At 35.8% G+C, this 121,896-nt stretch overlaps 1 long non-coding RNA gene across 1 annotated transcript; it reads right to left on the bottom strand.

Moving 5' to 3' along the window:
• Nucleotides 1-436: 436 nt before the first annotated feature.
• LOC140599905 (uncharacterized) lies at nt 437-73,126 on the bottom strand. Its single transcript, XR_012002948.1, has 3 exons — nt 73,046-73,126; nt 2,695-2,802; nt 437-566 (listed from the first exon to the last, which is right to left on the bottom strand). It is a non-coding gene; the product is annotated as an uncharacterized lncRNA (long non-coding RNA).
• Nucleotides 73,127-121,896: the final 48,770 nt, after the last annotated feature.

Raw genomic sequence — 121,896 nt, 5'->3', positions numbered from 1 at the left:
GCAAAAGCACAATTTGCCTTAAAAAAAGGTTGAGGATGGTGATTAAGTTTCCTGTGGGTTCACGGAAAATCATTTAAGCCAGCAGTAATTGAATTAAAATAATAAAGCAATGGGTTTTTTTCTTCTTTATGATTTCATAGGTTAGGTCAAGTCCAGCTACAAAGAACATTGATTTCTCTGTTACAAATTCTTGGAAATCCCATCTCCAAATTTTGATAGAAGCTTTCCCCTCTCTTTCTCAGAAGAGCCACTGGAGGAATGAGGTTTCTCTGAACTTTCTTGCTTTGGTCAGGACAGCAATAGGACATGAGTTCCTGATGGCAGTGGCCAGCAGGGAGGCAGGATTCCAGACAAAGGGAAACTTGGAAGAAGGGATTCATTAGCTGTTTCTTTGACATTTGAAGTATAAAACCATGTTCCATGAGAGTGCTGGAGTTTTTGTGGTAAAATCTTCTAGCAGTGGCTGGAAGTTAGGCATTGGATGTCTCAGAGTGGTAGTAGGGTCATGAGTGCCAAGAAGGGTCAGGTGCTACCAGGGGTAGGTGCTTACCAAGAGTGGGAGGAAGCTGCACAAGTAGAAAAGGAAGAGGCAAAAATGCTCATGTGAGAAAAGAAGTTGAAGGACAATATACACAGCTCTATCAATCAGAGATCAAAATTCTACATCCTTTTTATATGTTCACTTTTATATGGCAAGGGCTCCAAAGGAGCGGCCTCCAGGATGATGACTCTACTGAGGGCCGACTTCTACAGCATCTCCCTCAGAAGATGTAACACAGGCAGGGGCACATCTAGGTTTTAGGGATCCTGAACCTTATGCAGTTTGTGGGTACCTCAGAAGAAAAGCAAATTTAAAAATATAAAATGAAGTATAAAAATAAATACTTATTGAGGTGAGACAATAAAAACAGAACAAAATATTCATTTTAAAGAGCTACTAAGTACCTCAAAATACAGAAAAGTAACAGTATTTTTAATTGTGAGACATATCTATACAATTTTTTTCTACATATTTTCTTTTTTAAAGATTTTATTTATTAATTTGACAGAGAGAGAGGGAGCACATGCAGAAGGAGTAACAGGCAGAGGGAGAGGGAGAAAGAAGCAGGCTCCCTGCTGAGCAAGGAGCGCACCATGGGACTCCATCCCAGGAACCTGAGATCATGAACTGAGCCAAAGGCAGACACTTAACTGACTGAGCCACCCAGGTTCCCTCTATGCATTTTTATGGTGTCTTCTTTGAGTACTTCTCCAAATGACAATGATTGTATAATATGATTTTCTATAGCCATAATAGAAGGATAATTCTTTCCTATAACTTCTAGCATGAGATGGAGTTTAGGATGAGCTCTCCTCAAAATATGGCACCTTGATATGGGGTATTTAAGGTGAAGGAATTTGAATACACAGGAATGTCACTCTGACCGTCCCAGCCCTTCTCACCTGAAACAAGTCATAAAACCCTCAGATGCCCTCCCTACACCTGGAGGAAAGAAGCCTCCTTATGTCTGAAGACAAAGGGATGATGCCAAGAAGAATCTCACAAACCACCTTGCTAAGTTTCACCAGTATACTGCACTTAACCCATACTCCTTAACCTACCATATTTCTACACAGCTACCCACACTTCATCAAGCCTAGCATAAAAATATTCCAATCTAACTATCTCTTGAAGTTTTTATTTCCTAATGAAGGCCCCTGTGTCAGGTAACACATTAAATACATTTTTGTACTTTCCTCCTGTTAATCTGTCTTTGTTGATTTAAATTTCAGACCCTACCAGGGATCTCAAGAGGTTGGAGGGAAACTTTTTTCCTCCCTACAAGTTTGACCCAAAATTTTTAAAATACATTGATACACTTAGAAAAAGTTTAGCTTTATATTATCAGTAATATCATACAAACTTTCAGGATTGTTGACAAATTTAGGAACATTTCTATCAAATTTCTTCATACATGAGCTATTGGAAAGATTTCTACAGACTAGCTTCTGGTTCCATGCATTTCAGCCTAAATTCTCTCCCTGTATTTATATAATTTGGGTGGTTAACACAATAATATATGTTCAAATCATAATATAAATTCTAACCCTTCACTTTTGTTCTTACCAGATGAGCCAGCACAGTGGCCAATGCAAATATTCCTGCAAGCCATTACTACAGATAAGTGCTTAGCAATAACTTCATCATGCCCAGAAATGACTACTAAGAATATCTGCTTCTCTCTCTCCCATCTCTACCTTTATCTTTGTATAGCTGTACCTATTATATAATTATTTACATCTATTATGTAATTATATCTATATGGTTAGGTGGATGGATAGATAAAGAGATATAAATTGATACTGGTTTATATCCAACTCAAATATTATTAATGTATTCCCAGTTCAACTTCCCCTTAACCAAGGATCAAAAATGCTCTGAGCTGTTGTAGTGTCACTCAACATGAGTTGAAGTTTTCTGAAGGGTGTGTTAGAGTGGAAATAGATAGTGGTCTTAACTCATTCCTGTTTAAATACACCAGTTCTACAATGTGAACACATTGCTGGGGCTTTTTCCAGATCTTTTGAAAAAAACCTGCGCAAATAAGGGGATATTAATGCTTAAGGGCTCATTAGCTTCACAATAAGTCAGCAAAAAGAGGTAGTGGTAGAAAAGTTTGTCCTCAGAAATGTGGGAAATAAAGAGAAACCTACCTGGTCATGTACACAGGGAGGCAGAACTAGCTTCCTGCAGTTTCCTCCTCAGCCCCCAAACTGTGAACTATGGAAGGAGAGCGTAGGAAGAATAATTGCTTTCTTTTCCTGCCTGGGCAAGGAAAACCGACAGTGAGAGATCATCCACACAAGAGCAGTAAATCTGAGATATTACAATGGGAGCATAGGTGAAAACTACAGATTTGGAGCATAGTTTCATCAAATCTAATGCCTGAAGGAACAGCAGGCAACAGGGTTAATGGTTGTTATAAAAAAGTTTACAAACCTATGGCAATCACCTAGATTTGAGAGACATGGGTTTGAGGGAAAAATGGAGGCTAATATGTCAGAGATTATGCTAACTGAGGCTCAGCCTGTTATACTTCTGTTACCCATACCCTCATGTTTTTTCATCCCTTGATCAGTGGCACCAAAATATCTGCTACATTTAAATATTAGTAATGCATTTAAGCCACTAGGATATTGTATCATTTAACACTCAACTCAAACCCAATCCTACCTAATGGTATGGTTCTTTTATCATCAATTTTGTTTAGTAATCGACTGTATTAATAGACCATACTTATCCAGTTTATAAACCTTTAGGTTGCTTCCTTACTTTCGCTATTAAAATATTGTGGCTGTGAACATCCAAACTCATGTGTCCCTGTGATTACAGACAAGATATTCTCTGGGGGATATACCTAGAAGACAAATTGTTGGGCTATAGAATATATACCACTCTAATTTTATTTGGTAATTACAAATTGTTTTCCAAAGTGATGGCATTATAAAACACTTCCGCCAAGAGTATATGATAGACCTCCGTTTGCTCTACCTCTTTATCAATACTAGGTAGTGGTAGACTTTTTAATATTTCTCAAATTTGTGAAAGGTTAATGGTATCTCATTGTGGTTTTAGTTTGCTTATTTGTCTTGTGGTAAGCATCTTTTCATACATTTTTTGGCTCTTGGAAATTTTGTCTCTTTGGAAGTGCTCATTCAGATCTTTTGGCCATTTTTCTATTAATTTATCCTTTTTTCTTTATTGGTTCATAGAGCTTCTTTATATTTTCTGAAAAGTAGCCCATATCAATTTTATGTACAGCAAATGTTTTCTCACAATTTCAAATAAAAGCATATTTTTAAAAATTCTCTTTGAGATGTCTTTTGACAAATGAAAACTTTAAATGCAATGGAACTTAAACATCTTTTCTCTTTTGGTTTTGGTGCTTTCTGAATAAAATTAATGATAAGTTTATAAAAATACTCGTATTTCTAAAATATTTATAGTTTTGTCTTTTTACAGACCATAATTAACTGGGGAGTAACATTTGAAAATACAAGACATTCTTGAAAAAGAACAAAACTGGAGGTATCACAGTTCCAGACATCAAGATATACTACAAAGCTGTAGTAATCAAAACAGTACAGTACTGCCACAAAAATGACATAGATCAATGGAACAGAATGGAGAGTCCAGAAATAAACTCATGATTACATGGTCAATTAATCTTCAACAAAGGAGGCAAGAATATACAATGGGACAAAGACAATCCCTTTAGCAAATCGTGTTGGGAAAACTGGACAGCTATATGCAAAAAGAAGGAAAGAAAGAAAAAGAAAGGGGACCATTTTCTTACACCAAATACAAAATAAACTCAAAGTGGGTTAAACTCTAAATGTGAGACTTGGAACCATAAAAATTCTAGAAGAGAGCACAAGCAGGAATTTCTCTGATACCAGCCATAACAACGTTTTTCTAGATATGTCTCCTGGGGAAAGGAAACAAAAGCCAAAATAAACTATTGAGACTACATCAAAATTAAAAAGGTTCTACCAGCAAAGGAAATAATCAACAAAATAAAAAATCAGCCTATTGAATGGGAGAAGGTATTTGCAAATGACTTATCTGATAAAGGATAAGCATCCAAAATATATTAAAAAAACTTATATAAACCACAAGACCCAAGAAAGAATAATCCAGTTAAAAAATGAGCAGAAGACATGAACAGACATTTCTCCCAAGAAGACATCTAGATGGCCAACAAACAAACGAAAATGTGCTCAAAATAACTCATCATCAGAGGAATGCAAATTAAAACCACAATGAGATATCACCTCACATCTATCAGAATAGCTAAAATAAAAAACACAAGGAACAACAGGTGTTGGCAAGAATGTGGAGAAAGGGGAACCCTCTTGTACTGTTGCTGGGAATGCAACGTGGTGTAGTCATTATGGAAATCAGTGTGGAGGTTCCTCAAAAAGTTAAACGATAGAAACTACCCTATGATCCAATAATCACACTACTTGGTATTTACCCCCAAATACAAAATGCAACTAAGTCAAAGGGATATATTCACCTTTATGTTTGTAGTAGCATTATTTACAATAAACAAATTATGGAAGCAGCCCAAGTGTCCATTGATAGATGAATGGATAAAGAAGAGGTTTTATATGTATGATATATATTCCATTATAGAATACGTATAATAGAATATATTTAGATATTCTCTCTCTCGATCTCTCATATATATATATGGATATGAGAAATCGAGAGAGAGAATATATATATATATATATATATATATATATATATATATATTCCCATATATATATATGGGAATATATATATATGGAATATTACTCAGCTATAAAAAGGAATGAAATCTTGCCATTCACAGCAACATAGATGATCTAGAGGGTAAAATGTTAAGTGAAATAGTAAAGGAAGACAGATATGACATGATCTCACTCATGTGGAATTTAAGAAACAAAACAAATGAACAAAAAAAGAAAAGAAAAGAAAAGAAACAAACAAAAAACCCAGACTCTTAATTATATAGAACACATAGTTACCAGAGGGGAAGTGGGAGGGGGGATGTGAAATAGGTGAAGGAGATTAAGAATACATTCATTAACTTAGGTCATGATCTCAAGATCATGAGTTAGAGCCCTGTGTGGGGCTCCATGCTGGGTTTGAAGTCTGCATAGGATTCTCTCTCCCTTTCCCTCTGTCCTCCTCCCTGCTTGCATGCATGTGTGCCTTCTCGAAAGAAAGAAAGAAGGAAAGAAAGAAAGAAAGAAAAAGAGTACACTTATTGTGATGAGCACTGAATATTGTATAGAATTGTTGAATCCTGAAACTGGAACTCAACTAATATAACATTGTATATTTACTGTACTGGAATTAACATTTAAAATAAAACTAAATATGGTAGTTAAACAGAAGATAATACTTAAAAGAGAATCAGATTGATAAAGCACATCGAGTCATCCACAGAATAAATTTAATAAATCTGTATCTAAAGAGCGAGCTACATGCAAGTCCAAAAATGATAAAATTAAAGGAGAAAACATAGGGGTGAATCTTTATGACTTTGGTTTTGGCAGTGGATTCTTGGGTATAACACCAAAAAATGCAAGCAACAAAAGAAAAAATAGGTAAACTGAACTTCATCAGAATTAAAAATTTGTGAAAAGACAACCTACAGATTGGGAGAAAACACTTGTGAATCATATAACTGATAAGGATCTAGAACCCAACATATATAAAGACAACCCAATTTAAAAATGGATGAAGAATCTGAAGAACCATTTCCTCAGAGATATAAACAAACGGCCAAGCGCATGAAAAGATGTTCAACACCATTAGTCTTTAGGGAAGTACAAATTAAATCCATAATGAGATATCACTTCACATCTACCAGGAAGACAATGATTAAAACAATAATGATAACAAACAATAATGATAACTTTTGTGGAAAAGTTGGAACCCTCACACATACTCTTCGAAATGTACAATGGTGTAGCCAGTTCAGAAAAAAACTTTGGCAGTTCCTTAAAAGATCAAAGCAGCCAGGCACAAAAAGTCACATACTACATAATTCCATGAAAATGAAATAACCAGAAAAAGTAAATCCATAGAGGTAGCAAGCAGATAGATGGTTTCCAGGGGATGAGGTGGGGAGCAAATGGAGAATGACTGCTTATTAAGTATGGGGTTTTCTTTGGGGCTGGTGAAATGTTTTAGAATTTAATAAAGGTGGTGATTGTACAACATTGTAAAAGAATATAGTATGAGGTAGGAAATACAATTTTCTCATCACCATTCATTGAGAATTCCATCATTTCCCACTTAAATGAAATAAACGTCTCCTCTCTCTTTTCTTCCCATGCATTTGTGTTTAGAACTGAGGGCCTGGTTGATATGACCGCTGCAGTTCTCTCTTTTCAAATCTGTAATACTCACAGTCAAGGAGAGAATTTATTTCAGATATGCAAATAAATCTGAGATTCTAGAGTATACATTGAAAAAGAAATTGGGTCATGAATTATTTTATATAAATTTTGGACAGTTAAAGTAAAATACATTAGAAACTTAAGGCAGGTTCATAATATTTATATTTCCATTTAACCCATTTAAAAAATAAGTATTTTGACTAGAAAAAAATTGAAAACACAATTCTCTGTCTCCTCTCCATTTCAAAATCAAATGTCTTTCCCTAAATCTCTTTCCACTTTCTGAATACCCTCTTGTACTCATCTGCTGTAGAGTTCTCTTTGAAAAAGACTTGCCTTTTCTTTTTCTTGCAGTTGGTGTTTTTATATATGCAAACACATATATAGGTAAAACTATATATACATACACATATATAAATTTTTCTGGATTTTTTTGTATCATCATATATGCAGTTTTCATATGTACATGTCATTTTCTGACCTCTTTATATTTAGAGAGGTCATTGTCTATTGCTACTCCATTATCAATAGCACAGGGTTTTAATTAAAATAGCTGTACAATGCCCCCACCACACACACACATTACATTAAAATTTGGGGTAAGATTACATGAAATCTAAAAATCAGTTGAAGACCTGTTGGAAGATTTGACATCTGTACATATTGAATCTTCTAATTCATGATCACAAATATCTCTCCATCTATTTATATGCACTATGGCATCTCTCACAAATATTTTAATTTCTTTATAGGATTTTGGGCATCCTTGATTAGATTTATAACTAATTTCTTAATATTGTTTTAAGATTTTATTTATTTATTTGTGAGAGACACACACAGAGAGGCAGAGACATAGGCAGAGGGAACCAGATGCCAGACTTGATTCCAGGACCCCGGGATCATAACCTGAGGCAAAGGCAGATGCTTAACCACTGAGCCACCTAGATGCCCCTTAATATTGTTGATGCTATTTAAATTGTACCTTTTTCTATTTTTTTTCTTGTTTGTTGCTGGGATACAGAAGTGCAGTGGAGTTTTATATATCATTTTGTGTCTAGTAAACTTACTTAAATCTCTAAATATGATAGATTATTTTGGATTTTCTTTTTTTTTTTTAATTTATGTATGATAGTCACAGAGACAGAGAGAGAGGCAGAGACACAGGCAGAGGGAGAAGCAGGCTCCATGCACTGGGAGCCCGACGTGGGATTCGATCCCGGGTCTCCAGGATCCCGCCCTGGGCCAAAGGCAGGCGCCAAACCGCTGCGCCATCCAGGGATTCCCCCAACTTTCTCTATTGTTGATCCTCTCCATTATATGTGTGTTTTATGTTTTATTTAATTTTTTTGTGGTTGTGTTTTCTGTTGTATTAATTTCTGTTTTTAACTACATTATTTCCTTTCTTCTACTTTGGACTTATTTTGGATTTTACTTTCTCCTTTTTTATATATTTAAAAATTATTCTATTTTTTAAGATAGATATTTGGCTCAATGATTTTTGTCCTTTCAGCTTATTTTTTTAAAAAAGATTTATTTATTTACTTATTTATTTTAGATGAGTGGCAGTGGAACAGAGAAACTCAAGCCAACTTCACATTGAGTGTGGAGCCTGACTTGGGGCTCCATCTCATGACCCCGAGATCATGGCCTGAGCCAAAACCCAGTCAGATGCTTAACCAACTGCACCAATCACCCCCGCACCACATATCCTTTCAACTTTTTATTTACCTATTTTTAATTATTTTATTTTCAACTTTTTAATATAAATAGTTAAGACTATAAGTTTCCTAAAAGTACAACTTTAACTGCACCCTACACATTTGATATTTAGGATTTTTATAATTCAGTTAAAATGTTCTAAATTTTCTTTCCAACTTCTTTGACCCAGAAATTATATTAAATACTAAATGTGTGAGTTTATTCCCTCTTTTTTGCTTGTTTTGTTGTTGTTCCTAGTTTCTGACTTAAGTACACCGAGGCAAGAAGATATGCCATGTATGATTTCAGTCATATGAAATTTGCTTAAAACTTTTTTTTATGGCCTATCATATGGTCAATTTTGTAAATGCTCCCTGTGTGTTTGAAAAAGCCTTATTTTGCAATAGATGGATATGATATTCTGTATGTCTCAAAATTTAATTATGCTGTAAAATTTTTGTCTGAATTTTTAATATCAATTATGAGAAAACTTGAAATCTACTATAATTGCAGAGATATTCATTTCTCCTTATAATTCAGTTTTTGTATCATGCATTTTGAGATTATGTTTTAGGCAGATGCAAAATTATGCATGCAAATACATATATATTTGAACTGTAACTTCTGCCCTTGTCATATGACCCTCTTTCTCTCAAGAAACTCTTCCAGCCTTAAAGTCTATTTTGCATGATAATTAATATAAAATTATATAATAACTAGCTTCCTTTTAGCTAATGTTTATGCGGTACATTTTTTTCCATCTTTTACTTTCAACTTGTCTGAATTATGTTAGATATTTTTCTAATTGACAGCATATATTAGATTCCTTTTTAGAAATTTAACCTGAAAAGTCATCTTTTTATAAGAGCATTTAGTTCCTTTTTAGCCCATGTAACTGCTGATATATTTGTATTTACACCTAATCTTCTATTTTTCTTTTTGTATTATTGATCATTTATTCCTTTCCCACTATGAGTTTAGAAGCTATACATTCTGTTTATATCTTTTAATATTATTCTTAAATTACTACAGGTATCCTTAACTGCTCAAAGTCCAAATTTAGCTAATACTTTTAACCTTCTCTGTGATTATTTAGGGACTATAGAAACTTTTGCTTGATTTATTTCTTTCCTTACATGTATATTATTGTCCTCTTTTATTTTACTCTTTTTTTTTTTAACTCTAGAGATTTTTTTTGAAGATTTTATTTATTTGAGAGAAAGAGAGAAAATGAGTGAGGTCAGGTGCAGAGGGAGAAGCAGGCTTTGTGCTGAGGATGGAGCCTGATATGGGGCTGGGTCCCAGGACCCTGGGATCATGGCCTGAGCTGAAGGCAGATACTTAGCTGACTGAGCCATGCAAGTGTCCCTAGAGATCTTCTTTAAAAGAAGATCTTTATTTTACAGAGAGAGAGTATCTTTATTTTTACAGAGAGAGAGTATGTGGGTGGAGGGGCAAAGAGAGGAGAGAATCTCAAGCAGACTCTCCACTGAATACAGAGCCCAATGCAGGACTCGCTCCTACAATGCTGAGATCATGACCTGAGTCAAAATCAAGAGTCAAATGCTTAACTCACTGAGCCACCCAGGTACCCCTAAAGTCTAGAGATATTATTACCATTGTATTCAGTCAACAGTCTTCTAGCTTTACATTTTCATATGCCACTTTATTGGCTCCTTATTTCTTTGTGTATCTTCCAACTTCGAACTAAGAACTAGGATTACTTACTTTCCTCTGGTTTGAGGTACATGCTATAGACCTGTTCTTAGTCCTGGATATGTTGGTGACAGTTTTATTTTTTGAAAAATGTCTTTATTCCACCTGTATTCTTGAAAGATATTTTGATGAGTATAGAATCACAGTGTGATAAACGTTTTTCTAAAAGCACATTCCAACTATCATTCTACTTATTTTTCACTTCCTTTAGTGTTGTTGAGATGAAAGCCATCAGTCTAAATGCTCCTCCTTTAAAGTTAATCTTTGCCTCTGACTACTTTTACTATGTTCTCTTTTATTTGGGCATTTGGCAGTTTTACTATGAATATTTTATTCTACTTTGAATTTATTGAGATTCTTATACTTGTGTTGTGGTATATTCCATTAGTCCTGGAAAATTCTTAGCTAATATATCCTCAATTATTTTTTGTATTCTCTTTTCTCACTACTTCTGAAACTGATTTACTATGCTAGATCATCTCACTCTCTGTTCCATATTTTTTTTAACTCTGTTTTTCATATTTTCTAATTTTCTTGTAAATTTGTGTCACATTCTGGATAATTGCTTTTGATCTTTCTCTAATTCACAAATTCTATTTTTTAGTTGAGTCTAATCTACCCTAAAATCCATATCATCCACTCTAAATTCCATATATTCATTTTAAAACTTTGATTATTGTATTTATTTTTTTAACATATTTTGTTTATTTATTTACTAGAGAGTATTAGTAGGAAGAAGGGCAGAGGGAGAAGGAGCGAAAGAAAGAATCTCAGGCAGATTCCCTGCTTATCACGGAGCTCAGTATGGGGCTTGATCTCACAACCCTGTGATCATGACCTGTGCTGATCATGACCTGCGCTAAAATCAAGGGCCAGATGCTTAACCAACTGAGTCATGCTGGTGCTCCAGGCTCCATCACCTTTAGCTCTGTGGTCTTTACAAAGTTACATAAGTTCTATAAGCCCTACTTGACATAGATGTTGAATGGAATTAATGATAATCTCATAAGGTTTTTATAAAAATAACAATTAAAATAAACATAACAACCCATATAAAGTACATAGCATAGTGTCTGCTAAATAATAAACTATTCATATGTTAGCTATTATTATGACTAATAAATGTTAGCTATTCTTATGATTTGGCCTGTGATATGTTTGAGTTTTTGCATTAAGGAGTTATGCATGTGCAATGTGGAATTGGAGCTAGACTATTCCTAGTTATTTCTTTTTACAGATCAAATTTTAAGTGCATTAAACTTGAAGTCAGAAAACTTAATATGGAATTCAATTCACTAACTATGACCATGGGTACAACCTAAATCTTAACAACTACATCTATCATGTGAAACATGATAATATCTACCTTGGAGGGTTGTCTTAAGCTTATGAAATATAATTGATAAAGTAACTGCTCTATCTCTATCTATCAGGTTTCATTTTTATCATTTTGTACACTGACAAATGTAGTGAGATATATAGAAATATTAATTTTGTCTTAATCTCTTCCAGTTGGAAGTGGTCAGAGGCATTCATTACTTGAAGAGAGTTAGAATTGTAAATAACAAGCATTTAGAGAAAAAAAAAAAACAAAACAAAACCCTGACACTACTTCTAGAGTCTTCTAATCTTCTAAGCAATATTTAGAAGACTCTGCTTTTTATGAAAAGTAGAAAAGTTTCTCAAAATTCAAGAATAAGACTCTTAAGGAAGTAGAGCATAGAGTATATGCCATGATAATAAGCTAAAGATAGAGTTGCAAACTCTTCTGTCTTTCTAGTCTTGGTAGTGGTAGTAGTCATTAATTTGGGGATGATTAATTTTAGTCAATGAGTGTCACCTAACAAGAAAGGAAGGAAGAGAGTGGATTAAGACAACTTATCAGCATCAAGAAAACCACTATCACTATGGTTTTTCTAGCTCAATTTGTTGTGAAGGAGCTAAATTGATACCTGTGATGCTTTGTTGCCATTTTCGTGGCCACCATGTGTCACTTGTGCTGAGGAACTTTGTTAGCTGCTGCTCATGTAACTGGTAGGAGAGAGTCTTGCGTTCACAAGTGCCTGTATGTTGTCTATGGATTCTTCAGCAGAAAAGACATCTGTTCATTACTCAAGATTTTGCTGTAATTCAAAGCAACCTCATTATTAACAGATCATCCAATTTTTAGTGGCTTGGGAATTTTATGAACGCTGAAAACAGCAAGTAAGTAGTTGTAAAGCACTTAATGAGAGAGAAATCTCCTAGTCTTGGTATCTGGATGAGAAAGACTTACGATATGCCCATTATGCTAGAATCCCTTTTTTGTCCTCTTCCCAGATAATATAAGCAGAATCTACTTATCTTTGTAGATACATCTTAAATGTCTCACCCACTCTCAATTCTTCCCACACATTCTCAAAGAAGTGTTGATTATCCCTTTCTTTTGGGTAAACCACTATATCTTGTTGTTCTAGCACCTGTCATAGTATGTTGCCAATATTTGTTTACATTTATTTCCACTTCTAGACTATGCAATTAATAGTGTCATTCAATCTTGGCATCTCTAGCATATAATTCCTGGCACATAGAAGACTCTTAGCAAATGCCAAATGAATGAATGAATGTATGTACATATTATTCCCTTCTTGTAAACATAATATTAAGGCTTACTCTGTACAGTATTTCTTTAAAAATCAGAGTGAACTTACGTTTTCTGAAAGTGTAGGGTCAGTAGCTAAATGTATGGCATATGCTTAGTAAAAGTGGTGACTATATGGTCTTATATGAACAATATAAGATATTTCCTACCTTATATTGTATAATTTTTTTGTGTGCATCTGGAATTCTCTTTCTAACCAAATACTCTTCATTCTTCCAGGATATCTGGAAGCTGGTCTATTATAACAACATTTCAAATATTAAAGAATGCCCAGATGCAAAGTTATTAACATCACAAGTGATAGCCTTGGTGTCATAAAGGTGGTAGAGAAGTGGAGAGGGAGAACCACAAATTTCAACATAAATTTTGGATGAGTTATAAGTTTAACCTAGTTGTAAACTAGTACTTTGTTTTGAGTAAAATTGTAATATTGAAGTAGAGTCAGTTCTATGCATTACACTACTAGTCAATACATTTATGTTCTCCTTCCTAGAACCATATACCACTTTTTCAATGGCCCTCTCAAACACAGTTCCAAACATTTTGATCTCCATCTTCTTATCAAATAAAGTTGGAATTTGCATTCATCTTGGACACTCCTGAAGGCCTACAAAGAGTGCATGGAGCCTTATAAAGAGGAGAGAACCACGGTGAGTTGAATTGTGAGGGTGCTGATACCATGTTCAGCAAGTCCTATTAGGATTGCTGTCCAGTATTTCATTGTCTGTTGTCAATTCTTAGAAAACCTTCTTGGCAAATTGTAAAATAATATAATTTAACCTCAAATATAATAATTATCAAATCTTATCAGCCACCAGCATTACCTGAAGCTTGTAAAAAAACAAAAGTTCTTCATCTGTTTGTAGATTTTGTTTCAGTAGGTCTGAAGAGTTGCCTGTGCTTTTTTTTTTTAAAGTTCCCAAAGTGATTCTGATATTCTATTGAGATCCAAGCTTAATACTTGGAGTAACATTTATATATCATGTATTTCATTTCACAGATGTTTTGTACACCAAATAAACCAATTGGGGGTACAATCAAAAGTCCTTCCAATTGCAGACACCGGAAATTAGTGCCTAAATAAATGTTTTGCAAGATGTTTCTGCCAGTGTTAAGCTATTTCAGGGTCTGCAAACATTCCAGGTCAACACTATCTTCTCATCTTTATTCCAAGGCCCACTTAAAAACGTACTCTGAATGAAGGTTTCCTAAACTAATACTACTCATACTAATCTTTTTTCTCTCCATACCTTTGCATCCATAAAGCCTATAGTATGCAATTGAACATTTAAGGATATACCTTTATTAAATGGAATGGTGAGAGTTCTTTGTAATTGCTAACTATGATTCAAATGTTATGTTAACATCCAAATGTTAATCACACACATTATTCTGTCCTATATTGTTTGCTGTTATATTCCTTTCTTCTCTTCTCCCTATCTAGATTTCAAAGTCTCTGAAAATTACCAGGTCTAGCACTTTTCTGGTCCAAAAAAAAAAAAATGCTGGTTAACTTGAGAATATGCTGCAAGAAGAAAGGGGGTTGCTAGTTCTACCAAGAGAAGTAATATTGGTATCCAAAAACACAATTAGACTTCCTAAGCTTTCATACTCTCTTTATCCTTTGGGGTGTCAATTATTCTAGCTACTATCTTTTAGTTTTATGTACACAGATTTATGATTTTTTTTTTAGACTAAAAATGTGGACTCTACACATCAGGGGCTCACATCAATTGGTAAGTCATTTATTCGGTTCAAGCTAGTGACAAAAAGTAAAAGATTCATGTCTTCCTTCATATTACCTCAAAAATTAATTTTTTTCTGAAAATTATTACATGTTTTAGCATTTATGATAGGTGAAAACATTTATAAGGAACTGAACATTAAGAGCCAATTTTGCATTTTGTAGTTGATGTATATATTTCCTGGAATTACATGTAAGGGAGGAAAAATTTTTCCTTATACATTTCTGAGTTCTTGGATGACATCTTTATAATAAAAGACAGATTAACAAAAGAAAAACTGAAGTTTATGAACACATGTTCATATGGGAGATACCCAGGGGAAATGAGTAACTCCCTATACTTGATTAGATTTCAGGGTTAAATACCATCTTAATATAGAAAGGAGACACAGAATGCAGATGTACTCTTAGGGGGGGTGTTACTGATTTTTAAGAAAGGTGAATGGGTCCTTAGAAGACCATTTGGGAGATATGATAGTTTGCGACAGTGTAGGTGTCATGTCTAATTCTTATCTTCTGTGAGAAGAGTCAATTTTCTCTTATTGATGAAACTCAGGGAGGGAACTTATGACAATTGAGTTATTTTTGGAGAATCTATCTTTAGGCAGATAAGGGAATTCAGAGAAAGCTTATCTGTGCATTTACTAATTTCCAAGGGCCTACAGATCAAAATAATCACTATACCAAAGCAGCATATTTTGGGGCAGCATATTCTGCTATTCTTCCCACACATTAAGGTTTTGGATATTCTATCCCTCACATATTTCTTTCCATTTTCCAGTTTGAATACCAATACAAAAATTTTTCTCAATAACATTTAGAGTTCATATTGTTTATTTCACAATGCCAGTTAATTAACTTCCACAGCAAGGAAGGACACATTGTGAATTATACAGGTTTGAGGACATCATCTTATTTATTCACCATATTTGCTTGGCCTAATCACACAAGTGAGGGGAAGCCCAAATTCTCAATGGCAGGAATGACTTGCTTATCTTCAATATCAGTAATATAAAACTCACAAACAAAATTCTATGAAGTGTCTTTTATAGATGGTTGTAACTATAGTGTAGAAATAGCTTTAAGATTTTTTGCATTTTCTATATTTTAACAAAAAACCCCATAATTTGTAGTCCATTCATGTGTATTTGAATATAATAACTAAATAGTTGTCTTTAACATTGGGTCAGCTGGGTCTACTCATTTTAATTCCAGAGTTTTAATTTTTAAATTGGAAACAAGATATAAAATGAAAGCATATGGGAAAGAAATAGCTTTATAGTTATAAATTTCATTGATTATGAAGTCAATTTACATCTTTATTTTAAAAACTGTTATATGTTCCTGCTTAAAAGTATTGTTTATAAATGTTCTAAACTTGTCATTTTGATGACGAAAATGAAGATAGGTTTCAAAAGTTGTAAATGAGTAAGGGTCAAACACAGCCTAGAGAAGAAAAACAAAAATATCTAGCTATTGGACTAGATTGAAGTGCTATTGTTTAAGATTGGAAACTAGGAGAAATTTCTTTCACAGGAAAATAAACAATATAGATGAAGATGTAGATGTTGAAAGAATTGCTGCAGACTGAAGAGAACTTGTTCTTTGTCAAAAACTGAATTCAGAAATTTGTAGAATTACTATTCCTCATCTCATCTGCCACAATACATCCAATCAAAAGCATGACCACAAGGTAGCCAGCTGAAAATGCACCAGGTTCTTTAGCTTACAATTCCTATACTGATTGATTGTCTAATTGATTAAAATGTTTCTTGATTCAACAAAGACTTTTCTTTTGTAGTCTTTTACCTTCTTCTAGGTGCTCTGCTGGACTCTGAGCATAAGAATGGATGAGAAGTGATACCCATACTGGGAAAGCTCAGAGAGCTCCTTGTCCCAGGTGTTGCTGATGGAGAGTAGCAGAGCCAATGTGAAAATCCAGGTTGTCATGACTCCTGGTTTAGTGCTCTGTGAGGCCATGGTGCTTCTAAAGTTTAAAAGTCTGACCAATGCCAAAACAGAGAATGCTTGGCAGTGACATAAATGAATCAGTACCTCTAACTCATGATAGGTTAATAAAGACCTAGGTATTTTGGAACTATTAAAAGCAAACCTACAGTATCTGAGGTAATGGACCTTAACATCTGTACAATAGGGATCAAATTCTAAACCTAAAAAAAAATCCCCAAGCAAAAGTCCTAAAACATCAAAGGTATTGGTTTTAAAATACAAAATCACTAAAGCAAGTACTTAAAGTATCAAGACAAGTATTTAAATGTAATTGAGGTCCTTTCTTAATTACTCAATTAAAGCAATTCTACATATATAAGATAGGAAATCTTCAATTTCCAGCTTGAGCAACTCTTCCTTGCTCTTTGCTGTAGGGAAAGACTTTTAAGACTTGGTGGCTGATTGCACATGTATCCCTTCATCAAGAAAATAAAGCAGTCAAAGCAGGACAAAAGGAATTCACAATTATTGAGTATCCTCTGTGGGTCCTTAGCTTTATGTCTGTCATGTCCTTTAATCATCAAAACAACTTTATGTGGTAGGCATTATTGTCTTAATTTTACTAAAAACTGAATTTTAATATTTTAATACTATGCCCAAGGACAGTTAGTTAATGGAAAAGTTAGAAATGGAACAAGGCTAGTTTAATTCCAAGGTTCATGTTCTTTGCAGCATACCACTCCACCTCCAAGGCTTAGAGCAAGCTTCAAATGAGAGGGGAAAAAATCACCTAAAGGTGAAGTAGGGAAGATGGAAATCAAGAAGGGCTAACATTTATATTTTTGTTGAATAAGCAAATATATCAGCAGAAGGGCTAGGTTTATAATCCTTGTTATTCTCTGATCAAAATCACTTTCCACATGTGCTGCCAGAGACAGAACGGAACTCAGTTCCCTTCCTTGTGTTATATGTACCCAGGAGCACACCCTAATACTCAGAGAATCTTCTGAGAGTCCTGCTTCCATTGAGAAGTAGGAAAATAAAATTCTGGACTTTGGAGGAAGAGGCCCTTTGTTTAAATACCACTTTTGCTTCCAAGTGATCTATCATCTATCTATCAATCAATCAATCATCTATCTATCTATCTATCTATCTATCTATCCATCCATCTATCTTTCTATATAGACAAATTATTTCACCTTTTTGTGCTTTGGTTGTTTCAATGGGAATAATAATAATTACGTTTCACTCCTTAGCTTGTGGGGAATAAATAAGATGAGACATATATAAAGGATCTAATATTGTGTTTAATCTAAAGTGTCTCTGGTGAGACAGCGTCAGAAAAAAAAATCAGACTTAACAGGGAACTTTCCTAATAAATTACCTTGTTTCATAAATTTGTATAAAATCATTCTATCTATAAGATACTATAGGGAATATTCAGAAGAATATTATCTATTCCCTCAAGTAGCTTACCTTCTAGTTAGGGAAATGAGACCTAGCCAAGATAAAACAACTGAGACACTTCTAATCCACCTGGAATTTCTTTAAAAAATCTAAATATCTTTGTAGTGATTTTAAGACATGACAATTTTAACTAAGCACTGGTTTTGGAGAGTTATATCTCTGCCTGAAGATATACTTTGATGGCCATAATCTTTGTCTTTCTGCTTCAATGACATGGAGATGGGTTGGATGCCAGGGTGTCAGAGAATCTTCCTAACTGATTAGACTGCTATAGACATAACAAAGGCCATACTTTAAATTAGCTCCAACAGTCTAATCAGAGTGAACAGACTACTTGAGTCTGTGATGGAGACATATTGGCAGCTGATGAAGGCTGTCTAGAGGGATTTTGGTGAAAAACCAAAGTATATTAATGCTGAAAGCACTTTGAGTCCAGTGTAAGGATTAAGCGTGATTTAGAGAGAAATATTTATTCTAATAATTTATTTCTGCTCTAAATTTTTCCCTTAAAATTTGTCTTTGTATATTGGCTTTAAGAATCATGCAAAATAATATTTTTTTCTCATTTCTTTCATGAGTGACTTAAAAATATTGATCTTTTTAAATAAGCACACTCAGGAGTATTTTGATACTGTAGACCACCTCATCAAGATGCCCACTACCATATGGGGCCAAATACCCTAACTGCAGATTCAGGTCTTTTGATTGAAGGAGTAAATTGTATCTTAATTCTGCAACCTTGAGGATATTCATAATCTAAGGAAATATTGCATCATTTGTCATTAGAGGGAGTCTCATAATGACCTTTTCCAGAATGTATTTAATTTACCACCTATTTTTAAATCTAAATAGAAAACTGTCTTACTTGAGTTTCCTGGGAAATAAATTTTGAGTCTGAGGCTTCCATGTTCGATGTTTATTAAGGAATGCTCTCAGGAACAACACCTGTGATGGAGTAAAACAGAAGAAGAATGACAGAGGGAGGAGTTCAATTGTGATGCCATCACAACAAAGCTTCACAGGATCCTAAAGAAGACTCTGGAACTGGAATGGTTCTTCAGAGTTGGACCTTTATTTTCTATTCATCAAAGACCTATGGGATTTGAGCTGGTCATAGGAAAGGGAGGTAACCTTGGGTGACATTGCTCTTTTCTGTCAGTTTCCAGAGGATTCATCTGAGAACTTTTAAATATTAGCTGAGGCTCCCAGCAATTGAGAGAATGAGTGTCTCAACATCTATTACAGGTCACTCATTGAATTTCTCAGATCCATTTGCTTTTCATGATAAGTTCTAGGAACACTTTCTCCAGGATTCTGATAGGTCTCTCTGGGAGAAATTTGCCTGAGAAAGATTAGCGGTATGCCTTACTGGCCCACTTCTATAATTGTTCTCAAGACTGCAATTGATACTCCTTGTCTCCTTCCTCTACTAACTTCTATTACCTATTTCCCTGACTCATGGATACCATCTTTTTTGGTCTAGATTACTTGACTGGAGATGATTCAGACTTCAGTCTTGAGGAGTCTGAATCTCTGATCCCTATACTCAGGGTTGTTACACATGTCCATTTATTAATAAAATTGGGCAAAGGAATAACAGTGGGTCAACTGAGTACCAAACATATGCCCCCATTGTTTAAAAGTAGCCTTATCACTTACTGATCAAGGTCCAATGCTTCTAACAGTCTAGCTACTCCTTTCCTTCTCTGCAGGTGTCTTGACAGGAAGATTCTGTGTCTGATCAGGTAATAGTCTTAGCTTAAAGCTTAATGAAACTCTTGTTTTGTTCCCTGGTGAAAGCATTTCCCTTTGGGGAACTAGACCACTATACTCATGAAGCCCAGATTTTCAAGAATGAGAAGCACAAATTCCCCAAGTGGGGACTCTCTTACTTCTAGTTCATGGCTTTTAGGTCCATATATTCTATTTATTGAAGGCATAGCATATTGTAAGTGTTGCATACTTAGAACGCATTCTGCATGGGAAAAATATTGTCCTATCCATGTGAAGAGTCATCTTCTAATTGTTATCTCACTTCTGCCTTCAAACAGTTCTTCCATCACCCTATCAAACCAACAGATTCTGGATGGTATAGTATATACATGTTCCATGGTCATGTCCATGGTGATATACTCACTGACATGATTCCTTTTCTGTAAAGTGGTTTCTTTGTCTGGAAAAACGTTAGAAAGAATTTCATGCTGATCGATCACACACTCTATACATCCTAGCATAAAAAGTAAGGCGAACCCATACATGGAATGTATATCCATTTTGTTCAAGATGAATAACAGCACCTTCTAGAGTAGAAGAGTCTGATGTAATCAATTTGATACTTTAAGTGGCTTTTTAAATCTCCCTCAGGGATGGTGACATATTGGACCCAGCATTCATCTCTTGTCATCACTTTAGATCTCTGTGGCTGGCTATTTGGATATTTGTCATTGGGAGCAATGGCTAGATCAACTTTAGTGAGTGAGTCCATTCTGGACCCATGACTATATAGTCTTCATTCTGTCATCTTAGATTCTTATGCCCATTGTGTCAACAATGTAATGGCCATTGGATGGCTGGTTAACATCAACCAACTGGATCTTTCTATTTCAATATTTATTGAATCCTTCTTCTGTGGGACAGGTGCTTTCTTCTAGGCTTTCTCCTGGCATTTTGTTTGTACATTCATTATGATTCTAATTACCTGAGGACTTGTTATTTTGCTGCCCAATATCCATTGACCCTTCCTAATGGTTTATTCTATTGGAATGATTAATTCAATTATTAAAATGATGACTTTTTCATTTCACTCTTCTTTCTAAAGGCACTTGATCTATCATAGGCCAATACTATGCTTCTTCCCTGGAGAGAAAATGGTCATTTTACCTAAGAGGGTACAGCTTCACCAGACCTTGCTATCACTACTCTGTGATGGTTCTTGCATCTTAGTCTTCTTTCTGGCCTTGGTGGCTGTCAGTGCTCTAGTCTGGTTCTTCAGCTTCCCATTAATTCTGGGAATCTCCTCAATTCATTTGATGTATTCTTTTGCCCATAATACATCCAGAAGATAATATCCAAATGACCTATACAAATTTGCTTATTATTAGATATTTTTCTTGCAACTAGACTGTGAGCCAGTAGAGAGCAAGAACCACGATTTATTTATCTTTTTGTCTTTTGTAGTGCCAAGAAGAAATGTAGTTGTTAAATAAATGCTGCATTAAATTTAATCAATCATCAAATGTTTTTAGCACCTTTCTTGTGAAGGCTATGTTGTTTACTTACATGAGCATGTCACAGTCTAAGTCCAAAAGAACAGTCAGAATCAACTTCACTTTGACCTAAGCCTTTCTGAGAGAACTTTTGGAAGAAATAGACAGGATTTCCTACCTAAAAGTATACAGGAATGAAATGAAGTAAAGCCCTTCATGTACCACTTAGCAAAAAATCTTCAAACTTCTCTGCAAATTCTAGTGATCCAAAACTTTCAGAATCTGTAAGTTGCCTTTGATAACATCTAACTCTCCTCTCATGGACACCTTTTCATGTCGAGGCATTTGAGGTGCTATTTTTATATTTTGATCTTTTCTTCTAGTTAATTGTTTATTCCACTGAGGCCCAGGATTGAAATCTGTGCTCTGTTACTTCTCTACTTATTTGCTCTCATACTTCATATGTATGAAGTAGGAAGATGGTTTCCAAATCTTTATCCTAAAGCATAATTTCTCAGCTGTGCTCCAGTTTTATATCTGCTCCTGACTGAGTGACATGGGCATATGCATATACTGCCACCCATCAAAGCTAAATCTGGCACAAATTGAACTTCTCACCTTTTAAACTGTCACCTTGTCATTTTTCCCACCATCATTAAAACTACCATCAGTCCTCAGATTTAGAAAGGGAAATATAGCCTCTATTTTATTACCCTATTCATATAGATTAAGTCTACATGAGTCACATTTCCCCAAAATAAAGTATCTTCTTTACCTCTCTTCATATATGTGTGTGTGTGTGTGTGTGTGTGTGTGTGTGTGTGTATATATATATATATATATATATATATATATATATATATATATCAAAGAAAGAAATAAACAGATATGTTTGCATTGGAGGAAGGGAATTCTTATATGACGTGCCTTTTCTTTATCTCTCAAAGACAGGCTAAGTGTTGAGGGCCTTTTGTTTGTTTTCTTTCAAGTGGTATCCAGAAACGCTCAAATTTGTGTGCCTCCTCCCAATCCTGCAGAGTTGGGCTGGCTTTCTGCATATGCTCATGAACCATCTGCAAAGAAGCACGCTCATCTTCTGTGGGGGCACATATGGGGAAACTGCCACACTGGAATCTGCCACAATAAGGCGGGCAGAGCATTGGGGTTGTCCATGGCCAGTCAGCTGTCCATGGTGACGTGTCCCATGAAGCTCATGGATGGATTTCCTGATGGAATCTACACAGTAATTAGTAGAATCTATGGCCCTTTGATGAATTCTGAGCCCTGGTTATTTAGAACCAAAGTCCCTGCTCCCAGAACATATCTTCCTTGCTCCCAGTCTCTCTCAATCACCTGGCCATACCAGTTTTAGGTAGGATGAGAAAGAAGGAAGCAGTTTCTTGGGCAGCATCCTGCCTGGCTGGAAAAGATAGGCTCTCCCTCACTGAGTTCTCACTTTTCTACGTGGGAGAATTCATTGGCTGAGGGGAATCTCTCTTGTGCTGCCTTTGGGAGATGAATGACACAGATAAAGTAAAACTGTTCTTGCCTTCTTCAATGCATCTATTTTTGGGTTTTCCTGTTCCACTGATGTTCTGGAACTTCTCTGCTTGACTCCCAGACTCTCGAAAAAGTATTCTTGTCTTTGGGTGGTTGTCAAATCAGTATTCTGTCAGGGGATGACAGTGGAAAACTCCCATTCTACCATCTTGCTGATGTTACCCAACTGGTACTATTTTTAAGAATATATTATTGAATTCTCTTTGCTAGTATTTTAAGATTTTGTTTTCATTATTTATAGGTGAGATTTGTCCTTAATTTCTTTTCTTTTCTCTTCTTTTTTTTTCTTTTCTTTTTTTCTTTTCTTTTCTTCTTTTCTCTAAGCATTCAGACTTTGAAATACTATTGTACTTGCTTTATAAAATGAATTGGAAATTTTCCTGCTTCCTACTCTGGGATAGTATGGTATTGGAACATTTAAAAGTTGGGAGTAATTCCGTTTGAGGCCATCTGGATTTATTATTCACTGTGGAAGTGCCTCAATATTTGTTTCTTTATTTTTTTCTATTGTAATTGGTTTGTTTATTCATGGTGTCTGGTTAGAAATAATTGTGATGAGTTGCATTTTTCTAAAACGTATTCATTTCATCTAGTCCTCAGTATCTTATGATGTTTAAAATTTCAATGTCATTTGTTTTCAAATTTTGTGTATTTGTGCTTTCTTGATCTTTTCATGATTACCTTAGGCAATGGTTTTTCTAATTGTTTGATATTTTTAAGGAGTAACTTTGACTTCTTTTCTTCATTTCTGTTTTCTACCTTGATATTTTCTGTCTTTATCTTTATTAATTCTCTTATTTAATTTTCTTGTGTACTTTTTTCTAGTTTTTTTTTAGTTATTAACTCATGTATCTTTATTGATAGAGGTACTTAATGATACACATTGTCCTTTAACTTTAATCTCAAGTACTTTAACTTGAGATCATAGATTAGAAATGTTATGTTTTGGGGGGGGGGGCGGGTAGCACAGTTGGCTAAGCATTTGATTCTTGGTTTTGGCTCAGGTTGAGATCTCAGAGTTGTGAAATTGAGCCCCGCATCATGCTCTATGCTCAGTGCAGAGCCTGCTTAAGACTCTGTCCCTCTGTCGCTCTTCCCAACGTGCTCTGTCTCTCAAATAAATAAATAAATCTTATTAAAAAATGTTTGGTTCCATTATCATTATTTTTAAGATGTTTCAAATTTTATATTTTGTTTCCCATTTTACCTGAAAGTCCTTTAGTAGTATGTGTTAAATTTCCTGGTATATGGGCTTTTTGGTTTTTCCTTAATTTTGTTAGTTTCTAATTTAATTGAATTATTGTTGGAATTCAGATTGTACTATTTGTATTCCTTGAGATGCATTCAGATTCTATTTTACAACCTAGGAGATGATCAACTAATGCGATTGTTATATTCACATGGGAAAAGAAAGATACATTGTTTACTATGGGGGTATACAGTTCAATGAATATCTATGAAATTCACCTTATTGATTATGCTAAGTCTTCTGTATCCATACTATTTTTTTTCCCATTTTATCTGTCCTAGATTGAGAAAATGATGTTAAATTTTTGTATTATCAATGTGTTCTATTTCTCCTTGCATCTCCTAGAGTTTCTGGCTTATGAAAATTGTTGCTCTGTTATTAGATGCATAAATAACTATCATATCTTCATTGTGAATTGTGGTCCTTAGCAAAATAGAGTGTTCTTTCTCGATTTTATTGATTGTTTTTGTCCTGTATCTTACCTTCTCAGATACCTGTATAACATTCTTTGTTTTCTTTTTATTTGCATTTGCCTAGAATACGTTGAATAATCTTGGATTTATTTCACTATCAACTCTAAAATGTATTTCTGATAATATGTAGGTTGATCACTTATATTTATTGTTAATTGGCATAATTGCCTGTAGTTTCTATCATTTACTTTAATGTATAAGTGCATAATTACATGTACATGTTTTATATAAATTTATTTCTATTATATAGATTATTATATTTAGTTTTCCTTTTCATGTTTATCTATTGGTATTTTTAAAAAACATTTTATTTATTAACATGAGAGACACAGACAGAGAGGCAGAGACACAGGCAGAAGGAGAAGCAGGCTCCCCAGAGGGAGCCTGTTGCAGGACCTTTTTCCAGGACCCCAGGATCATGACCTGAGCTAAAGGCAGACACTCAACCTCTGAGCCACCCAGGTGCCCCTATCTATTGGTATTTAATAATACCAATAGATATAGATATTGGTTTTTACTTTTTGTTTTAATGATTACCTTATATTAGTACTTTACATAATACCTGTAATTCCTCTCCCGCCCTCCTTTTTTTCCTTTTTGACTACTATTAGTTACCTACTACAAGTAATACTGAAATAGAGGATTGCTTTCTTTATCTTTCATTTCCAGTCTCCCATTATTTGATGCTTTCCTCTATTCTCCACCATTTTTACAATGATTGTCTTATTCCTATGTAGTCATAGGATACAGCTATTACATACAATAATGTTTGCCATACAAACATTTAAGCATATATTTTTACTTGAATTAACATGCATTTAAACACACACATATACACACATATATATACACATTATGTGTATCTATAGATACACATAATGATTTATATATAACTTGTTCTATAATAGATTCCTCAAGAAGAGCTCATAGAAAAAAATTTCTTGAACTCTTGAATGCTTGTAACAGTTTACTTATGTCTTTATATTTGATGGTCACTTCAGCTGAATATAAAGTCTTTGGCAAACATTTTTTTTTATTTTCTTGAATATTTAAATATGTTCATCCATAGTTTTGGGGCCCAAAACATTTCTATTGGAAGTTAAATAACAATCTTATTTTATTTTCCTTGTAAGTAAAGAACTTGGTGTTTTTGCTTAATTACCTAACTTTTTGTTCCTTTAAAGGCCAGCACTTATAAGAATATATCTTATATTGGCTCTTCAGGGTTAATTTTTCCACCTAAGCATTATGGTTTTTGTATAGCTATTTCAAGCTTTATTTTAATTTCACACTTTAAAACTTACTTTTTAATATTTGTTCTTTTCCAGAAATTCGTATGTATACTAGATCTTTTTAGCTGTTTTCTGTGGCTTGTACAATTACGTTCATGTTGTCGGTGAACACTTGAAACTTATTGTTTTTCTGTAGATGTTTTGTTCTTATAGTTTTCTCTTTTTTATTGCAATATAATTGATATATAACATTATATTAACTCCAAGTGTACGAAATAATGATTTGATATTTGTATTTATTGTAAAATGATCACTACAATAAGTCTAGTTAACATCCATTACCATATGTAGATATAATTTGTTTATTTCTTTTGAGATTATTCAATGGCATTCTTCCCTATAACAGGTCACTTAGCATGGTTAGGGCCTGGAGTCATGGGACTGAATAAATAAATGCTTATGGGCACCTGTATACTATCTAGTCAACACTGGGTGGTTGTTTTTTGCTTCATGGTTGTGATGGGGCAAGCAATGGATCTAAGGACAGAATTGAGAGAGCCAAAAATATAGCTTAAAAATGAGTCAACATCCTAAACTTCTACTTTTGCTTTTGTCATCCTCTGAACTTTATATTGTCATTCCTGATAATATATTTTCACCCCAAATCTCTCTCTCTCACACACACACACACACACACACACACACTCACACACTCACACACACTGTGTTAGGATTCTCCAGAGAAACAGAACCAATAGGATGTGTAGGTGTATGTGTATGTGTTTGTCTACACACATGCATATATATACCTATACATATATATATACCTATATAAACAGAACCAATAGAATGTGTGTATATGCATGTATATATTATATGTGTATATATATATATGAGAGAGATTTAATAGAAGGAATTTGCTGTTATGATTATGGAGGTTCATCTGTCCTAAGATCTGCAGGTGAGTTGACAAACTGGGGACCCAGAGGAGTTGATGGTATAATTCCAGCCTTAGTCTGATGCCCTTAGAACCAGGACACAGATGGTCCAATTCTAATTTAAAGACAACATTCTACAAACCCAGGAAGATCTGATGTTTCTGTTTGAGCCAAAAGAAGGAAAAAGCCAATGTATGAGTTTGAAGGCAGTCAGGTAGGATTAATTCTCTCTTGTTCAGGGGAAGGCCAGTCTTTTTGTTCTATTCATGCCTTCAACCAGTTGATAAAGCCACGCCCTTTTAGGGAGGACAATCTGTTTTACTCAGTCTACAGACTTAAATGTTAATCTCATTTAAAAACACATTTACTGAAACACCTAGAACAGCATTTGACCAATTAACTATACACCCTGTGATCCACTCAAGGTAAACATCAAGGACACACTTCCAATCCAAGATGGCCTTCAATGTCCCCATGGTTTTCTGTTAGTTTTAGTGTTGGTTTCTTTTTTTAAATTATTTTTAAAATTTAAATTCAATTTGCCAACATATAGTATAACACCCAGTGCTCATCCCATCAAGTGCTCTCCTTAGTGCCCATCACCCAGTGTTGGTTTCTTATATCCATGCTTCTACTTTTCTTTTCTGAGGTCTACAGAGTTGATTTTGATAGAAGCCATTAAACCCATTAGCCCAGGCTAATTTTCTATCATGTCAGGCACTTCCTAGCCACAATTCCTGGATTATTTATATCAGCACCAATATCTTTTTTCTGTATAAGAGTAAATTGCTTCTCTTTTCCTAAATTAACTTCTACTGTATCCATCTCTTTCCCCAGTCCCATTATATTGTCCATTACACTGACCCAAGAACCTTATATGTATATCTGTAACCATGTATTTATTTCTGCTCTATCTAGACCAATAAGAATATTCCTCACATAGACACACCATCAATGTTTATTAAGTAAACAGATAAATGAATGGATAATAAGTAGAAGAATGAAATAATCACTGAGAACAAATATTTAATGCAGAAATCATGAAACACTATGCAAATAAAAGAGAAATACATGTTATGAGTGGTGGTAGAAAGTCATCCAGTTGAGATGTGAAACATTATAAAAACACTTTCTAGTTTTAAAACATAAGATTAAGCAATAGAAATTGCTGGTTCTTGTGATCACTTTTTAGATCTTATTATAGTTCCAAGTAATTCTCATTTATTTTATTTCAATTTGAGTATGTGTGTGTTGCTGTTCATTTTGAACATGCTTCAACTAGACTTGGCTTGTGTCTATATGCCAGATACTAGGAAAAACTCTTAGGGAATTATTCTATGACTTGTTAAGTCCCTAGATGTTTCAGAAATTCATTGTCACCTTAATTAAACAGCCTTTTTTTCTTACTTTTTCTTTCCTATCCTACCTCCTATATCCTCCTTGCACTCTCTTACTTCTTTTAGCAGGGTAAGTGGAAGTTTTGAATTGTTTTTGGAACATTCAGTTGTCTTTGGGGAATTCATCAGCATGCTTGACTTCCAAGAACTCTTAAGTAAAATGATTTGACAAATTGTAAATTTAACCCTACTTTGATAGCTTCCACTGTGTGGTTTTCTTAAACAGAGATCACATTTTATATTAGTTTGGTTTAGAAAATAATTTTCTTATGAAGTTGAAAGAACATACCAATGAAAATTAGAGAAGAAATGATATTTTTAGTTAGCTTAATCTGGTAGATTTGTATAACTCTTCCATTGTTTATTTTTAAATTTATCTGAGATTCTCTTTTAAATATATCCAAAAAAAACGATGTCTATCTCTTTACCAAGAAGTTAATTTTTAAAAAACTTCAACTCATATTTATTGAGCACTTACTTGTTATATACCAATGTTCTAAGCTCTGTTCTAGGACTTGGGGATATAGATAACATAATAACTTTTCACAGCATGGTCTTGTTATTTATCTTTAACTTTATGCTGATTTTATATCTTTGTCTCAATTAAATATACAAATAAAGAGTAATGAGAAACAAGAACATATATATGTTCAAATACAAATACAAATGAATTAATATTGAAATAATACAGGTTAATTAATAAACTATTGTTTGTAATTCCTTTGATTTGTACTTACAACCAATAGGCAATACTCTGGAAATATTACTAAGTGCTTTGTTTTTCATAATTCAAAGGAAATGTGCCTAAAATAAACTTGCACCTTGAGTTTTATATTCTCAATATTATTTTCTTCAATTCATAGCTAAAACATATATAATTTCAATCAAGTTATTACTACAAATTTTAATTTATATTAGAAACACTTTTGTCAAATAGTGTTTTTTATTCTTCAACATTCTGAGTATTAATAGAAGGGAATTTTCATCCATTCAACATTCAACAAATATTTAATAATCCTTCCTAACATGCTGAATAGTAGATGAAGAATAATAAAAAGACAAGGCATATAATCAAATCAGAGCTATAATTCTAAAAGTTATGAAAACAATTGTAACCTCAGATCTCAAAGAAGAAACAAATCACTCAGACTAAAGTGTGGAAAATTAAAAATTGTACATGATTATGTTGTTTATTATTTTTTCATAAGAAAATTAAAAATTGTACATGCGATGTACTTAGGGGCATTGTTGCTTTAGATACTACTCTAGGATGACCTTGAGTTTTCAATAGCCCTTAAGTAATGAGATCTACGTAGAAAAATTAAAAACAGAATCTATGTGATAGCCTTGAAAGAAAATAGCTATTTCCACCCTGACACAGGAATGTATGTGTATATATATCTCACAGATATAGCTGCTTTTGAAAATTGACTTTATAATTCCTTGGCTTCTCTTCGTTTGTTTGTTTGTTTGTTTGTTTGTTTGTTTGTTTGTTTAAAGTAGGCTCTACACCCAGTGTGGAGCCCAACATGTGGTTTGAACCCGTGACCCTGAGATCAAGACCTGAACTGAGATCAAGAGTCGGATGCTCAATCAATTGAGCCATGCAGGTGACCGTCATTAGAGCTTCTAATTAGAATTACTGGAAAGGTCAACACTATGGAATCTCAACCTCTTCCAACAATAAAGTATTTCTAGAAGATCATTATTTGCTTTTCCTGAGATTTGCACTAAAGAAATAATGATAAATAAGACTAAATCAGCTGCTATTTACCCATTGCTTACCATGTGAAAAGTATTCTTATAGATACTGTGAGTGATAAAAACATCAATAAGGCAGGCTCTGTCTTCAAGTGTTTTATAATCTAGTTAGGCAAGCTATGATATGTGATGTGCTGCATTCAGAGGAAGCCTCCATGAAGGCCTGATCAAAGAGATAGAGTAAGTTCATCTTAAAGGATCGGTATTCCTCACACTTTACATTCATTGAGAGAAGGAAATATGTTGCATATATCTTTCCATCTCCATGTTGCTTAGAACAATGTTTTGAACTCAATAGAAACTCAACAAATATTTTCCAATTGAACCCATATAAGAAAAAACAATAATGGAAGGCATTCTAGGGAAAATGTGAATAATTTTAATAACAAATATAACTACAATTTTTATTACAGCTAACATTTGTTAGGTACTGCTCTGTTTAAATGTACTGACTCATTTAATTTTTCAGAACTCTATTGAAATGATTGATATCATTATGCCTATCCTAATGAAGAAACTGAGGCACAAAAGTTCAATAGTTTGTTCAAGATCATACAACTAGTTAGTGGTTGAGCAACTTATTCTGGTTTTAGCATCTGTGCTTTTAACCACTACACAATGTTTCTCAAAGCTGTGGGTAATATAAAGAATGATATGACATGGTCACTGGCTTTGAAGAACCTATTATTTAACTGGGGAAAATTGTATAAGTTTGGGACATTTAAATAGCTGAATAGTAATAAATACATTAAAATTCTAGCTTTTGCAACTGATTTTAAAATGAGGAGTAAGGGCATACTTGATTTCATTAGAGAAAGGGGGGATTACTGAAATCTGTGGTACTCCAGGAAAACTTCCTGGAGGAAGAGGAACTCAGATTAGAGTCCCAGGAAGGTGAGTGAGATCAAAGTAGGGAGACTCTGAGCAGCAAAGAGCTATGCTCTGGGAAAAAAAATTACAGACCAGACCGTCTGAAAAGATGATTCCCTGTTTGGGAGTTGGTGATAATGGTCAGAAAAATCTGTTTGAAGCAAATCTGTCTGAGGCTTCTGGTAGAGAAGCCTGCATGACAGGCTAAAATGGACTCTTCTTGATTCTTCAAATCTGATGACACTTGAATCTTTGGCAAAGCAAGGTCACCCTGTACCCAGGGTTCAGTGGCTTTCAGAAATCCTTCCCAGAATAAACCCCAATAGTCTGCAGTGTTATCTCCATGAAGGGCTGGCACAAGTTTAACTTTGAAGTTCTTGATACTTTGGAGACTTCAGACTTCTTTTCAGACTAAGTGAAATCACTTCCTCTTCCTTTTGGTCATCCTTAATGGCAAGCCACCTTTTTATCTCCCTGTCCATGGCACTTAGCATAATCACTTCCAAAAGTTTAGGCATTCTCAAAAGAGAAGGAACATACCTCTTCATCCTTTTGTAAATGTGCTCTGAGGCAAGAGATCAAAAAGTCTGTTTGGAAAAGAGGAGTGAGTTCAGAAACAAGAGACAGTAAAACATAGAATAAACAGAAATAAGCCCTTCGGAGATTTATTTATCTATGAGTTTCATCAGAAGGTGACTTGTTGGTAGCATGTCACATGGAAGGTGAAAGACTCACATCAAATATTTTAAAGTATCCCTGAGCGTCTTTCTTCTAAAACCCGGGTTGTTCTCACAAGGTTCACATTGTTTTAAAACTGTTTGGCATGGCTGGACTTTACCTCTATGGTACAGTAGAATTAGGAAAAAAAAAAAACCTGTACCTGCTCTTGGAAGACAATATTGTGCTAAATATAGTGTAATATTCCACAGCTTATAAAATCAACTACGCGGCACAAACCTGAAGACATCTTCAAAAGAAATATGGCAAGAAAAGTACACTGCCTGCTGTAGTCATACCTGCCATTTCCCTCACGGAATTTCACTAAAGTGGCTGGACATCTGCATTCCACATCCTGGCTGGCATTAATGTGATTTTTCTATAATAGGAGAGGAGGACAAAGGGAAAAGCAAAATGTGCTCCACAATGGAAAATGTGATCCTCAGCCACCAGGATAAAATTACATTGACAGTGGGGGAGTTACTTTCTTCCTTCGAAGAACAATGTTTGATGTTTGAACTAGACTCTCTGGTGATGAAGCTCATAACTTGGGAGATAAATCAGGTTCAAATTTAGAAAAGAATTTTCAGAAGTTGCTTAGCAGGGTAGTTTTAGAGGTTAACATATGAATAGAGGTTACACTATGCCTTGTCTGTCTGTCCTGTGTTCACTGGACAGAGATAATATGGCTTCTTCCCCATGGTAGCACACAGAAAGAAATTTAAATTCTGCTGTAATTATTCATTATAAACACGGTGACATTTTGATATCTATAAAATGTTTAAATCTTGTCTAGTTTCTGCCTCTTTTCTCTCTTTATGTTGATTTCTACATCTCTTCTTATTTATCTCTTTTGTGCATCACACATATTTTACTATGAACTCGATTTTGTGGGTGAAAGGCCACAACTAACTGTTTGCATGCCTTATCTCTGCCCTAGAGAGTGGTAACTCACAAATGAGCCAGCTGCACCTACTGTACATAAAACAGCAACATCACTTTGATCTCTCCCTTAATGTGCTAGGTTTAGATTACTTTGCAAGCAAAAGGGGTGAAAGGTGGCCGGATACTATTTTAACTAACTACTGGGGGCAGTATTTATTCATGGTGCAGATTTTTAATAGGAAAGATGGAACATGAAAGCCTGTCAAATGTACTGTTCAAACAGTCTGACAACACAGAATTTTTTTACAGATGAAAGGTGAGGAATCTCCAACTTCTCAGGATAACATAAATCATATGGAAAAAGTAAGACATGCAAAAAAGCCAGATAGAAAACTCTTCCTATCCCCTTATGATTGCATGAAACCCTGCCGCAAAACCAGAGGACCACCTCAGAGTTGCATTTGTCAGGTAGAAAGAGGAACATAGTGAGCATTAAAAATACGCACTTTGAGAAAGATTCTCATTACATTTATGATTCATGTAATATTGCTTTATTAAGAACTGGATGTTTTAGGAAGTGTCTTTTCCAATTTGGTAACAAGGTGGAAACCAGAAATACACAAGAAATATACAAGGATACTATCCTCCAGGATTGGAAAAGGGGTTTTATCTGGAACCATCTATCAGACTCTGACTCCTATCATGTTTATTCAGAAATAGCTTGAAAATTCTGCCCTTGCCTTTGATGAGAGCTTCATCTTTCCTTTCTTGGCTTACCACAGCTTTTTCCTAAAACAGTGATTTTCAGTCTTTCTTTCTTTCTGTCCCCAAACACTGGTGGTACTTGATGTATTCCTGTTGGTTACAGTTGGCTCCCTGACTGTCAAGGCAGAGGGATAAGAGGTAAAGAGGTACATAAAAATTTCTAAGTAACTTGTGTGTTTTAAAGAAGCCTCTAAGATGACTTAGACATGCCCACAATTTTCTAATGCATGCCTAGGAACCATTATTGTTAAATTATTTAGCCCTTGGTGATTCAGCTATAATCCATGCTATTAATTACATTGATGATTATGAACCGTAGGTATTTTTCCTGAATCTTGCCTTTTTATATATTATTCCATATATCTGGAATAGCAAAGTCTTACCTACCCTATTTTTCTCTTTCCCCAGAACATTTCTATTTCCTTTAAAATTCCAGGCTCAAAAAATAAATGAAATAAAATTCCAAACTTAAAATTGGTTCTTGAGGGAAGCCTTCTCCCTCAGTCCCAAAAGACTTGATTGGTGTCATCCTAGATATTTCCACAGCAACATGATAATGACTCTGAAAAGAATGTATGATATGATATTCTGATTTGTCTGTTTAAATACCTGTCTTTACAACCACCACCAGACTGAAGGCTGGGATATTCATTCATCCTTGTGAGTCCTAACTTCAAATACAGTGGTGACCACATGATAATTGATGAATAATGATTGAATATCATTTGCATATGTTTGCATATGTGTGTTTATATATGTTTTCATTTTCATTATAAATAAACTGAGAAATCATATGCATATATATGTGTATATATATAGTAATATATATAAACCTTAATTAAGTGTAGTGTTCAATAATCGTTACATTTGTACACCTCCATGTAACCCCTAACTCAGATGCAGATATAGAACAATTCCAACTTACCAGAAGGTTCCTTCGTGCCCCTTCCTAATCAACACCCTCTCCTCACCTCAGAGGTAACTTCTATTCTAACTTTAATGCAATAAATTAATTTGAACTACATATGGACTCTACAAGTGGAGTCAGTATTTACTTTTTTGTGTCTCTTTTATTTGGCATAACATTTTGGAGATTCATCCATGCCATTATATGTTCATTCTTTTGTATTGTGGTATGGAATCCCATTGCATAAATATGTCATGACTTATCTATCCATTCTCTTCTTCGTGAGTATGTGGACTATGTATAGTTTTTAATTTCTATGAAGAAGTTACAATTAACATCTGTATCTATTGATATTGTCAGATGTTGATTTTAGCCATTCTGATGGTTTTATAGTGGTTTCTCCTTGTAGATGGACTTTGCATTTCCTTAATGACTAATAATGCTGAGCAAATTTTCATGTGTGTATTGGACATTTGGATATCATATTTTATAAATTGCCTTTTCAGTGCTTTTGCACACTTTTTATTGGGCTGCTTGTCTTTTCTCACTGATTTGTTGTAGTTCTCTATATACCTGGATACAATTTCTTTGTCAGATGTATTGCAAATAAAATTTCTCAGGTATAGTTTGCCTCTCTTTTCATAAGCAGAAGTTTGTAATGAAATTCAATTCTTTTTCCTTTTATCTATTAGTTCTCTTTATGTACTTTTAAGAAATCTTTACTTCAGCCAAGTTTATAAAGATATTGCTCTATATTCTTCTAGAAATTTGTTTAACTTTCAAATGTAGGTCTATTATCCACTTCAAACTTATTTTTCTTTATGGTGTGTGGAAAGGTTTGAGGTCTGTTTATTTCTCATAGACATATACAATTGCTCCAGAACCATTTGTTGAAAAGATCATCTTTACTCTCATTAGCTTGCACTGTAAGCTTGCCATAAATTCAGTGACCATATATATGTAGGTTTACTTTTGGATTGTCAATTGGTAGATATGCCTTAATTATATATCTTTAAATCTGGTAGGGTAAGCCCTCTAACTTTGAATTTTATTAAGATTATTTTGAATATTCTAGGTTCCTAATTTTTCACATAAATGTTAGAATCAGCTTATCAATTCCTACCTACTGCCCACCAAAACTGTCTAAGATTGATTGGAATAATATTGAATCAGTAGATTTTAATTTGGATAAAAACACTGTAAAATACATGGACCTGTTTAGATGATCCATCTTGTGTTAGTTTTAGTAATGTGTTTTCCAAGAATTATTTTTCCACATCACATATTTTTAAAATGTTAGTAAATGCAAATTCTTTAAAAATCACTTATTACCTTTTTAATATCTTTACAATATATAGTTATATTCCTGTTTTTACTTTGGATAGTGATAATTTATGTTTTTTTATTCTCTTCCACCCCCTTTTCTTGTCCAGCTTACAGGTTGTTTATGAATTTCATTAATCTTTTCAAGATATCAACCTTTGGCTTTGTTGACTGTCTCTATTGTATGCCTGTTTCTGCTCTTGCCTTAATTATTTTCTTTCTTCTACCTACTTTGAGTTTAGTTTGCTGTTCTTTTCTCACTTTTTGAGGCAGAACCTTAAATTATTGACTTGAGACCATTCTTTTATAATATATGCATATAAAATTTAAAAATCTTGCTAAGTTTGCTTTAGCTGCAACCCATAAATTTTGTCGTTGTATTTTTATAATCATTTAGCTTGAAATATTTTCTTTTTTTAAAAGAGATTTGATTTATTCATTTGAGAGATAGAGCATGAATGGGAGGAGGGGCAGAGAGAGGATGTAAAGCAGACTCCCTTTTGAGTGGGAAGCCCAAAGCGGGGGTCCATGTGGGGTTTGATCCCAGGATCCTGAGATCATGACCTGAGCTTCCCTTAACTGACTGAGCCACCCAGCACCCCAGCTTAAAATATTTTCTAATTTCCTTTGTGATTTATTCTCTGAATTTAGGCTTACTTATGAGTATGTTGCTTAATTTCTAAACATTCATAGGTTTTCTAGTCATCTATCTGTTATTTAGTTCTAATGTAATACTTCAATGATCAGAATGTGACTTAGATCCCTAAGAATTTGTCAAGACTAATTTTAAGGACAGAATATAGTCTATTTTGGTAAATGTGTTATGTGCACTATGGAAGAATATGCTTTTTGTGGTTGTTGCATATGATGTTCTATATATGTTAACTAGATAAATTTGGTTTGTCAGTTCTTCAAATCTTATTGATTTTTTTTTTTTTTAGGTTTGGGCAATTAACTTTTTTTTTCTTTTAAATATCTTTTGTTTTTTAGGGCAGGTTTAACTTCAGAGAAAAACTGAGTCAAAATTAGAGTTCCTTTCTACCTTCTACCCCAACAAATGCACATCCTCCTCCACTGTCAACACCCAAGTGTCTGGGGATCCCTGGGTTGCTCAGTGGTTTGGCTCCTGCCTTTGGCCCAGGCTGTGATCCTGGAGTCCTGGGATCGAGTCCCGAATCAGACTCCCTGCATGGTGCCTGCTTCTCCCTCTGCCTGTGTCTCTGCCTCTCTCTCTCTCTCTCTGTCTCTCATGAATAAATAAATAAAATCTTAAAAAAAAAAAAACACTCGAGTGGTACATTTGTGACAGTTGATAAGCCTCCACTGACACATCTTTTACGTCCAAACTCCACAATTGACGTTAGGAATCATTCCATGTGGTTCATATCATAGGTTTGGACAAATGTATAATGACATACATCCACCATTATAACGACACACAGAACAGTTTCAGTGCCCTAAATATCCTCTTTGTTCTATTCATCCCCCAACTCCTGGCAACCACTGATCCTTTTTATTGTCTCCATAGTTTTGCCTTTTCCAAAATGTTATATAGAGTCATACAGTATGTGGCCTTTTCAGAATGACTTCTTACATTTAGTAATATGTATGTAAAGTTTCTCCATGTCTTTTCATGGTTTGATAGCTTTTATTTTTAGTACTGAGCAACATTCCATTCTTTAGATGTACCACAGTTTATTTAGCCATTCACCTACTAAAGGACGTCATGACTGCTTCCAAATGCTGGCAATTATGAATCAAGCTGTTATAAACACTCATGTACAGGTTTTTGCGTGGACATAAATTTTCAACTCTTTTGGGTAAATACCAAGAAATGTAATCACTGGGTTGTTTGGTTAGAGTAGTTTAATTTTGTAAGAAACTGCCGAACTGTTTTCCAAAGAGGCTACACCATTTTGCATTCACCCCAATGAGAAAGTTTCTGTTGCTCCGCTTCCTTGTCAGCATTTGGTGTCAGTGTTCTGAATTTTGGACATTCCAACAGATCTAGAGTGGTATTTCATTGTTGTTTTAATTTGCATTTCCATGTTGACATGTCATGTGGAACATATTCTCATGGTTATTTGCTATCTATATAACTTCTTTGGTGAACTGTCTTTAAGGCCTCTGGCACATTTATTTAAATTCAATTAACATATAGTGTATTGTTAATTTCAGAGGTAGAATTCAGTGATCCATCAGTTGCATAAAACACCCAGTGCTCATTACATCACGTGCTCTCCTTTTTTTAAAAAAAATTTTTATTTACTTATGATAGTCACACACAGAGAGAGAGGCAGAGACACAGGCAGAGGGAGAAGCAGGCTCCATGCACCGGGAGCCCGATGTGGGACTCGATCCCAGGTCTCCAGGACCGCGCCCTGGGCCAAAGGCAGGCGCCAAACCGCTGCGCCACCCAGGGATCCCTCACGTGCTCTCCTTAATGCTTACCACCTTGTTACCCCATCCCTCTACACTCCTCCAGCAACCCGTAGTTCATTTCCTAGAGTTTAGAGTCTCTTATGGTTTGTTTCCTTTCCTGACTACATCTTGTTACATTTTTTTCCTCCTTTCCTCTATGGTCCTCTGTTTTGTTCTTACATTTTACATATGAATGAAACCATATGATAATTGTCTTTCTCTGATTGACTTATTTCACTCAGCATAATACCCTCTAGTTCCATCCACATTATTGAAAATGGCAAGGTTTCATTTTTCGACGGGTAATAAGATATGGTATATACCATATCTTCTTTATCCATTCATCTGTTGATGAACATCCATGCTCTTTCCATAGTTTGGCTATTGTGGACATTGCTGCTATAAACATTGGGATGCAGGTACCCCTTCAGATCACTATATTTGTATCTTCGGGGTATATACCTAGAAGTGTAATTGCTGGGTTATAGGATAGCTCTATTTTTAACTTTTTGAGGAACCTCCATACTGTTTTCTAGAGTGGCTGCACCAGCTTGCATTCCCACCAGCAGTGTAAGAGGGTTCCCCTTTCTCTGAATCCTTGCCAACATTTGTTGTTTCCTGGTTCATTAATTTTAGCCATTCTGACCAGTGTGAGATGGTATCTCTTTGTGGTTTTGATTTGTATTTCCCTCATGCAAAGTGATGTTGAACATTTTTTCCCATGTCGGCCATTTGTATGTCTTCTTTAGAAAAATGTCTGTTCATGTCTTCTGTTTAGTGCATTTTTAAAATGTATTATTTATCTTATTATTGCTGAGTCATAAGAGTTCCTTGTATATTTTGGATAATACTCCTTTATCAGGTGTGTTTTTTTGCAAATATTTTCTCCCAGTCTGTGGCTTGTTTTTTCTTTCTCTTGACATTGCCTTTCACAGAACAGAAAATTTTAATTTTAATAAATTCAAATTTATTACTTTTTCATGAATCATGCCTTTGGTGTTTTATATAAGAATTCATTGCCATATTCAAGATCACCTAGATTTTTCTTTTTTGTTATATTCTAGGACTTTATAATTTTACATTTTACATTTAAGTCTAGGATCCATTTTGAATTCACTTTTGTGATGATATAATATCTGCCTAAATTCTTTTCTCTCTCTCATTTTTGTTTTGTTTTATTTTGTTTTGTTTTGTTTGCATGTGGGTGTCCAGCTATTCTATTCTAGCACCAAGTGTTGGGAAGACTATCTTTTCTCCCTTGAATTGCCTTTTTTCCTTTGTCAAAGATCAGTCAACTATACTTATGTGGACCTACTTCTGGGCTTTCTATTATCTGTTCCTTCTCCAATGCCATGTTGTCTTGATTACTGTAGCTTTTTAGTAAGTTTTGAAGTCAGAGAATGTTGGTCCTCTCACTTTGTTCTCCTTCAATATCATGTTGGCTATTTTGAGTCCACTTTCTTGTTTTTTTTTTTTTTTATCTACTTGTTCTATTAGTTATTGAGAGAACTGGGTTGAAATCTAGTACTGTTTTATATACATTAGTTAAAACTTTGATGTGTTATATTTTTCAAATCTTATATACTTACTAAGGTTTTTAAAATCTGTTTATGCTCTCATTTACTGAGAAAGGTGTGTTAAAATGTCCAATTGCAATTGTTCATATATCTGTTTATTCCTTTAGTTCTAGTAATTCCTGCATTGTATATTTTGAATCTATATTATTAGGTCCATTATGAGTTTAGGCTGATATATCTTGTTGAATGAGATTTTTATTTCTATGAAGTGTTTCTTTGTGTGTTGTAACATTGCTTGCACTCAATGCATTATTGTCTAATGTTAATATGGTAATATGGTAATAGCATCCTATGGTAAGTGTTTATGTGGAATATGTTTTTCCATTGTTTTACTTTCAACTTACCTTTACTTTTATATTTAAAGTATACTTCTTATAAACAGCACGCAATTAGATCTTTTAAAATCCAATATGGTAATCCTTGTGTTTTAATAGGAATACTTGGTCACTTTATATGTAATGTATTTATGACATGGTTAGGCTTAAGTCTAACAACTTTCGGCTTGAAATCTAACTTTTTGGTTTTGTTGTTGTTTCATCTGTTATTTGTTACTGAAGACTTTTTTTCCACTTTCTGTTGTATTCATTAAATATTTTTGTTATTCTTCTATTAGCTTTTTACTAGGGGGTTATAACTCTTAGCATCATTATTTTGTGGTTACTGAGAAATTACTTCTTCAATTTATTCCAGTATACCTTAAATTAGAACTTTTAAAACATCTTTAACAATGCAAGCTCCTTCTACCACTTGACTCTATTTAATACATGTCGTCTTTTTTTTTTTGCTAATTTTGTCATAACCCTAATTGAAATAATAAAAACCCCACAAAATATTGTGATTATTGCTCCAAATAGTCAGCAGTTCACATTTATCCATATATTTACCCATTCCAGAGTGGTTTATTTCTTTTCCCCTCTCTACCTTTATCATGGCTTATTTTTCTTATACCTGAAGGAAATCCTTTAGTATTTTTTGTAATGTTGGGCTGCTAGTGACACATCCTCTCAGCTTTTTCCCCTTTGTCTGAGAATGTCTTTATTTTACCTTCTAATCTGAGTGATGATTTCACTGGAGATAGCATACTCCAGTGAAATTTTAGCAGTTGTTTTCTCTAGCACTCTAAAGATGGTTTCTGGCTTCCATAGTGTGTCAGACATTGAAGCAGGGTTAAGGATCACACAATGTTTACTGGGGGATGGGAGGAGTAGGTAACTCCTGTGAAAGATAAAAAGGCAGAAAGTGGGTTTGTCAGATCGTGAGACTGATCTGACATCTGTGAGCAGAAATTAGGAAAGAAAAAGACTGGGGCAGGAAGAGCCTCATGCCATGATATGAATCTGACAGTCTTGACTGACTCTTTGGATAGCTCTGAAGCAAATTCTACCCATTTAAAAGGAGTCCCATGTTAGTGAGAAATGGCTAGGTCATAGTACCCCCCACCCCGGCCGGGTCATAGTTTGGGCCCCACCTGGTGAAAACATAGCCTTGGCTCAAACATTGAAGTGTATCCTTAAAGTATGTAGGTGAAGGCTGTTAGTTAACTCTACTCAGTATAACTGAATGACAAGTTCTCCTCAAAGGAGGATCAGAGAGAGACAAATCCATGATTGCCATGATCCATGTCTTGCAATACGTGGATCTACTTTTTTTACTTTTATGGGACACCTCCTTCAGGGTTCTAATGGGCCTTTTCCAGGGTGGAAAAAAAAAAAGAGAGATTAATGGGACAAACTACAGTCCACCCGGCTATAGTTGTTCTTGGGGCTACACTGGTACTCTTAGTATCTCTTCCACAATAATTTAAATTCCTCTCACCCTTAGTGCTATCTCTGCTGATCTCCATAACTTGTGAAGTGGCCCAGGGGTTTCTGAATCTCTTGTAGCAAAACCCTTCTCAGAATAGAGTTAATACATTTGTTCATTTAAATGCACTATCAGGCAATGAAATACCAAGAGACAACCAAGTAGATTCCATGAAGATTCAATGATTGCCCAGTGGCAATCATAGGATGTAGGTCAATTGCTACACATGTCTGCTGGTAAGAGTACGACTCTATTGAGGATCAGGAGCTCAAACTGTACAGAACCCAGAGTTGTAGTAATGGAAACTTTAAAGTCCTCCAGTGGATCATTACGAAAGATGGTATGTATGTAGGCCCATTTTAAGAAAAAGATTTTATTTATTTATTCATGAGAGAGAGAGAGAGAGAGAGAGAGAGAGAGGCAGAGACACAGGCAGAGGGAGAAGCAGGCTCATGCAGGGATGTAGGCCCATGTTTAAATTTTACCTTTTGGTTCATGTATACATGCATGTTTCATTTTGGGGACACAGTGTTATACAAGTATTTGATTCAATGTGGATGCTGTATCCTAAGGGATGGTGACCCATCCTCACAGAATATTGCTCCTGAGCTGGTGCTTGAGCATTACTTCCAGCGGGTCATTCGAAAGCTCTAAGGCTAGCAAATTCTTGGTGGTACATTGTATGATATGACTAGTGAATGCCATGATTTGAGTTTATTTTCATGTTTTGTGTGAGTATGCATGTGTGTGTGTGTGTGTGTGTGTGTGTGTGTAGAGAGAGACAGAGAGTCAGAGATAGAGATTTTAAAGAACTGACTCAGGTAATTGTGGGGGCTGGCTAGTCTGAAGTTTGCAGGGTAGACCAGCAGGCTAGAGACTCAGAGAAAAATTGATGGTGCAGTCTTGAGTCCAAAGACTGTCTGGAGGAAGAATTCCTTCTTTCTTGTAGACTTTTCTCTTAAGGCTTTCAACAGATTGGATGAGACCCACCAACCTTACAGAAGGTAGACTGTTTTACTCAAAATCTACTAATTTAAATGTTAAACACATCTAAAAAATATCTTCACAGCAACATCTAGACTAGTGTGTAACCCAAAGCTGGGTACAATGGCCTAGCAAACTTGACATGCAATATTGATCATCAAAGCTGTAAAGTAGACACTTTGTAAGCTTCCAGATAATGGTTTTGGCTGAAGTTCTATAGGAAGAATTCAAACTCATGCCCAGTAAAAATGTCATTTGCCCTCCTAAGATAAAAAGAGCTAAAAGTACTCAGCTTGCCACCATATGGGGGTATCTCTTTTAGAAATAGTGCCATATTTTGTGTCTATCTTGTTGCTTGGTGATTGATCAGTCAGAGGACACAGTACCTATATCAACCTTGGTAAGTGGTATTCCATGCTATTAGTCCCATACATAATCTCAGTCTTTGCTACTGTGGTCAATCCTTCTGTGTGCCTACTGAGCTAATTCTGAGTGACTAATGACAAAGCCTGACTTATGACAACTTACTGAATTATCTTGTCTACTTGGTTTTTTAGTGCCTGTTCCATGGGTGGTGCTTCTATGGGCACTAACTTTCATTACAAAAATATTCACTTTATACCTATTCTCATGTATCTATGCACAGGCCTATCCTCTAGACCTTTTTGCTACTTCCATCAGTCCCTTGGCAAGCCAGTCCCTTGGCAAGCCAGTCAAGCATTTACCACTGCCTTTGAATTCATTATGTGTTCTCAACTTGGAACCTTTTCTTTTACCAAAGCATGCATAGATAGAAGCAACACTAAAAGTCCAACCACTGGAGAGATTTTGCTTCACCAATGTCTTTTAAGATCACTTCTAAGAATAACAATAGTGTAGACATCGTCATTGTCAGCTTATGACACATAACAGGCCAATCCTTCCATTAATCTCACCAACCCATCCATTGGACTTTGCATCCTTCTTCAGCTGATTATATAGTATCTTTCACATGGCCATTGGTGTTAACTGAAGGAAAGTTGGTGATACAGAAATGGTGAGTGACATGTGGTTTTGGACAACTTGTTCACACAGCTTACTTCTGCCCTCTGTTTAGGATATACAATTTCAATTTATGCTGGATTGCTGCTGGGACCACCTGATTATATGACTTGGTGGGTTCAACATAATTGAGTTCATGGAAAGTTTTACAGACTAATGGATAAACTATGAATCTAGTGGCATATCAGAAGCTGTTTTTTTTTTTTTTAAGGGAATAATTTTGTTTTGTCTTGTTTTTTGTTTTTTGTTTTTTGTTTTTCCCCCTGTAGATGGTATGGCTTCTCTAGTGGCTTGAATTGTGAGTTTCCCACTGGAATTTGTTCATAAAATCCATAGTGCATATTTTACACTGCTAAAACCTCCACAATCATAAAGTCTGCTGGATTTTAAGTTCCCAACTGTAGGTTTTATTTATAGCAGCCTGGACTTACTGTAGACCTTTTCTGTTCCAGACCCTATTCAAGTCTATCAGTTCACTATATCTTTACTACATGGGCCAGAGCAGTATTCTTAGATGTGGAATGTGTGCTGCCTTCATAACCCAACTGAGGCCAAATGAGTGTTGTGATTCTTTCTGTGTGGTGGGCCATGTAAGATACAGTAAACAGTATTTACTTTGGTGAGGTCCTGAGATAGCCCTTATGATTGAGTACCAGAAATTTGCTGAACTGGCAGGTCTCAGAATCTCCATAGATTTTGTTTTCCACTCCCTGGAGGTCATGTGTTTTACAAAACCTTATCATTTATAAACCAAGTTCTGTGACAGGATCTCCTAGTATCCACCTAGGCCTGAGGAACAGAGCCACCAATGACTTATTATTGATTCTGATATCCCTCAGACCAGTGGGTTCCTGATGACCTTGTTGAATGGTATTATATCTGGAACATAATCTGAAATATAATTATGTTCCTGTGGAAATTAATCTTCTAGTGAGTCTTCTGGTCTCACATAATATAGCCATGCTAGCATGCCCACTTCCCTGAGGTTTTATCCCTTTCCCCATTGTCTGTCAGGGCAATTCAGGCATTGTAACTTCAATTATCATGGGCCATCACTTTCTCTAAATTTCTAAAATCCACTATAGCAACAAATTTGCATCATCCTCTGGAGTCCTTGCCAAGTGTTAAAGTCATATCCTGAGAGAATGCTTCTAAATTAATAACTCTCCTTATTTAGTTTTATGTCCTGTCCTCTTGATCAAGAATCCTCAAAAATCAAAAAGTATTTTGCACAGGCTCTTCTCCATACATGCTGGCTAATTATCTTTTCTTTTCTTTCTTTTCTTTTCTTCTTTTCTTTTTAATTTTTTATTTATGATAGTCACAAAGAGAGAGTGAGAGAGGCAGAGACACAGGCAGAGGGAGAAGCAGGCTCCATGCACCGGGAGCCCGACGTGGGATTCGATTCAGGGTCTTCCGGATCGCGCCCTGGGCCAAAGGCAGGCGCCAAACCGCTGCGCCACCCAGGGATCCCTCTTTTCTTTCTTTCTTTCTTTCTTTCTTTCTTTCTTTCTTTCTTTCTTTCTCTTTCTTTCTTTCTTTCTTTGTCTTTCTTTCTTCTTTCTTTCTTTCTTTCTTTCTTTCTTTCTTTCTTTCTTTCTTCCTTCCTTCCTTCCTTCTTCTTCTTCTTCTTCTTCCTTCCTTCCTTCCTTCCTTCCTTCCTTCCTTCCTTCCTTTTTCTTCTTTCTTTCTTTCTTTCTTTCTTTCTTTTTCTTTCTTTCTTTCTTTCTTTTTCTTTCTTCTTTTTCTCTTTTTCTTTCTTTCTTTCCTTCTTTTCTATTTTTTTTCTTTTATTATAGACACTTTCCTCACTAATTAGGCCTGGTATATCCTTGACTAGCTTTTACTATGACTTAAACTAAATTTTGGTTTGGCATGCAGGAAAGAAGATAAGGGAAAAAATCCTGAAGGTGACCCTGTTGCCTCGTGGGAGAGAGGACTCTACAGTGTTTCCCCTTATGTAGGAAGTGGAGCTCTTGAAAAGGCCACCTCTGTAGGATCTAAGTATTTAGAGGATTTGGGAAGCCCAATCTTTGGGCACATACATGCAGGTGACCATCATATGTTAGGATCTCAGGCTTTCCCAGCAAGGGCTCCAATCTTGGCATAAGAGATCTGACTTGATTAAACACTCTTTACTGTTTCCCAGCCCCTACTCTCAGCCAGATATCCTGGAAGCTCTCTCAACATAAGGCCAGCCCAGGAGATGTCCAAGGTCCTTATAGGTGGTAATAGTGCTCACCTATGAACCTTCCTTTCTTCATGAATTGTAGACTTGCCTCAATTGCTGTCAAATGCCTAAGAACAGTTCTCTTACATATATATTTTTTTCTAGGTTTTCTAGTTGTTTATGGTGGGAACTTATTTAAAAACTAGGTACTCAAAAAAAAAAAAAACTAGGTACTCTGTCATGGGCTCGATCAGAAGTCTCTCAATAAATAGTTGTTGAATTAATGGATTTGTCGAGTTAGAGGAAATTCTGGTATAACCTGATGAAAATGTTGAGACATTTGAAGTCATCTGTATATTGGTAGTAGTTAAAAGAGGCTATAAGACTTGTTGGGATTTTCAAGGAAGATTATCCAAATCCAAAGAGAGGAAGATTTTAAAAACAACAAAATTAAGGAACAATTGTATTTATAAGATACTAGATTAGAGAATTCAGAAAAGGCTGGGAAAAGTGACAGAAATGTAAATATCTTATCTAAGCACTCTCTTATATTGCAATTAATTGACAAATACTTATTGAATTTATTATATAATTTGTGTAATTAACAAGAAAAGGATTGTATAGATTGTGAGTGAGTCAAGGATTAGGGTCCAGTGAGGAAGAATTTCTAAGAAGAGTAAGTTTTGAGTTAAAGACTAATTGTATTAAACTGGATTATGAAATGGGATAGATGTAGAGGATATTTCAGCCATCAGCTAAGCATTAGCAGGATTAAGACCTTGCCGCTGTAATGCATGTGAGGAAATAAAAGGAAGTATCAGAGTAGAAGAAAAACACCAATGGTTCCAGAATTTTCATGTTGGAGCAACAATGTAGAAAGTAGATTCAGGGGGCTTGCCTGGAGGCCATTTTTCCCTAGTAAATACATTTTAAAAATCTGATGTCTATGTTATAGATCAATACAAGTGATATTGAGTTGAAGTTTTCAAATACACGTTTGCTAATTCTCCTGTTATTTAGATAACTAATTATTTAACTTGGGGTGGCTTTGAAAAGTTACTAAAGACTTTAGAAGACCTTTCTCTCCAACCCTATCCCAAGCCACCCTGATTCTGCTAATGAAATGTGTTAATGTGTTGATAGAAGAACAAGGTGGAAGATTTTAAATGAAAGAGGAAAGCAGGAAACATTACCCTAATTGGTCTGAAAGGCAGAAATTCACTTTAAATTAGATCTCATTTGTAAGTGAGGTAGGGGAAGATTAGGTCCTTAAAAATCAAGCTAACAATGATAAAAATAGCTCATAAAAATACTGGTAATTTTACACCTAGTAAGATGGAGAAAATAATGATGCTGTGGGGACTATGTTGAACTCCGTGTAAGCGTAGTTGTTAAGCTGAGTATACTGTAGTGCATATGCAGGTGGATACTGTATAGTTAGCCAAAAGATACACAACTGGATGGAGACAGATTCATGGCCATCTGTTTGTTTCTGACATAACAAATACTCCATGATGAAACTGTTCATCAAATAGAATGGCAATAAGCAAGATAAACTATATCGCATTACCAATAGGGGGCTCTGTGGCTTTGCAATAGAATTGTTCTCATTCCTTTAAATTTCCCCCCCAATGAACCATACAGTTTCCTCTGTTAATAAACAATTGGGTCCTTCTATCCATCCATCTATCCCTCCATCCTTCCATTCTTTCAGCTAGTGTCATTTACGGGCATTCTTCATTAGTTAACAGTGAAAATACTCAGAAGGCAAATAGCTCCACTGTTTTCTCTCTACCTCATTGGAATTGTGGGAACTCTTATTGAGTGGTGAGGGTTAGGGTAATGAAACTTGGAAAAACGCCATCCTAGGATTCCTCTGTGCTACCAATATGCAAATAATTTAATAGTAATGCAGTCAAGAGTTCCCTGAGTAAAGACTCTCCATTTTCATCACTGTTGGTGAGTGCCAAGAGGGACAGATGAGAATAAGTTATAGCCACATTGTGACATGTAATAAATCTTCCAAAAGAGGTTTACACATACTCAGCTCTTTGGCTTTTATCCTGTGTACGACACTTCTGTTTGCTTTGCATCTAAGCAACAGAAAGTAATCAGCCTCTAAGAACTTAATTATTGGTTGCACGGATAACCCTTAGGGTGTGTGTGTCCAGTCACTTGGGCCTCCTTCTACATCTCTCATCACATAAAGCAATATGCTTCTCTGAGTGTCAGCCTCTCTGGAAAGCATGGTGGTTCATTTCTTCTTCAAGGGGGAAGACAAAGGGCTGCTGAAACAACAGAATACATTGAAATGGCCCTTCCTTGGGAAAATGAGCTCCTAATAGTTCTTGACTGAAACAAAGGAAGAGTCCTAGGGCTAGAAATCACTCAAGAACAGAGCCTTGATAACAGTCAGCAGCTGAGAAGTAGAAAGTGTGAGGAATTCTAGGGAGACGAATGGGGAAATACTGTAACAGGCTTGCAAAATCCAACTCTGAATCACACTAGTATGCTAATGAGACAAGTTTAAACCAGTCACACTCCCACCTCTTAACCAAACTGTTAACACAATTTAACACACTTTCAAAGGGGCACCCCTATGATGTGCTAATGAAGTCACTTTCTTCCCAGCAGGAGTCAATGGGCTTTCCTCTCTTTGTTGAGCTCTCTTTGATCAGGCAAACAAAATACTCAAATACCTCGTCAATCCTGGAAGGCGGTTAGTATGTCTTTCAACTATTTCTTAGGGGAAACTGAGGCAATAAAGGACCAAATTTAAAATTTAAAGGTAGCACAATTATTTGCATTTGGATTGATTTTCTGCCCCAGCTCTTCCCTACTGCTATTTAAATGTTGTGAAACAAAGTGCTGTTTGGGAATTACCATCTTTTAAGTTAACAACTTGCAGGGTAACAATGGCTATGAAATGCTCTCTAATCCTTAAACACTGAACAAAGGTATGAAGTATTACATTTCAATTTTTTAAACTACATTGCAAATCAGTTTGTGTGAGTGGGACATTGAAACAATTGGGTTAAAAAAAAAACTATAAGTACTAACGGATACATTCTAGAAACCAATAGGTATATTTAGAGCAAACAAACAATTTAATTCAACGATTTTCAGAACAGCTTCAATGAAAGCAATCTTTTAAAAGGCGTTCCAGGTAGCTCCAAAGATAGAAACTATATTCTTTTAGGCTAAGACAGTAGTAGTATGTATGTGGGGTGTTTATTTTTCTGTCCTTTAAACTATACACACAAAAAGATACAAAATATACTTTTCGTGTGTATTGCACATTTCAGAATTAAAAAAAAGAATTTTCAAAAAGACTTTCTTTGTTGCATAGCTGAAATCTTAAAATGAATTGAGCAGAGACAACACGTTTAGCATTCCTAAAAGTTTCTTGCGAGATTTTATAGAAAAACTGCCCATTATTCTATTTGACAACTAGCCTATGAATTTTGAAAAAAAAAAGTAAAAAGAGGATCTGTAAAAAACCAAAGGGTCTTTTTAACTGAACTACATAATATACAGATCACTATCTGTAATTTTTTTTATGAGCATCTTGATTTCGGCAGAAAAGGTTTTAAAATTTCTTATTGCTCTTATAAACCTTTGTGATTATCTGACAATGATTCATGTAATATTATTGTATATCTGACTTTGGCAGTTACCCATTACACCATGTTAACATATTTCAATAAGTAATCAATTTGGTTTCCACTACGCTGATTTAATTCAGGTTTCATTACTCGCCTAGTATTTATTTTTTAGGCATGTTGTCCATCTTAGTCTAGGACTGCCCTTTTTGCATTAGCCATTTTAGGATAAAATACTTAATAAGATTTGCATTTAAAAAATGAACTAGAGGAACTGGACCCCCTCCAGCCAGAACAAGTAATTATGTCATTTGTATTGCAAAGCAGGAGTGGCTATAAAGCAATGGTATACTTTTTTAAAGATTGATAACCCTAAGCAGTATTATATTACACATAAAATGGCAGGTCTGACAGAGGAACTAAACGTGGGCAGTGTATAAAATCCTGAGGCTTGTGGAGAGTTTCAAAGTTTCTACTTTTCCTTCTGATGACGTACTCAATTAAAAATAATCATTTGCAGTTTAAGTCTTTATTTTCTTTTATATCTCTGTGTCATACATTCGTCTTGCTCAGAGAAAACCCTATGTTTATGTAGATAGCAACAGTGCCATGTTATATACGAGTCAACACTTTCAAATTTACATCGTGATATTCAGAGGCCAACGTTAGATCGTGACTATATGAAATGGCCAAATACAAATGAACCTAGTTAGTGGCCTTTAATCACTTAGGAGGCACTCAGTCTACCCACTGAAATTTTCCAGTGTTCATAAGGCCTGAAAACTGGTAGTGCTGTCAATGTTACTGCTACTACTAAGAATACAACGAAGAGCCTTCATTGAGCATTTGAGAGTCAGTACTATGCTCCAAGTGCTGTGTTAAGTACTTTTACATGCTCCGTGTCAATAATCCTCACAATAACTTTCAAGGTTGGTGTTAGTAGTAGTACAGATGAGGACACTGTGTTTATGGAATTTGCTTCATGATCCCAGGGTCACCTGCTATTCAAGTGGTAAAACTGGGTTTTGAACTCAGTCTAGTGTAACTCCAGAGCCGATGTTCTTAATCATTATGGTCAATGTATAAAAGCTAAAAAATATTTTAAAAGTAATCCTAAGTTATTTTCCTAACAGAAGCATCTGTGACTGTATTTCAGTGAATGACAGGGCATTACAATTTCCTGGCCCTAAACTGAGATCTTTTGAATTAGAAGTGGTCTCCTAGTAGTTTTGTGGAAGAGGGTTTTATGATAAAATGTGTCCCAATTATCAATTATGGGCTTTCCTTAGGATGAAAGGATATGTAACAGGTTATTATGTAGGCCGTGGTCAAATTGATATTTCTTAGATCTGATGAAATTGTTCTGAACCTTAAGTTCACGGGGCTCACATTCTCATAAAGGGAAACAAAAAGAAATGCAAGGCAAATGGGGAAAGCAGTCTCATAAGAAAATCAAAATATCACAGTAGCACGAGCCAGTGTGATATGAACCAAGAATGCTGACCGAGAAGGCATCTTGTACTCTTCTCACTTGCACAGGAACCCATTTAGGGAGTTGTTAAAAACTGAGAGAGGCAATTTAGAGATAGCAACATGCTCTTAGACTTCAAAGAGAAGGAAATATATTTAGGGACCGTTCTGATATAAAAAGCCATTATCATTTTGAAGCTTTTTCTTAAGATATATTCTTCTCAATTTGAGACTCTAATGTTCGAAAATTGAATTCGATGTTTAATTGTTCAATATTTCAATCAACAGTCTACCTGAAACAATAATTCAATCAAATGAATTGTCCAATAGTATACTTTATATTATTTATACATACTTACAAACACATATATCTGCATATATATTTATATCATAATTGAAGCTCAGTACTTTTTAGTTAATTATGCAACAAGATTTATTATTTTCCTAGGGCTGCCAAGTCTCACAGTTAGGGAAGCTCCATAAGGTTGGTCTCTTCTGAAGCCTGTGAGGAAAAAATCTGCCTTGTGCTTCCCTCCTTGCTTCTGGTAGTTGGATGGCCATCTTTGATGTTCTTGGCTTGTGAAGGCTCAGCAGGCTGATCTCTGCCTTCATTGTCACAGGACATTTTCCCTGTGTGCATATCTGTCTCCAGTTTTCTCTTTTTATGAGGACACCAATCATATTGGATCAGGGATCTACTTTTCTCCATTATGGCCTCATCTTCACATTATATCTGTGATAATTCTATCTCCAAATAAGGTTACATTATAAGGTAGCAGGAATTAGGATTTTCACATATGAGTTTGAAAGGATCCAATTCAACTCATAACATAAGTTTTAACTTTGAAAGAAAGGAAATGTTTGGTATCAAAAAATGTTAAAGTTGTAAGGAACTTTAGGAATTCATATATGTCTTCTGTATAAGACTACCTCAGACCAGAGAAATTAGGTGGCTCATCCACTGATCACACAGCCGGTAGCAAAGCTGGGACTAGAATTCAGATTCTTAAATCCAAGGACAATGCACTTCACATCACATAGGCTGGAACTTACTGATAGTGCACAAGGTATAAATTATTTCACTTAGAAACTGATTTCTTTTTCTGAAAGGAAAATTAAATTGTTAGATAAGATTTTCAAGTTGGGAGGATATATTTCTCATTTTTTAAAAAGATTTTATTTATTTATTCATGAGAGACACAGGCAGAGGGAGAAGCAGGCTCCTTGCAGGGAGCCCGACGTGGTACTCGATCCTGGGGTTCCAGGATCACGCCCCGGGCGAAGTGGCGCTAAACCGCTGAGCCACCTGGGCTGCCCTATATTTCACATTTTATGTAGAAAATTATGGAAACTTCACAAGGAAAACATTGTAAATAATTAAATAGCATTAATTTAATCTCTAATTCTCTTTCCATTGGCACTTAGAGAACAAAGGCATTGTGCAAAGCACTCTACTTCACTATCTCAATTTGTCCCTATTGTGACTTAGAAAGGTGAGTGTAATTATTCTCATTATAGAGATGAGGAAAAGAGAAAGATGTCAAATAAATTGGCCAAAGTCATGCAGATAGTAAGCTATATAACCAGAAACCAAACAGTTCAACTCGACCACAAAGTTCTTTCTTTTTCAACTATCACCAAGCTGTCCCACATATTTGATTTTTGATATCACAGAATAGCCTCTAAAGATGTACAGGAAGAAGAGATGAAAAACGAACCATTTTAGACATAGTTTTCCTACTGGAAAACATGGTCAACTTATGAGTAAAAATGCTCCTTAGGTAAGACTATGTAAAGGAGAAGTTCAAGGCATCAAAGATGACCTGTCAATGAAATGTATAGCTAATGTGAAAAATGGTCAATAAATTTGAATAGACAAAGAGTTGGGAGATTGGAAAAGAACCAGGAAAGAATGATGTCAGATATCTTGATACATTAGGAAAAATGTGAAGGAAGAGAGTTTATTGAACCTAATCCCATGCTGGAAACAAGTCTTACTTACGTTTGCATCCACAGTGTCTGGTTTGCAGGAAATGATGAATAAGTATATATAAATATATATTGGAATTAAAATTTTGATATTGGCTATAAGAAGACATTTTTCATAGAATTTTGAGGATAATTGGATGTAAGTATATCAAATGTACATAATCCCATAATTATCTATTCAGTTCATTTGAAAAATTGATCCATGCAAAGGAGAAGAGTAACCAACATTAACTGAGCACATACTATATTTTGGGGATTGTTGTAAATAGTTTATCAACATTGTATTTTTCTCTCAATGAATTTATGATGTGGGTACTATTTCGATCTCCATTTTAAAATGAGGAAAATGAGGTTTAGAAGTCACACAGTAAAGACCCACTGTATTATTCAGAGCAATCATTCTTAACCACTGATATCACCAAGGAAGAAGAAATGATACAAGAAGGAATTTAACTCAGCTTTTTTTTTTCCACCTATCACAGCACTTGGCAGGTATTTAATAAATGTTGGATAAAGTGAACTGAAGTTTTAAGTTATGTTTTATTAAGGATTGGGTGCGTGGAAATGCTGAATAGCACAGGGGTGTCTTCAGGGGATAAGGCAGATGATGCTAAAGAATGAGGGGAAACATCAGAACCAAGAAGCCTCATCAAGTAAAAAATAATCTATGCGTGAGCATGGATAGACACAGTAACCTTGTGTAGAAAGGGAGATATTTTGCCATATATTGCTGTGTCTCATCAGATCTTGAATTTTAGAAATAAGCATAAGAAAGTTAAGTTTCTAATGGTCATGAAACCCATGGAAAGAATTCCTTATCTCTGAAGTTTATATATTTTGTAATTGTCTATTTAAAAAAAGATCCAAATGTGAATCATGTTATTAATATTGTATAACCATAAAAATTTAAGCAGTAATAGATGCTGGGTGAATTATTTTGGGGTGTGCAAGTGTGTGTATAGAAAGTTATCTTGAGTTATTAAATATCAAAATATCTTCATTTGTTTGATACTAAAATACATGAACATCTGCCATAATATAGGGACAACTTAAAATATATGGACAGCTATTTACTTTATGTTTCAAATATAAACAGACTTATTTCACATTTATTGAGTTTCTAGTATGTGCCAGATACTGTGCCAGGCTCCAGGATGTCTTCGTATTTTTAAAATAAAAAATATTACTCTTTGTTAAACTTTTTGTTTATGAACCCTGGACATACTTCGCTTTACTATTTTTCCCCAACTGGAGAATTTTGATTTCTACATCTTTTAAATGAACTTAAATTTTTGTCAAATATTTTCTGAATGTTAGATGAAATTCGTTGCAGCTCAAACCGTTAATTACTATGCTTATCAGATTTCTTTATTAACCATTAATTACTATGCTTATCAGATGGATTAAAAAATATAATATACTTAACATTTTCCATCTTTTTTGAGGAAATTGTTAGTACGCCTTTAACCTTTAGTACGAACTCAAAGATAGCTACGTCCGTCGGTTGCAAAAAAATTCTGTTGAGGTACGCAAGGCTCCCCCTCTCAGACCATGAGTCTAACCCACAGACTAAATCAAAAAGTAGATGGGGATATGCACAGAGAAACTTACCCAAGGAACATCAAATCAGTAGTTATTTCTGCAATAAATGCCTTTTTCAAGCATCACTGTCTCAGTAGAGGCAAAGGGCCCAGGAAGAGCATTAATCTCAGTAGTTTGGAAATACTCTTAATTAACACATGAACTTAGTCACCTCCCCTACATGCTCCCTCATCTATGTTCTCTAACTCATAAATAGCATTAGCAGCCTTCTGGTTTTTCCAAAATGGAAACCTCCAGCTATTCTCAAGGCCTCTTCCTCTCGACAGCCAATCAAATGTGAAAATCTGTCAGTCCCGCTTCTGAAAACTGATGGCATTCATTTCCTTCTCCACTTGTTCCTTAATTCAAATGCCCACCTTCTCACCTGGACTAATGCAGGAGTCACTAAAGCCCTACCTCCAGTCACTCTGCACTTCACCCAAGTTAAAGCCCTGACTTGTCATCGCCTGCATAAGAATCTTTTAAGTTCTATCCAAAGAATCCAAAGAATTCTAAAGAATCTAACACCATTCTTTTTATGGAATTCATGTTGAGAGGCTTCCAGCTTCTGCCCTGGTCTCTTCAGAGTCAAGCATCAATAAAAGAAATGATGTTGGTATCACTAAATGGTTTTACTACAACTTTCTTACTAATGTGGACTTATTAAATATTTATGATTGTTCCAACTATCGCTTTAAATTCCTTTCAAAATATACATATACGTATGTTATATGTGCTATGTATATGCTTTACCTATATGTATCTATTTACATTTTACTTTGTTTTGAAAAACTTGGTAGGATGCCTTAAACCTTAGGAGTAGTGCCCTAAAGATGGCCATCTTATTAGGTTGCTAAAAGTGTGCCCTAAATACCCTAGTTTATAATTCAGCAAAGTGCTTGGAGGAGGCACGGTAGATGATGAATGGTAAAGATGGGATTATTACTCAAGTCTCATTTGTGACAGTTGACTTCCGTGATATTTATCTTACATTTTTCTTTTTGGCTGTGTGTGTGAGTGTAATACACTTTATATATTAGCATTGGTCCATCTGTTATTATATTGGCAGCAGGAGATTTTCATTGATTAGTTTCTCTCTATTTGCTTTTTCTTTCTCTAAACCTTCATGCTGTAATGCAGAAGATTTATTTTCAATGATTTATTAAAATGTAATTCTAAGGTGACTCCTTATCAAGGAAGTAATCTGCAGGCTATCTTTGTTTAAACTTGCAACCTGCTTTGTCAAGGAAAACTGCCTATGAAATTTTCATTATAATAGACAGCTTTTCATAATGAATGAAAAACAGCTATTATGATTGAAAACAAATTGCTCTGAAACATATTCTTTGAAACAATGTGCTGCTTAATTGTATTTTGGAGGAGGGGGGAAAGCAAAGGCAATTCTATTTAATTGGTTACATTTTTCAGTTCTATAAATTAATTTGCACTACCCAATATCACTTAATTTTTCCCTAGGAAAGCTTTTGCTTGCCCTAGCAATATTATAACTGCTAATTCAATTACACTGAAATTGTTTAATAGAAAATATAATTGCTTATTCATACAGAATACCCATTAAAGAAGTGCAAAAGCGTGAACCCGAGGGTTACTGCATATTAATACTTTGGGAATAAAGATGGGAATGTTGTGCAGAGAAGGTGCTGGCCGATCTTTAATTGTTCATCACCTGCCTCCAAAATAATATGAATGGACCCAAACTAAATGACCACTCATTACAAGTTTCAATTTAGGAGCTTGGCTGGGGTCAGCAGATTGCTTATGCTGATCGCAATGATTTGAAGTTGTGATTACCATAAGCAATTTAAATTTTATTGATCTCCTCTTCTGAAAGTTGTAATTGAGCATAGATGTTGGACCCAGAGCTCTCCAAACTAAATTGTACTCTGAAGCCCTTGCTGGATTCCTGCAAGAATCAATAAGCAGTCAGTCACATTAACAATGAAATAGGTCCATTAACATACGGTGCTATTGGTGAAACTTTATTTAGGAAGGGTGTTAGTTCACTTCATTGTTTTATCAATGAATCTTGGCTGTACAAGGAAAAGTATTGCTTTAATATGTGTAATAAGCTTGTATGAAAATGAAATTATATATTATAAATATATGGAATATGACTAGGTAGGCAGTTGAGTCCTTATATGAGAGTCATTGTGATTCATATCATCATTTTACTGTAAACAGAGGTTTCATATGACTGGAATTGCAGCTTGCCTGCTGCAGTGCTTTGCAGTAATTCGGAATTTTTATTCCTCTTTATTAGATACAGGTTTCCCTCCATCAAGGTTAAGTACATCTTGAAGTCTCCATGTTCAGTGGTAAGTAGTGGCTTGTTAGGGAAGCTATATGACCTATCCTGCTGAGCCAGAGAGAAAGCTGGGAATTCTAACAGAAATCCAAGGCAATCTGGGACAGTATTTTATACGTGGAGCACTATTGGGCCTTAGAAAACATTCTGGCTTACCTAGTATTATCAAATTACAAAATACTTAAAAACTGTAAACGTCTATTAAAATTTTATGATGGGTTGTCTGGGTGGTGCAGTATGTTGAATATCTGACTCTTGGTTTTGGCTCAGGTCCTGGTCTCTGGTCTTGAGATCCAGCCCCACATGGGGCTCTGTGCTGAGCGCCGAGTCTGCTTAAGACTCTCTCTTCCCGTCTCTCTCTGCCCTCCCCACTGTGCTTCCTCTCCGTCTCCCTCTCTCTCTCTCCTTAAAATAAAAAAATAAATCTTTAAAAAACCCCAACTTTATGACAATAGGACATTGCTTATTTTTCCCAAATTAATCAGTCCACTTTTCTTCCATTCACTTCCCTCTTGCTTCCCTCTCAGATAATGAATAATAAACTCTAGAGGACTGCCCATGTCTTGGAAATTTTTAATCTCAAGAAGTGTGGAGATAACAACACAATCATCTAAGAAATTTCCTACTAATCCCATGAGTTTGGGGGTGTCTAAATTACTTATTGCATGGGGCTCTTTAACAAGGCACAGTATGGTGAAGGAGGAAGAAAATGAGGTCAATTTTATTACTTTCTGTCCAACTTTATTACTTAAGATTAATTTAATAATGGTACATATAGCTAAGTTCTATTTTTGGATTCAACCAGGGTCAGGAATGGTGAAGAGATAGGAAGAGAATGTCAGATCAAGGTAAAGAATTTTTTCTGATTCAGGATGTGGTTCAGGTTTTTGCTAGAATATCTCAAAGAATCCTGGAACTCAGCTTCTCAATGACATCTTTTGCCCTCATGACCTTGATAGTAAACATAAAGCCCAGCATGAATTTTACTTCAAATATGGCCGTGGGTTACACCTGTCTTTATGGGGAAGTTCTCAATGGGGACTTTGGTTAAAAAATCTAGAACAGCAATAAGGATTCGCATGGGCTCTGGGAAAGGCATGTTTTATGAATCTGAGTATCACATTTTTTTTAGCCATTTGTGTTATAGAAATAAAAAGCTAAATGGATTGGAAATGCTATACAATCTTCTGTGTCTCAGTTTCCTCAATAGTTGAAGGATAATAATAGAAGACACTCCATATACATGGTTAATATGGAGAATGAACAAGATTGTCCATATAAAGAATCTAGTACAGTGCCTGCTACAGATTGTGCTGTCAATAGGGGTCGCTTCCACCTTCCTTGTGAGATCTCGGCCCTTGACTTCAAGGGGTCACAGTTCTGCCCGGACATCTCTTCCTTAGTGTGATGCTCCCGTTCTGCTTGAGCCTGCCTAACACTTCCTAAGATAGCATCGGATTCAAGTCAGCTTTCTTTGGGGACATAGTTCACATTCTGGGTGTTGTTTTGGTTGCTCCTCACCTCCACCTTATTCACTTCTAACACATTCTTTATTCTCCATCTTTGGTAAATGATCTCACATTTAAATTCAGATTAAATTGCAAAGGCTTTGCTTTTCACTTATTTTTGTTCTTTTTTTTTAAAAGTAACTGTTTATTGAATGGATGATTATATAAATGAACCCTCATGGGGGCATTTGTATTTTAATAGATGTCTGGTGATGCCATCCCTTAACTTTAACTATTCTTAAAAAAGGAATGTTAGATTCCATAGCAGGCCATTAAAGGAGATATTATAAAGCAGGAAGCTTTCTGGGCATCTCTTATATGATATTGGTAATTATTTGACCTACTTGCTCAGTGGGGGTGGTTTAAGAGAAGATTTAGAGGAAGATGTAGGATAAATGGGTGAAGAGGACATTAAGCAAATTAATAGTAAAGCAAAATTAATAGTAAAGCAAAAGCAATAAAGTAGTAGAAAAAAAACAAAGAAAATAAAATGGGGACAACTGAAGCTAAGAGGATAATAAGTTATTTCAATAAATCATCCTGGGTTCAAATGCCAGTATTATCACTTCCTGACTATGTGATTATAAACAAGTTATTTAACTCTTCCAAGTTTCATCTGTAAAGTGGACATAAAAGTCCTACTTACCTTATAGGTCATGAGAATTACATAAAAGAATTTGTGTAAAAGCACTTCTCATACAGTCTGGTGCATAGTGAATGCTCATTAGTAGTTATCACAAAACACTTAATGCAGTAGAAACACAAAGTAACATTTCTCCTATTACAATGTGATTTTTCCTACCTTATCTAATGCCATAGATAAGAAAAGCTCTTGTGATTCATCTTCCTTCTTTTTCCTGGCTAGTAGCAACTAGAGAAAAGTTTTTCTTCCTTTGGAAAAAATGGGTGGTTTTTCTGGTAAATTATTTCTTTTGCCCATGGTGATTTGGTTTCAGATAATTATATGATTAAACATTTAAATCCAAGACTCTACAATAATAATTAAGCAAGGGCTCTGTATTTTGCTAAAGGGCCAATGTAATACTAACCAAGCTACAAAGCAGTCTTTCATGAACCAGGTAGTATTCCTTGGCTTTCTACACAAAGGTTCTCACTGGCATTACTGTGACAGCTGATCTCAACATTTTAGCACCTTAACCTAATAGTTACACACATCTGCTCAAATGACAGTCTGGTGTTCTTGAGTCAGTACAAGCTTTATGTAATGACTGTGATACTGAGGATCCTTCTATCTTGAGGCCCCTCCATATCCTACAGCTTTGTAGTCCTCTGTGACATAATTGTGTTGTAATTAAATAGATTATTGGATAACTTCTACAAATAAAGATAGGGGAATTGTCAAAGAGAAAGTCCTTAAAAGAAAAAGATTTATTTATTTATTTATTCGAGAGACTGAGCATGAGTAGCGGGGAGAAGAGGAAGAGGGAAAGAATCCCAAGCAGACTTCCCAACAAGCAGGGTGTCCAGGTGGGGCTCAATCTCACACCCTAAGATCATGACCTGAGCTGAAACCCAGAGTTGGATGCTCAAACAACTGAGCCACTCAGGTGCCCCAAAGAAAAAGTCCTTTTGATTTCCAATCTGATTGCTTTCTTTCTTTTTTTTTTTTAATTATGATTTTTTTTTATTTATTTGACAGCGGGAGAGAGAGAGAGAGAGAGAAAGAGAGAGAGAGAGAGAGAGAGCTCACAAGCAGGGGGAGAAGCAGAAGGAGAGAGAGAAGCAGGCTGTCTACTGAGCAGGGAGCCAGACGTGGGCTTGATCCCAGACCCTTGGGATCATGACCTGAGCCGAAAGTAGATATTTAGCTGACTGAGCCACCCAGGCGCCCCCAATCAGACTACTTTCTAAGAGCTCATGCCTCATTTTCCCCTGTGTGCATGTTTACCTGACACAGCAGTGCTGTGTGTTCTACAGACTTGGAAGAGCAGACTAGAATACTGTACTCCTATACTAACTTTGTCTCTTAGCAGAAAATGGTGTATGACCACCCCAGTCTCCAAATGTATCCTGTATGTGTGCCTGGAAGTTTTCCTTATTGACTTAAATGTAGATAATAGCCAGGTGAAGGCTAGTGGTATGGTGTGTGCTTGGACAGGAAAGAAAAGCTCCACTGACCAGTAGGAGATTTTTTTAAGTGGAATCCTTTTGAACTCAAAATAGTTATGAAAAACAAGGTGAAGAATATGTAGCTGTTTCTCTAATTCACTTTATTCTGAAGGACCTGCAATTTCAGGGAAAGTGTGACCAGCCAGATTCAACTCTGCTCACATCCTGTATTTTCAGGTCTAAATTTAACTAATTGACATTTAAATGGATTGGGGCTATTAGTACAGAAAGTGAATGATTTTATATCTCCCAACTCTTCAACATTCTTCCTTCCTTTTTTTTTTTATAATTTTTTTTTAATTTTTATTTACTTATGATAGTCACAGAGAGAGAGAGAGAGAGGCAGAGACACAGGCAGAGGGAGAAGCAGGCTCCATGCACGGGGAGCCCGATGTGGGATTCGATCCCGGATCTCCAGGATCGCGCCCTGGGCCAAAGGCAGGCGCCAAACCGCTGCGCCACCCAGGGATCCCTCTTCCTTCCTTTTTTAAAAAAAGATTTTATTTATTTGTTTTAGAGAGAGAGAATACAGGAAGAAGAGGGAGCGGGAGAAAGATCTGAGGCAGACACCACACTGCACATGGAGCCGGACTCAGGGCTCCATCTCATGACCCTCAGATCATGACCCTGAGATCATGACCTGAGCCGAAACTGAGAGTCGGATGTTTAACCAACTAGGTCTCCCAGGCGCTCCAAACTTTCTTCCTTTCAGCCTGTCTCTAAAATTCTCTGGTTTGCATGTTGTTTCTCAGTGAATGCATTACTAATAGGTCTCATTTTTCTTATTTTTTTGAAGTATTGAAGTTTCTCTGGAGGTAAAAATAAAAATTTATTTTATTGGAAATACCTGTGCCTATTTAAAGACTTAATTGCCTGTATATTCAAGAACAGTTAATTTGTGTAATAAGCTGATTGGTACAGTCATTACATTAAAAAAGGCACACCCCATTTGTGTTTTCTGCACATTATTTATTGGTAAGTAGTCACATGATCGTACTTAACCTAGCAGTATGTGGGGTTTTTTTTGTGCCCTGGATAAAGAAGAAATGGATTTATGAATGGTTCCAGGGTTTTGTACTACTATCCCTCTCACAGAACCCTGAAGTTTTTAAATGGCTGACTAGGTTCAGCATCATGATGCTGATGAAAAGTGAAGGATTCTACTGTATGGAATTGGACTTTGACAGAACAGTTTTACATAAAGAGAAAGTCGTTATTGAAACTTGGCCATGACAAAGAAGCTAGTACAGCTTACTTTTGTCATCTAGTCTTAAATTCATCAACCTTGATTTAAGAAAGCTTTTAAAATCACACTGAAGAAGAAAAGATTTCTATTTTGAGGTCATTAGACATGAGCCACTCAAACGAGTGACAAATGAGTCCTCTAAACCGGCTACAGGAGAGGATATCCTTTATATCAGCATGGAACAGAATGAGCTGCTCCCAAAAACTACAAGAATCCCAATTAGACATATTTTTCCTTTGGATGGAAACGGGTGACAAAGATAAAGGAGTTCAGTAATTAACTCTTTATTTTTCTCTGTCTTAACACACCCACTCATTTGTGTCAGGCACGAAAAAGCATGCCCACTCTGAAATCTTGAATATTGAACACTTTGATGTTTCTTCCCTTTTTTCGAAAGATGTAACATTTCCCACAATTTTGTAGCACTGAGAACTATCACGTCCTTTCCCCCGATAATCCCAGTTCCATGCAACTTGTAAAAGGCAGTCTGACCCTGAGACTTCATAGTGGGTGGCAGATGGCTTTTGTGAATGCCTGTTTCTGCTATTAAAATAAAATGACAGGAAACACCACCGAGAGGGTTCTTTTATTTGAAAAAAAATTGGGGTTGTCATATGATGTGAAATACAAATCTAAGGGCTTTGGCAGTCACTAACCTCATGTAGCCTGATTATCACTGGAAAGTAAATGTAACATCCACCTTCAAGCCTCCGTGAAAGATGCATTGTGTGAAAGGCAAGACAGTGCTTTCTGGCCCTACTACTTACATGTGTAGCAATTTATTATATGAAAATGCAGAGTACAACTCAGACAACTTGTGAGTGCTTATTGAAGTTGCCAGGCAAAAATATTTTCCTCCATGCTACATTAGCATTTTCTGGGTTAGACCAGCTGATCTTTTTGAATTGGGCTGCATGAACCATCATATCCAATATGTAAATTTATATGTATATTTAAATATTTTTCCTTTCAAATTGGAATCCGAATTCATATTATATCCAATATATTCAGAAAAAAAAAAAAAGTCAGGTTGCAGTCTTTTGTTCCCTCCAGACATCTACGAATTCTAAGAGCCTACGAGCTTAGTGTGGAGAGGATCACGGATGTTTTCAATAGTCAAGAGTGTCACTTATTCTACTTTTTAAAAGTTCTTAGTTCTCATTACCAATTTTATATACGATAATCATTCACCTTGAACATTTGATAATATGTTTAAAATACTATTCTCTACTTAATTGTTTTCAACAAGCACTTTTATTGAACATCCACCAGGCAAAAAAGTACCATTTCGAGTGCTCTGGAACCTCCTGCTTTCGTTTATTAATAATTCCCCAAAGAATGTCTGCTTCAGACATTAGTTTCTGAAATAGAATTGAATCTTAATTAGTTCAAGAGAAACTCTACTTAAGTAGTCTTAGAGAAAATGCGCTCATTTCCCCCTCTAATATATCCTCCTGTTGTTTGACTGTGATGAGAATGGTCTTTTAAAAGAGGCCTCAGGTGTGAAACCAACTGTTCAGGCTCATTGTCAGCTGCTGGTTCCTAGAGTATTAATTCAAAATTAGCGAAAATATAAGACTATGTCTACATTGGCCAACTCTATTGCAAAATTGAGCAATTTTCAGTGGAGGGTGCGGCATCCTCTACAATGCCCTTGAGGAAGATTCTGAAGCTCATTCTATTTCCATCTGCTTCCATCATTAGAGAACGCAGTTGATTGATTCAACCACACTAACAAGAAGAACGGTTGCTGTTTAACTAAAAGGTGAGTAGAGGCATAACATCTACATCAAAATTTAGAAAAATAGCATACTCTTTGCTCATTTATATCCAGAGATGTATATATATGATTTTATATATATGTATATATATGTATAATTTTTTAAGATGGAAATTAAAGTTCTTATGGCTTGAAACAGCCCCCTTTGTATTGGGCCCTTGTTATCGGGTGAAAAGGGCAAAACAAGAGTGGGCGTCCTGGAGCTGGCCGCTGCCTCTCCTCCTGTCTTCCATCAGGAAATGAACACTGAATTCTAATATCATACCTCTTCCACACCACTCGTTTAGTATCCTTGATATATTATGAGCAGCATTATTATTCATATATTTTTTAAGATTTTATTTATTTATTTATTCATGGGAGACACAGAGAGAGAGGCAAGAGACACAGGCAGAGAGAGAAGCAGGCTCCCTGCAGGGAGCCTGATGTGGGACTTGATCCTAGGAACCCGGGGATCACGACCTGAGTCAAAGACAGATGCTTAACCACTGAGCCACCCAGGTGTCCCTATTCATATTATTATTGATGGAGTTCAGGTTATACAGCTTATTTCCCTCAAAATATCAGAACTTCACTTTGCGTAAAAATTAGTATATCTTTAAAATCCCTTGTGGGCCCTAGTCGACTGTTATATACAAAGTAGGCACTCCACCCAGGAAATAAATATTGGAAGATAAATTAATCAAATCCATTATTTTATAAATTATTAAATGCTTAAGGTATACAGATTGTTAATTTCTCCCTCCCCACCATCACGCCAGTATCTACTCACCATTCTTTCTCATAGGGACAGAATCCTTATCCACCCCCCTCCCAGTTTTAGCAAGGCACATGGCTAGCTAGGGACTACATTTCTCCATCTGGCTAGCAGGTAGGTAATGTGTTCAAGGTTTAGCTCATTTTTTTCTTTTTCTTTTTAAAAGATTTTATTTATTTATTTGAGAGAGTGTGTGAGAGAGTACAAGCATGGAGAGCAGCAGAGAGAGAGGGAGAAGTAGGGAGCAGGTTGCCCCCTAGCTTATTTCTTTAACAATGAAACTTTTTTGTCTTCTAGTTTCATCTTTTCAGGGGTGATGGTGAGTTATCTTCCCTCAAGTGAGATGCACAAGCCTTTAGGGGCTGGGAGAAACTAAGGCAGAAGGTATCTAGATGGACAAAAGCTATTTATGGGTTAGGAACCTCTCCCCTATCTCTGCACTGTTAAGTGTGAGAGAAATAGAGTTCTGTTGTATTTGAGTGATTGTATTTGGAGTATCTTTGCCACTGCAGGTTTGCCAGCTGTCTATCTTATATAAATGAGTAGTGTTCTTTTCCATAAGTTACCATAAGCCATTTTAGAATTTCATGGATCCATCTATTGTCCTCTAGTAGGGCCATGATAATCTGATGAAGCAGCAAGGCCTAACTTGCAAGAGCATATGTGTCCTATCTGTTGAAGACTGGTGAACACACTGTTAAGGATGCCAGCTCACAAGTAAGATATGGCAAAATTTGGTAAGACTGACATCTTCCTTGTAAGAGGTGCTGCATACTGGAGAAGTCAGCACCATACAGATTACCAGACTAAGCTGCCCTTGGTTGGTTATGCAATCTGCAACTGCCTCAAATATATTCAACAGGAATTTATTTTAGGCTTTATCAAGAGCCAAAAGCAAAGCTGAAACCTAGCCTTGGATAATTAAACTATTTTTTTTTCTAAAAGCTTTGTTCACACACACAAATTATAAACAAATGGAGGAAAAAGATTGTTTTCTATTTCTGCTTACACAGAAATCATAATTTTGTATATAGGAAAAGAGTAAACTTATCTTTGGGACTCAATTCAAATTTGTTGAATTGATTGTTCAGAATATAGATGTTCAAGAATATTACAGATATTCTAGTTTCTATGACTAATAATTAGAACAGATTTCATCATAATTTACTAATCTAAATACTTATTTTTTTCATTGTTTCCCCCTCCCCCCTCCCCGCCTTTTGTCAAATCCAAAATTGGCCATTGTCCTATACTGTTTGTAGTACAAAAAGAAATGGTTGGGGGAGTTTTCTAAATGCAAAAATCCAGTGACTACTAGAGTTATTTGGGCTGATAGCTGTCCTTCATTTGGAATTTACAGAAATATCTACTAAAAATTTTATTTTGCATTTTAGATCAAGAAAGCAGGGTTTATTTCTGATTAGGATTCATGTATTTATAGAAAAGGAAAGAAAATCTCAGTATAACAGGTCAAGTCTGCTTTTTGAGCAATAAATGTGGATGTCGTAATAATATTTTTTTCCATAATACTAAGCTTTCAAGAGAAGAACTTTCTCATTGTGAAGTTTTGTCTGGGTAAACTGGAGTTGCTCATGTAGTAATTGTGGTTGTGTTAGGAGGGCTCTCTGTCACTTATGTTAATCCTCATCATAATAAAACAGTCTTGGACAGGTAACTTTTGTGACTATGACTGATATGGATAATGATTAAGAATGTCTAAATGCCTCATTTATTGCTCAATTTTAAAGAGCTAATTGAATCATTGTATATGAAAATATAGTCCTTTGAAGATTTTTGGCAATCACTTCCAGAAAAAAAAAAACTGGTTACATTTTTAAAAATTATCTGAAAAATAATATCAAAATTCAATAATGGATTGAAAAAATAATCAATTACTTAAGAATTAACTATTTTTTTCCAAATACTAAGATCCTGAATTTTTGAGATCATTTAAAATAAAATCTCTACCAACCTTCCTTTATTTGGGAGCATTTTAAAACTAAAAACAATTAAGTTTTGAGATCCATTTAATTTTTACTTCTTTTAAGTACCAGCATAAACATCTGCCATCTGGCATAGAAATTAACTCATATGGTGGGAGGAGAGATGAGATTTATTTAAAAGTTCTTTGTCTTTGATACTTTTCCCTGCTGCATTTTCCACTGGTGTAATTTGAACCTGACTGTATTTAAATAACCATTTATCGCCATAATGGAAGAGCAGACTTAAAAATACATAACTGCTGTCATTCCAGGAGACCGTATTAAGGAAACATAGAATTTGCCATTCTAGATCAGACCATTTGTCTGTCTTGTCTAACACTTGCCTCTGGCAGTGGCCAATATTGAAGACAATGGAGAACGGCAGAAATATGCAACATGAGCACAAACCATTTTTTAGGGGAATAATTATTTTCTCAGCTGGTAATCTTAGACTATGGGATATTAGAATTGAATCACCCCCACCTGTTTATATTATTAATATTTTTATCAATCAATAAGGTAACCAGTTCTGTTAAAATTGTTGTACTGAATTATACTTAATAATCTATGGTATTTCTGTATATGAAATAATCTTATGGAATTAACACTTGGTATTTTAATGCTATGAGTTTTAAGCTTGACAAAAATATGAGGGTGTTTAGCTGTATAGCAAAAAAAAAAAAAAAACTTTTAATTTTGGCTAATAGCTCAAAGTCTACATAAAAATGTATTTACTACAAAAGTTCAGCCTTCAGGTCCAGACGACAATCTAGCACTATCAAACTTTATAGTAAAATTACTATCGATAGTGGCAAAATAATCCTATTCTGAGTGATTAATGAATTGACCAGAATATAGGCCTACATATTTTTGTCTTCCTTGACAATTCATTAATGTTTTTGAAAAAAATATTGTGGAGACAATTTCATCTCTTGATCCATCTCTGAAATTATAGATGGATGCAATGAACAGAACACTCAGCAAGTGTTAGAGCTCAAACACACACATGCACAATCTCTCCAATCCTCCAATCGTATCAAACGTCCTGGTGTTTCCCAGCCCATTATTTGCCTTCACCTTATCCTCTGCTAATCCCTTCCTTACCTGTCCCCAAGTGAATATAAATGACTTTCCTCTGAGATTATATGAATTATGCACATCCTTCTATAAAACTGCTATTATCCCTCAAGGAATTATAAGTGCATAAAATGTGTGTACTCTGTCAGTCAACTTCTCACCTAGCCAATAAAAGACACTTATAAAACAGCTTTTTTTCTTATCTTCTTTACAACCAGAAAAAAAAAATTGAGGATCAAATTGAATATTTATCAATTAGCAGTACTGACCAAACTACAAGAACCACTAATGATGTGACCACCTGTTTTGAACAAGACCCTCTTAATGTTCAGAAATCAAGAGTTTTAAATAGTTTGGGTGAAAACCTACACACCTGGTTACTCAGCTGAAAAATGGTGAGGGTTAAGGTTAAGGGTTAAGGTAGTATCACACATCCTTTCCGCCCTCCAGAGGGCTGACATGCCAGCTACTGATTTAATAAACTCTTTCTGAAATGACTAGTGCCTTTGGAGATATTTTTTTCAATATTTCAATATTTTTTCAACATTTTTTTATCTTTATTGGATGATAATAGAGTCATACATGACCATGGATGATGACTTAGAGATATCCCAGTGCCGATGCTTAGGTATCAAATGAGTTTTAAAAGTGCTCTTTAACTACGTAAGCAGTTGAAAATGGTTTATTTCCATTGGCTTTGTACTTAAGTGGCAGCGAAAGAAGAGGCCAAATATAAATAAACAAATAAGCTCCAAAACAAAACAAAAAACAAAAAACACCCAAACACCTTTTCCCTTCTTAAAATAAGAAATGGAATGTTTACTTTGAGCCTAGTTCTAAGGACATCTGGAAATCCTCAAATTAGTTCCTTAGCTCTTTGCATTTTGTAGGTTAGCCTTTCCATGGAGGCAAAAAGAATTTCCTTAGAGCAAATACTTCTTCCAGTGAAATCAATCCCTGCCTTTTACATGGAGCCTATCTAGTCAGAAATATACCTGACCAAGACTGCATCCATAATTCTACTGGATAAATTTTAAATCTGTTGGCCAGAACCTTGACTCTGGTATAAGGTTTATAGAGCCCTCTGAGCCAGTGATTCTGGCTTAGGGGGCAACTTTGTCCCCATGTTGCTCCTCCCCCAGAACATTTGTCAATGTCTGGAGACATTATTATTGTCCTCACTCTGGGGTTGGCCCTGGCATAAAATGCATAGAGGCCTGAATGCTACTAAACCTCCTACAATGTACAGGGCTTTCCACCCACAGTAAAGAATTGTCTGGTGCAAAGGGATGTTACTAGTGCCAAGGCTAAGAAGCCCTGTTCTCTCTCTCTCTCTCTCTCTCTCTCTCTCTTTAAAGATTTTATTTATGTATTCATGAGAGACACAGAGAGAGGCAAAGACATAGGCAGAGGGAGAGGCAGGCTCCCTGTGGGGGAGCCTGATGCAGGACTCGATCCCAGGACCCTGGGATCAGAACCTGAGCCAAAGGCAGATGCTCAATCACTGAGCCACCAGGTGCCCCAAGAAGCCCTGTTCTAAATGAGAGGCTTTAGGAACACAACCAGAGGAAGTAAAAATGTCTGCCCACATGCTCTGGAATGAGAATTGTAGGCACTATACGTGACTTAAGTTAAACATAACCATATCCCGTTGTAAAAGCAACACACTGTACTTCTGATTACTCATTTTTAGAACTCTTCTCTAAGGAGCTGGAAAGAGCCTTTCTATGTATTTCTGGTCAGTTCCTCAGGTTTCTGGTGTTGGTGACATGACTGTCCCCCACACAGTTCTTCACTATGTTGTCTGTGTTTTGATTGGTCATGTCCTTGTTTCGCGGTCCACATTGCTATTTGCAAATAAGGCTAGTCACTGGGCACGCAATAGCCTCAAATTCATTTTAAGGAGCAGCCTTTGTCATCTTATTCCTATAAGAGCTTTGCCTGCTCAGCAACTCTGTGTCTAAACTATGCATTCTGTGCCACACTGGGACAGAGCGAGAGATTTGTTCTGCAACCTTCCACAGAACAGATCACTTCCTGAACAAGTTCCACTTGGAAAGACATCCTTTGTTGACTGTAAATATAAACACTATGACATTCCTTGCACAACATCAGTAAAAATCCACTTATCTTCCCCACCCCACTTGCTGCAGCTACTCAATTCTTTTTTTTCGATTTAACCATTTCATGCCCAATAGCAAAAAGGTAAAATGTCATTAAAGTGACAGAACATGCAAAAGTGTCTTTGCAGCTCCAGATGAAGACTTGTAGGGAAAATTTCTAATTTTAAATTTTCTGAGAGGAGAAGGTGCATTATCAGCTGTCACCTATCCTATTAATTCTGCACCAATAGAAGTAGATGTATAAAGAAGTTTGAACCTGGTGGAATTCATTCGAACGTGCCACAGCTCTTGGATATCAACACCAAGACAAACTTTCAAAATTACTCCAAAACTGAATATACCTCTTCGATATATTCCCAAATGATCAAGCTTAAATATGGGTATTGCCTTAGCTGACTGGTCTGATTTTCCATTGTCATTGCTTTTGTCTTCACTAAGCATGCAAATCATATAACCCTGTCTCGCCTTTCTCTCACTGTCCTTACTCCACTGCCACCTTTATTGCTTGACCACTCCTGAAGAAATGATAAATGGTTATCTTCAGATCATTTTTGAATGAGAGTAATAATAATAATAATAATGCTACTAAAATACACATTCAGAGAAGACGTGTTTGCTTCAGAAGCCTGTGTATTTGTGCATGGTGTGAAAGGTGTCCTAAGGAGGTATTAATCTTATTTTCTCCTTTCATTTTACATGAAAGCTGTCATTATTGGGATAAGAATAAAATGAACATAAGTATGATAAATGATAAGCGCACATGGAAGTCAATATACCGCTCTGAGAGAGCATTGCTAATCAACCAGTGCAGTAGGCTAATGCACCATGTGAGCAAGCACCTCAGAGAGATTCTAAATTTGTAACTCAGGGAAGCTTGGCATTTAACTTGAGCTGCTTTTGGCTTAAGGTGAAACAAAGGGTACAATCATGTTCCATTTGTGGATCGCAGTAGCAAATCATGTTTCAGAAGGTGCCTTTGCAAGACAGTGTAAAACACAAAACCAATTCTATGTCCCTAACAAGACCTGGTATATACATGAGTTGTTTAATGAATGTTAAATAATGTTAATAAAAATGGGTGAGAGAGTACCATACCTATTTTTTTTTGTTTTAATGAACAGTGGAAAGGAAGAGCGAGAGAATCAATTAGTTCTCAGTTTGAAAGCCTTGCCATATAAATTAAAGCTGCTGAACATGATTTTTAAAATGCAAGTGCTGGAGTCTCTATGCTATTGGGGATCTGCCACCCTTTAATGCATATTTTTAATACATATTCTTAATTATTAATAGATAAATAAATCCCAGTGCTTTTGATGATCTCCAGATCTCTTACAAGCTCTGTTTTTAACAGCAATACCATTTCTATTTTTCTTTCTACATTGAACCAAGAAGCTGGAAAAGTAGGAAGTTTATGGTTCTGTTATCCCAATTAAAAGGCATTTCTTGTTCCCCTGTGGCAAGAGTGGAATAGATAGCAATTGAGCTAAATACAAACATGGGTCGCCAGATTGGGCCTATGTTGGTGAAGAGCACTATTGGCAATAGCAATGCTATTGCTAATTCTTGAGATGAATAGTAATTCTTACTGATATTAGTCACCTTGGCTCTTACTTCTGGAGTTTCAGAAGTGCCTCTGCTGCACGCCCTTTCCAGGTAGCTGATGAATTAATTAGGATTTACTGAGCATCTACTATGTGTCTGATTCTCTAAGTACCTAGAGAGCTACAGGTAAAATGATGGAGTAAAGCAGAAATCCCATGGCCACCTAGAAAATACTGTCTTCTGTCTGGCAGTTCAGGGAAGAGCTGGAGACGTGAAAAGTGAACATGACCATAACTGGAAAGAGGAGTTCGACTGCTCAGTTGCCCCCCCGCCCCCCCGCCCCCCCCCCCCCCCACATACACACACACCCTATCCATGCTCCAAATCCAGTGAGGACCTCATAATATATGAGCAACTGGTGAAGAATAACCAAAGAGTGGAAAGGGGAATAATCATAGTGATTACAGCTAGGGACTAAGAACGGTGTGGTGGAATGAGCACAAATAAAAAGACTCCTCACATTTTTAAAAGTCATAACCTGGTTGACAGATCTCAAGACATGGCAGCATGGATAAGGGAGCCAGTTGTGGTTGTGAAGTCATTGCCAGCTTTACTTGTCATCAACTAAATCAGTATTGTGCTCTGTATTTAAATACATTAATATGTTTCATAAGTTATTAATGTAATAGTTAATATAAGATATGCAAGTTAATTAATATAAGTTATGAGCACAAGTTAATACATAGTTATACATCTCTCTGTATATGAAATCTTTCAGCATGGCCACATACAAGAATTTTCTCTCAGCAAGCATTTATTCTCACTGTCTACTCCATCAGCCTGTCTGTAGGCACTAAATAAACAAAGATGACTAAGACATGGTTCCTGCCCTCAAAGAGGACAAACTAATTGGGTACTTTCTTTGGAAATGTGCTGATATGGTCACTACACCAGAGTCTTGGTCACAATCAGTTAAGCATATGAGTTAAATAGAGTCATTTTGTTGATTGAACCAACTAAATTTGAGTCTCCTTAGTCCAAGGGTTAATTTTTAGATGAGGTGGGACCTGAAGGAAGGATTGAAATGCATGAAAGGGATAAGGAGCACTCCACATAGAGGGAAATATGGAAGTGGGAAAGAATCTAGTTTTCAGAAGACAGCGTGGTACCTGCCTGACCTGACAAGGAGTTAAGGTCAGTCACTGAAATTAGGTGGGAGATAATGGGATTTTTGCATTGCTCCCAGAGTAAGTGAAGTCTTTGGAAAGAGATTTGGTCAGGAAGTCAGGAGATCTAAGTTGAGCTTTGTAATCTTGAGCCAATAAGTCCCAATCTATAGAGTTTTAATTTTCCTATTTATAGAATGACAGTGAAAATACATATTTATCTATCACGTATTGGACATCTTCACAGAAGGGTTTCACGACTGAATAAGAACATAAAGCAAATTGCTTTGAGCTCTTGGAAGAAAGGTATTATTCAAATCTAAGGAATTATTTTAAGATCTTATACTCCCTTACTTTTATATGCGGTTTTGCAAAAAGAGAAAGATTAGTTTGAAGTTCATCCTGCTGTTTTGGTAAAATTGGTAAAAATGTCTTTCTGATTTTTTTCTGAGCGTGAGATAAAATGTATTGTCCTCAGCAAAGTAGATTATCAGTCATTTTCTTTGAACACCTATAGCTCAAAAGTAGCATCTGTTTTATTCATTCATATCCTAAAAAGTGACAAGTAAATTTATCAAATTTCATTCAAAAATAAGTTAAATGCCTGAAAGTTTTTAGTTCTGCGTTTTTTTTCCCTATATACTAATACAAATTGAATCTTCCCTTACTTAAATTTTAGCAGTTTCAAAAAGGTTAATACAAACAAGTTCTTTCAAACATATATTTTAGGGTGCTTTTTCTCAGAAACTTATAAACCTTTCTACAAAACTGCATTTGGACAATCATAATTAGAGAATAGATAGAAACTTCTTCATTCTCGCCTACACCTAAGTAATATTCAGCTATTAGCTAAAGTCCTACTGCCTCTTAAAATCTAAGAAAGATTAACTTGAACCCTTGCTTTATGTCTAGTAGAAAGTCCAGTGTAAGAAGACACATCCTCTCTCAGACTTCTGCTTCTTCTAAAGTAGGTCAGCTCACAGGTCATTTTGCTACTCTGTTTCATTATATTGTCCTCGAGATGGAACTCATTTTTAATTTTTTTTTATTTTTAAAAAAGATTTTATTTACTCATTTGACAGAGAGAGAGCACAAGCAGGACGAGGGGCAGAGGGCAGAGGGAGAAGCAGGGAGCTCAATGTGGAGCTCAATCCCAGGCTGCTGAGATACGACTGCAGCTGAAGGCAGACACTGAACCAACTGAGTCACCCAGGAGCCCCTGTGTGACTTTCAGGAGATAACAGCAGGTGGCACCAAGCAGGTAGATGGCTTCTGGAATGAGAAACCCTAAAATTTAAAGGAGTCCATTATGTAGGACTCATACCTACTTACCTATTTTTCTTTTCTTTCTTTCTCTTTCTTTCTTTCTTTCTTTCTTTCTTTCTTTCTTTCTTTCTTCTTTCTTTCTTTCTTTCTTTCTTTCTTTCTTTCTTTCTTTTCTTTCTTTCTTTCTTTCTTCTTTTTTCTTTCAAGTAGTCTCCACACTTGCATGGAACCCAACATGGGGCTTGAACTCATGTCACTGAGATCAAGACCTGAGCTGAGATCAAGAGTTAGACACCTAACCAACTAAGCCACCCAGGCACCCTGCTGACTTGCTTTTAATAGATAAACTTCTCATGAGACCTTTTAGGGTTAGCCAAGTTTAATGATTCTTTGGGGGGAATAAACAGGATTGACAATGCAGCCTTATAAACATAAAAATTGAATACTGACCATCTGAGTGCCCAAAGTGCATGTTTGTAGGTGTTTTCTGGAAATAAGACTTTAGTTTTCCTTTATGTTTTTCAGGTCTACCTCTTCTCTCTCTTTTTTTAGAGTCCAACGTAAAGCAAAATGAAAACAAATTCTTTGTATTTTTATGATACAGAACAATTTGACACTGTCTTGTTTCTCATTTTTTTTTCTTGTTTCTCATTAACTCATAACCTTGCAGTTATATTTTGCATTCCAAAACACTTTTTCCAAGTCTACGTGATTCTGTCCCTGTGAAGGCTGCTGATACTGTGCTTATATGTAATCACATATTTTATATTAAAACCTGTTTCAGACTGGCAAAACCATAAAACTACTAGCAGAAAATTCTGGTGATTTTTTTTTTCAAATTTCAGAAGGCTGGAAGGAAATTCTAAATATTATTTCCCTTGCCTCAGAAGACATATCTAGTAAGAAGTTGCTGTGGCCAATGTCAAAGAGGTTGCTGCTGTGTTCTCTAGGATTTTGATGGTTTTCTATCTCATATTTAGCTCTTTCACCCATATTGAATTTATTTTTGTGTACGGATATAAGAAAGTGGTCCAGTTTCATACTTTGCAAGTTGTCATCCAGTTTTCCCAGCACCATTTGTTGAAGAAACTGTTTTTTTTCCATTGGATATTCTTTCCTGCTTTGTTGAAGATTAGTTGACCAGGTAGTTGTGGGCTCCTTATGGAGTTTGTATTCTGATCTATTGATCTTGTGTGTGTTTTTATTCCAGTACTATACTGTTTTGAACATTACAGCTGTGTAATATAACTTGAAGTCTGGAATTGTGACACATTCAGCTTTGCTTTATTTTTTCAAGATTTCTTTGACCCTTTGGGGTCTTTTGCAGTTCCATGCAAATTTTAGGGTTGTTTGTTCTAGCTCTGTGAAAAATACTGGTGGTATTTTGATAGGGATTGCATTAAATGTATACATTGCTTTGGGTAATTTAGACATTTTAACAGTATTTATACTTTCAATCCATAATCTTGGAATATTTTCCATTTCTTTGTGTCTTCAGTTTCTATAATCACTTTTATAGTTTTCAGAGGATAGATCTTTTACTTCTTTGGTTAGCTTTATTCTTAGGTATCTTATGGGTTTTGGTGCAATTGTAGATGGGATTGATTCCTTGATTTTGCTTTCTGCTGCTTCATTATTGGTTTACAGAAATGCAGTAGAGTCCTGAATGTTGATTTTGTATCTTGTTACTTTATTGAATTCGTGTATCAGTTTTAGCAATTTTTTGGTGTAGTCTTTTGGGTTTCTCATATAGAGTATCATGCCCATCTGCAACTAGTATGAGTTTGACTTACTCTGCTGATTTGGATGCCTTTTCTTTTTTTGTGTTGTTTGATTGCTGTGGCTAGGACTTCCAGTACTATGTTAAATAACAGTGGTGAGAGTGGATATCCTTGTCTTGTTTCTGACCATAGAGGAAAAGCTCTGTTTTTCCTCCATTGAAGATGATATTTAAAAAAAAAATGATATTAGCTGTGGGTTTTCCATAAATGGCCTGAATGAAGTTGAGGTATGTTCCTTCTAACTCTACTTTGTTGAGGGTTTTTATCATGAATGAATGTTGTACTTTGTCAAATACTTTTTCTGCATTTATTGAAAGGATCATATGCTTCTTATCCTTTCTTTTATTAATGTGGTGTATCACATTGATTGATTTACAAATATTGGACCATACTTGCAGCCCAGGAATAAATCCTACTTGATTATGATGAATGATTCTTTTAATGGACTGTTGGATATGATATGCTAGTATTTTATTGAGAATTTTTGCATCCATGTTCATCAGCAAAATTGGCCTGTAGTTTTCTTTTTTGTTTGTTTGTTTTAAATATTTTATTTATTTATCGTAAGAGACACAGAGAGAGAGGCAGAGACATAGGCAGAGAGAGAAGCAGGTTCCTCACAGGGAGCCCAACACAGGACTCGGTCCCCGGACCAGGATGATACCCTGAGCCGAAGACAGATGCTCAACCGACTGCTGAGCCACCCAGGCATCCCTGTAGTTCTCTTTTTTGGTGGAGTCTTTGGTTTTGGTGTCAGGTAATGCTGGCCTCATAGAATGGATTTGGAAGTTTTCCTTCATTTCTATTTTTTGGAATAGTTTGAGAAAAAGAGGTATAAACTCTTTAAATGTTTGGTAGGATTCCCCTGTGAAGCCATCTGGCCCTAGACTTTTGTTTGGTGGAAGATTTTTGATTAGTAATTCACTTTCTTTACTGGTTATAGGTCTGTTCAATTTTTCCATTTCTTCCTATTTCAGTTTTGGTAATTTATGCTTCTAGGAATTTTTCCATTTCTTCCAGATTGTCCAGTTTGTTTGCATATAGCTTTTTATAATAAACCACAAATTCATTAACAGACTTTGCTTCAAAATTTTTCAAGTTTTATTGAGGTATAATTGATAAGTAAAATTATGTATATTTAGGTTGTACAAAGTGTTACTTAAGGTGGATAATGTTATGAGTTATAATATATATACATGATGAAATTACTAGCACAATCAGGATAATTAACACAATCATTACCTCACAGAATTATCTTTTTTAAAATTTTTTTTGTAGTGATATCACCAAAGATTTACTGTCTTAGCAAATTTTAAGAATATAATAAAGTATTATTAATTATAGTCACTGTACTGTACATTTGGTCCCTAGAACTTATTCATCTTATAATCGAAAGTTTGTACCCTTGACCAGCATCTCTCCATTAGCCCTATTCCTCAAACTTTGGCAAACACCATTCTATTTTCTGGTTCTGTGAGTTCGATATTTTTAGATTCTATATATAAGTGAGGTCATATGGTATTTGCCTTTTTATGTGTGGCTTATTTCATTTAGGGATGTCTTCCAGGTTTATCTATATTGTTAAAAAAGTGCAAGATTTCCTTTAGACTTTATGTTTTTAAGAGAAGCTTTAGGTTCACATCAATATTATGCAGAAAGCAGAGATTTCCCATATAATCCTGCCACATAACATATTACAATACCTGTTAGTCCCCATGATTTTATTTAAAAAAATCAAGATAAAAATGGATCATAAAGTTAATGCAAGAGTCAAAACTTTGAAACTTCCAGAAGAAAGCATATGAATAAATCTCTGTAACATTAGGTTTAGCAAAAATCCCTTTTATAGGGCACAGAAAATTTAAAAAAAGAAATGACAATTAAATTTCATAAAATAAAAACATACTTTTTGAAAGACACAATTAAGAAAATCAGAAGATAGGCTCTGGTCTGGGAGAAAGTATTTTCTAAACATACATTGGATGACAAACTTGTATACATAACACAAAGTCAATGATAAAAGGACAAATAAGTCAACATAAGAACTGGGCAAAAAATCTGGATAGATACTTAAACAAAAGGTCCTTGATCTATCTGCTAGCAAAAAGAGAAAGAAATTAACCAATTTACAGTAGAGGAATACATAGTAAATATTTTAGGCTTTGTGGGCCATACATATGGTCTCTGTCACATATTCTTTATTTGTGTAATTGTTTTCATAACCCTTTAAAAGTGTTAAAACAGGGGCACCTGGGTGGCTCAGTGGTTGAGTGTCTGCCTTTGGCATTATCCTGGGGTCCTGGGATTGAGTCCCACAATGGGTTTCCTGCAGGGAGCCTGCTTCTCCCTCTGCCTATGTCTCTGCCTCTCTCTCTCTCTCTCTCTCTCTCTCTCTGTCTCATGAATACATAAATAAAATCTTTAAAAACATTTTAAAACATAACCCCCTTTTTTAAACACATAAGTTGTTATAAGCAGCTCCAGGTCAGATTTGGCCTTCAATCATAGTTTGCTAACCTACAGCTTAGGCTTCCAAGTAGAAGAGGAAAAAAAAAAACTTACTGGAAATTGTTAACAACATCTCTTGTCTTCATATATGTTTATGGTTCAAATTTTGAGCATCTGCATGATCCAGGAAACCTAAGCCAAAATATTTAATTAGGTCTGGGTAAGTAATACCCAGAAATACCTGGAGGAAGAAAAAACAAAACAAAAACAAAACAAAACCCAAAACAAAAACAAAATTGTCATAACTGAGGAATGAGCTCTCAAAGCAAATTTAGGGCAGCAAAGTATAAACTCACAATATTGGACATGCATAAAGAAAGAAGTAGTGATCTAGAAGGTAGGTTAAACAACATGCAGAGTGAAGTAGAGACAGAAAGGGATTGAGAAATACAAAATAGTGATTAAAAGATATGATGACTGGAGTGGGATGGTCTAAAATAATCCAATCATACTTTTAGAAAGAAAAGATAGAGATAAGTATGGGGAGTTAATATTCAAGGTGATAAATGCTGATAATTTTTCAGAATTAAAGAAAGTTATCAATTTTCACAATCAGAGTACTTAATGAATCTCTAGCAGGAAAATTCTAAAAAGTTACTTAAAGTCATATAATAGAGGGGGCACCTGTGTGGTTCAGTTGGTTAAGTGTTTGACTTCAGCTCAGCTCATAATCCCAGGGCCCTTGGCGGGTTTCCCATTCAATGGGGAATTTGCTTGTCCCTCTGCCCTTGCCCCCACTGGTATTCTCTCTTTCTCTTAAATAAGTAAATACAATATTTAAAACAAAATTAAAAATATCATATGATAGGAAAATGGCAGAACACCAAAGCAAATAAGAGTTTAAAAGGAGCTAGAGAGAAAAGACATTTTACCCAGAAAATAATGATGTGGATTGACAACGTAAGCCATGGCATATAAAATAATACCTTTAAGGTGCTGAAAATATAGTGATGTTTGACATAAAATTGCATTCTAGCTAAATTCTAGGTCTATGATTTGACTTAAATCACAGAAGCAAAATAAATATATTTTCATGAAAACCAAATTAGATTATCACCAACAGATCCTCTCCCAGTCTTTATTTCTGGTAGGAGGAAAATAATCTCAGGTGAGAGGTCAACCGATGTTTGTGGGTAAAGATACTTGAAATATGTGAATAAATCTAAAATAGGTGTGCTGTGAGAGAAAGAGGAAAAAAGAATTTCTAATTTAAGATGTAAATAAAAACATGTCAAATTCAGGGAAGGTCATTGTTCTAGAGAAGGGTAAAGATAATAACTGATCTAACACAAAGGATGCAATTGTCAAATCAGATTCACACAAATCAGAGATCTTACTCAGTATCACACCTGACTAGTAATTTCAAGGATATAGCAATCATGAGTCACAGGCAAAGCAGGAAAAGGACATGAACAACCAGTGAACCTTCTTTCTTTCTGTTTCACGACCTGTGCTCTGGCTAGGATTAATTTATGGGATCTTCAAGTAATACTAATGTAGGTGTTCATATCACTTAGAGAGGGAAACATTTTATCATCACAATTTTTCACTTTATACTCAAATAGCTACATAATTCATATTACATTTTGTAATGACCTGTATGTCTACAGATTCAAGGTTTGTTTGCCATAAACAAATGCATCTTCCTAAAATCATTCTACATATAAGGACTGCTCTGCTGGCAAATACTATTAGTGTGTCATTAGCATATTTACTGGAAAGCATTTTCAAATCATCTTATTGTTGCTTATGGGAGTATCCCTCACCCTTCACAAAGGGGGAAAATTGATTCCTAACCTGCTGTCTAATCATGTCCTTCCCAGTAATTAATTTTAGACATCAGGTTAAATATGTATGATAAAATTATACTGTAAGTTTTAGAAAACATATAAATTAATAGAATATGGAACTTCCAACCAATAATGTGAAATACTTGGAGCTAAATGTAATAACTTAATAATGCTTATTTAATGAAAAGTCAGAAAATGAAAAAGGCATATAGTACAGAATATGTTAGAAATAATTTCAAATATATTAAGTTATAATTAATTGTAATTACTGTTAGTTCACCAAACTCTCTAGTTGAAAAATAGATGATAAGTGGGAGGTGTTTCATTTATATGTGGTTTATAGTCAATATCCTTCACTTGATTTTAGCCAAAAGGCAAAGAAGTGATTATAGAAAATATCCTTAAAAATAAGTAAGAAGACAGAAAAACATGCTACTGAACAACCAATAGGACAAAGAACAAATCAAAAGAGAAATAAAAAAATCATGTTGGGACAAATGAAATTGGAGTTGTACCAAAATATGTAGGATACAGCAAAAGCAGTTCTAAGAGGGAAATTCAAAATGACATAGACTTAGCTCAAAAAACAAGAAGTCTTAAATAAACAACCTAATTTTGTACCCTAAAAACTAGAAAAAGAACAAATGAAGCCCAAAGTTAGTAGAAGGAAGGAAATACGACTAGAGCTGAAATAAATGAAACAGAAGCTAAAAAGACAATAGAGAAGATCATTGAAACTCAGTTGTTTCTTTGAAAAAGAAAACAAAATTGACAGACTTTTAGTTAGACTTACCAACATAAAAAGAAAGAAGACTCAAATTAATTAGATGTAAAAGAGGAAATGTTATAACTGATACTACAGAAATACAAAGGATCATAAGAGACTACTATGAGCTATGAGCAAGTACACACCAACAAATTGGACAAAGTAGAAGAAATGAATACATTTCTAGAAACATACAATTTAGCAAGACTGATGAAATCTGAACAGATCAATTACTAGTAAGCAGATTGAATCAGTAATCAAAAACCTCCCAACAAATACAAGTTCAGGACCAGAAAAGTTCGCTGGTGAATTCTACTAAATATTCAAAGAAGAATTAATGCCAATCCTTCTTAAACTATTCCAAAAACAATAGAAGAGGAAAGATTTTTTTTCAACTCATCGTATGAAGTCAGCATTACTCATACCAAAACCAGACAAGATACCTCAAGAAAGGAAAAGTATAGGCCAATATCCCTGATAAACATAGACTCAAAATCCTCAATAAAGTATCAGCAAACCATATTCAACAATACATTAAAAGGATTATACACCATGATCAAGTGGGGTTTATTCCAGGGATGCAAGGGTAGTTCAACATCTGTAAATCCATCAATGTGATATACCACACTAACAAGGTTAACATCATATTTAATGGTGAAAAATTGAAAGCCTTGCCTCTAAGATGAGGAATAAGACAAGGGTGCCTACTCTCACCATGTTTACTCAACATAATATTGGAAATCCTAGCTAGAGCAATTAATCAAGAACAAGAAATAAAAATCATTCAAATTGGTAAGGAAAAAGTAAAACTACCACTATTTGCAGATGACATGATATTATACATAGAAAATCCAAAAGACTTCCTCAGTAACTGTTAAAACTAGTAAATTCAGTAAAGGTTCAGGATAAAAAAGTCAATACACAAATATTGTTGCATATCTATACACTAATCACAAATCAGAAAGAGGAATTAAGAAAACAATCCCATTTACAATTGCATCAGAATGAGTAAAACACCCAGGAATAAATTTAACCAAAGAGATGAAAACTATAAGACACTAAGGAAAGAAATTTAAGAAGACACAAATAAAAGGAAAATTATTCCTTCCTCCTGAATTGAAAGAATCAAAATTATTAAAATGTCAATATTACCCAAAGTGAACTACCAATTCAATGCAAATCTCTGTCAAATTTCAATGGGATTTTCAAAGAAATATGGCAAGTAATCCTAGAGTTTGTCTGGAACCATGAAATAAAACAAAACAAAAAGGTACCCAAGGCAATATTGAGAAAGAAAAGCAAAGCTGAAGGCATCATATGCTCTGATTTCAAACTATATTACAAAGCTACAATAATCAGGGCAATATGGTATTTGCATAAAAGTAGACACATAGTTCAATAAATAGAATATAGAGCCAAGAAATAAACCTATGCACGTATTGTTGATTAATTTATGACAAAAGAGCCAAGAATATGCAATAGGGAAAGAACAATGTCTTCAATAAATTCTGTTGGGAAAACTGGACAGATACATGCAAAAGAATGAATCATGATCACTATCTTACAACATACACAATTGTTAATTCAAAACCAGTTAAAGAAAAAAAATAAAGAAAAAAAACAAAAACAAAAACAAACAAACAGAAAAACAAAACCCTTCCCAATCTTGAAAGCCAAGGGTATGATGAAACACTGGGCCATTTGGTCAACACCCCTGTCATTGCAGAGGTGGAGTTCCAGCTCTTGATCATATGAGAGTACTCTTTCAGACCATCAGTGTTGAAGAGGTGACTGTATCTCTCTGCTGTTGTATCCTTGTCCCTGATTTCATCAGAGAAGTGGCTAGTTCTTCCCTAAGAGACTTAAAAACCTTGGAGCCTAAGGGGCAGAGTGTCTTGTATATAAATTGATATTGAACCCTGCAAGATCCTGTGCAGTGTTCTGGAATACATTGGGTAGAACCTCAAGTTAGCTACTGCTCTTGCATCCGTGAGACTTCCCCAAGAAAAGCTGCTCCAGAAGACCAGGTGTTAGGTCTGGACATTCAGCCTGATGGAGCAAAAAAAAAAAAAAAAAAAAAAAAAATGACTTCAGAAGAAACAGAGAATACCCATTGTAGCAATGGCATCTTGCAAAAGTACTTGTCCTGATAAAGAAGAAAACTTAAGAAAGAAAGAAAAAGAAAGAAAGAAAGAAAGAAAGAAAGAAAGAAAGAAGAAAGAAAGAAAGAAAGAAAGAAAGAAAGAAAGAAAGAAAGAAAGAAAGAAAGAAAGAAACAGAAATGTTGATGGTAAAGCAATAAAAAAGTTTATACCAGGCAAACACTAACAAAGAAAGTTGATATAGATGTATTGATATTAGACAAGATAGAAATTAAGGCAAAGCTATTGTTAGAGATGAAGTTCACTCCAGTTGATCAAAGGTGTGTGTACATTTAGTTTTAATTCATCAGGAATGTAGACTCATTTTAAACTAATACACACTAGTAACATAATCTTGTACATGTAATGAAAATTGGATGAATAATAAGGAGAAATTATAATTTTCATTATCATAGTGGGAGAATCCAACACATATCTTTTATGATATTTCATAATAATATGGAAGATTTGATCAATAGTTTTCATGCTGGACCCAATGAACATTTTTTAGAAATTTACACCTCAAAATTGAGTATACACAATATACATACTAAATTCTTGGGAATACCCAAAACATCATTTGCAAAAGCTGACCTCATTCTAGGCATAAAGCAAATACCAACATATTTCAAAAAAATTAAAAAATTAATATCATATCAAACACACTGGCTACAGTAGGACTAAGTCAAAGATCAATAACAACAACAACAACAACAAAAAACTAAACTAAATACACCATTCCATCTGCAATTTAAAACAACCTCAAGCTAAAAACATCATTTGCCAGACTCCCTTGCAGCTAGTCTACTGGAGGTGATTGAGTTTGCAAAAACCGCAGGAACTCTCCTGCAGCTCAGATTTGGAACTGAATTGGGAGAGAGGGAGATAGAAAGGCATTGATTTGAATTGTAGCAGAAATGGCATGGCTCAGGAGATTGCCTCTGCAGCAGTGATTTTATAAAATGATTGTTGAAACCCTGATTGCCTTGAGGTTAGAAGATTCCTTGCAGTATAGTCTTGTTTTGAAGTGTTTCCAGAAAGCACAATTAAAAATCTGTTTCTCATATGACATTCTGCATGGTGCTGTAAGTTCCTAAATTTCTTTACGCTTAAATAACCAAAAGTGAGCATTACTTTAGTTTCTCAGCAGCACTTTTTGCTGTTGGATTCTCTCTCTGTTTGAAACACTTGGATTCCATGTAAGTACATTTTATAGGTATTATTATTCTTACTTCTTTGGCTACTTCTTCATCCCTTTTGCAGACTCATCATCTTCTACTTGGCCATCAAATGCTGCATTTTCTCAAGGTTTAGCCCTAGGTCCTCTTCTAACGTCATTTTAGAACTGTGATATTCATTATGCTAGCCACTAGCCACAAATAGATGTTAGTATTTAAATTTATTTAAAGTAAATAAAACTTAAAATTCAATTCCTCAGTTGGACTAGCCATATTTAAAATGCTCAACAGTTACACATGGTTCAGTAATAATTAATAAAAAATATAAAAGATCTGAGCATATCAAGATGGATTATATTTTAATCCATTTTGGATTCATTAATCAATCTTGAATTTGAGAATTAATATCTTTTAAGATTTCTGTATAATTAATTCTCAGATATTATATATGCAACAATTGCCTTTCCCCCTTCCCATACTCTTTCCTATTAAATTCCAATAATTAATTGACATATCCATATATCTCTAGCCTAAAAATTTATAGAACAAAGGCAAAATTGAAATGGGCATTAGAATATTCTTAGATCTGGGGTGCCTGTGTGGCTGACTTTTGGTTTCCGCTCAGGTCATGATCTCATGGGTTGTGAGATCAAGCCCGGGTGTAAGTCTCTGCACTCAGCAGGGAGTCTGCTTGAAGATTCTCTCCCTGTGCCCCTCCCACCCCTTGTGCTTGCTCATGCTCTCTGTCTCTCTCAAATAAATAAATCTTATAAAATGAATATTATTGGAACAGATGATAAAAATAAAACATAGAATACATGTATTGTAGCAATGGCATCTTGCAAAAGTACTTGTCCTGATAAAGAAGAAAACTTAAAAGTTATTGCACAGATGATTCAACCTAAGAAATGAGAAAAGAGGGATGCCTGGGTGGCTCATTGGTTGGGGGCCTGCCCTCGGCTCAGGTTGTGATCCTGGGCTCCAGGATCAAGTCCCGCATCAGGCTCCCTGCAAGGAGCCTGCCTCTCCCTCTGCCTGTGTCTCTGCCTCTCTCTCTCAGTCTGTGTCTGTCATGAATAAATAAATAAATCCATAAAAATTTTTAAAAAAAGAAATTTAAAAAGTAACACCAAAATAAACCGAAAGAAAGTAGAAGACAATAAATAACAACGTAAAAGCAAATATCTCCCTCTCAGTCACTTCTTTCTCTTTTGCTTGTTCCACACCAATCACAAAAGGATCTTAGTGACCCTCAAACATGCCCAACATTGTTCTCACACCAGGATAATGCTGGTACCACCATATATAATGCTTTTCCTTCTGAGAACAGCAGTGTTCTGTGTCCTTATTCAGATCTTTCCTAAATGTGACCTTCTCAGTGAGGCCTTTCATGACTCCTTTTACAAAATTACCTCCTCTATCCTTGATATACTTTTCTTCATTGAATATATCACATTTAACACAGAATGCAATTTACATATTTATTTGTGTCTTTGCATTAGAATCTAAGTTTCATCAGATAAGGGATTTTAAGCTTTTTTTTTTTTTTCCTCCAGTACCTAGAAGAATGCTTTGCTAATAGTTGTAATTCAACCAAATTTGCTAGGTAAATGAAATCAATGAATGTAAAATCAAACTACAATAACAGAAAAATAAAGTTTTAAAACATGCTTCTTTGAGAAACTTACAATTGGCAAACTTATCTTTTTAGAAGGAGAAATTTAAAAAGTTATGTGGATAATATGAACTATTTTATCTGAAGAAATCTGATAAATTAGATGGAATAAATGCATTCTTTTAAAAGTGTTATAGGGGCACCTGAGTGGCTCAGTCGGTGAAGCAATGACTCTTGATTTGGGGTCAGGTCATGATCTTAGGGTCATGAGATCAAGCCCTGCATAGGGCTCCATGCTGGATGTGGAGCCTGCTTGATATTCTCTCTCCCTCTTCCTTTATACCCTTCTCCCTTCCCCACTCATTCTGTCTCTAAAAATAAAGTCAAATAAAATAAAATAATAAAATAAAATAAAATAAATAAAATAAAATAAAACAAAACAAAACAAAATGTTATAAAAAATGACTTCAGAAGAAACAGAAAGCCTAAGATGTAAAGGATCAACCTGTCCAAGACTGATTTCCTTTAGCCTAGCTCTCCCAGGAAAGGAGTTTGGCTTCAAGGAAAACTCCCCCCAAACTGGTCAGAACCTAGTGGTTAATATGGTCAGTTTTGGAAGAATGCTGATAAGAGCAGATTAGGATATTAACCCATCAGATCATGTAACTGAATCACAAGTCTTGGGATTCCAACCTGGGAAAAGTTGTACCCTTCCCAATCTTGAAAACCAAGGGTATGATGAAACACTGGGCCATTTGGTCAACACCCCTGTCATTGCAGAGGTGGAGTTCCAGCTCTTGATCATATGAGAGTACTCTTTCAGCCCATCAGTGTTGAAGAGGTGACTGTATCTCTCTGTTGTTGTATCCTTGTCCCTGATTTCATCAGAGAAGTGGCTAGTTCTTCCCTAAGAGACTTAAAAACCTTGGAGCCTAAGGGGCAGAGTGTCTTATATATAAATTGATATTGAACCCTGCAAGATCCTGTGCAGTGTTCTGGAATACATTGGGTAGAACCTCAAGTTAGCTACTGCTCTTGCATCCGTGAGACTTCCCCAAGAAAAGCTGCTCCAGAAGACCAGGTGTTAGGTCTGGACATTTAGCCTGATGGAGCAAGTAAACCTGAATAGGCTTTTCTTTTCTTTCTTTTTTTAAAGATTGTATTTATTTATTGGAGAAAGAGAAAGGGAGAGCACAGAGGGAGAGAATGAGAAGCAGACTCCCTGCTGAGCAGAGAGCCTGATATGTGGCTTAATCCCAGGACACTGAGATCATGGCCTGAGCCAAAGGGAGATGCTTACCAATTTAGCCACCCAGGAGCCTCCTAAGTAGATTTTTCAATAAAAGAAATTGAATCTGTTTTTACAAAGAAAGCAAAAAATCTAGATAATCTTACAGTTGAATTCTACAAAATATCCCAAGGAACAAATAGTCTTTTTTTTTTTTAAGATTTTATTTATTTACTCATGGAGACATACAGAGAGAGGCAGAGACATAGGCAGAGGGAGAAGCAGGCTCCCCACAAGGAGCCCAATGTGGGACTCGATCTCAGAGACCCAGGATCATGCCCTGAGCCAAAGGCAGATGCTTAACCACTGAGCCACCCAGGCATCCTGGAACAAATAATTTTAATCTTGCATAAAGACTTCCAGAGAAGAGAAATGGAGGAAAGACTTTCCAACTCACTTTTATTAGATCAACATATTTTGATATCAAAATTAGCTAAGGACAATATGGTCACTGATGGCCAATCTCACTGATGCATGTAGATGCAAATGGTAGTTATAGAGATTGGGGAGGAGATAAAGAAGAAAAGAGTAAGGGCACTAGTATCCTCTTAGTATAGTAGAGATACGACTAGAGAGAGACACATTATATGACCTTCATAGGACACATAATAGAGGTTTAAATACATTATTTACAGTAATAAAGGGAATGACAGAAGCATTCAAACAGTGGTTTAAAAACTGACTGGTGGATGGGCTAATGAGAAGTGAAAGAATATGAGTTAAATCCCCTCCTTCAGTACCAAGAAGTTGAAAAGTAGATTATTGCGAATGGGTTGAGAAATGAAAGATTGAACAATTCATTTAGCAATATCACACTAATGAACAGAAGAACTAAAAAGAAAGTGGTTAAAAGTGGTTTCCCTCTAGGGAGTGAATCTAGGAAAGTGTGGAGTGGAGAGACTATTGCTTTCCTTTATAAATCTTTCTGTACAATTTAATTTTTAACCAATGCATATATTACTTTGATTAAAAAAATAAAATTGGATTATACCAAGCTCCTACTTAATTTTACTTAATGGTGTCTCACTGATATTTGAATAAAGACAGATAGTTAGAGCTTATAAGACCCTGTAAAACTCAGCCTCTACCCCTCAGGCCATCGTCTCTCTCATCACTCTTTCCTCTCTATGCTCTAGACACAGGGAACTTCCAGTTTCTCACAGTGTCATAGTCTCTCCCTTCCCAGAGTCTTGTCCTTGCTATTCTGCCTGAGATGTTTCTTTACCATCAAGTGTCCTGTCCCCCTTTTCCCTTAGTCCAGTGAACTACAGTAGTTAACTCTTCAAATCTCAGGTCACAACCACCTATATTTAAAAGCCTTCCCTGTACCCACCTCCTCCCAGTCTAAGTCAGGTCTCTCCTCCATACACTCTCAAGGGATCATATTCTTTTCTTCAATGGCACATTTCCTATTTTGCAATTATACATTATTAATATAATTATCTAATTAATATTGGTCTCCTTAATTAGACAATTAACACAAGGGCCATAACATCATGGACATGTTATGTTTTATTCATCGTTATCTCTCCACCCCTTCACTAGGCACAAAACAGGGAAGCAATAAAAAATTACTGAATGGATGAGAATCACTGACTGAATAATGAACGATGAGTTGAAAAAACAATGTTGGGCTATTGGCTATCAGCAAAAGTTTCTAATTCACTTTCTCCTTTATCTTAAGAGTGTAGTGGTAGGGCTCATGATTTCTGTTTTAAGACTTCTAGTTCATGTTTGTTTTTTTGCTGAGTTTCAGCAAGTTGTTTTTATTTTCTTGATGGTAAATGGTTTTACTCTTGCCTATGTGCTCTCAGTGGGAGCCCTCATGATTGATAAGCACTCAGAGTTCATAATAAGGTATTTGGATTGCCTGTGTTTTCATGTTTACAATCCAGGGCAACAACTGGTCAGTTTCCCAAAGTGCTCATTACTGGTTTGAATTTCCATAACAGCAAATTCTTCAGGGGCCGAAACTTTTTTCTCATTGTCTTATTCATTCCAGGACTTTACTTGAGTATCTTTCCATCATTTAATTCTCAGAAGAGTCCTATCACAGACAAGGAGCCTAACATTTAGAGGGATTAAATGTCTCATTGAATGTCTCATCCAGGTAGTAAAGGTAGATTAGGCAGAGCCATTTTTTTTTTTTTACTCTTTGTAAAGTGCTCTTTATATCTCACCTTTCACTTCTTTCTGAGGTAAAGAGTCACTCACTAACTATGGTAGAATTTGTTGTTCTCAATTATTTGCTGACTCCATGAAAAAGAATTATACATCTCCATTCATTGCTATGTAATTCTGTTACCTCCCTTTGGAAATATATGCTTTCCCACTTTGCTATGTGAGTTACTTTGAACAATAGAACGTGAGGGGACATGTAACGTATACCACGTCTATTCAAAAGCTTTAAGAGCCACTGGTTATGACCGTTGCTCTTCTCCTTCTACCACAAGAATAGCACATCTTATACCTGGGTTATTTTTTGAGCTTAGATCCCAGAATGGTGAAGTGAAATGGAGCCAAGATAAATCTTTGGCTGATCCACAGCTGACATGTAATATGAGTGAGAAACAAACATTGATACCTAAAGCCACTGAGATTCTTGGATTGTTTGCTATAGAAGCTTATCTCAGCAAATGCTGACTAATATACTAGCTAATATTTATTGAGCAATTACTGTATGTCAGTTGTTGTACTAAGCACTTTGCACAGATTATACCATTTAATCTTTATGCAAACTTATGAAGCCAATAAATAGTATTATCCCATTTTACAGATGAAAGAAACCAAACCTTAAGAAAATCATGTAAAGAGCAGAGTAGGTTCAGGATTTAAAATCAGGCTGTATGAAACTTGACTCTAGGTAATTAACTCCCCTATCAAAACCCCTCTATCCATCCCCAAACACATGAGACCCAATACTTCAGTGGGTCCAGTTTCAATTTTTTAAAGACCTTGAAACATCATAAAATGACATGATTTAAGTACATATTTCCAAAATATGAATTCCTCAAATGGGTGGAATTAGCAAAATGGAAAATATATCTATTTACTGTTTCTGGACTCAAGATACCAAGCCATACAGAGAATCTTACTTGCTGATTTATCATTTGAGAACAGCTCCTGTAATATGAAATTTACCCAAAATTTCTTAATTTTTAAATACTTAAACAAGTATTTACATGTTTTGCCTTTACTTCCCATGTTAGTGGTTCAATCTATAAATTTTTTTTTTAATTTTTTTTTTTTTTATTTATGATAGTCACAGAGAGAGAGAGAGAGAGAGAGAGAGGCAGAGACACAGGCAGAGGGAGAAGCAGGCTCCATGCACCGGGAGCCCGACGTGGGATTCGATCCCGGGTCTCCAGGATCGCGCCCTGGGCCAAAGGCAGGCGCCAAACCGCTGTGCCACCCAGGGTTCCCTTTTTTTTTTTTTTTTTTTTTTTTTAGTGGTTCAATCTATAGCTGCAGAAAGAATAGTCATCTGAGATTAAGGAGATCTGACTTATGGTCTTTCTTTCAAAACCAACAAGATGTCTAATATTTGACACATCACCTGATCCCAATTACCTCATGTGCAAAATGGAGTTGAAAATACTTCACAGCTTATTGACTGGAAGCTGGAAATAAATGATCTCTGCAGGAATGTTATAACTCTAAGTACTATGATTAATTGTTCTATGTTAGCTCACAACCTGATGGCTGAGAGAGAAAAAGAATGCTGCAATGGAACAAGAACTGCTCTGGTAGACAAGACTATTCTGGTTCTAATTCTGCTGCTAGCTTGTTTTGTGAGTCTCAGCAAATCACTCATTCCATGTAGGCCTCTTTTGCCATATCATTATCCACTTCCCTTTCTTATATAATGAGGAGATAGGAGACCCTAACCCTTACCTCCTGTTGGCTTGAAGATGTATTACTTCTGAACTGGATAAATGCAAATACTTTACATTTTGCTTTTCAACTGAAACTATAGGTTTGGCTACTTCTAACATATACCCATCTCACCAAGTTCAAGATGATTGGAAATTTTCTTATTGATAGAATTATATTTAGGCATATTTTTTGGTAATGAATGTGTCTCTTTCATCTTTGCTAATCTGTATGTTATACAGACTCTTTTATGAAATAATCAGTAGCTTTTTCTTCTTGTTGATGATCTTTTCTGGTCTTTAAGATTTTGAAAGCCATTGTTTCGGTAGTCATTTTCCATAAGGCACACGTTATAGAGCAAAAGTTTGGTTTGAGAACATTGCCGTAGCACCAATTATCCTTTGATCTACATCAATATCCTTCTGTGTTGTTTAGCTCAATTTTTAAATTCTCATTACTGAAAGTATGCCGTTATATGAATTACATTTGATAAAGTTGTATATTAAGAGTATAAATACTGATGCTGCTATAAGTTTAAAGGTCATCTTTCAATGCTCACATGAAAAGAATTCAATGATATACAGGATGCTGGATTCAAATTAGATTTCACACCTAATATTTATAATATTTGTTTTCTTATTCAGCAAATCAAACAGGTGATAATTTATTAAAGTCTTGCTCCTAAAATAGTTGTTCTCTGAGTATCTGACAGCACTGAGGATGGCTTTAAAGTCACCATGTTTCTCTGCATCTGGGGAGCACTGTCACAGCGCTTGATTATTTCACCTAACAGGAGCTTGGGAAGATGGGCTCTGATATGGCAGCTTGTAGCCACACATTAGTGTGGTTTGTGTTAGAGCCAATTGCCGTCTGACCTCTCCTCCCAGTAGAGGCAGTGTGGTGCCATCTGGACATCTTATAGTCACATTAAATCATGTCATTTAAAGGGCCTCTGAATGTGAACCAGTTTACTTTATGCTTAGGAGAGAAATCTCTCGAACTGCTGAACTACAAGTCTGTGTTTATAGGCGCTCACCAATTTTCATATTGTTTTAATTCTTTCTTTTCTGATCTGGTGATAACACTCAGAGACTGTATCTGTTTAAAATTTTGTTATTGTCATAACTAGAATATTGATAAAGATAAAAAATATGTCATTAAGGTAATATAAACTCTATACTTATATGTAAAATAGATTCCAAGGTTGGCATCTAGACAAAATTCCCTATCTGGGCATGGATAGTTTCTGGCATCATTTGGCCAAGGGGCTGCTGTGCCAAAACATACTCATGTGAAACACTGAGGAATTTCATGGACACAAGTCACCTTAAAGGCAAGACAAGTGAAATGACCAAGTCTAGTAAAGGAACTCCTCAGGCATATGTGCATGCATATGGCCTCAGCCAATGCGATCACCATTACCCTAGGCTTAGTCATTTTAAAAATTTTCTTCCAGAAATATGCACGTGAACAAGTTAAGGCCAATCAGAGTCCTCCTTAGGTCTTTTTTCTTCCAGAAATGGGAAAAATTGCCTATTTGTGATGAATTTGCTAATCCTGGAGAACATGATTATGGGTGTGGCAGTGACTATTTCATTCTTACACAGAATGAATCTGCCTAATAATTGGAGAGATGGAGTTTTCATTATAGCATTTAAGTTCCCTCTTGTGGGCCAGCCAGGGTCAATGCAGCAAATAGGACTCCTGGACCCCTGGGCTTTAAAAATTACATGAGTCTTTTTTGTTTGATTTTAATCACTTGCTTAAATCAGTGGTTCTCAAAGTGTGGTCCCTGGAGCAGCAGCATTAACAATACCTGAGGACTTGTTAGAAATGCTCATTTCTGACTCAGAACCTCTAGAGATAGGGTGCAAAGGTTTAACAGGCCCTCCAGGTAAGTCTGATACACTAAAGGTTAGAAAGTGGTTTGTTGCTTTGAAGTGAGTTTCTGGACATATTGAACCAGTGAAGTCCTAAAATCGTAATGACAAATAAGAAATTTCATTGCAGGAAATATAGTATTCACAGTAAGATTAGAAGAAATTTGGTTTAAAAAGTATGCTCACTTGGCCATGCAGGCCTTTTTTTTTTTTTTTCATTTTATCTATTTATTTATTTTAGAGATGGAGAGGGGAGGAAAAGAGGGATGGAGGGAGAGAAAGAGAGAGAGAGAGAGAGAGAGAGAGAACGAACACACAGAGGGAGAGGGACAAGCAAACTTCCCATTAAACACAAAGCCTGACTTGGGACTCTGTCTCACCACCATGAGATCATGACCTAAGCCGAAATCAAGAGCTGGACACTTAATCGACTGAGTCACCCAGTTGCCCCTGAGATCTGATTTTTGAAAAGAGATACTCTCAGGAGATTTCTGGAGTCTCTGATCTCAGGTTAGCCTTGTACTGACTTAGCATCACGTACATAGCTGCTTGAGGACAAACACTGAAGAATCTGTTCCATCTAGGACTTCAAGTCATTAGAAATTTGAAACTGTGAGGAATATGGGTAAGAATTTTCTCTGCAACTTTATGTAGCTGGAACACATTTTATTTAACTAAAAGAACTGCTTAATTTTAGTTTCAATATCTAGGTTAAGAAGAGAACCTTTATAGATTGTCTCAAGGGGGGAATTTAGTCCCTCCATCTGAATATATCTGCCTTTGATCCAAATCATTCCAATTTACTTTAACATAAGAGGGTGTCCTTTTTTTTCCCCCCAGCTTGGCTTAATGCTGGATACTGTGTCATCAATATAAAAATATAGTCAGAAATCCCTTGTGAGTTAATGGTATAATATCAGTGCGCTCTTTGATTAACAATAAAGTATATAAAAATGTATACGAGTAAGAAATGTTGTGTTGCTGGCAAAAAAAACACCCCGTTCTTTACACACTTATGAATGCAGAATATGCCATGTGGAAAGCACTGGATTTCCTTTAATGTTATTTTTTAATATTAGATGTCTCTGCAATGCATGTTGATGATCTGGCATATTCAATTCTCAGGATACCTTCTTTTGAGAGGATCTATGATTTGAAGCATAATATCTACAATCTGATAAGTTACTGCCTTAATTACAAAAATAATATCTCACTGTACACCTTGTGCATTTAACGAATTTAAGTATGACTCCCAGCAGTTACTTACTAATTGTAAGACCTGGACTAACAAATAGAAATAGGTTAATCCATAAAGTTTTTTGCAAGGAAATTGACAAAATTAGCAAAAATACTTAATTAATGTTTAATTGTAATTACAGGTAATACTGCATGAAAATGCCTTTTGCAGGCCTTGGATCTATTGTCTCCATAGCTCAGAGACCTTGCAGTGGATGTGGCCTGTATGGCCACTAATGGGAGACAGTTTCCTGTTAGAAGCATTTGTTAATATATTGAATAGAGTCCTGTTTTCCAGATATCCTAATATGCCTCCTAAATTCTATTGGAAAAATATCAATATTTTAAAGAAACTTATGCCTAGAATTTAAGGTAGAGGTGAAAATCATCATCAAAACAGGTCAGATTGCCCTTAATCCTTATCAACTGGTTTCTAAGCCACCGAAACAGAATCCAGCTATTTCATAGAAAACCCATATCAGTTCTTACTTTTTATATGTTTATTTGCCCTACTTGCCAGAAAAAAGTATTAGCTTTGAGATCAAACAAATATTTGTTAAAATCCTGGTTGTATCTTGTTTTTTCTAGCTGTATGTATGGGGTTGAGCAATACAACTTTGTTTCTGAGGCTTTGTTTCCTTGCTGTAAAATGAATGGCCAATGCCAGTATCCCAGAGTGCTGTGATTCGATGAGAATGTGCACATGAAGCAGAGTGTGTTCCCAATCTGGTGTCTGTGCTGATCTCTGTGATTTTGTATATTCTCCTACCTCGGCCTTTGTATGTGCAGTTTTGCTGAAAGCCCTGCAATGTCTACCATAATAAACCTAAATTCATCTTCTAAAATGCAGGGGATTTGGGCATCGATGCCCAGGGTTGATGCACTTTCAATTGAAAAGGAGAAACTTGCCAAGGAGAGGGAGATATTTCTTCACTCAAGGATTGGTAAATGTACTCATCCCTTCAAGCCTCCGGGTCACTTCCTGATGAAAACTTTCCCTGATTCTGCAAGTTTGGGCTACAAGATCTCCTTTTGTGCTTCTTCCACACTTCTCCCACTTCTGCTGTCAAAGATTTTCCTACATTTTCTGTCTTTCTTTTCTATTACATTGTATGTTCCATGAATGTAGAATTGATGCATTATTTGCCTTGAAATTTCAGCATCTATTGCACTGCCAAGCATTTGTAATAATCAGCAAGTGTTGTTGATTGGTTATAGTCTCCCTCCCTTTACAAACTATTCGTGTTTATGTGACCAAAATATAAAATTAGAAAGCAGGATAAAGCTAAATGTTGTAGGGATATAGATATGTTATAAGGCCCATATGCTGCAGGTGTGTGTGTCGATTGGGGCACCCACATTCTGGAGAGCAATTTGGCTTATTTAGCCAAAACAATGCTATACCCACCTACAATCCAGCTACTTCACTCCTGATCCATATCCTGGAGAAATTCTCATACAGACTTGTTAAGGGGATTTGTAAGTTGGTGCTAATATCAGTTATTTATGGTGGCAGACTTGGAGGCCAGCTAGGTGTCCTTCCCTAAGAGAGTGGACAGATGCAACGTAGTGACATGTACTGCCGCTGTTACTTAGGCAGTCTTCAGAAACAAGGAACCAGATAGATGACCAGCCAGCAATATGTGTGGACCTTTAAAATATAAGGCTATGTGAAAAAAGAAGATCAGTAAGACATAACACAATATCATTTATGCAAATTAAAAATTCATGCATTCAAAACAGCAAGACACATTTTCAAAACCACAGAAATGCAAAAGAATACATGTTAAACACATTGTAATGTTTGCTTTGGTAGAATGAGGAAGGCCGATAAATGGGAAAATAAACTTAAAATAAAAAGGAATAAAACTTATAGAAGTTTAAAAAATACAAACAAAAGCCTGACATGCCCTTAAGAAATTTGTATTGGCAAAACAACCCAAAACCAAACAAAAAACAACCAGATAAAATCTCAGAGATTTCTAAAGTTTAGTGACTACTAATTGATAGACTATGGAAAGGGAATAACCTAGAAGCTGTTATTTTTGAATAACCTTTGTCTTTTTTATAAGATATTCAATTGCCGGTAGGGAAAGGTGAAACCAAGGAATCTGCATTCCATGGAAGATTTCTGGATGATTCAGGATCAAATTCTTGGCACTTTAGGAAGGGTCTCTAAAGGGCTAGTTTTGAAATCAAAACTCATTGTTCACACTCTTTTTCCTTTCTGCCCAAAGAAGAAACAGAAACCAATGGTCACTGAGAGAAACAGAAGGCTCATGGAAAAAATAATAGGTCTTTCTCATCATTGAAACGAGGTAGTGCTAATCCAGCATCAAGAAACAAAGACAAAAACAAAAACCCAGCAGAGTAGCAGCAGCAAGTGGAAAAAAAAGCAAAAAGCAAGTTGATACGAATACTTGGACTGTATGGTCTGGAATCAGGAGAGAAGGATGTGATCAAACCTACTGCCTTTCCACATTGCACATATGCAATGTGGAAAGGAAGAGCAAAGTCTGGAATTAGAAGAGTATTTTCAGTTATTTGTACTAATACATTTCAATTTTTTAAAACCCATTTCATGTTTTATTTCTTTGTCTAATCTAAATTATTCTAACTACTTTCCGAATTGACAGGAAATATAGCTTTAACTACGTGTGGGCTAAGTAATTTCTTGGTAAAACTTAGCCAATTTTCACTGTTTCCTTACCTATAATTACAATTTTTCACCTGCTAGTAGCTATGGTCATGACCATTATTTCTGTAGTTTATCAGTCTGTAAGGCTGTGGTTCTCAAACTTTGATCTGTGCATTTTTGTAAGAATTGCCTTGGTAACTTCTTAATTTTCTAGACATATTCCTAGAGAGTCTGGGTAGGATCCAGAATTTTGCTTTTCTGCCAACTCTAGTCTAGGTGATAGTGTTTATAAATCACACTTTATGGAATATCTATCTCTAAAGGGCTAGTCTTAGAAATCTGAACCTAAAAAATAATCTCAAATGTCACATCTTTAAAGCAAAATCATCTCTAAAGCAGAGTTTAGTGGCATTGGGCAGAAAGCCTATAAAGTGGGTGACTTTCCTGGTCCTCTCGCATTAAACATCATCATGAAAGATTCCGAGATAATTCTAAATAAAAGGAATGCTACTTCTAGTGTACTTGTGAATCAACATTACTTTACTCACATTTAAAAGAAAAATTTTTTAGATCTAAAATTATGGGAGAAGGAAAGACCTCTAGCTTGAGCTCAAATAGGAGTAGTAGCCTCTTCTGAAAACTCTAAACAGAAAGCATTCCCTAATACCTTTCCATGGGTCCCTTCCTTTGCCATCGAATAAGAATTACTTGGTCACCCATAAAGCTATCATTTTTTAAGGCAGCGTGGGCTTTGAAAGAAATTAGTATCATTGTGATAATAGGAAACAAAAAGTTGAAATCATTGCCAATGCTGGTTCTTCTTCCCTGGCCCTACCACCACCAAGTCCAGGCTGTGATCCTAAATGGCTTTATGCAGCTAAGGCTGCTATGGAATACTAGGGAGCCCTGGAAAAGTGAGGAGGGAGGTCTCTTCCTGGGTAAGGTTTGTGACAGTACATTGTCATCCCTGTGAACAGAGCGTGTGCCTGGGCTAATTGTCCCATTCCTTTGAAGGAATACATTGGTCCCTTGAAGAAAAAGCACACCCTTTATGCTCTAAGAGGACACCTGCTTTCTATGATTAAGTGAGGTGTGAGAAAAATCTAGAGTAAGTAAGGAGATTAAGCCAGGGTAGCTCAGACACAAACTAAGGGAAAAAGAAACAAGCGGACATCTTCTCAACTTACAAATGCAGCTGCCCATCTCAATTTCAAAAATGTGTCACTTTTTTTTTTAAAAAAAAAGAGTAAAAATAGAACAAACTCAAACAGTGTGTTATACTATTTGTGAATATTAAAGTAGCAACTTTAGAATCTAGAACCAGTGTTTGACTTAAAAAGGAGACTCAGGTGATGTGAAGAAGGACATGGATTAAGCTATAAAGGGTCATCAGAAAAAAGTTCAGAGTTGCAACTAAAATAGAATATTAAAAAAAGAATAAAAAAGAATATTTTAAACTATGCTCTTAAAATTTGTATTTCAAGAGCCTTTTAGGACAGATACTTCACAGAAAGTAACTGAGTTGCTTCTTTTGGTGTGATTTTATAGGAGCCTCCAGGTTTTGACACCTCACCCCTCCCATTGAAGTGCTTTCTCCAGACTGGGTACACTAACCACCCTGTTTACATGTGTCTTTGTTATGCTAATGCAAAACTTACTTGTTTAACTCCGTGTGTAAACACAGAAATTATTTGAGTAGCTAGTCTCAATTTAATCAAGTCGGATGAAGTGACAGGTATTCATTTCTGTATCTTTTCCCTATAAAAGAATATTTAAACCGGCAGGCAGTGCCTCTCTTCCTTTTCGATAACAGTAGAGGTATCAGATCCAGAACATTTTACCCGGACTGTGTGAGAAGCTTCGATTGCATTTGTGGGTGTTCTGTCCCCATTTGTTTTCCGATTTTTTTTGTCGGAGTACGGCTCCTATGAGCACTTCAATCTGATTTTGGACAGGAAAAAGTTTCTCTGGCTTCCCCGCGCCCCGTCTTCCCATTTCAGTGGGTGCATTACCAGGCAAGAGACAAGAAGCTCAGTCATAGTCAATGTCTCAGTCCCAATCCTGAAAGCGAGGAGGGCTTTTTCTCTCCCCCTCTCCTCTGCACTATTTGATTTACATTCTTATAAAGTTAAAGCAAGCTTGCTTCAGTTTTATCTTGTTTTCATTTGCTCAACCTCCGTTTCTCAGTTCCGGATATTCTGAAGATTATGTGTGGAGATCTGAAACCCATCTTTTCTTGGCTATGGAATCCTGGCAGATTAAACTATGAACACAATAGCACTACATTCTTTGTAAGGCTACCAGAGAAACACCCTACCCTCACCCTTAGTCTAGTGGTGCACATTTAAAAAATAAATCTGTCCGGTTTTAAAAGGTTGCTTTGTTTTGTTTGGTTCTTTGTTGGTTTTTGTTTGTTTGCTTGTTTACAATAAAAATGAGGAAGACGTGAATAAATGTAAAAAAGTGTTTGGTAGTCATTTCTGACCATTTAAAGAGATCATCTTAGAGCCAGCCTCAAGGAGGCTAGAGTCCACGGAATAATTTCATGAGTGAATTTGGACTTTATTCTTGAACAGTTAATAATTTTCAAGAAATTAGACAGTTGCCAGAGAAATTTTTTTTTTCCAAATCTATGCCACCTTGTTTCTATCTTAAAAACTACACTTTCAGCTTAATCTTGTAGCAGTGCCTTTGTTCAAAAACAAAAATTCAAAATTATGCCATTAAAATAATGTGCCAGTAATTAAATGTAGGGTAATCAACATGGTTGGAAATCAGAAACTATTTGATCGAGATGGCTAAGAGACCACAAACAATAAATTAGAAAAGCAGAGGTTTTCGCTATCCTGAGAGCTGGTCTCAACCATATTACACAAAGATTAATTGCTCCTTCTTTTTTTCCTTTTCTCCCTCATCCTCCCTCTCCTGCTTCTTGCTATTCCTATAATGGTCAGACTCTGAGCTCTCTGAAGACAGAGACTATATTTTGCTCTTGTCATAGTGCCTGGGAATGTAAATCAGACTCCTTAAAGGAGTTTGTTCATGGCTGTATCTCTGACCTTATAAATGCACAGTAAGTATTTGTTGAATGAATGAGTGATAAATGAATGAATGAATGAGAGGTCATACTCCCAGTAATATCGACTGGGAAGTCTAGCCAATATAAATTCCCTCATTATGTTTTTCTTTAGATGCTAATTAAAAGTTGATGTCATAATTAGCTTCGATACTTTCCACATAAATGTTCTCTGATTTTGAAAGCCCACAACGAGAACCAGTTCTGTGTTTTTTGATAAGAGATGTGTCTATATAATAATGATAAAACAAACAAACAAAAATAACCGCTGCAGTTATTTGGGATTAGCCAAGGACCCCCTAATTTTTGGATGAGTAAATTTTTGTTTTTGTTTTGTTTTATTTTGGTTTTTTAATTCATGTGGCTGCTTTGTAGACACAGCCAAAACCAAAATGCTGCTCCCTACAGACCTCCAGGAAGGGAGATCTTGCTACTGCCTTATTTGGAAATGTTTCTTTGTGTTTCACATGTCCTTCTTCCATACAACTTAAATTTAAATTCCCTGAAAATATAACCTTTGCTCTGGTGCCATGCCAGGAAAAAGACATTACAACCGAGTAACTATCTATCTTTTATGCTCAAATTGATTCATTCATCAAGTTTTGTTTAACTCTTTTTTTTTTGTGCTATTTATTTACCATTTTTATAAGTATGTTTATAACTTTCCTCTGGCCTTTTCCCCTGAGCTCAGTGAAACATCCTAATTTTCAAAGGTCAAGGGAAGTTTGGGCTAATAATTCTATATTCATGCTGCAATTTTTTTTTCAAGTTCATAGTGCTACACTTGCCTATTTGCTTTCTGACTTGATCAGTTTCCTGATGCATATCAACCAGTTCAACCTTTTTAATTTACATGTATTGTAAATATCTAACTTTCATTTTAAGTTTTGTTTCATTTCAAAATGGAAAAGGTACCTGCTTTGTGTGCCGGACAGTCCTGCCCTTTGATGGTAGTGTTTATTTTCTGTGTCTATGGTTGTTACTATGAAGATTTGGGGCAAAATTAATTCAGAATAGTTTTACCGGAGCAGAGACCTATTTGCTTTGAAAGCTTTTGCCCAGCACAATGTTGACACGTAGTAGGTATTCAGTAATTATGTCTGACTAATGACAAAAACTACTGTTAACTATTCATATTGCAATTAAAAGAGCAAAGTTTATATAGAGAAAAATCGGTATATCTATTTATCATTCTGGGTTTTTTAAATAAAAGCATAGTTACAGTAGATCACAAATATACAGAAATCCATTATACATTTTCTTTTAACCCGAACCTCACTGTGACATGTAAATTGACTTGTTTATGTTAATAGCATCCATTTAGGAGTAAATTCCCAAAGCACTGCATGATAATTAGATTGAGCATAATTCACATACTATATGCTACTTTGAAAATGGGCTCCTTCAAAAAGGTATAAGCTAGAACAAAACGTATACCTCCAAACTCTCTCTAAAAGGATTCTCATTATATCAAACCACACACACAGTGTGGCAAAGATAATGTCAGCACTTAATGCAGAAAAATAATGCAACATGTTCTTTTTTGGTTCATTTACTGCCATATGCTACTTGAGTAATGAAAACCTATTTGGTCTAGAGATAGACGTGGATGTACTCTCAAAATCCTAGTCAATAATGAAAGCTTATATTTGCTATTTCGAGAACAACTACTAAGTGTTCAAATATGAAACATCTCCAGATTATTACGAAATTTCATTTGATCTGTCCCCTATAAGGACGACAGGAGGACTTTTAGTTTTCTTTCTTCATTACTCAGTTACTGTGTAATGAAAATTCTTCCAAATTTGGAAATGCCTAATAACTATGCAGTTCTGATAGTACTAAATTAATTAATATTTAAACATTTTTATCTCCATAAGAGAATGCTATTAAAGAATTACTGGTTGCCAAAATACTCATATTTATCATTATTTATATGATATCAAACAGAATTGTAAATTAAATATTAATTTAAATTATTCTAAAATGTATCACAAATTCTATTAATTATCTAAATTATTCTAGGTTGTGGAAGAATCTGGAGTACAAATAATAAACTTTATCAATATTTAAACAGAAGCGAATTAAATAACTTATTTAATATTACTGAGAAACAATGTCTACAGCTCAAATCTGAACAAATAAAAACCATGTTTTGCTGTTTATTTTATATGATTGCAGGAGACAAACTGGTTACAAGATAAAAAAATAATTAGTAACACACAGGCGAATGATGGCAAATATTTTATGGACATGGCTCTTTTACTTTTCTGGTAGGTTGTGAAGAGAGTTTCACTCCAGAACAACAACAACAAAAAATCTGATTAACTTTTTCTATAGACTCATTCCATTAAGCTAGTAAGTTTTTCAGATATTTACGCTGACTTGAGACCAAACTACAAGTCTATGGTTTTTAATTCATTTTGAAATTTTGAAATTATCCATCCAAGTCCCTATTGAGTAAGCAAAACTCTGTGGGATTATACACCCTCTTTTTAAACTAACTTCAAAGATGTTTTAATCCGGCTGTGTCTAAAACCACCGATTTTTATAGCTACCATTCACTGTGATGATATCTTCCTGTTTGGTATAGAGTTTGTATAAATTGAAATATAATAAATTTAGCCTGAACTTAGCTCCAAAAGCCTTATACAATGAAAAACAGCAGCTGATAAATTACAAAGAGAAACATAAACCAATTCACAGTAGTACTTTACTAATGTTAAATTTCAAGTAGGTACCAAAAAGCAATGAAGTCAAACAAAGAGAATGGTTTACTGAATGGCTGGAAAACAAACGGAAGCTTCCAAATAGAAGCAGCATCCTCTTTACTTGCTCATTTCCCTCCCACGTATACTCTATTAGTGATTGTCTGAATATCTATGAATTGCTTGTTAGGAACCTGGAAAGAATTTAGGGCCGAAACTATGTGGCTAGGGGAACAGGAATTTCTGTACTTTAAATTCTGGGTATCAAAAGCATGTCTTGCCTTTTGCGATCCTATTTATAAAATACTTCTTACATGATGCCCGGGGAAGACAGAATTTCTCCAGGTCCAAGCCACTGGTGCTAGTTCTGGGGTCTTGAGGTATCACAGGATGGTATCAGAAGCAGATGTTGGAACAAGTCAAAAAGAATGTTGGAGGATGTAGGATCCAGGGTGTAAGTGAAGTGGATTGGGCCAAGGAAACATAATGAAAATAGAAGAGTAAACATGAGAATTTTGGGAGAATGATGTTTATCTTCTCTTTTTCCTTTCCTTTTCTTCTCTCCCATCAGTCCCTAAGACAGTTGGATTGGACAGGAGCGTAAATGTGGGTGGTTTCAAGGGAGGGGGGAAAGAGGAAAGAACAGTAGGGCCAAATGGTATTTTTCCTACTTTTCTCCTCATTCTTAGCCTTGTTTCACTCATAAATGTTCTTCTCCCCCACCCTGCCTTAATTTCCAATCTGTTCTCTTTTTCTCAAGCTTAATGGGGAGGAGGCAGGGTGGTAATCCATAACAACCTTATCAAAGCACAAAGAAGGTGAACGCTCTGCCATTTTTCTTTCCTTCCAACTCTCCTGGCTTTTACAATGAAAGATAAAGAACATGAACATTTTCTTCCCACCACTTGTATCTCCTCTCTACCTTTGGCTTCATAGTGGTCCATCCTTTCAGCCTGAACCTTGCTGCTACTCTCTGCGGGGATGAGAGGTCTAAAATGTATAAAGTACCTTCTGGAAAAGAAATTTCTCGTCTACCCAAAGCTTTGCTATCCAGTAGCCCCCCCATTCCTTGTGTAACCCAAAGAAATACTGCACTTCCAAGAAGTCCAGCTGAATCTTGTACCATCCTCAGAGAAACACTTGCACTCCTCTTGCAAACAATGCCAGTAAAAAGGAATCCAGATCTTTACTATCAGTGCTCAAAAATCACAAAAACAAGTCTTGATTAAAATTCAGAGTGCCACTTCTTGATATCCATTTTCCACTATTTCTCTTGCTCTACTGCTTTCTCACTTGCTGCTTTGACATCTGTTTTTTCTCTACTTCCAATCATTCAATCCTCCATCACTGAATACCTAGGGTGAGGGCTTTTTTCCTTTTCTTCTTTTCTCTTTTCTTCAAACTTATTCTATGTTATGTCTCCAGTAAATTTCTACCCCTTCTGATGCAAGTCTCTCAATCTCTGAGCTGGTTCTCTTCCTACCAGTTACGCCATATGCCTGATGAGACTAGGGTAGAGATGAGAATGTGGAGCTAGGGGTAGAGAGAAGCAAAAATGGAAGAATTTCCTTAATAGATCAGGGAATTTGAAAATGCTGAGAGTAATGAACACATTGATATTTTTTGCCCTTGTTATAATATCTTTAATTACTTTCTTTCTCTGGTGTTTCCTTTTTAATTACAAACATATTCAAATCTCTCGTCCTCCTGAATAATCCCTACAAACCTGCTTAAAATATAATATTTTATCCTAATCTCCAGATAAACTATTAAAATAGCTTACTATGGGATGCCTGGCTGGCTCAGTTGGTGGAGCATCAGATTCTTGATCTTGGGGTTATAAATTCAAGCCCCATGTTGGGTATAGAGATGACTTAAAAATAAAATCTTAAAAAAAAGAAACTTCGTGCTGCCTCCATTTCCTAATATTCCTTTTTTTTTTTTTCAGGCCTTACTCTTACTCTACTGCCCTTCTATGAAGCCTTGGTATTCCTTCTTGAAACTTCCTGTTTCCATTTCCACAAACTATTTTGTTTTTGTTTTGTTGTGGTGTGTGTGTGTGTGTGTGTGTGTGTTTTGTGGGGGAGAGAAGAGCACATGCATGCATGGGAGCTGGTGGGTGGAGCAGCAGAAGAAGAGCAAGAAAATCTTAAGTAGACTCCACACCCACGGAGTCTGTTATGAAACTCAGTCTCACAACCCTAAGATCATGACCTTAGCCAAAATCCAGAGCCAGAACCTTAATTGACTGACCCACCACACACCCCTCCAAACTACTTTGTATTTATTTTTCTAATTGCTTTTCTTTGGCCCTCTTATCTTCTTACCATATACACATTCCAGAGGGCAACCTCAGTCATTTTCTGGATAAGTCCAAATATTTAACTCCTGCCACTTTTTTTTTTCTACAGAGTTATCATAGCTACCTTTGAGAGCCCAATGAAAGGCATCAACACTTTTCCCAGGAAGAAAAAGAAAAAAAATTCTAGGCAATAGGCATGCAAAGTGTTATATTTGTTTTTTCAGTTTTTACAAAGTCCATGAGGGTCATCCTTGGATAATCCACTCCTAACCTATACAGTCAGCTGCCTACTAACATCATTAACTGGATCTTTTTAGACACTTAAGTTTGGCCATTTAGGTCCTTAGCCTTCACTATGGATGCCATCAAAGCTATGTCACATTCTTCTCAATTTCACTTTCAAGTAATGGCATCACTATCCAATGAGTCACCCACTGTTCTTCTTTCCCACACTAGATATACTGATATAGTACTAAGTTCTGACAATTCCATAGAATCATTTCCTTTTTATCCACAATACTTGTCATTGTATTAATTTGGGCCTTCTTCATATATTTTTCTGGAGTATTACCTTATCTCCCAGTATTTCATTCTGGATTTCCTTCACTAGAATTCATCTATACATTGTCAACAGAGTTGCCTTTCTAAAACCAGATCTAACCTAATTTCCTGCTTAAATACATTTGGTGGTGCCTTATTGCCTTAAGCAGGGGTCACAAACTCAAAGGCCCATAGGAACAAGACAAGAAATATAAATCAGTGAAGCAATCTGGGTCAGGAAACAGCCTGAGGTGTGGGGACCATGGGGACAGCTGCCACTCAGTTCTTGCCATTTGTTTTCTTGTGGAAACACAGATCTGATGTTGTAAGTATTTTCTCTTTTTTTTTTTCTAGAGAAGGCAAAATTTGAGATTTTTATTTATTTTTTATTTTTTTAAAGATTGTATTTATTTATTCATGAGAGACACACACAAAGAGAGGCAGAGACATAGGCAGAAAGAGAAGCAGGCTTTATGCAGGGAGCCTGATGTGGGACTCCATCCTGGGACTCCAGAATCATGCCCTGAACCAAAGGCATTTGCCCAATCGCTGAACCACTCAGTCATCCCCAAATTTAGGATTTTTAAAAGTAAAATTTCTCAAATTTAAATAATTCGCTCTAATTATTTAAAGTATGGCTTATGAAAAACTATCCATGTTTAGGAAAAAACTATGAGGAGTCTGATACTTTATCCTACTACATTTTAGCTGGCTATCATTTCATGGGTGCTTGCAGAATATGAGAGAGACAAAGGACATGATTACTCCTGGTGATAGCAATAGCCAGCGTCAGCATGTATCCTGCTTTCTGGTACCCAGTTCCCACAGAGTGACATGAAGAGGGCCATTAGAAACTACACACATTGGGGGTTGTGTTACAGGAAAGAAATACTGAGCTTTGGCACCTGAACCTTTAATGATGAGAAATATGCTTGTCTGCCTGCTGCTCCAAAAGGAAACACTATCTCTATCTTCCAAGTCTATTCACTCTACAAACATCTTTGTAAAGATAGTGTGAGACAAGGAAGGCAATCAGTGACTCTGTTCGCATGATGTGCGGGAACGGAGGAGGCTATGGAGGATTATCCCTTAACAACAACAGCAACAACAAAAATGTGTTTTCAAATCAGAGCAAATCTGTGGGATGGGAGTCTGTGACTACTAGTATAGAGCCAAGGTCATCGAAGACAGCTACTTTATGGCCACTTGTTTTTGTAAATAAATTTTTTTTTGGAACAGAGCCATGCCTGTTCATTTACATATTGCCTTTGGCTGCTTTTGTGCCATCACAGCAAGGTGGAATAGTTGCAACAGGGCCAAGCTTGTTGTAGTTACCATCTGACCCTTTAAGAAAAAAGACAACTATTTCTTTACGGGCCAATGATATAGAGGATACAATTTTAGAATGTCATTTAAAAACTTTAATTAAGCATTCAAATCCATAATTAATTTATTCATTAATTAAACAAATAGGTTTTGAACACTTAATATTATCAAACATGATACAAGATGTTGATGACACCCTTAGTTTCCAGGGGTTCTAGGTGCAAAGCAGGACAAAGACCACAGAAGACTGAAGATAATATAGCATGGCCTATTCCTTTCCTATGGTAGATGTAACTACATAAATTTACAGGATTCCATAGGAGGGACATTTATGTAGACTGGCAGAGTAAGTAAAGGAGATCTCTTCCTAAAGGAGAGATCCGCAAAGATGAGGAGGCCTTTCCTGATCCAGAAAGAAGACATTCTAGATACAGGAAGCCGAGTGTACAAAACATGGAGATTTGAGGAAGAAGATACCATTGGGTTAATGTGTTTGGTAGGAAACAGTTGCAAAAAAATGCAGGGGAGGGTGGTAGGGTAAGTGAGTTGCTCAAGTTTATGACAGGCTTTGAGTACTTAGGGAGTTCATCCTGAAACATTGAGGAATAGATACTAATGGACAGGATTACATCTCCTATGTGCCTTGTGCTCCAACCACATGATATATTTACCTTTCTTTGAATTCAGCATGTTTCTACACATGTGTGCACACACACGCATGTGTGTGTGTGTGTGTGTGTGTGTGTGTGTTTTGGGAGTGGAAGATCTTTACATACTTGGAGTTTCAGTCCTTACCAGACTATAAGCAACCTGAGGATGGGCACTGTGCCTAATTATATTCGTAAAACAGCACAAAGTTCTAGGTACTTAATGGAAACTCATACATACATGGTGAATGTATGAATGCAATTCCACAGTCCTTCTCATTCATTCATTAAAGCTCAGTTCAAAAAAGAACTCCCCCTTCTGAAGCTAAATTCCCCTTCTCTGCTTCTGCTACTTTCAACAGAGTACAGTGTTCCTAGAGCCAGTTGCATTATTACATTAAATCAAAGTGAAAAGTGATGGTCTCTGTCAGCCTCAGGAGAATTTTAGAACTCAGAGGGAAATCTTATTCTTTTTTCTATCCCTAGTGGCTAGCACGGTACCTAACACATACTATGTAGTCGTTGCCTAATTAATGTTGGTAAAATGCACATGTATTTGCAGTTTATCAGATTGATCTCTAATGAATCAATCATCTTCCTAAACAATTGAGACCATTCATCATTTTCTTTGGTAATCTAATCCATGATTTTGTTATCAACCTCAATCTACCTTTACCCTGATATCGGTTTAATTGTTGGGCTACATACTGCTGATTACAGTCTCACTATTTCTGTGCCTGACCAAATGAGTATGCACTTAATATAGTGAACATTTCAGACAAATTGGATGGAATCATGAAGGCTAAGAACCATAACAACAAGGAAGAATGTAAGCAGTTGCTTGTTTGTGTTATAATTGTATAGGCACTCTTTTAGCTACCATCTGCAAAATTAGAATGATATTAAGCTTTTCCCGAGTGTAAAGTATGAATAGTAGGTGGTAAGGGGGTATTTTGGACTTACAGTATCCTTTGCCAGCAGTGGTTTAAAGATTCTTGATGCTGCTGCTATGTGTTTTTCTCCCCTCTGAGAGCACTCCATTTGCCTCATTAACCATAGGACTTGAATTAATATGAATTATTGAAGCTATTTTTCGTTGTCTGCTTTTTTTTTAAACCATTTGGCTAAACATCATCCTTCCTTTCACAGGAAATGCTGATTAACCCTTTAGCATAATTGTTTAAAATTTTTAAAAAATGTATTCCCAGTCTTTCCAATGGCCTAAGACAGTGTATAATGAAATATGACTTAGTTAATTATTGTGATACTACTTCCTACTTCCATGGGGAAGATGGAATATGCATTGCTTGTATATGAATACACAAGCAACAAGATTGCTATGGATCCCATAATTCCTTCACCTTGCCATATTTCTTCTTTCTTTTTTCTTTCACACATCTCTCCTTTTGTTACTACTCTTATAATGTCACCAGTAATCTCGAAATTTATGCTTCTGAGCATTAAAAATAAACTCAGGCATAACCTGAGACATTCAACCATAGAAAAAGTTCAGTAAACTTTATAATTTGTCACACGATGTAACGTTAGTCATTTACCACTAAGGGTCTAAACTGTCCTTTCAGATATTGTTTGAGACATGTACAAACTGGATGGACCCCAACTTACAACCATTATCAAGATCCATGAATCCAGAGTGCACAAACCGGACAGATGGTGGACCCTACATACTGTTCTTAAATGTGTGTGTGTGTGTGTGTGTGTGTGTGTGTGTGTGTGTGTGTGATTTATGTATTTGAGGGAGAGAGAGGAAGACAGAGAGAGCAAATACATGAGCAGGAGGCAGGGGCAGAGAGAGAGAGAGAATCTCAAGTAGACTCCATGCCCAGCAGAGCCCTTTAGGGGCTCAATCAGGGCTTGATCCCAAGGCCCTGAGATTATTACCCGAGCGGAAACCAGGAGTTGGTTGCTCAACCAACTGAGCCACCACATTTGGTTCTTAACTATATTTATCCATATCTGAGTCTGCTCCCATGACACATCTGTTTAAAACCATGTAGTCTTCTACAGTCAGGTTATGTTGACTATGTTTGTCTCTTGCCTAAAATAAACTTTAGGGGAATAAGGATAAAAGTCACTTGTGTAGGACAGCCTGGGTGGCTCAGCGGTTTAGCGCCGCCTTCAGCCCAGGGTATGATCCTGGAGACCTGGGATTCAGTCGGGCTCCCTGCATGGAGTCTGCTTCTCCCTCTGCCTGTGTCTCTGTTTGTCTGTCTGTCTGTCTGTCTCTCTCTCTCTCTCTCTGTCTCTGTGTGTGCGTGTGTCTCTCATGAATAAATAAATAAAATCTTTAAAAAAAAGTCACTTGTGTAGTTGTATACCTTGTCTCCAGAGCTCTCAACTTGGGCACACTTAAGTAGAAAGGATTCAGAGCTTTGTGCCCAAACCTGCTCACAAAGAAAACAGTATAAAAAATGAATCCTGACTTTATAATGACTATTATCTGGCTAACCTTCTGGACAAGTTATCATATTTTTCTTGAGCTTCAATTTCCTTGTTATATAAAGCAAACTTTTGTGAAGATTAAGTGGGATCCTCGATGGAAGGGCTTAGAATGTTAGGAGCGCATAGTACATCCTCACTAAATGTTAGCTGTCATTTTCTCCTGGAACCTTATGGAAACTCTGATCCTTCAGTTTTTCTCATTGACTTCTTCTCTGTCAACCTGAAATGTCTCTCTCCTCAGTCTTCCAGATTTCCTGCTTTAGGCTGCAAGGATGACATGGGCTTTGATCTTACTTAAATACTGAAGCGGGGGGGGGGGGCAGGAAAGGAAGGGAGGAGAGAAAGAGGCAAAGGAAGAAGGGGAAAAGAAAGGCAGGTGAATTGAAGGAAGGAAGAGGAAGAAGAGAGGAAGAAGGGAGAGGAAGGAAAGGGGGTGGGGAGAGGAGGGAAGATTGAAGACAAATTTTTCTTCAAACCTTTAGCAGTCTTTGGGAAGACAATTCCACTAAATAGCAATTAGCGAACTGTTTTTAAATTTGTACAAAAATAGTTACAGATGAAACAGAAAGCTATGTTTTAACACATTGCAGTGTTGTGTCATGTTTGTCTTTATTCAGTTGATTCCACAGTTGGTATTGCCACCCATCACCTTATCAGTATGCAAAGCCTGGTTTTCCATTTTGAGTACGTATTTTTGAAACTTATATTAAACATTTCCCTGTGAACAGGAATGCAGTTCTTTTATAATATTTTCGTGATAATTTTGCTTAATCCTGAAGCTCTAGTTTTTCTATAACACTGTAAAATCATTTCATATTTTATTATGCAAAAACAATGAAAACTATACTAGAGCTGAAGATAAAGTCTAGGTATCTCTTCCTGGTTCTAAAGATGAAGTTTTCAGGCAGGACAGTTAATAACTAATATTTACCTATGGTATAATTTAGAAAGGAGAAGCAAAAGCAATTGTCATGATGGTTTTAACTCTCATCATTAATATGATATTTACAAGCTTTCGTTGTAGTGAAAAATGCTACAACGAGGGAAAACTACAATATGAACAAGGAGGCAAATTAAATTATTTGGTCTTACCTTTGGATAAATAAAATATGAACATTCCATCTATAAAAGAGAGACCTTGCTGTATTTTGAAATGTCATGTTTGTATAGCAGCTCATGGACATAAGTCTACATTTAAAATTGATATGATTTTAAAATTGCTTCCAATTTTTTTGACAATTATAACAGTCAAGTCGAAAGTATTAGGCAATGTTAAAATAGGCACTGAGAAGACACTTTTCTATTTCTCCTGATGGTCATTGATATAATTAACTGCCAGCAGCAAAGTTAGATATATATTCCATGGCCTTGAATTTGAGTCCAGCTAACTGGCCCCTATGGGGCTAATGCCCATGACTTTGGCCTTTTTATACTATATTTAATAGTACAAAAATATAGATTTCATTTGGCTCCTAAAGGATTAGAGTGTTCTCTATCTAGTCTTCTCTTTGATACCTATGTTGATTTTTTTCCCTTTTCTCTTAGTTTTCAAGGAGCTAAATTTGGCAATAATTGGTAAGTGCTGATTTTATAAACTTGAAAAAAATCATAGGCATTCCTGCCCCCCCCCCCCCCGCCCCACCCCAGTCACAAAGTAGCAGATATACTAGAGAGGAAAAAATGGAAATGTCCTAGCATTCCTAGAGGATAGTTTTCTTTATGCACCCTTTAGGCTAAGAAAGGAGGTGCTGTTTCTTTTTCCTTGTTCTTAAAAAAGTGAGAGAATGCAAAGAATAGATCAGGAGAATGTTCTGGTTTTTCAACTTATCAATTGCCACACCCTCACTCCTCTTTTTTTGTTCACCCCTTCTCTCACTAGCAACAATTTCCTGAGGACAGAGAAAGTGAGAGTGGAAAGAGGGTCACATTTGGAGACAGTTAGGTGATATATGTTAATATTCACTCTGGACTAGCTCGGATCTCCAATTTCATTCCTCTTGTTATCTGTACCCTGTGAACTGCAGCCTCCAGGGCAAAACGTATTTAACCTGCAATGATACATTGCCCAGGAGCCATTCAGTATTTATGTCATTCTGAATTTTTATTTAGAAACAATTAAAGCGACTTGGATTTCAAGAATTTTCTTGGGTTTCAGGTCAAAGTTTATTTTTTTAAAAAGAGCAAATAATCTACAACTTTATCAGCATGCAGCTAAAATGATGACTGTAATTTTAGATTGCTCACTCTCCTTTTTTCCTCTCTGTTTATCCTCTGCCTCTGTAAGGTAAGCAAGGGTGTGCACACTGAGAACAGAGAGGGTGAAGGGTATGAGTATGGATGATGGGAAGGGTTTGTAATAATACATTTGTATTTGGTAGCGATAAAAATTCCAGTGAGCATAGTTTTCAATGGATAAGTTTATCTCTGGAGAACAATAGATCTATATTTTTTAAGTAAAAAGATCCATCAATGGAACTTAAGAATTTTATAGAACCGGGACACCTGGGTGGCACAGCAATTGAGCCTCTGCCTTTGGTTCAGGGTGTGATTCCAGAGTCCCGGGATCAAGTCCCGCATTGGGCTTCCTGCATGGAGCCTGCTTCTCCCTCTGCCTGTGTCTCTGCCTCTCTCTGTGTCTCTCATGACTAAATAAATAAAATCTTAAAAAAAATAAGAATTTTATAGAACCATAGTTCTGATAGGTTGCTGAGCTAGAAAAATACAGTAATATTGTCATTTGGTACCAATCATATCTCTTCCATTGAATTTTTGATTCACCATATTACCTTTACCAATAAACAATGTAAAAGTGCCTTCAAACCGAAAAATGCAGATTATTTCAAATTACGATTTGTCTTCATCCCTGGAAAATACTTATTTAAACTATGTTTTTATTAGTGCCTGAAGATTTGAAATCTTTGTATGACATCACAAGATAAAACATAGGGGCCATTCAAGTTTGATCTCTTAATATGGTTTGAGGTGGACAGATGAAAGCCATATCCAGCATCAATGGACTTCATCAAAAGATGAATCTATTACATAAATAAAATAACCATTTCCAGTGAGGGCAATTTGCATATAGCACTGAGATGTGTTCTTTCTAAGTTTTAGTTAGGCTGTTTTTATATAAATAAATAGAAATTTATCTCAGTTGTGTATATAATGCCATATTAAAATGATCTACCTGGGAATATAGAAACAGTAATCTCATGAGAATCTCATGAATGATAAACATCAGCTACATGGCCTGACGGCCAGAACTCAAACAGAAGTGGAGTTAAGAAAAAAAAAAAAAAGTGGAGTTTAGTATCTGGGTGTATCCTCAACCATCTCTGGGGATCTCAGAGCCAGCGTTTGTGACTCATGCTTCCTCCCCGTGAGCAATGATTAGGATTCTACATATTTTCTTCTCTCTGTATCATTATTAAATGGGTCATTCTTTCTTGTGTATATATATATAAATATACGAACTCACATCCTCTACCTACTAATTGTTTCTACTTCTCCGTCTTAATTAGCGTCTGTTCCTCTTACTTTCACTTTTCATGCATTGTATGGAATTCTCTCAAACTTGTCAGTTTTAGCTCTCACTGCTCACTGCTGTTCTCTCTACTTCCCATCATACATTCCTTAAAAGGAGGATTTTAATTGCTAATTTTTTTAAATGCCAGGCCTTATCATTAGTCCCTAACCAGACTTGGGTTGGCCAGTGCCGACTCCATCAGTTCTGATTTATGAGGTCCGGTTGGGCTGCCTCTTCAACATGAGATGTTAGCCAGAGCATTTCACACAGAGGATTCAGACATGTCTAATACAGCCTGTCTCAAACTATTGTCCCTTTAATCCACCATATTTCCTAAGTAAGTCTTGCCATTAAGCAAAGGTGTTATTGAAGAGAAGTGACATATCAAGTCAATATCAGCCCTAAGATTGTCAGATTAATGATTAGGTCAAATAAATTGATTATGCAGGTACTTGGCAAGGTCCTGAGAGAATAGGTAATGTTGGTAAGATTTTATGGAAAGATATTCATCTAGGTATGAAGAGACTCAGATAATCTCTCTCTGTCATGAACTGAATCTCAAAATTGATTATGTTGCTTAGCCTTTCAGGGCCTCAGTTCCACATCTGCAACTTTGGAGAAGGGGCTACACACTTCACAATGTGGTTTCCAGTCTGCATTCTGCGGGTCCACATCCTAAGGTTTGAGTTCAGTGGAAACCTGAAACATGACAAAGATGATAGCCTAGCGGGGGGGCCAGAGTAGAAAGAGATCACAATTAGAATACTGCTACTTTTCTAAAAGAAGAATTGGAAACCAGGGATGGTTTCCTTGAGTCAATATGTGCTATGGGTCTGGGATGGTTGAGGGCCAACCACATTGATTACAATCAACATAGTAAAGTAGTTCAGGCAGGGTCAAAGTCTGAGAGAAATAGTTTCTTGAAGCGGAAGATAGAGTCAACCCATTAATGACTTCCAAAAGTACTTTAACTTTCCATTAGTGGACATTCCTATTCTTTTAGCGTCAGGAGCATCTATACTCATTCAATAGATTATTTGATACACCTCTATATTCCCCTTGCTCCAGTTGCTGTCAGTTTTGATGGCTATGATGGGGTGATCCCCCAAGGATCTGGACATGAATGAAATTGGATTTACACTGAAAGATCAATATGTAACCTGAAAACAGATCTGCAAAGTTATCGGAAGGAAGCAGAATCGCTCCCAGGCCAGCCAATTTGGGATCACCTGATTAAATATGTGAGACTCCCCCAAAAAATTTATCTGAGAAGTCAGGCAAGCTAATCTAGAGTGTCATAGGCAAAGTCAGCTTGTGCCCATCTGAGTATTATCTGGGGAGAAAGAATTTTAGTCAACGGACTTCCACTATTCCAGATTCGTTAGCAAGGTACAGATAAATGTCAGAGGGTATAGCAAATAGATGGACATTCTGTTTTTCTACATTGACCCTTAAGTCCTTGATTAAGGTGTTTTTAACCCTACAAGATATATTTTCATTTGATGTCTGGAAAAAATCAACTTTTGTCCTATGAGCCTAAGGACCGTCAGACCCTAGGCAGTCATTTTCAATGGATTGCCACACTGAGGCTTTCAACACAGAAGCACGTTGTAGATTCAGAGAGTCTTCCCATGGTGACCACCCAGCACCCATGTGTTCTCCAGTTATTCCCATGCTTAATTTTGTAAAATATCTTCATATTTGTACTTACAATAAAATCCAAAGTGGCTTATCAGTTTCCACCTTTATCTACCTGCTACCTCATCTCCTCTGACTCTTCCCTGCTCTTATGACACTCAATCCATGCTGTTCTTCCTTGTGTCCTGATAACATGCCAAGGTTGACTTTACCTGAGATCCTTTACACATACTATTCCCTTTGCCCAATAATATTTTTTCTTAATATTTATGTCTTGCTTCTTAAATATAATGAGGTTTCTGTGATAACTATCTCATATAGCCCCCTTTTTCTACTGCACACTACACATTTATTTTTTGTTTTATTTCTTTTTTAAAAAACAATTATTTTATTTAAATTCAATTAATTAACATATAGTATACTATTAGGTTCAGAGGTAAAGACCAGTGCTTCATCAGTTGCATATAACAGCCAGTGCTCATTACATCATGTGCCGTCATTACATCTCGTGCCCATCATCCAGTTACCCTATCCCCCTATCCCCTTCTTCTAGCAACCCTCAGTTTGTTTCCTATGATTAAGAGTCCCTTATGGTTTGTCTCCCTCTCTGCTTTAGTTCTGTTTCATTTTTCCCTCTCTTCCTCTATGATCCTCTATTTTGTTTCTTAAATTCCACATGAAATCATATGATAATTATCTTTTTCTGATTGACTTATTTTGCTTAGCATAATACCCTCTATCATTTATTTTTGAAACATTTTACTTATGATTGCTACCACTATCCAAAATGTTTGCATTTATTTCTTGTCTTCTTCTTTTTTTTAAAAGTCTATTTCCCTCACTAAAATATATATTTCATTAGAACAGGATCTTGTCTGTCATGCTTATTGCTATATCCTCAGTACCCAGGAGAGTGCCTGAAACATATAAGACACTCCTTTTTTTAAATTTTTAATTAAAAGAACACTCATTTAAATGAATATAACAGATTTTTATAAGTATACTCTGGCCACGATCTCATTAGCTTAAGTGTCCCATGTCAAAGAGAACTCACTGGTTTATTTTGGTCTAATGGTGACATTCCCCTGGGATCCTCTACCGGTCCTGATTTTTAGGACAAAATAAAGTGTTTTAGGTTGTGCTTCTCTCAAGAGCATTAATCCAAAGCCAACAGACATTTAGCACTACAGAGGTGTATTTCCCACTTAGAGGCCTGAGGCTATTGCAAATGTTTGATCCATTAGGAAATACATGAATCAGAATAGCTGATTATGCCAGAACCAAGTCTAAATTGGGAAGTCTTCCATATGTTTCTAGTTGGGTAGATGACTTGTATATAATTTATACAAAGAGACTCAAAGTAACCTTTTCTAATTCTAGCATCACTCTGTATTTCAGGAGTGAAGAGCAGTGTACCATAGTAAATAGAGCTCAGCCTCTAGAACCAGTAGAGCTGGGTTTGAATTCAGCTTTGTAATTTCCTAGATATATGCCCTTAGACAAGTCTTTCCGTTCTTTCTGAGTCCCAGCTTCCTCATCTGTAAAGTGGAACTAGTAATGCTTCCTCCCAGAGCTGCCTGTAGGGATATAAAGAATATACACAAAGTGCCTGGCACATGATACATACTTGTAGCTGCCATTATTATAAAGACCTCACAGCCTCACCTGGTATTGCATTTTAATATTTGTTTTATTTATCTGGCTTCAAGTTATAGTGACTACGTCCAGGAAAGTCAAATTATGGTGGGTCATGGGAAAATGGATATCTTGAAAGATGAAAAGCACATGAACTGCATCACAGCAGAGTATCATTTGAACTGGCAGTGGATTCAGGATGGAAGTGGGGACTGTGGTAGCTGGCGTTCATGTGTATATACGAAAGAACTCCACCATCAAATGGCCCACTCGCTCTCCAAGTAGCTATTCCATTCTCCTTTCGCTACTTAGTCTTTATATTGTATTGAATATATCTTTTTATTACCACATGCTTTCTGCTAACAAATGAACTCTCTTTCCTTACAACTTCAGGCTTCTATGATTCTATGTCCCCACGGCCTCACATTCCCTGTTATTACCTATCCTCAGCTTTATGCCTCCTGAGTCGTGTGTTCAGCTTACACATCCTGCTGACTGCCTGGGCCTGGTTTGCTTCACTCTTCAATTCTAGAGAGAGATGCAGATTGCTCTTACTCAAGTTTTATTACCAGGATATGCCACCATTCCCTCCATGGACAGATAGTGGTTTGATCCACCTAAAATCAACATTCGCATATGTCCAAATGAATGGGTATCAACAAATTCGCATGACACAACTAATGTTAATGTACGATGCTTCCGGTGACAAAGGTGAGGTGGTGTCATACAGAATTCAAACAGACAAGAATCATAATTTTTTTAAAGAGTCTTATTTTGTGCCATGTAGAACTGGTTGTAACTGGGGCAGGCACTGAGATTAGCTTTTTAAGAAAATATTGAATCTTTTGTATAGCCTGCAATTTAGATCCAGAAAGGACCTTTGAGACACTTTATTTAGTCCCAGCCTTTCACTTTCAAGATGAGGAGTCCAAGTCTCAAGTAGATAAGTCCAATGCCACAAATGGCAAATTAAATGTTGGAAAACAAAATCAGTGAAAGGGTGTCGTAAAGAAATTGGGTTATTTATGTAGGGGGGAAAAAAAGCCTGAGTATACAAGACAAATAAAAGACCAACTGCTAAATCAAAAATATCACAATCCAGGAGGAAAGGAAACATTAATTTTAATATATAAATGCTATCATAAATGTATACACAGGGTCAGAATGCCTTGTTATGGGGTTTAGGATATTCAGGGAAATTGTTCTAGAGAAAATCAGATATTTGAACTAGGACTTAAGGACTTGCCTCTGTGTCCATCAGGCATTATCGTGAAGCATGATCAGAAAGTGTATTTTGTGTGTGAGGTATGTGTGAAGAATAGTGGCTTAGGCCATAGGTGTATGTGAGAAATGTCCGCATCTTTCCTTCTCTCCTTCTTCTCCCTCCCATCCTGCTGCCTTTCCTTTTACCTTCCTCTCTGTTATGTTTACCTCTGGTGAATCTTAAAATAACTTTGCATTCTATCCTTCTAATCAGAGTAACAGTGTGAAAAGATTGTTCAAGAGCCTGCATGGCGGTGGAAGAAAACGGATGTGAAATCTGAAATTTATCATACTTAAATCACAAGACACAAGATATCCGTTTTGTTTGGGGATGCCTACCCAGTGAAATTCTCCCTTGCTCCCTATTCTTAAGGGTGCTGTCATTCCCTTGGTGAAGGTCACTTTAAATGTTATTCAGGTCTTCTCAAGTATTTGCAGTCTAGTCCAAGGTGTTGTCATTTTCACACTTAACAAGCACCCTTTCAATTCTTTCCCCCAGTCGTGATGCCCTACAGGACACTACTCAATGCCTCCCCTTCCCCAGAATGACAGCAAGCCATTGATTACTCTTCTTTGGGTACTCCCCTTTAGCTAGTTATGTACCACCTACTTTAGTGTGGTTTGGACAGTGTATTCTTAATTTAGCTGCTTTTTTTTTCCCTGTTGGTGTGACTCAGATTATAACAAATGTTTCAAGTGGGGAAAATCAGTGTTCTGTCTTCTCAGAATCGTACCACAAATAAAAATCCAGGAAAGCCTATGTAGATTCCAAAAATGCAATTATAAAAGTATAATATTTTGAACTTTCTGTATAACAAAACCAAAAATGACCACTTATAGAAAAAGCAAGAATTTCACATAGGCATTTACATTTCCACTTCCTCCTTTTTTTATGGATTAAAAAGTAAATCTTTGCCAAAAATAAGAACTCATTCAGAGGGAGACAAGAAGAAAAGCTGAATACTAAGCATTGCTTAAAGCAGGAAAGAGTTCGATTCAATACATTTTAACCTAAATTTAACTACAGAGTTCAATATTTAAATGTATTGAAGGATTCAGAATAAAATCTGCTGCAAAGTTTTTAAAAATCTACCAAATCTTTCAGTGCAGGTATGTTTTCTCTTTTGTTGGAATATAACTTTTTTTTTGGTCATTTCTGTTTAATGATTAGAATTAATTTGCTGAGAAATTGAAATCAACATCAAAGAGAGAAGAGACAAGAAGAATTTATGGGCTGAGATTAGCACTCCAAAGAAAGGAAACCAGAATACAGCAATAAGATACCACTCTTGGTAGGCTGTAAATGTTCCTCTGCTTTTAAAATTCCCTAACAAGGTGAGCGAAACCATTCCAAGAACACTATTGTCAAGAGACACCTTTGAACTGATCTATCCTGAAGAATAACCCCCAGAAAGGTAGAAAAAAAATAACTTTCATATATTTGTGGCCACACAGTGCAGCTCCGACTTCTGAACATTTTTCCCCAATTATTTTTGTAAAGTATTGATCGCAATTTAATTTTGCAGTCCCAACATGAGAGGCGCTTCATGCTGAAATGTCTCACAGGAGATTGTAATCAGGGTCTAGCCTGAAGGTGAAGCGCTCGTACATAGGTTTTACTCTATTTCTCTACTCTTCATCAGCTCGGGGATTGGAGCAGAGGGCATTCTCAGGCAGATTAATTTTTGACGATGGGATCGATGGAAGATGTTTTTTCCTCCTGACATTGAGTCATCTAATTTGCTGTTTATCTTTGGCTTATTGAGTTTTGAGCATTGTTAAATCATACCTTTCAGCTGTTTAATTTCATATGTGAATTTTGCATTCCCCTCTTGTACTTTGGCATAACTCTTTTACCTAAAATGAGCAGGATGATGGGCCTTTTTTGACACAGGGTTACTGCTTCTGAGTCTGTTAAGTACTCCAAGGTAATGTTATGGTACTTTCTAGCCTTTTTTCTTTGCTTGTGGCCATAGATCAGTTCACCTCTAGGGAAATCATTACTTGCCATCATTATTATCCCTAGCACCTTCATCTATCCTCCCTTGTTTCCTGACTCCATGGCTTGATGAAGTGCCTAGATGTGCGAACACCTTATCTCAGGTCTCATAATTAACCCCTTCATAACACAGGCTGAGGAAAGTCTTTTTCCTGTGATATGCTTCATCTAGTTCAGTATTTGGGGTTCTTTATAGCAATTACAGCAGCTTTAACAGTTGTGACTCTATTTTTGCAGTAAGATGTGAATTTTGTAAGCGTGCTCATGGCTGTAAGAAAAAAACTACTTTCCACCTAGAGAAACTTGGCCTTATGTAACCTTTCTTTTTTCTTTTTAAAGGTAATCAAGCTGTATCTCAAGACAGCACCTTAGTTGTACACACCAAACATTTCTAACAGTAGCAATATTATATTAACTGTTAGTTATTCTATCAGTTTTAGTGTGGGTATCCATAATTATCTTAGAAATTAATAAAACATGAATGGGTCTTTTTTTTTTAATTTGGAAAGGCACATAACATTTAAATAGGCTTGAAAACAAAATAAGAGATGTTCACAGAATATAGTGCCAGCTTTGAATTTAACATTAAAACAATCTGTTAGTTTTATTAATTCAGTAAATAAAAAAAAAATCCTATTCTGTACTCTAAACCACTTACAGGTTTGATTGAACAGAGAGATGTTATTCCCATTATGAAAAAAGCCCTAGACCAACTCTTAGTAAATTTAATTCTTACTCTCCAACCCATTGGATTTCCATGAGAGTTATAACATTTCTTTGGCTCTCAGTTCCCTCAGTGGTAAAGTCACAGAGTTTACAAGAAGGTTTCTTCCAGACATAAAAATATGTAATTTTTGACATATGACTTTGTAATGTTTCACCTTACCCATCTCCGTCCATCATCCAATCCCTAGCTCAAATCCTACCTCCTCCATGAAATTTTCTCATGCTGCCCACAGCAGACTTAGCGTATATATAGACACAACTATTTATTTGACATTGTTTGCTCATGAGTTCTGGTAATACTTTCTAGCACTTAAAAATATTTCATAACTACATATTGCAAGGAGGACCTTTGAATCTACTTCATCTTCTATTGTAATAACCCTAAAAGATGACTGATACCAATTATGAGACTTGCATTTGATTTTTTTTTTTAAGTACAGATATATTCGTAGACATTCTTAAAGTGAGTATTTAAGACTGAAACTGACTTAGCAGGGAAACCTCTTTATTACTTAATTTCTTATTAAGACTGACCAGGAGCACAGTTTTAGGTGAAGAGATTTCAAAATGCTTGTAGTTACGTCAACATCATTTGATTGAGCATAGGGGTGCCTAGATGGTGCAGTCAATTAAGCATCTGACTCTTGGTTTCAGCTTAAGTCCTGATCTCAGGGTCGTGATCTCAGGGTCGTGAGATCAAGCCCCATGGTGGGTTCCATGCTCAGATGGAGTCATCTTGGAATTCTCTCTCTCCCTGTCCCTTTGCCTCCTACCTTGGAATAAAGAAATGAATCTTAAAAAAAAAAAAAAAAAAAAAAGGATAGGCATATAGTCTGGTGAGGTAACAGATTTGGAAAATAATTTCTATCTTTATAAAAATAATTTTATAATGATAATATTATTACATAAAATTGATGTATTAATATAATAAGAATACACTGATCTGTTTTTGTTAATCAGTGTCACGTCTTTATAGATACACATCATATGCCTTGTCTTACTGAGTTACAGATTTTTTCCAGGCAAGAAAGTGGTGTTAATCTTTAACATTTGCCTTGTAAACATTTCAAGTTTTTCTTCACTTCAGACTTTAAGTTGCTATTAAAGAATCAATCAACTGAAATTTGTAAGAGTATGTTTGTACTTCATTAGCTGGTACCAGAGATGAGGACGAGTTAGCATTTAAAAAAATGAGGAAATAAATTTTCTGCTCCACAGGAGAATATATGAATTGCACATGTAAATAAGAATTTACAAATTAACATCCATATCTATAAACATTAATGTAGGTTAATGTCTTTATGAATCACACTGCAATTCTTTGGTCTAAATCTTTTTCTTTAACTGATCAGCATAAAAACACAAGTGTTTTCAAACTTGTTTGTGAAAGGAAACAGCTGGAAATAAAGTGCTCTGTTTCCCCAAAGTGTGCCTTTCCTTGGGATCTGAGTAAGTTATGGAGGTTGAAGTATAATTGGCTTATTAATATACTTGAGACTTAGGAACCATGGCCATCAAGTCCATGTGTAAAGTGGGCGTTCCCTGGTGGTGTTGACCACATCAGTTGACCAGGCCCAAGTCCTTGCCAATCAGATACTAAACACACAATAAAACCAGAGCAGAGGGAACGAACACAAAATCTGTTCAACTTGTTTGGCTTTTTTTGCATATTTACAAAACCATAAGGGTCTGTTCAAAATCAAACCTTACCTTCTAAAATATTTTAACTCCAAAGTTTTGGTCTTCATTTCCAATATATTTTATACCAGTGAAATATACCAGTGTCCAGATACCACTATTCGATAAATCACTTATACACTTCCATAGAGTAAATATGCCTAAGCAGCATATCTATACCTTGGTAGTATATTAGTCTTGACCGTAAATTGCTAGGATACATAATGAAATAATTATTATAGAAACATGTAATTTGTTGAGCTTTTGTTAATGTTCTTACAATAAACTCTGTGTTGAATATCACTTAATCCTCATTGTAACCCTGTGGGTGGCTAGGGTTATTATCTTCATCTTATAGATGAGGAAATTTGTCGGAAAGGGACTTTAGGGCCATGGAATCCATTTCATAAGTAAGAAACATAAGACCAAAAGAAGCTTCATGAGGCTACATGGCCAAATCTCAGGTTAAAACAAGGGTCTTCTGACTCCACTGGAATATTATTTCTACTCTGTCATCCAGTTGCTGAGTGTGGTATGTTACTTAGGCGATATCATAAACTCTCATTTGTGATTATCTGCCACACTGAAAGAAATCAGACTGAACTGGGTGAGAAATTTCCTACACAATGTTAAGATTATCTTCCTTCAGAAAAAAGAAAACTCATATTAAACATGTTAAGATTTTGATACTGAGTAC

The sequence above is a fragment of the Vulpes vulpes genome, chromosome 8, assembly GCF_048418805.1.
Source record: "Vulpes vulpes isolate BD-2025 chromosome 8, VulVul3, whole genome shotgun sequence".
Taxonomy (NCBI): domain Eukaryota; kingdom Metazoa; phylum Chordata; class Mammalia; order Carnivora; family Canidae; genus Vulpes; species Vulpes vulpes.
This window is presented reverse-complemented; position numbering and strand designations above follow the sequence as displayed.